This window comes from Sprattus sprattus (assembly GCF_963457725.1).
Source record: "Sprattus sprattus genome assembly, chromosome: 4".
Classification (NCBI taxonomy): Eukaryota; Metazoa; Chordata; class Actinopteri; order Clupeiformes; family Clupeidae; genus Sprattus; species Sprattus sprattus.
This window is the reverse complement of record NC_137923.1, coordinates 3562467-3706645: the sequence shown is the minus strand read 5'-3', so window position 1 is coordinate 3706645 and position 144179 is coordinate 3562467. Positions and strand designations below refer to the sequence as shown.

The following is a 144179-nucleotide window of genomic DNA, read 5'->3' as shown; positions in this document are numbered from 1 at the left end:
AATAGTTCAGAGGTGCCCAAAGGATAATTTTTCTCAGTATGCACAGGAATTCCTTCATTTAAGCCAAATTTATGCTTAGCCTGGCACGCGCCATTGTGTGTAAAAGCCACCGTAGGCTCCGTCCGCCTACGTCAGTGTGTTGAGTGTCACTCGACTGCTGAGTGGAGGAGACTGTTCGCTGAAGCGTAAATGCAGCAACATGAGCGAAACTCTCTTTTTTGTCGGCGACCATATGCTGAGCAATATTAAGTATAAATAAAGCTTTAGGCATAAATAAGTAACAACAATATGCAACCACAAGACTAAACGGAGCCGCTACAATAGGCTATCAAACAGCAAGATGGGACGATAAAATTAAATAGTATTCCTACCTATTTGAAGTTCATTCTACGTAGCTGGCTGCTAGCTTCCGTCCTAACAGTAATGCTAGCACTAACTTAAGCAGACTCCTAAATCGTGTTGCTTTCAGCAGAATCAGTGGCGTAACGTAGTTACAACAGGCCCAGGCTATTATGACGGGCACTTGTCAGTGGCGTAAGGCAGTGATTTCCAAAACATTCCAAAACAGTACCCTGTTTTTCATGTTTGTAACCACCACCACGCCCCCTCCCCCCGCACACATATTCTGCCTATAGCACTTGTCAGTGTAATTTCTTTGCTGAATATGGGTCTACATCATAATTTTTGGCAATGCGACTTGGCTATTCAAATTATTTAGATTGACATAGATATGTCTTCGACCCCCGGGTACGGGCCCCCTAGACCCACGGGCCCAGGTGCAACCGCACCTGCTGCAGCCCCTATAATGACGGCCCTGAGCAGAATCTTCACTGCTTAGAATAGTCTGATTTCTATTTTCTTATTTTTTTGCTAAAACTGAAGATAAGCCAGCTGAATCCAACTTTTGCCAACATCACGATTAAGTGCCAGTCAGGCCAGTGACGTTAACAACATTTGGATACTTTGATGAACAAAAAAATGCGTCTCTTTCTCGAACACAATATTCAATAAAAAAAAAAGAACCAAAAATGTTTTCAAGATAGAATGTTAAAAAATTAGCTAACTAGTAAAAAAAAAGTACAACACTATGTAGTGACAGTATATATCAAGATCACAGGGTTTCTGCTAAGATTTTCCCTTGCTGATCCGGTGTCAATAATCAACTTTATGGGGCAAATGGTGACATTTTAATAACGTCTATGTCAAAGCTATGTTACAAACGCAAATTAAATGAACATGTAGTTTGACGAAAGAATGGCAATGACCTCAAACCAGTTGCAAACATCTATAACCTGTAACATCTGTAGACTGTTAAAAAAAAAGTCTAGGCCTACATGATTAAGGACCACAGCCACCCATGTTATGGAATACTCACACTGCTGCCGTCTGGTAGACGTTACCGGAGCATCCGAGCACGGACTACCAGACTTAAAAACAGCTTTTCCCCCCAGGCTGTAAGGCTTCTGAATCATCAACATTGACCCACTGAACAGTCGCCATCACCATGTACTTTTTTTGATCTTGTATGCCGTCTACTGCGCCTGCCAAGTCATAAGAATTTAGCTGCGCTGAAGCAATTTGAATTTGAATTTGATATCAAATGTAGCCTATAGCCTAGGTAACATGTTACATGTAACATGTAACATGTTATTCCCTTCCTTTTTACATTTGTTGTTCTGCATATTCCAGCTAGTGCGGCCTGATCTCAAAGCGTCTAAATTGAATCTGAATGATTTGTTACACTTGTATAATGTAGAGAGGATGAGAGAAATTTGACATAATTAATTTACTTGACTGCTTAGGGTTACAGAAAAAGCAAATGTGTTTGTTTCATAGATGCAGGTTCACAGAGAATATGTTTTGCATATGGTGTTTTTGTGCTGTGCATGTGTTGTTATCGTGAGTTTCGTGAAAAAGCAGAACTGAAGATGGATTAGGGTTTTCCTGACAATAAAGGCACATCCAGAATTATGGAAATCCTCAGGATATTACTCTGGACCTTGTTCAGTCTCAGGACCAAAGGAGGACGGATTCTGCATGATGTTTTTATTTACAACATGACGTGAGCTTTCTGTAATAATACCCAGAATTCCTTTGTTTGTGAGTTCCGATGTGACAAGACGAAGTTGTTCCTCCTGCGTCCAGAAACTGTTGTGCACTCTCATAACAATGTGGGCTTGGAGGTTCTGCGGTTCGAATATCTAGTTAGGATGATAAAGTTGAGAGTCGAAGAATAAGCACCAGATATCCGAGAACTACGAAACAAACATCCCTGTGAGGGTTGCTCTGGGAAACTTGGTCCTTGCCATGAACTCCGAGTCTAAGGTGTTTGCAGCCTTCACCATCTGGGGAGGATGGACTGTCTGTTATCATACCAATGCTATCGAGGAGGAAAATAACAAAAGCTGGCTCTCAGGGAGTTTCTGACATCAATATCCTTTGTGCTTATCATTAACAACTGAAAACAGATTTATGCTTCGATTGTGTGACAAGGCACAGACAATAGCTGGCTGACAGCCCTCCCTGATCTGATCACGCACACTCACAAGGAGCAGGGAGCAGGTTTCTGACCATATGCTCACACACACACACACACACACACACACACACACACACACACACACACACACACACACACACACACACACACACACACACACACACACACACTGTGAAAAGATTGCACTAACTCCCACACCAGGATGGTGGCCCTAGGACTTCCAGAGGTCTGCTCTCCAGACTCCCACACCCAGAAGTAAGAAAATCTCTAGCTAATATAAAGCCCTCCAATTATCTGAATTGGGCCATACTACGTCTTAGACTTAGAGGTGACTTCTCAGTCCATTTCTACACAGCTAAACAAGATACAATAACATGACCCCCACACAAATCATTCCCTTTCCCCTGTTCCAATCAGGCAATCAACATATACAATAAATCCTGCAAATGTCCAGTGCTCCGGTTTCTTGGGGAACGGAAAGTTTGCGGGACCAGGAAGTGCGTATGATGTCAGTGGTTGTTTGTGTGGTGCGAAAATGTATGGATTAACTGCGTGAAATGTTATGGAGCGGATACAGCTGGTACCTAGCTGATCGCTTTGATGGTGACTGGTAACTGGGTGAGTAACAGAGGGATTTGTGAATTATGATCGTGTGGTGTTAGAACGGAGACACGGTTGGCCGGCACCGTGCTGCATTCCAAAGTACCGTCTTTTGAATGGATGCGTGTGTGCGTGTTTCCGTGTGGCAGAGAAGTAGCGTTCAGTTTAAATGTCGCGGGTGGTGTCAGGTGCTTTGTTGAAAAGGAGGGGCTGCCTTTTCACACACACACACACACACACACACACACACACACACACACACACACACACACACACACACACACACACACACACACACACACACACACACACACACACACACACACACACACACTCTTATGCTAGTCAGTGAATATTTATCAGTTTGTAGAATGATGGCCTGGCCAGCATCTTGCAACTTTAGCAGAGTTGTTTAAAGAAGAAGAAGAAAAAAAAAGTGCACTCATGACCACAAACAGACAGTTCCTGGAGACATGTAGTGCCAGGCCCGGAGGAATGCATAAAGCCCATCAGAAAGCCTAAGAGTGTATTAAACTAGACGGACATGGGGGGGGGGGGGGGGAGAGAGAGGGAGAGAGACAAGTTAGCATGCCATTCCTCTCCCTGAGGACTCCTCCTCCATGTTCCAAGTGTTTGGAACATCCTTGGAGGAGAGGTGCTGTGCTGGGCTGTGTTATTGGACAGGTGATATACAAAGTGGTACTCCTCAACACCCACTTATTTATGTGCGTCTGACTATAGCTCCATGGCATGTGAGGGGTAGTTCCCCTGTGGTGACAACCCTAGCTCACATTTAAGTGCCTCTGCTGGAAGTCCGACTCGAGAGGAGGAACCAAACATTCAGGATGGTTTATCTCTAATCGGACAGGTATATTTATGGGAACACTTCACTTTCCAATCAGTGAAGATGACTAGCTGTTAAGCTATAAGTGCGCAGAACATATATTTAAAAGGTGGGAGGTTGGTTAATGTTTTGTCTGGTTTTATATACAAATATAAGATATTTTACAACCATTATTTAACAATAATTCTCCTTAAATACTATGAATACAATGTAATGGTTTGAATTATTGATGATGTGTTTTGTGCTTTAAACTGTAAATTCACTTAATTGAAAACTTCTGACTAAAATAATCTGTTTTCCAGGGAGGTGGGAATGGAATGGTAAAAGGAGCACAGTTTTTTCAATTAATAATTTCCTTCATTATTATTTTTTTTCTTGCTTCCAGTGAGATATCGATGATTAAATTGGTTACATGGCTACAAAGCGGCAGTTACTTACAAATAACTGGCTAATCTTTAAACACAGCCCTTACAGGTTTATTAATCTTATCCAAAGGTTGAGGCTAACAAAAGTCACACGGAAAGTGCCATAAGGAAATGTCCTTGGTCCACTTCCAAGGGCTTGGACTATTGTCCAGCTATTTAGGAATGCCAAGACTGAAATGGAGAAGACTGAAGTGTGGTCACCTGGGAAAATCATTCTGTGATCCTTTTTGAGAGACTCTTAGAGCAGACCCAGACAGACACGCGTAATGGTTTCCTCCCCGTTTAAGGGCTCCTTTATGGGCAGGTTAACCTGCAGAAATGTGTATAGCAGAGACATGAACAATGAATGACAAGGTACCAGATTGTGTATGTCTTTGAATTAAAGTTTCATCACTTGCTCAGGATTGATGGAAAATTGCAAGCTGCATAGATGCATCATCCTTCATGGAGAGTGTATTGTACATAGCTTAGCCATAGCCTCAATGTGCACTGTTCCAGGTAGGTAGTTTAGCCTTGATACACATAAGATAACAAAAGTTGTTATTTTATGTATGCTCTGCCACCTTTACAGGGTTTAAAACTCATCTACCAGACTCACAGAGAAAGGTCAGTGTGATATTGGATGGCAGATTCTATTTAATGTAAAGTACATTTTTTAAAAATCTGTTTCAAATTCTGATCTCTACAAAAGCAGATGGTAGAGGTTAGACAGCTAACAAACCCACCAAGTGAAGCCATAACTTAATTGTGACACTGCTTAAAACGTTAATTACAATAAATAGAAACATATGAATATTTAACTGTGTATTTCTGTGATTTTCTTTTGTGGAAGGGTGTTGGCAGTTAGGTACAACAGCAAGACAAATGAGATCCAAATGTTAGACTTGACAGGTATAATGATTTCTGAGAATCAGATACGGCACTAGATCCTCCTACGTCAGGCCAGCACGCCTATGGGCTGGCATGGAGCTCCTTCAGCATGTACGTACAATGGGGAAAGGAACGCAAGAACACGAGAAAGGAAAAGCATGTAAACATCCTATCCTCTTTACCCCAGATTGCATGAATAACACAAATAATACATTTCCGTTGTTTTTTATTAAAAGACGAAACAAATCTATATGTTCCCTTAAACCAAATCTAACGAACCATATAGCAAATAAGCCCCCAAGGAAAAGGGGTCATACACCTCAATTTAAGCAGATATTTTTAGTGGAAAAGAAACTGCTCAAGGCAATCTGTCTGGAGAAGGTTTTTGAGACACACAGATAATCAACTAATGAGGCCTCAGGCAAGACAGAATGGCTTTCTCTTGGTCCCATGGACCAGACATTTCCCAAAGGATTGTCTTCTTGCGATAAGACGGAATGGGAAAAGCACAGAGAGTTTTTATTAAAAATGTCCTGCAAAGCATACTTCAAGATTAACCTAAACTTAAACTGAGACATATTGACACACTGACGATGGCTTAGGCCGAAACGCGTCTGTGAATAAACTAGTCGAAATGAAACAGTAACGAGGGATACATTCTGATCAGTTGAATTGTTAGAAGGAGAAATTCTCACCCTCAAAACGCACTAGTTGTTTGATGCCTTAGTCCAGCAACAAACTGGTTGGTGCTGGTCAGCCATCTTATACAGGGGATGTGACATCTGCAGACATATGTTGACTCTCCCTTTGAAACACAAGAAACAAACTCTGGCAAGACCGAAGACAACACAAAGATAAACAAACCAAATCCTTTCCTTTTCAGAAGTAAAACAACAAAAACAAGAGCAAAAAGTATTTTTTTTCCTTCCCCCCTCCCTGCTTTGGGAGATAATCAGACACATTGTGCACTTATCTGATTGCAGAAGTCAATTTCCATGCTTCTGATAAAGGCGGAGATAAGACCGAATAAACACCATGGAAGCTGGTCCTTGAAACGCTGTAAGCTCAGAGAAGCAGACACTTGTATAAATAGTTGCCCCCAGGAAGCAAGTGGGAACTACAGTTTGAATAGTCAGCGCTGAACAGATTTCACACAACTAGCACCAACAATTTCAAGAAAATAAAACGTAACATTCAAACTATTTTAAAAATAACAGTGGACCACTAACAGTGGACATTGGTGAGAATAATAATGACTCCAGTGGGAAGCATGAATATATAAGCCACTTTACGAGTCTTTTGCCATTTTACATTTCCATAAGATGGTACACATGTCACACCACAACCACCTCCTTCTCTTTAAGCCATCAACTAGCAGCCTCAGACACCATTAACAACATAGCCTTCTAGCAGTACAGTGGTGAAATACAGGAGCCTTAGACACCATTAACAACACAGCCTTCTAGCAGTACAGTGGTGAAACACCGAGAGCCCAAGAGCAAGGCATTATGTTTCTTGTCCATCCTTTGTCCTTTGGTGGAATGCGGTCTACTCCTCCTGACCTTGGCCGAGCGACCTCTGTGTGTCCCTCTCTCTCACTCTGGATCCCAATTTCCCGGGAGCACATTTTCAGACAATGGATGGAAGTTGTGTAAAAGCAAAAAATAGCAACAATTGTAAATCACGTGCCTTAATATTTTTCTAATTAGACAAAGAATGTCTGGATCACAGATCGGAAGCGCGGGCAAGGTCAATGAGCAATAATCATTTGCAAGAATCGTTCCCAGGCCAAAAACATTCCACCGCTGCAGCATCATACGTATATAAACCCAGAGCAGAGCTCACTCTCTGCAGGCTGCTTTTGTTGTTTGGATGTTGTAATGTGCATTGATTTACTGTCACTGTTTATGGCTGTCTAAATAGCAATAGAAATAGCATTACTTAATGTGCATGCATATATCCCGACTACACTGCTGTGTTATTACTCAAATCATTTCCATAATTATTGCTTTAAAAGCAAATAGAAATAAGTACTTTTGCAACGACAAGACAACTAAGTACGTTCAGCACTAAACCACCCCCCCGCCCCACCTTCCCCCACCCACCCCACACACACACACAAACACAGTTTTTATTGGGCATCCTGTATGTTGTTACCTCGGGGGTGACGTTCACAGTGACCTTCTGATTCGTAAATTAAATTTGCATGACCACAGAGAAAATACATGATGGCTTTTAGAAACAATGGTGGGTCTGTTTTTATGTAGTTTTCATTCCCAACACAGTGGTACCCATGCTTGGTATGGATCTGGATAGGATCAGGTAGATCCGTATGTTCATTCAAAACTAAACACTGCATATTAATAGACTTTTAGCAATATGTAATATTCTGCTTATCATTATTATTGATGTTGTTGTCCCTCAGCTCTACCAATTGAAAATAATTCACACAGGCGACAGCATACAGCAATACATCTACTTTTAGTACCACCTCAAAGTGAATTCTACAACATCACATAAAACAAACAAAGATTCAAGTGAAAAACCAAATCATTGTACTATCATTATTTCTACATTTTAAAGCATTTTAATGTAGTAAGCCATTTCATTCTATATTTGTATGGAGATTTTGATTGAATTCATATTTTGTTCAAACACTTTGCATGTCTGCCCAAGGAATTAAAAAAAAGGTACCATCCAACTATTTATTTGAGCTTTTCTTTCACTGTTTTCATTAACTTTTTTTTTAGATATTAAGTGTGACGGTTTGTTTATGTTTTGTGTTTCAAACTAAAGAGAAGATATTGGAATAGCAGTCTTCAAGTCCTTTTGTAGCTCAACAGGTTGGGCAGCTGATAAAGCAGCACGGTAGTAGTACTGAGGTCATGGGATACATTCCTGAGAGATGCATAATGATAAAGTTTGTATACTACCTGTAATGTCACTTTTCTTAATCAATATAGTCTACCCAAAGCACTTATAGAGGCCTGGCCTGCGCCCCCTAGAGCTTAGAGCAAGGGTGTATTTCTCTACAATGTGGGATACACAGTACTATGCAGGACATCTGCTCATTTATGTACAACTTCAGATAATGCATTTGTGAAGTTCACACATATTTCTAACAGAGTAGAAATGGTGTCCTGGACAGATGGATAGCAGACCATTGTCATCAATCGGTTATCACATCTGAGGAGATGTTGCTAAGTGATGCTGCTGTACCTTGTTAGGAAAACAAACAAGCAAAAGAAGCACGCCACCACAATGTCAGGCGGTGCTGGAGGCGCGTAAAAAGGCATCCGAAACCCACTTCCTCACGCTACTCTGTCAATGGAGACCAGTGGTTGGAACAATAACGAGGCTCAACGAGAGGAATTTACCGCCACGCACTGAGGATGCAGACGCAGAAGGAGTGCAGCACATGACTACACAGTGTCCGGCTTTCCCACAGAGCGCTAATGGCCCCCTGTCCATGTTCCTTAAATGTTATATAAAGATGGGGAGTGTTAGCATGCGTGGACACAATGGAGTCAAAATGGCTCACACCCCTGACCAGTGCAGCCTTATCTCTTCCCTGGAGGAAATGGACCGTGGCACTCCGGAGACAAAGGGGAGAATCTGCAAATTCCTTGACTGATAGAACCCACCGGGGGGCCATCATCAGCAGGACATACTGATGCTATTTGGGATCATGTCTCTTGTGCTCTTTAGGAAGTGAGGCATACTGTGCAGAGCAGCTGTTTGATCGTTGGAGGTTGTGCACTGTTGACGTAAACCCCAAAAAGAACTGAAATAATCAGTTATTGTGAACAGGCTGCGGAACAGAAAAAAACAGTAACACATTTTACAGAAAAGATGGAGAGACAACTGTAATTCTCTGTTATGGATAAGAAGAACAATGTTTTGGATTATACGATCCAACATGCAATGGACAACAATCTTTTGAATGGATTTCCTCTTTATGGGGTTGCAGAAGAATGGTACTCAAGCAAAAACAAACAAACAAGAAAAGAATTCAAGGCTCTGGTACCTATATGGTGATGGAAAATATGTGACTAAACCAAGATATCATAGAATATGGGAACAATTTGTAGCCTCAAACTTGGATATTTAAGACTGGGATACGCGATGTTTACTGTGGTTTCTAAAACTACACAAAAACCACTCTGTCTTTTCAGCTTATAACATTTCATAGGTTATGTCTTGAGCTGGCCATTTTCATTTAAAAATCGTAAATTCAGGTTTACAAAGAGTTTGCCGACAACAGCTTTTGCACTTTGTACTCGTTTTCTCTCTCTCTCACTCTCTCTCTCTCGCTCTCTCTCTGTCTCTCTCTCTCTCTCTCTTTCTCTTTCTCTCTGTCTTTCTCTGACCTTTGGTCAGATGTGATAATTTCCACAGTTGTTTGAAGCTTGAAAGGCACCCCATGTCTTCAGAATATGTAACAAAATGTTGTAAGCAGATTATACAGAATACCCAAAGAGCATTAACATTATCATCAGCTTTTAGTGCTTACAATCATCTGATATCATCATTGTTTGGTGACATTACTACATCTCCCTGACTCAGAGCCAGAGAAGTGACATTAAGATGTGATGAACGTCACAAATGAGCATAAAGACATTTGCAGTTCCGCTCGATCAACATTCATTTTCACCCCAAAAGCCTCCCCTCTGGTGCTCCGTGCCCTTGACCAGTAGGGGTGACCCAACAGCATTCAGATCACCAGTGCTGCTGAAGGTCACCTCCCAGCTAAACTGAATTGACTCCAACTGGCTAATGACGGAGGAAATACCAATATACTTCCAAGGGTTACTACAACATGATCAGTTCAACCCCATGGAGATGGTGGGGCTCGGTGACTATGGGAGCACTTTAGGGCTTCCCTTCCCATGTCCCCACAGCCTCCTGAGAAGCACCATTACTGTGAGAGATGTGTGGTGGCCATCAGGGCCTTTGAAGTTCACTTATGGAGGGCCTGAGACAATACAACTCTTAAGTTGTAAGACCAAGCAAGCTGACAATTGGGAAAGTTTCACCTCCCGCCGTGTGACAAGTGAAGAGGCACTGCTCACCAGCTCTAACGCAACACCTCATGATGCTGAACTTACTCCTCAAGGGGAGGTAGGGCTTATCTGGCAGTGGCTTTTTCTTGTTTGGATTCTTTTTTTCTGCCTGGAAAAGTCAGTCCGTCCATCATAAAGATACTGGCACATCTTAAATACTCAAAAGACCCAACTGAATAACCAAAGATTTCACTACAGAACGATATTTAAACAGTATGATTCTTTACAATAAACTGAAAAAAAAATTGCCACTGTGCCTTGACAATATAGTTCATGCATGTATATTAGCATATATGCATTTGCTAAACCCTTATCTCCTTAGTCAAAATCCAGCTTTGTTTCCAGCTTAATTTGAGATTCAGATTTTATGGTAAAATGTCCAAATATTCGATATCATGATGAAATACACATTCCATGATTTTGAAACATTTCAAAATATCATCTTGTGTTTTTCTAGCCTACATCAGACAGAAGGGGTGTGGCTTCTTACTCATTTTTGCTTGTTCTCTAGTTTTGAATTCAGGATAGAAACCTAATTGCTTTTTGAGTAACAGTAGTAAAATGAACAGCCTTTAAAACCAAGGCTTTTCAACCAAATATCTTTTCCAAGGCATTTTGGACCATCAGCCCTTTTAAAGGCTTTCAGTCATGAGTGTGTGTGTGATTCACTCTAAGAGAGAAGAGGGTACCTGTGGTGTCCAGCAGATTCTCTGCTAAGACACAATGCAGAAGTATACAATTCAGTTCAATCTCATTGATTTATATAGCACCATAAACAACAGACATTGTTTCAAAGTGCTTTACAGAGCCCAAGACCTGAACCCTCTAGCAAACACAAGGTGACGGTGACAATTTTAAACTCCCTTAGTTACCTTAAGTTATTTCAAGAATTCAGATAGTTGGATAGGATGCCAATTGAGTTTCAGGATAACAAACTAGCACATGTCATGCCACCTTGAAATTTGAATTCACCAAGTTAGAAAAGTTCTAAATGCGTCTGAAAAACCCCCAAACAAAGACTCTTTTGATGATGACTTCTGGTGGTCAAAGCACCAATCCTTGTCAAATGCATGTCAAAGTGAATACCTGGTCTGATTGCTGAACATAGGAGCCCTCTGTTACTGTTTAACAATAAATCTCGATGAGTCTGTGCAAAATGGCCACTGAAATGCAGGATACAGCTCTGTTCGCAAAAATTGCGGGGGTGTGGGGTGGGGGAATGGCTGAATGAGAAGTGGCTAGGATGGGAGTATTTCACAACAGGTTGCGAAATTGTGATGCTCTTAGTAAAGGAGGAATGTTTTTAGTCTTGACTTAAATATGGAAAGTATGTACGCATTTCGGATTGATATGGAAAGAATACTTCAAAAGAGAGGGGCGCATGGCAAAAGGCTTTGCATCCTATTGTCATTTTTGAAACTCTGGGAATTACAAGAAGACAGGCTCTCTGGGAATGAAGAGGTCTTGGTGAGCAGTAGGGGGCAATGAATTCCATGGAGCCAGTGTAGAGGGGCAAGTAGCCTACAGGTCAAATGTGTTGCTATTTTGCAGTTCTTGTAAGTGTGCAGGCAGCAGCATTTTGTCTATGGTAGTTGTTGCTACATCCAGACAGCGTTGTGAGTCGTGAAGTGATAGACAAGATTCATTTTTCTGCATCTTGAAGGGATAGGACTTTTCTAATTTTGAAATGTAATAATGATGTCTTTGAGATCTGTTATATGTGCGATGTTATTAGTTACATCAAGATCTTTGACACTTGTGTTGGATGTTAGTGACATGTCATTCTCAAATGTTTTAGGCCTTCAATCATAACCTCAGTTTCATCTATGTCATGGAACAGGAAACTGTTGCTTCAATGTTGCATCCATGCTTTGACCTCTTTAAGGCAGGCTTCTAGGTGCTTTGACCTCTTTAAGGCAGGCTTCTAGGTGCTTTGACCTCTTTAAGGCAGGCTTCTAGGTGCTTTGACCTCTTTAAGGCAGGCTTCTAGGTGCTTTGACCTTTTTGAGGCAGGCTTCTAGGTGCTTTGACCTCTTTAAGGCAGGCTTCTAGGTGCTTTGACCTCTTTAAGGCAGGCTTCTAGGTGCTTTGACCTCTTTAAGGCAGGCTTCTAGGTGCTTTGACCTCTTTAAGGCAGGCTTCTAGGTGCTTTGACCTCTTTAAGGCAGGCTTCTAGGTGCTTTGACCTCTTTAAGGCACGCTTCTAGGTGCTTTGACCTCTTTAAGGCAGGCTTCTAGGTGCTTTGACCTCTTTAAGGCAGGCTTCTAGGTGCTTTGACCTTTTTAAGGCAGGCTTCTAGGTGCTTTGACCTCTTTAAGGCAGGCTTGTAGGTGCTTTGGCCTCTTTAAGGCAGGCTTCTAGGTGCTTTGACCTCTTTAAGGCAGGCCTCTAGGTGCTTTGACCTCTTTAAGGCAGGCCTCTAGGTGCTTTGACCTCTTTAAGGCAGGCTTGTAGGTGCTTTGACCTCTTTAAGGCAGGCTTCTAGGTGCTTTGACCTCTTTAAGGCAGGCTTCTAGGTGCTTTGACCTCTTTAAGGCAGGCTTCTAGGTGCTTTGACCTCTTTAAAGCAGGCTACTAGGTGCTTACTTTTGACTTGATGATTTGTTGTGAACATGTACAAACAGAAGAGAGGTATGACCTAAGCCAGACTAGGGCACAGCCTTTGATACCTACATTGTGTTCTGATTGGTGTCTGAAGTCAAATATGATGATCTATAGTGTTGATAGAAGCGCTAAGATCTAAAAGAGCCAGTACTGAAATGCATCCATTATCCATTATCCATTAGATAATAGTTCCATATTTTAAAACGTAAAGATGTCTACCTAGGGCTTTTATTGCTGAGCTTGTACGTCATACCCCCATTTCAGGGGCACTTCCCTGCAGCTTGCAGGACAATATGTGGGTGAGACTTGTGGCCTGCAGTACAAACTATATTTTTTTCAGCCGCATATGCTCTGTTGAAGAATTTCTGAGATCCCACTTGCGGAATATATTAGGATTGCTCAGTGAATATACTAAATTATGTCCCTTAGAAGGCCTTTTCTCATGACTATTTCGGCAGCCATTTTTATTTTCTTCTATATCTCACTTCCTGTTTTCAATTTGTTTCAGCACCTCCAGTAGTGTGTCTTAGGATGGCTTGAGGAGCCCGAGGTGCTTCTTGAACCAGTACAAGCGGACATTATTTTTTTTGTATTCACTTCCTGTTTAAGGTAGTATGGACAGCCTATGTGGGATATATTATGGTCACTACAGGGACATGTCTACCAATTTTCACACTTTTATGAGGTTCTTTTGATGTCCTTTAAATCAGCCTCCAATTGTATTGGTCGCCATTTTGAATTTATCTAAAAACTCACTTCCTGTTTGATTATCTGAGCATCCCTTCTGGGCTCATATATTCACATGTTGGTTCTCCAGGGCTTAATCATTCTCATTTCCACTCTTTGAACTACTCACTCAGTGTAACCATTAAAAAAAAAAAGCCGTTCATCAGATCACAAATACAATGAGATTTCACATACTTTGAGTAGGAAAAATGTGTTGCTCTAAAACAAAGCCAAAGTTCCACTACTTAATGCTAGAGTGCTTAGACTTTTGCATTTTGGATGCCAAGTTAGGCTCATAAATTCAAATCCAAAGCTGAAGGCACATCCTGCAGCAGTGGGTAGTGCTGAGGAGCATTCATTAGTGAAGATGTGGTGCTGAGAAAGTACGGGATCTTCTCACAGCATCCATCCCCAGGGAAATGGAATACTCTTTTTCCCCCATACTATGGCGATCACCAAGCTTATCATGGGAAGGAAACAATCTGAAAGCTGCTTCCCTCAATTGTATGTTATTTTTTTCTCTCCAAAAGGCGAAGCAGGTCTCCGTCTCAACATAAATACTTAACATGCGCAAGGGTAGCTGGTGGTGTGCATCCAAGTCCAGGCACGCTTTTCAGCAAAAAAAACAACTAAACAAACATCCAATAGCATTTAAGCAAATTGATGATTGGTTACTTAGGCAAATCACTTTGATGACAGGATGCAGTTCACGTTTTGGGTGTGTAAATCACAACAGAAATCCAGATTAGGGTCGTTGGGAAGGTTCAAAATCTCATTACCATTTTATGAGTGTGGCAAATAAAACAAGACCAAAATTGCAAAATGTAGCATTTATACAGTTAACGTTGAAATTTAGGCTAATTGCTACCCACAAGAAACTCTTCAGCCTATGGGCACATCTACTGCACAGGTCCCCAGTTGTGTGTCTTGGCTGAGCTCCATTATGAAAGACAAATTTGTCTCTGTGTAAAAGCTGTGCCTATTCATTCAACTTGGCAGCCAACCTTGACAGGGACTGCCAAGCCAAGTAGGAACTTCCGCATGTGTTCCAACAGCTGATGGACATTCTACAGGCACTCTGGGCACGACTAGGGTGAGAAAGAGGTAGCTGAAATATCCTGTCACAGTTCCCTTTGTGACAGGATGAATCTGTGTTCTATAGTAGTAGTAGGTAGCATAGTTTATTATTGTAAGATTGAATGGCAAAAAAAGCCTCCTTTATAATGAATGCTTAGAAAAGTTGGCAATATTGAATTATATGTATTAAATGTATTTTAAGGCAGTGCAATCTTTCTTCAAATCGATTTAACTTGGATTTTGTATAATTCTTTTTTATTCAGTACTTCTCAAACTTCAGTACCTGATATAACTGTTTTCTTTTTACAGGTACATTGCAATTCAACTATGTGGGTCTAGTTGAAGTCAAGCACACTGAGAGGGAGTTTCTCTGGGAGGAAAGCTCTTTTTCAGAGAAACAAAAACACAGTTGGAGTCTAACGATCCTGCAGGAAAGCTCCTTTATTGGATTAAGACCCTCTTTAGTAAAGGCACGGCACTGCCCTCCCCTGGAAGAGGTGAAGAGCAGTACAGCAATTGAGGTGCCAGTCTCGAAGTGAATGAATGAATGATTTAATGAATGTACACTCTATTTACAGTATGGAGTTCTTAAGTTTGGACATTTTGGTCCAAGTACATTGTACTCTGCAATTAATTAAACACTGTGTACTTGTTACCCAGGGATTCAGTCCTTGCACAGTTACTTTGTTGTCAATGTCCACCTCTGTTTGTAGCGTATTTCCTGAGTAACTGTGGCTAGCACCACAAAATGATTAGCACAGGACATGCTTTTGCAAATATCCAAAGCCTGTTTTAGACCTCATAGTGGAAACATCTCATCTTCACCAAGGAATGCCACCCAGATGAATGATTCAAAGCATCCCCTGTGTGCCAGTAAGCTCACAAAACATTTGGCCTTCAGCAAGATTGCAGGTGTGAGTCATTGAAAAAGCCCCGACTTCAAATTCTGCAAAGCTTTGACCCATTGACGCAATACCACTTCCTGAGGTGGTGCAAAAATGTTGCCTCATTTGACCACTGAGAAGTGCTGCCATAAGCAAAAATGTTTTGTTTTTTGGCTATGCACGGCAAAATAAAAAGGTTGCAAAAAGGTTCCAATCCATATGAAATATTTCGAAATGTTCCAAATACATTGAACAATATTTGTTGTTATTTCAAAAATAAAAAAATGTGTTCAATCATTTGCCATAGCAATAGTTGGGCGTGTCAGTCTTTAAGTCAGTTAAATTACAGATGTATAGAAAATAAACATTCTATCTTTTTATATATTTTTCAATACATTTTTTCCCTAGTTTAATTACATTCTTGTTAATTCTCTCACTTTATGTGGTGGTCATTTTACATACTGCTAAACAGTATGTCTAGTTCAGTTACCTTTTTACCACATATTTCAGACACACACACACACACACCAGGTCGTAAAACAAGCTAGTAACTGTCCCTGTATGAGCTCATGTCCATCATGTATCCCTGTGGCTCCCAATGATGTAATGTGTTATTGAGGGATAGTCTTATCTAGTTTGTTTGTGTCAGCGGTCATCAGTTATTAATTTAAATCCCATAAGCATTAAACAAGGTGCAGGACTTAGAGCAAGGTTCAGACATAGGTGCATTAACTTGAGCAGTAGCTGCAGGTATGTCCCCCAAGTCAAATGACAGGGATGGCACAAACAGACAAATGATGCATTTGATAACCTGGGATTGGCCTCAAAAGGCTTGTGATATTGGAATCTTTATTTGTTTGTTCAGCCCCATATCAGCATGGTTGCATACATATGCTGGAGTTCAGACCTTGGGTGATGCATTTCTAAAGCGTTTTGAGGCAACATATTGTTTGCACTATATCAATCAATCAAATCTAATTGCATTTAATTAGTTTTTCACTTTGCATATGACGCACATCTTGGGTTCAGCATTGCAATGATTCATTATCATGATTAATTATCATGGTAAGAATACGGAGGTTCCCAAATATTGTTCCTGCTCATTGCCATATTTGTGATGTCACACTTGTCAAATCTTCTTTCACAGCTACCCACAACGAGGGAGGCCAACAACAGTATAATAATTGGTCTGCTATTTATCATCAACAGTGTCAATTTAACTATACAAAATTCAGCAACTATAGTCAAACCCCTACGAGGATATAATGTTTGTTTAATCAGAACCTCCCTGACATTACACTGACACGAGAGGAAACACAGCAGGAAAAAAAACAGAGGAAGCTCTACTTTTGCCAAAATGGCTTGTATAAACTTTACCATAAGGAGGGTATGCAACATGAATGTTTCTATAACCTTGCATCCTGTCATTGTAAGACACGGCCCAGTGGGGAAAAAAAGCAAAAGTACTATCCACAAATTTTGTTGGGCCTTGTCAAAATAGATTAGAGATTAGCGGCCTGAGCCTCAAATTTAACCTCACGTTCTCATGTAACGTGGTTGCTGATGATGATGGCTTCTATTCGCCGTCTGATCTACAGCGGCTACCTGTCAGCCTGTTGTCAAATGACTCCCTGGCTTTCATGATGTCTTCAGTTCAGACAACCAGTGTGCTTCATGTAAGATCTGCATGGGCCTCCCAAACCTGGGAGTGTGGGCCTCTGGGGCAATTAAGTGTAAATGTATAGCACAGCATATCTTCCGTGATTATGAGAGCAGCCTTTATATGCTGACTCCAAGAAAAGAATGTCCTCAGACAACCAGATCATAGACCACCACCGCCTTTATTACGGTACCAGAACTTGCATATGTGTTCTATTCACAGGAGACCACCCAAGAAGAGTCTTAGTCTTTCCATGTGCTTTTCCATTTGAGATATTGGGAGCAATTCATTCTCATTTGCCATTCAGAGTTATAGTTCTGGAGAAGCATGTTTTGGATTGTCTGTTTGCAAGGGTGTAGGTTTGGTCTCAGCATTGGTAGGGACACTGCCCTGGCGTATTTAGTAGCTTACCGTGTCACACTACTAGCAGCTCTCTTTCTACCATTTATAATTCACAAAGTGTTTCTTCTGACTGCCACTTCAGCCAATTAAATGACAGCATCTTGTCTCACAGGCTCGAGGGCGCATTGGAAAACTTGGAAATGTATTTCGTATTGGATATGTGTACTTCTGGGCGACGAACATAGTATTGATAATAAGACGAATGAGTTTGCAAATATATTGTGCAAAATATTTTTTTCTCAAATTAACAAAATATTGGTGGGGACTTTTTTGTCTTTCCCAAACTTTGGTCGTGACTAGTCCCTATGGACCCTATGCAAACCTTTGCCCTTGTCTGTTTGTTTCAGCCAAACCCATCCTCAGCTAAAGGCCTTGTCAAACTAAAGGTTATGATCTTTGTTCAGATACTGATCAGCCATGGATTTGGACATGGGTGAAGAGCAGACACATTCACTTTCCATTGTTTTAACATCCCACCGAGACAGAGGTTGTTTTCATTCTGTCAAACCATGTTACCACGTCAACAACCATGTCATCAATCAATCGTGTCAGCCAACAGAAATGTCCTTACAGTGCAAATGAATGGAACGAATTTTCCTTTGGAAATGTTAGCAAGTCAAGCATACTGTTCTGATTAAACTTAATCTTATTTACTATTGAATACATAATTACTTAATTAATGAATTAATGTAACAACGAGATGCATATTGAGTGTGTGTGTGGTATTAAGGGTTACGCACAAATAAACAACTAAATCACATAGACAAAGGCTTATTTTTATATACTGGGTGGTATTTACACTTCAGTTAGACTGAATTAACATTAATTATGCACTGATAGAAGTGGTGACCGGACCACTACACCATACTTATCCTTGCCAATCACCTAATCACAATCTGGAAATACACTGAAATAGAATGGATCTGCTGAATGGATCTCCATATGGCAGAAGATAAGTAGGACAAATATACATTTGACGTTTTTCTTTCGGCATCTGCCCAAGAGGATACTTTCAGAATCTAATCAGTAGTAAAAAATAAAATAATTAAAGTAAAAATGGTTTTGCACAGATGTTTATTGTGGCATTAATCCTTTCTCAGTACATATACACTGATAGGCCTAACATTCAGAGAGGTATTTCCATTAGCATTTTTAAGCAGTTTGGGTCATCATGACACAACACAAGTATGCCAGCTATTTCAAGCATGCTTAATGTTGACATAAAAAATGTCTCGATGACTTGTAAATAAGGAGTGTGCTGTGAAGAATCTTGTATTTTAACAACAGGAGTTCTTTTCCAGGATTATGTTTAGGAATAACCCTATGTGCATAAAGATCAGGCAGATGACTACTATGAAACAGGGGTCACTGATCTCTGGCTGCTGCTAAAGTAATTACAAAAGAGAAAGAATCGGTTAGCAATTACTGTCCTCCTGAATTCCTGATTGTTATCTGGGGAGTGATGCTGTGCAGTGTTCTCGGCCTCCGCCCATCTCGGACCCCCGACTCCCCCTTCCCCACACAGCTGGGGGATAAGAATGAGAGGGAGCAGATTCATAAAAAAGGAACATGCAGAGCGCTTCTTTTTTTAACCCTCCTCTAGGAAATGCACAAAGCTTTGACCCTGATGAAACAGCACAATTGGGAGTTGCCGTGGGGAACTTGCTCTCCCCACCTTCAACAGATGGCTAGGCCATTCTGTGTTGTAAGACATTCACAGCAGTGCTTGAGGAGGATAGGCCTTGTGGACAGCACCCACTGGAAAATGTATGTCTCTTTTTCACTTCAGTAGATCTTTCAGTTACTAAAGGAGGGAGAAATACTATGGGCTCTTCCTTGTGTTGAAATTAGGTGTGTCAAAATGTCAATAACACAAAAGCATGTAGTGCACAAGTTGATTTCATTTTCTGCCATACTGCCATGTATCGTTGTTTCAGGCAGGTGAGGGGGATTCAGAGTAGGCAATTACACATATGCTGACTAACAAAAAAAAAAGTATGTTTATATAAAGGGCCAATAAACTCACCTTGTCAATAACTCACTTTTAAGTACCTTTAGGAAAAAGCTCCTGCCAAATGACAAGCTCTTAGGAACCTTTCTTCACTTATGTGTGCACTTAAGTTAGTAACTCTGTTAATTAAGGGTAACACTATATTCCATATGAAATTACACTTTTCATAATCCACTGGAGCTATTTCAATGGTTATTTTATTGACTTACTCAGAAATATGTATATAGAAACAAGGCACAAGAGCATTCAAAGCCTTAGAGTAATCTTACAGTGATGTATCACAGTTCTAGATGAGACAGTTTGAGCTAAGGCTCCATCTACTGGCCATACACGCCATCTTCCTCATGTTACCAATATGACCCACCTAACAGCTGGACCGAAATGGCATAAACACAGACTTAGACAAAAAACAGTTCACACGTCAAAGACAAGTATACATATTTCAGTTACAGTAATAGATTTTTACTATTCACTAACTTCTCCTTTGTGAAGAGGCAGACTAATGGTTCTCATTGGCTCTCATGACATATCTGGGAACAGCAGTCGTTCCAGTGAAACCCTGTTTGGCACTGATATGTAAGTAATATGTGAGGCCATGTTGATGAAATTGCTCAAATTCAGCATGTATTCACTAGTATGGGGAAGAGAGACTATTTAAAGCGCATGAATGCATTTATTTGCCACCCTCTGGGCTGTGCCAACACAACATCTCTATCGCAGGGCCTGCATGCTGCGAGAGGGTTTATTTTGTGTTCAAAGTCAGACAGATTCCCCCATCCTGTTCTCTTTTTCAGGTCGCACATAGCCATTCTGTTTGTGTTGATTATTATTATTTGTGTTGTGATAGGAGAACAAAAACGGCAGCATTCCTGAGGACACTGATAAAAAAGTGCAGGGCATCATTGTTCAAATGCAAATATGGGCTTGGGAGTAAATTAAAACAATTTCCTTGCGGTTGCAGATAGGATCTATATGACAATGCTTGCGAAATCAAATAAACTCCTTTTCAACTCCAAGCTATTTCCATTCTATTAGGGAACTTTTCATTAAAGTGTTTATTTTCATAAATACCCACTAGGTTTCTGATTTCGTCAGCAGAGGGCAATGATGGACTGCACGGATAAGTATGACCAGTCACATATTAAACATTTCCACATGGAATTAATAAGCAATTACCTGTACTGAGCTCCAGTCACAATCTTCATTATTTTTAACTGTTAAAAATGATACATTTCATCATATAATAATACATTTCATACAATCTTTAAGTTCACAGCAGTGGCACACAGATATTAATGGAAAAGACAAATCACATGTGTAAGATCAAAATCTGAGATGAAAGTGTTTGTGCCGTTAACTATCTTTGGTTTAAATGTGATTGGCCTTCAGTCCTCAGAATAGCAGAGATGTTCCAAACAACAAAAGGAGCAAAAGTAAGACGTTTGGAGGTGAGAAAGAGATTTGCCATTGGCAAATAATATTACTCTCTTGCCTTCGTTCAAAGCTCACCAGGGGACACATTTTTCCCCCCTTGCTCCTCGTACTCCTCTCTGTATTTGTTACTTTTTAAGATGTGCTGCTGTCTCTACCGGAAGTGGGAGACGAAGATGATTTAACTCTAACTAGCTCAGGTGTCAGCTTTCAGCCTCTCATCAAAGAGAAAAGATCAGACGAGAGGAAGTAACAGAAATACTGCCTACGTCTTCCCTTTCAAAAAGAATTTCTCTCCCCCATGGCCCATGGAGGAGACCCAAAGATGCCTTCAAGCAAAGGAGCAGGAATCCACACATCTGAAATGTAATGTAGTAACTAACTTCTTGAGCTCAGGGATAAAAGTGTTGGGCTTGTGCAATAGCCTTTGTTGTTCATTCAAATCAAATAAGATTTTTTTTCAAACAATAAAATGTTTTTACGTCGCTAATTATCGGGTGGTCTGTGTTGTTTTGCATGGTCCCTTATGGTGCCTCTGAGCCGTGGTAAGTACTGCACAGTCTAAAAACCCAGGGCAGATGGTGATGAACAAAAAAAGTCTCTCCACCAAGGAATATTTGGAGATAAGAGAAAATGGGTGAACAGATAAAACGACTTCACATTACACATCACTCTATAAATGATACATTAGCAAAGAATGATTGTATTTCTTCTAGATTGCATTTTATAATACCACTACCAAACCATGTGGAAGATGCAATCAGAATCACAGGTATTTCAGCATGTCATTTGGGCGCAGTCTCAATCAGCATAACACATAAAACCTTAAAAGAACATTTTTATTCAACCCTGCTCTTTGCACAGAAACACCAATGTATCACTCTGCTGAGGTGACTTTGAGAAAGGTCTTTATCGAAAACATCAACTGGTTCAAAAATTATTCAGTGATTTATATATAGAGCCAACATTTTACAACCTACTACTGTAGACCACACGGCATCTAAAAGGCCAGTTCACCTGCCTTTCTTTTCTATTTCAAAAGATCACAAGCCCAGGTTGTTCACTATTTCAATGCACATCAATAGCAGTCACAGGTTTGTTGAACAAAACCAGATACTTTGAAGTATAACAAATTCTGATTATGTTGAATATAGACCAAACTGCAACACCCCTGCTTCCTTGAAGGTCACTGCATTCTTCTGGAGAGAGAGAGTTTTCAGGGTTTTGTCAAGGTTTTGGCTTTGTCAGATCCAATAAAGGACACAAATATAGAAATTACTTCAACAGCAGTAGGCATTCCATTGTTGGTGAACATAGTCCAACACTTCAATCCACTGATACAGACATCTACAGGTTTAAAGGGCCAGTGCCACATGTCAGCGTCAGACACCGTGACACTGCTTGAGTTTCTTTAACACTGCAATCCCTATAATTACGCATGTACGTATGTATATACGGAAAATGTATATCTAGACCTAACTGAAAGTCACAAATGTAGATGAATCAATGTAGATACATGGTCAGAAATGGGTGTTAAATATGCACTTTTTAATGTGATTTTTAAAGTATATCATTGTGTAACTAATTTATAGTACATCACTGTAAATCACAAATGCATTATGGGAAATTGTACCTAAACAAACAGTATCTAGAACAGATGTCCTGAACAGTACTGAACGTACAAATGCATTGGGAAAAATGATAGCCTTTTACTGTAAAAAGCCTGCTTGAGGGGGATAAGCCTCTATCAAGTTCTTTGGGACAGTGTCCATTGTGAATGGTGCTATATACTGTATATAAAAAAATCAGATACATTTGAATTGAGATTGAACAGCAGACAAATAGCAAAAATGACAATTAAGCTATTTAGGTTAATAAATAAGGTCATAACTTGACCCATGACCGTTGTGCAAAGGTGGAAAAGCAGAATAACACTCAAAGATGCACACATATTAAGCTATGTGTCTGATTATGGTGCAATACAGGTGTTTTTGAATACCACATACAGTTGGAATATCTTTAAATAAGATTATACTGTATATTTCAGTACATGACAGCACAGTAGATGAAGAGATAAAGCTGGCCAGGTGCTGGTTGGTTTACAGGTGTAGGATATGTAGAACTTACCTCCCAAAGAAGCCCTGTACTGTGGTTTACAGGTGTAGGATATGTAGACCTTACCTCCAAAAGAAGCCAAAAGCGCTCACATTTCCTCTACTTAGCCATAACTTAGCAGGCTATTTTAGGTTCTATGAAGTGAAAGTAGCATACAGACTTTATCATTATGCATCTCTCAGGAATCAGACTGACTCATGCTGTGGCTAACATGCTGCTTCATTAACTGCCCAACCTGTTGAGCTACAGAATGACTTGCAGAATGCTATTCCAAAAACTTCTCATTCATTTGAAATACAGAACAAAAACAAACCTTAACATGGTAACAAAGGTTAATGAATAGAGCACAAGAAAAGCTGCAAACAACAGTTGTACCTTTAAATTCCTTGGGTAAAATTTGCATTCACTCAAAAACCATCCAACTATAGAATGAAACGGTCACTACATTAAAATGCTTTGAAATGTAGAAATAATACAAAAAAATTACAGCTTGGTTTTATTTTTAACTTAAACATCAGACCCATAGTTGTTTTCTGACTGTACAAGTATTTTTACATTTATTTTTATCATTGATTGTTAAATTGTTCTAGAATTAATTTTAAAGTGGTACTAAAAGTAGATGTACTGTATCATTGTATGTTGTTTCACTCATGTGAATTCCTTTAGCTCAGTTGGTACAGCAGGAAGACAACAACAACAAGATGAAGGGTTCAATACCCATATATGCTGATAGAAATGGATTCTGATGATTATGCTTCTGTTAGAAGTTTATATCATCACAGAATTATGTCTGTAAAGACTTTTACTGTCGGAGAGTGATCTAACAGCTGTGGTGTGTTGTGATACAACAGCTTATAGTTATCAGCATGGGAACCACTGAGTCATGAATTGGTAATAAAGGTAAAGTAAAGGTCATCTCTAAATATAGAATTAACAATACAGTTCAGTCTGTTATGCAATGATTGTTCTCCAAAATTCAGCAATGAAACATGGTTTTCAAGAGACTTGTCCAACATAACAACAGCTAGGAGTACATTCAAAGTTCAACACAAGGTTGTAGACCGTTGACCTTGATGTGTTAATCTAGTCTGATTCCTAGTCTAGTCTCTTGAAAAAAACTTGATCTGTGTTTGTGTGTTCCGCTACAGTACAGGTCTTACAGTTTGCACACAGCTGGAGGGAGAGAGACATGACCGAGTTTAGCTGCTGCCTGTGTGTGTGTGAGAGTGTGTGTGTGTGTGTGTGTTTGTGTGTGTGTTAATCTAGTCTGATTCCTAGTCTAGTCTCTCAAAAGCATCCCACTTTCTTCAGTTCATCCAAGGGGTGTTTTTTATCCCCACCCATCACATCACAGTTGCAAACAGAAGCATGACCCATCCTTCACATTCAACCAGCCCCCAGTCCTCACTCCCCAGCTCTTCCACAGTCCTCTAATCCATCATGGATGCAAATGGATGAGGCACTTCACGCCGGAGGGTGGGGAACGGATGCACATGAGGAGGCTGTGGTAAATATCTAACTGGACTGCTTGTTTGAGTCTTGGGAACGATGAGACTGTTAGCTAAACTTGACATTATAATTTCAAAATCAACCCCTTCCAGAGCCTCGTGAAATCAGGGCTGGAAGTAGTGGCAGTACTTCAAATAGAAAAAGTGCAATTGGCTCTGGTGAAGTTGTGGGCTGGTTTTCAGGAGACAAGCCTGAGGGTACTGATTTGCCGGTCATGAATTTTGCCAGACTCTACTACCAAAATGTATACAGGTTAGCTGAAGGCCCACTTTCATCCCCGAGAGGCAAAGGCACGTCTGGTCCTACGAGACAAGGGGGTGTACCATAAATACTGGCTGTAGATATCATGCTGACAGATTCAACACCCTCACCCTCAAATGTAATGTTTATGTTATTTTTCACGTTATTTGTTTGTCTAAGGGCCAGGTCATTGCAATGCAATACACCAAAAGCAGATAACACTTGCCCAAAAATACTTCCATTCCAACTTCATATGTAGACACTGTCAGCCTTCGGGTTTGTATTAGTTCTGGTTCATCCCTCAGACTGCCTTACACAGCCTTATGCCTCACACAGTCTGAATAAAGACATGCTGATAGAATCTGGTAGTCAGACTCATTCACAGAAGCCTCACTGCAGCAGGCCCGACTGGAAAGTGTTTCAGACGAAATTTACAACAGGTCAGGCGTCTGTCTGACTGAATGCACAACTAATCTAGTGAGATAACAACTCAATCAGACATCTCCTGACTTCACAATACCTGAACATAATTGATGAATGTGAAATGAATGTTTTCACGCTGACAAACACAGCATGTTTACCCCAAACTGCATCTATTAAACCTAAAATGGGTGTGTTTATTGTAGACAAACTCTTTAGATTCAATGCCTTCAGAATAAGACAATGTAGACAAAAATATCAGGAAAAGGGTTGAACAGCTTCCAAGACACAGGCAGTTATTACTAGCGCTACTGAAGACATGGGTTCTTTTGATCAGATCATCAAATATGTCTCACATTAAGGTACCTCTGATTGGTGGGCCTTGAGTTTGGGATTTTACTTACCCTTTTGTATCTCACTGAAGTAACACAAGATCACTGAAATACATCTGTAATTATGCATAGAAGTCTAGAAGTCCTTCCCCTGAGCTGAAGTTGATTGATAGTACCACTGTCTTTCAGCCACCCCCTAGCTATGCCAGTGATCGGACGGATCAAAGGCATATCTGATGCCAAGCAAATCATTATCTGACAGGAATACGATCCCAGCAGAAGGGTGAAAATGCAGAAAGCACGTTGGAGAGCCGTTGGCAGTGGAGAGCCGTTGGCAGTGGAAATCCAAAGTAACATTAAATGCAATGCTCAGGCAAACTAAATAAAGTCAAGACAGTATAGTATATTATATATTTTAAATATGTCCCCAGTAATACAATGTGAATGTAGTTTTAATTGACAATTGATCAGATAAATATAGAATATCCAAATAGAATGACAATTCTTTTAATATTTAGGGCGCTATTTCAATCCCTTAAGGCACAGGGCTCAGGGCACAAACACAGCCACAGCCAAAGTCTTATCGCGGGGCAAATGAGGGTGGGAGACTGAAATTGCCAATTCGATTCAAGTGTGCAGGGCATAAAATGATTGGATGAAGTGAAAAGTCAGTGGGAGGATGTAGTGGAGGATTTTATTTGTCAATCTTATAATTTAGGAGATTGAATAGATGTATTTATTCATGACAGTTAAAAGGTACAGTCTGCAATTTTGGTGAATGGTTGTTTGTAACGGACCGATCCTCAGGTTGTCGTCAAAATATTGGTTTGGCCAAAAAGCTCAGAGACAGAGTGAGGGTTCAAAGTTACATTATATTGTTTAATAACTTCTCAAAACATCCAGGAAACCTGCTAAGCCTCTCAATATGCAGAGGACCATAATCAGCAGTCGCATTGAAAATATAACCTGCTAAGCATCTATCAGCAGAGGACAACATTCACCAGTCTAATAAGGCCGTCACATTGTTGATAGTTGGCTTAACAACAGAGTGAAATAACACCCTCCCTTACATGCTCCTGAAGCAACATGTAGGGTCTGTTTGGATTCTAATATAGCTGTCTAATCCTTGATGTCTGAATAGACAGGTGTCTGATGAGACACGTCCCTTCGGTGGAAGAGATTTCAAAAACCATTGATTCCGAACAGTCTATTAAGAGAGCATGTATGGCAATATGTGACGGCATCACGCTGTGTGTGCTTATTTTGCTAGCCAGCAGCTATTCAAAAAATTACCAAAACAGCAAAGAACCGTACATCGGTGAATACTTTTGTGGGACTTCGACGATTTCATCCACCATCTTTTAGTAAAAGGTCAGGGATGGCGCACAGAGTTATGGGTAATATCTGCTGCCATCGAGACATCAAGGAAGCTCAGAAGCTCTCTTGAAAAATGACCGTTATGTGACGTGTTTCAAGGTGTCTTATTAAAGCGGAAGAGAAGGTTTAAGACAATTCGGACAGTCCCTGCTCTCTTTAAGTAACAGTATGCAATAGTTATACTTCAGGATTAGGGTTAGGATAAGCAGTTTTACCTTAAAATAACAGTTTGAAAACCATTGCCATACCAGGGTCCAGGGTTGCTTTGTCTTGTGTTGCACTTACTTGATGTTTGACTGCGTAAGGACAGTTGTTGAGTAACTAGTTTGTCATAATGTAAGTCAGCACATTTCAAGAGATTTCGTTAGTTTTAGCCGCTAGCATACCGTTAGCGAATAGCAATTGATCCGAAATGCTTCTTTAATAGGAAAGAAGGAAGGAAGGAGGCATTTTAAGCCAATAAGAACACAGCTGTAGACTGGCTGGGATAGTATATGGCTTGGTTCAATACACTTTGATTCCCATTTACAGAGCCAGGACTGTGTACGAACACCAGAGTGTTTCCTTTTTTTGAGAGAGAAAGAGCACACCCGGAATGGACAGCTAGAGGACCGTGAGGAGTAACTCGCTGAAGTGTATTGGATTAGAATCACTGATAGCATTTTTAATTAAACAATGGCATTTGTATATGTATTCAATTGCTGTAACAAGGGATTTGTTTCAGATTTTTTTTTTAAAGATTACAAAATGATAAGATAAACAGGTACGTTTCTGAATTTGTTCAACTGGCTACCCATTTAAATATATACCATTAAATTAGCACAGGCATCAACCTCACTGTTCCCTTTGATTGACATGGTGTAGCCTTAAGGGAGGAAGTAAGGTGAATTACCAACTGTTATTAAACGCTTCAATTATGGATTTAGCATATTTTAGGATAAGCTTTTAATTCAATTGTCAGGCCTGAGCATTGCTGTGCATACACGATGGGTTGTACTGATTTCAAGGGCATTCATTGTGAAAGGATTAGCTTTGGACCTGTTTATTGATGTTTCTTCATGCTAAGTATGCTATGTGCAGCCTGCCAATAGAAGTTATTTGTCTTGACATCTGTGAGGTCACTGAGTACTGCAATTACAATTTGTACAGCCTGACCTACCGTGTTGACTCGGCAGTGTTAATATATAATTGGAGTAAATTGTTGAAAAGGGATGTCATTGCATCTCTCTAATGTCCCCCCTCAATCTCCATTGCTGCCTGCCAGAGTCTGTGCATGCGTGGTTTACCTGAGGTAAACCTCAGTGGTAGCAATTTCACTCGTTTGGCTCATTATGCATAGAATTTTGTTTTAATTGATATGAGATAATCCCAGAGGACTTTTAGAAGAAATCAGTTTTTAAGGACAGAATACAATTCCAGAGGAAAATGTAGGTGTAGTTAAACAAGCAAAATGCACATAGATTGGTTATTGGCTATAAGTCCTGAAAAACATTTGAGTTTTGTTGTTAATATATGGGCCATTCTACCGAATTCGTGTAATATGCAGTCCCTCAACAATAAAAACTATTTACAAAACAATTAGGTATTTAGGCATAGATATTTAATTAGAAAATGTTATGGTCTATATAAACCCAATGCATTACATGAGATAGTGATGAGCTAAATATATACAAAATCATCATTTATAGGGTACTTTCTATTGGGAAGTAGCTGTCCCCAACCCTGACATCTAAATTTCAATGCCTTTAAATAACACTTTTCAATTTTTTTAGATTTTTTTCAATGATTTAATTTCAAAGATCTTTATGATTGGGTTGAAACAGAACTTGGAATATTTAGATTTATTGTGGGTTTAATTTTTAAACCAATTTTCTATACTCAAAAAATCATGTCCCTAGTTTTCATGTCACTACCGAAACACAAGAGTTTTAGTCCATTGGCTGAGCCTGTGTTTTAGCCACGACTCTGCATTTTTGACCATGTAGTGACACTGCATCTCTGACCCTCATGGTTGAATGGTAAGTAGCTAAATCCCATAGTTTTTATATAAATGTGTTCCAAAGTCTGAAAATCGACGTGTAACCTTAAGAATTGTCACTACCGAAACGCATGTTTTCTTCAATTAAGTAAACCTTTTGGGGTTTCATGGAAAATCTTATGTTTGTATGTGTGTTCACCTCTTCAAAGATGTGTTTGCATGCCGTGTGCTTGTTAGAATTCTTTATTTATGCTTAAAGTTAGCTTGAATTGTCACTACCGAAACAGTCACTACCGAAACATATGGTAGTGACCAGATGATTTCGGTAGTGACAAAATGAATTGGTAAGTAGTTCAATCCCATAATTTTTAAATAAATGTGTTGTGTGGACTAAAGGGCGGCCCAGAGCACCTTTTGGAAGATTTTGGGAGAGAAATGAACATCCATCCAACAGTGCAGTCACTACCGAAACACTGGATGTCACTACCGAAACAGTGCAGCACTACTGAAACACAGGATGTTTTGTAAAAAATTAAGTATATTGAGTAATCAACTAAAATGTTGTGATACTGATTGGATTAATGTATGTTCAATTTCATCAATGAACAACTCTGGAATCAATATGATCAGTATTTAGCATTTTACAAAGAAATATTGCACTTAGATTTTGATGAATTGTATAAATTGAACTTGAAAATTTGGTAAAAAATTCATTTTTATGGATTTCATTGTGAAAACCTTCAAGAAATATTTGTAAAAATACTCTTCAGAGAAGGGAAGGAAACACAATCTGAACAGGTCAATAATAATACTTTTTTACTATAGTAAATATGATGTTTCGGTAGTGACAATTTTTGGAAGAGGAAAAACATTCCAACACATTCTGAAAATACAATATAAAAATTGACTGTTCTTTTACTAGATAAGTGTACTTTAGATATGGTACAATATACATACGGACAAAGTTTTGGGAATAAAACATAAAAAAAATCCAAATATTTCCGACCTGACTTTGCACCAATTCGGTAGAATGGCCCATATATATATATATATATATATATATATATATATATATATATATATATATTTGTGTCCCATTGACCATGGATTCTTCCACTAATGTACAACTATATGGGTTCAGTTTCATTGTAATGGTCACAACTGCTCTATCAGGAGCATGCACATGGTTTATTATGTCATAGTCCTGCAGTATGTGCTGCAGTATTTATATTAGATAAACTACCAATGCATTTTGAATCCTGTGTGAAGGGTTTGGATTGACAGAGAAACCAGCTGAATCTCATGCAGTACCAAACTGATGTGATAACTCGCGTCTGTTTCAGTTGTGTCAGATGTCTTCCCAAATGCATTCTAAATCAATCTTGACAGGGTCTTGATTTTTCTGTAGAGAAGGTCATCTGTGGGTGAGTTTTACCCTTTATTTTCCTCTCCTGATTATTTCCCAAGATGTTCCGCAGTGCTGTTTTTCAAATCATCCATACCGACAAGCATTTAGGCTTCTCTTTTTCCAAGATCCACACAGAGTCTTTCTCAAGTGAATGGATAACATTTGGATTCAGCAAAGACAATAAAAACAACGTTAAGGTCTGAACTCTCTTTCTGGTCGTTTAGCCTCACGTCCACTTGAAGTGGGTTTATAGGTACAAAATTTAAGTAAGTATGAAATTTAAATATCTGAGAGAATAGCTCCAAGTGGGATATAGGGAGCACTTCAAATGGCATGTGATGTGTTTGAACTGAAACCATATTCATATAATGTGCTAGGTGGATAGAAAAATAAAAAAATGTGTCAATCCAATGAGGGTGACAAACGAGTTCTAGGGTTATATCACCGTATATGTCACTTTCAATGTAGAGACTGGTGTCCTTTTCAGGAATGAGAAGGTAAACCGAAACGAGGGTCTTTTTTTTTCACAGCAGAAATATTCCACAGAGTTAGCGTGCAACATTCATTCATCTTCAACAGAGAATGGGCAAAGGTCATCCACCGGCTGTGCCACAGATTTGGAGCAGTCCCAAGCTGCTACAGTTCTCACCTCTGGTGTCCTGAGCCACCGGGGCTGGCTACAGGGCTGTCTGACCTGGCTGGCCCACCCCATTCTCAGGCTCTGTCCTGTTGAAAGGAGGATAAGCCAGGAAGTAATGTGTTTTTACAAGACCTGCTGTCAATTCACTGCCCTTTTTTTTTTTTTTAAACTCACTGAAGCACAAAGCTTTTGGCTCTGAGAGGGCAAAGAGCATTGTAGCTGAATGCTGCTACGTACTACTGGGCTGCACGTTAGAGCTAAGGAGGGAGTTATGTCTGGCCAGAAGCTCTATGTGAAGGCTGAGGGGCATTGTATCACAGTGTACACAGGGGTGTACCTTCTTCAAATGGAGAAGACCAGATCCCCTAGAGTGTAAAAGACCACAAGAGGGAAAAAATGGTATGCACAGCGTGGTTTGCAGCACTTGCAACCTGTCATAATACCTTGTTTGTTGTCTGTTCTTGTATTCCCATCCTTCTCCACTAGAATCTCGGCTCAGCTCCTTGTGTCCTATATCATGAAGCGTCAAATATTTTGACAACTCTCTCCCACAAATTAAAACACACCCACAGGCCAAAGAATTGCAAGACACTGGGTCCTTTCCTTTGGAAGCCTCCATTACAGGCTCATAAGGATTCTAACCCTTACTAAGTGTCACTGGACCAGTCTAGGTGCTACCCAGGCCTCATCAAGCACAAACCTCTACACCTTAAAACTGTCGTCAGTCCATATCCCTAGTCCGGGATTTGTTTTTTTTTGTAGGGTATGTTTACATTTGATTTAAATTAAACCTTTTTTTACTACATTCCTTTTTCTTACAAGATATTATTGCTGAGGTCTTCTAGAATATATAATCAGATATTCCATTTGTTTTTAGCTAAGGGAAATGTACAAAAACATCAAGGCATGTCAGACAACTTAGAAAAGTCTAAAAGGCATTGGACTGTAGAGGGTTTAAGGCCTCTTCAGTTGAAGTCCCCTCCAGTGGCACTGGGTCAGTAACTGTTAACGGATGTCACAGCAATGCAACACCATCCAAGCTGATACTTGATACTATAATTGTTAGGTGAAAATTAACTGCCAGGAGCCTATCCTATAGTTAGAGCTCGACTGTACACTTTATTTAGCATCATTACATCAGGCTGCAGGGAGGCTTTCTCTTGTGTATGTGAGAACTCCCTTAAGGCCATCATGTAACCTATATTTGAACAGCGAAACCCACAGCTCCTACTCAAAGCTTAACCTTTTCAATTATTAGTCTTCATCTACATTTATTTACATTCTCTATATATCAGCCATGCGCTATTCATTGAATAATACATTGCTCCAAGATGCTCTTACCCAAAGGCCTTCCCTCCTGTGCAACGAGGCCTTGCTCCTCTGCTCCTGGTGGCAGTTATGGACAGTCGGCAGACATCTCCCTGGGCTGCTCATATCTCACCCTTGACCTTTGACTTGTGAATCAGAAAAGTCCAGATGCTCGACAGCTGAAAGGCAGCTTAAATGCCTCGGTGAGAATAATTTCCTTTCCCATGCCCTTATTGACATGTTTTATTGATATGCTCAGAGGACAGGGCTAAACGTAGCTAAACGTTTCAGTGCACTGACTTTCTTGACATGGAGATTTGGTTAAAGAAGAATTGTTAGCAGTTCGAATAATTTACTATTTCTTTTATAGAGATTCTGTCATTCAGTAACACCCCTTTCAATTACTATTGAAAGCATACTGATTTTTGTAATTACACATACAAACACCACATACATTGTTACTTTTACCTGTTGCTATTTCCAAGACACTCACTTTTTTGTCTTTAAAATGTAATGTACACCATTTGAATTGGATTTAATTGAATTACCTGTATTATGCTTGAGAGTAACACCATTATAAGCTAACATCATTATAGGCTTATATTCATTTCCACATTTGGCTTTGAAATGTTTAAAAGGTAAATGGACTGGACTTACTTTTGTACTCATAGCACACTCAAAGCGTTAAGCTCTGCCGTTTAGTAGGCCTACTATTGTTTATTGCATGTTACATCTCAAACGGTTGATTATTGACTGACATACACGGTAAAACGTCTTTTTCTTTTCACAGGTGAAGTGTTAAGAGATTTGAGTTTGTATAGGGGCTTAAAAAGTAATCTGTACATGTTACATTCACGCCTTTTCAGTTAAATGGTGGGGTAACTACAGAATATAGTGATTTATTTTTAATAATTTGTTGTAAGTTCAACAACTACATAGTAAAGTCATATGTTGCAAACAGAATGGGAATTTGTATCTTGTGGCATATGATCATGGCGCATGGACATGTCAAAGCCATCACATGTGAAAGGGCAACAGTTGAGTGATCCTTTTCTAAATTGAAAGTCATTAAGACCTACAAGAGGGGCAGCTAGGGGCAGGAGAGACTAGATCTGTCGTATCGTCTCGTCACATGATCAAATAGAGACTTGTCATTGGACAACAAGATACATATTACCCAGCAATCATCATTGCATATCTGTATATGACAAAAATAACAAAGAAAATATTGAATAATAAAGATTTACTCCAGTAGCAGCCCATAAGTTGAGTAAAAAGTATGAGCAGCATTACATTTCTCAAAGGTTTCTGGCTAATTTGACCATGAGGAACAAAACTAGGGTACTGTTGTTTACTGTCACCCGAGCAAACATTGAGATTTTGCCACACCCTTTTAGCATGCATGCTCGTCCGTATCTCAGCTTCTGAAGGTCGTAGACACTTGAATTTTGTCTCAAAATGACCGGAGTAAGTATGTTTATAAATGCACTATGAAGGCTTCTAGGCTCTAAAACCTTTACCTTTCGAGATATTCAAGACTATTCCGGTCATTTTGAGACCAAATTGAGACCACCTTTAGAAGCTGAGGTACATACGTATGTTCTGGATGCGTGCTAAAAGGGCGTGGCAAAATCTCGATGTTCGCTCGGGTAACAGTAAACAACAGTACCCTAGTTTTGTTCCTCAGGGTCAAATTAGCCATAAACCGTTGAGAAAAGTCGTTCCGCACATAATGCATACTCAACTTAAGCCTGCTGCTGGAGTACATTTTGCGCCCTTCAAGAATGTAAAAAAAATAGTTTTTTTTCTTGAATATCTCGAAAAGTAAAGGTTTTAGAGCTTAGAAACCTTCATAGTGCATATATAAATATGCGTATTCCGGCTCATGACAGCACCTTAGTTTTGTTCCTCCTGGTCAAAATAGCCAGAAGCCGTTAAGAAGCCGCTCATACTTCTGTCGGTGGTAGTCCCACAAAAGACTTCATTACCCACAATTCCCTTATCACTCTGACTTTCTTATCTGCATTCTGCAAGACAGCATTGGCTGAAAACAAGGTGTTAAAATCGTGACGCACTTTTGCCTATAAACTGCTTTGAAATGATACATTCATTCTCTTTGCGCTCTCTCTACTCTGGCGTTGGCCAGCTCACATCTCTCTATCTCCTGGCGTCGGCCAAGGAGCGTCTTCGTCCTTCCACCGTCACCTGGTGAAGGCCTACTCTTTTGTTTTCAACAAAGACAATCTCTCGTTAGCCAAACACTGCCCGCTAACTGAGACAACGTAAGTTAAGCAAAGCAGCTAACAATAAGACCTGCCAGTTAACTCTGCAACGGGAGAAACAAAGCACAACAGAGACCTCGCGGAAACTGCAACATTCCGAGCGATCAAATCCTCCGATCTAAACTGCAGTGTAATACCGACGACATCACAGTAAGGACAACTTTCTCCACCTACGGACTTCTTCTCTGCCTCAGGAACATCGGATGCGCCAACACTTTTCCAAAGGACTGGTAACATCGACTGGGCAGTTAGCTAGCTAGCTATTCACAACCTGGCTAAGCATAGGACTGTTTACATATGCCATTGTTCTTGTATTGTATCTGTTTTGTTTACCGAACATAACTGTTATATACTTTCATTGTTAGTTGGTAGTTGGCTTCGCCACACCATCTAAGGGTTAGCGTTATGATTGCTTCTCATATACATCGGGACTTGCATGCGTTACTAACCATTTCCCTCTTCTAACATGGCATCTTAAATCACATACGATTACAAATACATTGGCCTTCATATAGCCACACACGCGAAGCTCATAATCGAACTTCCCGCTGCATAAAGGCTCGTCCTTTCTCATCACCACACATGTATGTTCACGATTGCATACACATGCACGCGGAACTACGTGGTCAGGACAAAGGAACACACACACACACACACACATAGTTTCAGGCGCGCTCCTAACAGCGCAACTCTGAGCTTACCAGCTCGCTCGCACACTCCCTCTCCCTTACACATACATAAACTCCTTCAATTCATTAGTTAGATACATTTAGCTAGATTACATATTGTGTGTTATTTTCTTATCATTGTGTAAATAAATACTTTGATTTATATACGCTGGTTTATTTAATGTTACACAAGAATGGACGTTGTCAACCTCTTCTATTCAGAACTCCAATGACCTTCAACCATACTATTAATAAGTAACTTTGTGTGTAGTTATTAATTTAATTATTAATCAGAGTTCCAAATTGATAGTATAATATATTTTATGAGACTGATATATTTAACGAGACTGATTTGTGGATTATCAACTTAATTGATCTGCCTTTGTGTTGAATGGTTGATCCCTGTCCAATCGGGTGAGATTACCAACATATTGTTGCTGTTGCAAGGACAGCACCAGTGTGTCTTGGTGGCCCTCGTGAAGTCAATATCACAATTCATACACAATTGCACCCACATTCATCCGGCGCCTGCTCACTGGGTAAGATACCTACATAATCTGGTACTCCCAAATGAGAATGGTACCCATTTTACCTACACTTCATACTCAACCTATGGCCTGCTGCTGGAGTGATTTAATAGTTTTTTTATACAGTTTCTATAATTTATGTAGGATAAGCATATACTGTAATTGTGTTATAGACTGCTACTGACGATTTCCCCCCAAAAATGATGAATACCATGACAGAGACAGGTTTGCCATTTCAAAGGCATATATAACATAAGGTCTCAATGAATTCAAAACAAAGTAATCATTGATCACGGTCACATTACACAAGCAACACTCTTACACTCTGACAGTTATATTCGAGAAAAGTAATAAGGCAGGGCCTCCTTTGCCTACGAACCCTCCGCGCTGGCTGCATTGTCTATCGTTATGCCCCTGGCGCACACGCACATTTTCTAACACAGCGCAGGTACACTCAATTGGCGACAACAGCTAATTAACAAAATACACCTCTTTCAACCACAAAGAAGAGATACATAACATCGACTTCACGCAGAGGCTCTGGCTTAGGGGCCCCCTGAGCTCATGGGTCCCTGGGCTTGGGCCCGGTAGGCCTGTTTGGTAAACCAAACCCTGATTATGATGATATGATTCGAGCTTAAGAAACAGTAGCTGATGTATGTCAGTCATGGAGCTGACTTTTTTCCGCCTAATAACGTGCACATTTGGGTATAAGACATCAAATTATCTGTGCTTTCCTGAATAACGTATTATATCTTATATCCCTAATACAAATACATTTCCACTATACACACAAGGGAAACATAAACAGAAAAATAATAGTCAAGGGCTAAGCGACTACACCGTCCATTACCCAAGGCATGCTGGGAACAATATTACAATAAAGCTGGTACATCTCAGTGAAGAGAAGCATTTAGAGAATCAGACAAAAGACTTATCATAACACAATCAGTTTTTGTTCAAATGTTTTCTGGACTCATATTTTTTTATATGAGTTCAACGGTCTCCGGAGAAAAATCCTGGCTAAATATTTCCACACTCTGGGAATACAAACACTGACTGCATTGCATAATACAGGTATTATGTTTTCAATATGTGCATCTCAGGAAATAATGAAATAAATGGAAACGACCTGAAATGTCCTCTGGCATTACTAAATCCCTGCTAATGGACATAAAATTGACACGGTTTATGAGATTTTATCAGAATATAATTGTTTCTCTGTGAACACTTACACACAGGTGTCTAATTCTGATAGAGCTCTCCAACTATTACACACAACAGGTTCTGGAACAGCCCACACTTCTTTGGTCACTGGTTCAGTTTTGTTTAGTTCTGCTAACTAAAGTTACTCCAAATTCCACGATTCCACCAAACTCATGAGTGGTACACCCAAATGAGAGAAACAGGCCTCAGCTCACGCTGACCTGCTAACTATTTGTGAGCCTTAAACAAAAAACAAGGCGGACTTCAGTCAGTTTTTATTGTTGCACAAACGAGACACAGCAACACACACATGCACATATAGGTAGCAACACAGGACACAGGCCGAGGTCGCAGTGAATTTACTTTCTGCTTTTATCCCATACTGGACTGTCCTTCCTCCAGGACCCCAGGAGCAGTGGGCAGCCTTTAGGCGAACGGGGACCAAGTCAAGTGATCCGTGTAACCACACAGTTCAGTTCTTCTGCACGTTTTTCTGTTGGGGTTCTTAGTGGAGGAAACCCCTTGTGAACACAGGGAGAACATGCTAACTCTACGAAAAGGCCCGGGAGATAGCCCACCTGAGCACTGGAGGCCTGGGGAGAACCTACCACCCAGGACCAACAGCGCCCAATGCGGGTATTGAACCCAGGACCTTCTTGCTGTGAGGCGGCAGTGCAAGCACCTGAGCCATCATGCCACGTTAAAGTAACATTAAGCAACTATTTTACCTTAAAATAACAGCTTCAAAATAATTTTGGTTGTACACTGACTTGTATTACAGAGAATGGCGTCTGAGCCTGCCACAGCATGCCTGTAACTCTCGCGAGAATTATCTAATGCTGTGGGGCACCACCTCACGCAACAACAACCAGACCCATGTGCGTGCTATAAGAGAAACCGAGGAAGATATTGTCAGAGGAGACGAAACAAAAAAGAGTGAGTAACTGGGGAAGAGACCGAACAAGTAACTGAGCAAGTCAGATGCAGGGAGGCCTTCTTTCTGTTGGACATGACAGTAATAACTTATTAGCTGTCTTGTTATGTCTTGTGTTGAGCTTGCTTGATGTTTAGCAGTGTTGGGAAAGTTTTTGACTTTCTAGTTTTCATCATCAACATCCCTGCCAATGTAATTTATGAAATAATTTGACTAAAGCTGTAACCTTATTGGGGTCCTATCCAGATGCCCAGAGTCATCGCCCTGTCCTGTCTCAGGATAGCATTTCGAATAAATTCGTCACGTACAAAAGTTTGATCAGTCTTTTTCAATCTCATGTCAATAAAACCTTTGAAGTTTGCAACCCTGAAAACCCAAGTCGGCTATCTTAAATGCCTATCAGTCTCCGTGGCTTGATCACTGTTAACAATGGTAAGCCATCCAATTCATTATTTTGCCCTGATTTTGTCTCTGATTCTCTTTCCTAAACAGTTCATCCACCCTGATACATTTGCTTTCTCTGTAACCCTGACAACGGAATCCCCTCTGGCATTAAGGGTACCACCACTAATCTCAGCACTGTCTCATTTCGGGACTTGTGGCCACTCTGGGAGGCTTACTCTTCTGTTTACTGCCTCCACAGTAGTGCCATTTTTCATGCTTTATTCTTCACAGTGTTTTCTAGGATTTGTGTGTTGTGTGTGTCTACTCATTTGTGAGGTGAGTGACAAAAGTTTTTTTTTTTTGAGACTGTGACACAGGACACTGGACAGGACTAATCAAGAGTTTAATCATGTCTGACAGGCAATGATCATGGGCAAAAGAGCAGGTGGAAATACTATGATTGGTTTTAAGCAAACATAGAGGCCATAAATAGGACATTTGAATTGGGAACTTTTCATAAACCAGTTGTGTGTCTGTGAAAGCATATATATGAATAAATAAATAGTTTTTCTAAATTAAAGTTGAGGATTAACAATATTAAATACATATTTTGTATTCATGTCCACAATCCCCAAGTGGTTTTCCAAAAGGAGGGATGCTTCAAAACAACAACAAAAGGCAGTCATTTGTAGAGGTATTACAAATGTTATTGGATGACAAAACAATGTATGCAGGTTTGAATTATGTCTTTATAAAAGAACATTCATTGGAGGCAATATGCATGGTAAAACTGCCCATAGTATGTTTTGGCTATCATTAACAATTCTTTGTTTGGTCAATCAGTTTTTAACCAAAACAAACGGAAATTGAATCTGCACACCAGAAAGGTGGTCAATACAACACAAACTTTTCCATTTCTGCACTGAAGCCAGAAAGCTCTCCCCTTCTATTTTCAAACTCTCAAGTCATTAGACAAAATAAATGCTTCCTTTTGTGTTATTTTAAATGACCAACTGCAAACAAGGTGATGATCAATGTGTTAGACGTGACACAGCTGCTTATAGATTGCTAATGCCTGGGGCCCTTCTACGTCAAAACAGCCACACAACCTCAAACAAAAGAAATGCTTCCTTTTGTGTAATTTAAAATGCCAACTGCAAACAAGGGGATGATCACCGGTTAGACGTTAAACAGCCGCTAATAGATTGCTAATGCCTGGGGCCCTTCTAGGTCAAAACAGCCACACAACCTCCGATGTCTCTTGGCCTTGCTTAAAAACTCACTTATTCACTTTCAACTGAGAGCCAATATCAGTAAAGCAACCATGTTCCCCTGTTTTCCCGTGATCTTCAATGCTGCTTTACAAAAACCTTTTTCATCTGAGAAGAAGAAAGAGCCAAATACCTGAAAAAAGGAAATACCTTGGTACATCTTTAAAGGCCAAGAGCACAGACTATTGTCCTCTTCTTTCACGGGAACCTGAGGCCACTGGAAAGGAACTCATTACAATCTGAGCAATCATCCCTGACCTTTGCCTTTCCCTCTTTCTGTCCATACAAAAAGAGTCAGGCAGAGAGAGAATAATACAGATCATCATTCTCGTCCTCCTTCAAACTGTTGTTTACAACCTAGAGTGATGCTTATTTTTGTGGACTCCTGTTGGGTGATTCACATGATTTGTGTTGACGTATCACAGTTTCCCATGCACGAGGCCCCCAGCACCCCGGTCTTCTCACTAAAGAGGATACACACGCTTTTGTGCCTGACACATTCATTATACCCAAATGGGTTTGCTTAGCACAGCCCCAGCTATAGAAGTTCAGCTTCAGTGTCTATGCATGCAGTTATAACAGCTCATATAAAAGTCAAAACCTGGTTGTAATTTTGAGAGGCGCGTATTATCCTCACTCGTCTGCATAACTACAGTTTTGTGTGATTCTGGCAAAATGAGACGCAAAACCCTGTTACAGCTGAAAAGAGAGATAAAACATGATATAATGGTGTTTTTGTGGTGCTGAATTATTTGAATTCTATTCAAGTTCGGCTTACAGGAAGAGAAATGCTTTTGGAGTTGTAAATAGATGGGAAGTGACACCAGACACATTCAGACAGTAAAACTGGTAGAGAAATGAATAAGTTATACTACTCTACATTCTTTGCTTCCTTGTAAGGCAGAGATTTTGTATCACATTCTTGTTGTAGTCATACTTCCATGTTGCAACAGTCCCACCACGATAGAAGGCTGATTGTCAAAGCAATTTTACTCCTTCACAAAACGGCGAATTTCATTAAATCTCATGTTGAATGACTGAACTAAGGCTATATAGCCAATACATTAATTATAGTGTGATCACTAAATAGAGGTCAAAGCATCTCCTGGAGAACATGGTGTGATCACTTTCAATTTGAAAACAATTTTCACAAGTAATTTGCTCTTTACCCAACCATCTGTGTTTACACATGAAATACCTTACAATGTGTCCAAAAACATGAGACAATGACATAGCAAAGCTTTTTTAAAGGAAGACCCACAAGGAACTATGCTGGCAAAATGACTCTATTTGCCATTGAACAGTTGTCTCATAATATAATCAGTGTCTGTTATCCTGTCACCCTTCCCTCATTCCACATAACCTACATTACCTACAGACTAGACTGTTTCCCTTGATGTGAACATAATAACACACTGATGCAGAATAATAACTATGCCACACAATTGCTGAATTCAGACTATTTTTGATACTTCAGAGTATATTCAAAGCGACATCCAGGTTCTGTATAAGTAACCTCCAGACAGCTCCTTTGAAGAGAGCATACAACATTTCTTTTGGAAACGTCTGAACATTGTAATGGTCCCTTAGGGGGAGTGCAGAATTTGTAAGGTCATGATACGTTCCTCAAATATAGTTACTATTTTTTCTGTACAAAATGTCTTATGATTCCATTGAGGACTACACCTAAAGGTCAGATGGAGGGAAAATCAATCTGGGTTTAATTCAGCATCCAGTGCCCCAGAGGACTGATGTCAAGAGATGCATGATGTTCAGATGCTCATGCAAGTCAGTGCTGTTACAAGAACGGAAATGTGTACTTCAATGAATCTGAAAAATGTTGCTGCTTCACATTATCTCCTGTTTTCTTCCTTTATAGGTTACATCTAAAAACTCATGTTAACCTTTTCCATTTTGTTCTCAGTTTTGAACATGATAAAACTGTTAGGTTTCTGTATTTATCAATATCTAAAAAAATATCTTATATTTAGGCATTTGTATGGGAATCGAGCCATCACAAGCAGTACTGATAGAAACCCATATTTGTCTATAGCGTTATGTTTTGACTGGCACTTACACCAGATAAATGTGTTTTCACTTGACCTAGAAAAACACCACAGGCATCTTGAGATAATGAAATAAGACAGAGTGGAAGAGGCTCTGGTTTATGTGGTGGATTGCTAAAAAACATTTTTATGTTGTGTTATACAGAGTAAACATTTGCAGAGTAAAAATTTGCATCATGAATGCTATTGTCAGTGCAAACCAATATAAAAATCAGTCTGATTCCCTGAATAAACCAACTCAGGAAGGAATTTGTCATTTTTCAAGTAAATTTAATATTTCAATTTCAGAAACTACCTTTTCTATAACTCACTGCGGTGCCACAGTAGTGTGAAGTACCATCAAGTGTGAAGTATCATCACTTCATCTTAGATTTGCTATTACCCCACCAAATTAAACATATGTACAGTATCATACAAAAACAGACAATTGCATGACACAGTATTTATGCATCCAAAACGGTACACATCCAAAACCTCTCTAAAACCAAATCTAAATCTGTCTTATATTTAACTGTCTAAAGAATCAGTAACAAGAATGACCCAGTATAATAGGACTCAAGCGTTCTGACGTCCTTCGTCGTTAGGAAAGGCTCAGTGCATGTGACACAGCGCGTGTGTCTTCTGCATGTATCTTTTGTGAGCATGAAATCACACTTGTTTTGCTGACAGTGACCTACTGAACTGTGGTGCAGTTGCATTTTTTTACGGCGACAATAACATGAACAACTTTGCCTGGATCATCCAATGTTGACCGCCTTCGGTAGATAAGAAGTTTGGTGAATGTAAGGCTTCCGAGTAAGTGCTAGTGGTGGTGTTGGAGGTTTAGTGGTTAAGAATCTGGGCTTCCAAATGGAACACCGGAGGTTTGTGACCTCGGCACTGTGCCCATGAGCTAGGCACCTAACCCCATGTTACTCCAGGGGGGCCACCCCTGTAGTTAAGTCGCTGGATAAGAGTGTCTGCTAAATGACACGTAACCCACGTAATAAATATTTATCCTCAAGTGAAATATTCCATTATTATGTGTGAGCAATACAGACTCATACAGTAGTTCCTGCGCACATGCTGTTGGTGATATGCATTATCTTTATTCTTGCAATTTACCCCCATCCTCCAAAAAAATGAAGACTCAGGCAAAGAGAACACCTCACTTTTAGTCTCCCCACAGTGCTTTCTTGTCAAGGAGAGACATGGGCTTCAGTCAGCATTGGCACCTTTCGGAGCAAGTGCTGATTTGCTGTGCTGGATGTGGTATCAAAGAGCGTGCCAAGCCTCTCAGGCTTCTTTCTGATGGGATCTGACTGCAGGTGACAGGCTGCTTGGTAGCGTGTAGCTAGGCGAGAGGTAGGGGTGTGTGTGTGTGTGTGTGTGTGTGTGTGTGTTTGTGTGTGTCGGGAAGATGGGGGGCTGTGCAAGCACACACAGATGGAAGAATGGATGATATCTACCGACCAGATGCTCTCCACCCACACACAGCATACTGGGCCTGTACTGGTTGCACGTCTTCCTTGTTGTTTCTTCCTTTTTTCCTCTCTCTCTCTCTCTCTTTCCCTCTCCCTCTCTCTCTCTGTTTCCCTTTCCCTCTCCCTCTCTCTCTCTGTTTCCCTTTCCCTCTGTTTCCCTCTCCCTCTCTCTCTCTGTTTCCCTTTCCCTCTCTTTCCCTCTCCCTCTCTCTCTCTGTTTCCCTTTCCCTCTCTTTCCCTCTCCCTCTCTGTTTCCCTTTCCCTCTCTTTCCCTCTCTCTCTCTCTCTCTGTTTCCCTTTCCCTCTCTCTCCCTCTCTCTCTCTCTCTCTGTTTCCCTTTCCCTCTCTTTCCCTCTCTCTCTCTCTCTCTCTGTTTCCCTTTTCCTCTCTCTCTCTCTCTGTTTCCCTTTCCCTCTCTTTCCCTCTCTCTCCCTCTCCCTCTCTCTTTCTGTTTCCCTTTCCCTCTCTTTCCCTCTCCCTCTCTCTCTCTGTTTCCCTTTTCCTCTCTCTCTCTCTCTGTTTCCCTTTCCCTCTCTTTCCCTCTCTCTCTCTCTTTCTGGTTCTTTGATCATGGCAGCTCCACAGCTCAGAGACCCTCATCATCTCAGCACTGATAGTTCTCATTAGTGCTGCCATTTTAGCAAAAGAGAACACAGCAGAGTCTTTGACTCTTTAAAGCATTATGGAATGCAATGGGGGCTAACATGAGACAAACGGGTATTTTTAGAGGTTGTCTACAGTGAAGATCGATGCTTTATTGTGTTTTTGTTGTTGTAGTGTTTGCGATAGCTTTGAATGCTTTCAACAACAGAATGATCAAATAATCAAAACATGTAAAAATTGAAGCTTTCGCTGTGCCTCAAAATTTAATATCTGAACAAATGAAAAAGTTGTTATCCAGACTTATACTTGTTTAATAAATTAAATCCCTCAACAAAAACGTTTAGAGTTGGATCTAGAGTTGGTTTATTTGATAAAAAAATATTTATCTGTGATTTCCAACCAACTTAATTTGATCTAAGTGATGTGTCATGCCCCAATGTAGATTTCCTGTACATGGATTAGAGTGGACACTCCATATAGCATACGGGTAATAGGAGGTGGCACTGTTGTCTCCTTGGGCGCTTTGACTGTCCCACTCATAGGAAGTAATGTGATGAAAACCGCATAGCTGTGTCCAAAGGAGACAAATCTACTGTGAGATCATCAGCAAATCTCTCATTGCACGGAACGGCGTGCCTAGCAAGCTCTATGACAACACCGAGCACAGGCGCTGAGCGTCAATTCCGACTAGTAAACAGAGGGACCTGCCACAAGAACTTAGCATAATCATTAGATTCCAACATCCACTTTCACTAAGCACTGCACCCAAAGCCTTTGTGTACACAAAAGCTCTGTGAAACAGCTCCTCAAGATGTCCTCCTGTCTGAGACTCGGATGTTGGATGAATGTATGATAATTAGCACATCACTTTTCCCTTTGCTGCATCTTTTGTTTGACTTAGACGTGGCAAATATCCTCATTTTCTGCAGCTTTGCGGACAATGAATCGTTCTGGGCGACTGATGTAAACTTGTCTGTGTCTGTATAATGGTGTGCTTCAGAAGTGTTTTTTTTTCTTCTTCTATTTTTCAGCACGGCTTTTTTCTTCTGTGTTTGCTGAGATACTGCAAGAGAACTGCAGGCTAGTTTGTCATTAGTGGCACAGAGGGCTGCACTGCCTCTGGTCAACGTGGATGTAGAAGCGGACACTAAAGTAAAGGATAATCACTGTGTGTATTTGTCATGCCTCGGTGGGTCGAGCCGTGCTGCCAGGCTTTACACAGTCCAGAGCTTTAGCTTGGAACCACGGTGTATAGTCATGCCCTCTGTGGACACAATCACTATGTACTCTTCAGAGTTTTCACACAACAAGGAACACATCTAATAATTGTATCTAATAACATGCTGATATAATCTAATTGCAAGATGAAAATCTGGAAACATGCCAATCTAAAACTCCCTTTTCCTTTTACTGGTAGAACCAAGTGGGAACTTAAACATCTTAAGCTACAGTATATTGTATAACACATGCTGTGATTAAAATGATTACAAAATTAATCTTTAATTAATCTCAAAAAATAACATTTAGTCTCAAAAGGGAAGCAACATGACTTTACAACTTTGCCAACACAGTCCATATAAAGATCTATGAAATCATTTTTATAAAGGGACACGTGTTTTCTCCAGCTTTAGTCTTGAGATCTTTTAACAGTTAATATGATGTAACCCCAACCTTTAGGATGAAAGCTAAAAATGCTTCTCCCTCAAAAGCAAAGTTTGAGAGTCAGAAAACAATAACCTGCTCACAAAATACCAAGAGATGCTGAATATTTCTAGCCCAGGTCAACACAATTCAGATAATTTTCAGAGACACCAAATTTATTTAGTGATTTCCATTCAGATGTATCCAAGCTGAAACAGTGAATGGAGGGACATTTGAAGCCATGGACTGATGAAGCACCTGGGTCCTTACTTCAGTGCAGCAGTGCAGAATACTCTTAGCTTTGGCTGAGCAGAGGGATGGCAAAGAGGTAAACTCACACTGACACGATTTCTGTCCTCTTGGGGTTATAAGCATGTCTGCTGATTCACAGATTTGGATATGCCATTTGTGATGGATACATATTCATAGCAAATACTTGCAATGTGCAGACATATTTAAATGTATTTTACTATGTATTTGTTTATGTTAATTGTGAATGTGTTTCTTTGGGATAAGATGTTTTTGTCTTTTGCAATCTCCGAGACTCACTGTCCATCACCTCATGAAGGTGGTTCTAGCATTGAGTGCCTCTTGCAAGCAAAACATTTCTAATGCTTAAAATGATAGACTAGTCACAGTGTGACTTAAGTAAGCACAGAATTGGATCAGAGGAATTCTCTGTGTGGCACTACCAAACCGTCTCTTCATTAGCCCAATACCGTTCTACCAACATCACACACCCACCTCCAATGACCTGAAAGTTAACTGGCAGCCTATCGTGCTGCCGTCTTCATAAATACTGCATGTTTGACAAATTGACAAAAAGGGACCGGGATGGAGGGTTGTGCCAATGAGAACATTTATAAAACAATGTGGAGAGGACTGGCTTGTTGGTAATTTTTCGAATGCCACAGATAGGTGGAGACACAGTCGGAGAGTGATCAATCAGTAAACAGGCTTTATTCTTGCAATTATGCGCATCTAGGGAGAGTGGAAGGTTTCACTCAAAAGATTCACTCATGTCTTTGATTAGACATTTGAAACAGTCCAAGTTTAAGTATCCTAAACAGAATAATGATACAGGATCCAGCTGTGAGCGAATGTTTCAGAGGCCTGTATCATGGGGGTGAGGGTATAAGGAAAGCAATGTTATTGATATGATATTGATATATTATTGATATGACCTGAAATGAAAGGTTGTCAAAGACACCTATTCCATCATACCTCTTGCTAAGACACAGTCTTCCAAAAGGCAAGACAGTACAGAGACCAGAGACCCTTACATTCCAACCTACATTCCAAGTCTAATTAAGAGGTAAAATACAAATGAATGTGAGGTTCATTGGATTATTGATTATTGTCAATCATTATTCATTCTGATCTTTAATCCTGGTTTGCAACACCTTCAGGACTTACTGCAAAAAATAAATAGGTTCAAATATAAGACAATTCAATAGATGTGTGTGAATGTTACTCTGAGCATGTAATATAAACACAAACTTTGTGCTTGTTTGGATTGGTAGTAGTTGTTCCCCCTGATTATGCTACTTCAGAGCAATCTCCAACAGGCTGCTGTGAATCTGTGTAAGATCGCTCAAAGTCCTCAAAGGTCTGAAGATAGCGGTGCACAAACATTGCATGAGCAATAAAAAAACATGATGGACTTGGAATGCAGTCGTTAGAAGGCAGGCTGATCAGCCAGCTGACCAACTTTCTGACCAGCCGTGACTGTGAAAGAAGAGGCTATGCAGAAGTCAATGGTCCTCAACTAAGACTCAGTCTGTAACTGCCATTACTGTATATATATAAATATTTGTTTTTCTTCAGAAGCCAAGGATAACTGAGATGTGCATGTGGTGTTATTTCCAAAGGAAACACAGGCTGGGCTCTTGCTGAGATGTGTTGGGCAGAGTTTTACTGAACTTAATGAGCACAGCTGCTGTTACCTTTGTTATTTTTTGAGTTGACGTTTGGCCATGACAGGCTGCGCGGACAGGCATTTTTTATTCATTTTCCATCCTTTTCATAAATGAGGATATTCTTCACAACCAACTTGACAGATTTTACGAGTAATTTAAGACACACTGGAAGGACCTTTGTTTGTCTTGTTTGGGAAAATGTGAGCAAAGCCTAATTGGAGTCTGACCCGAGACGACAGCGCAATGAATATATCGAAAATCTTGATGTGCCTTCTTCTTTTCTACGTAAGTACATATCTACACTATACACCATGTATCTGTATGTGCCTAGCCACACGACACTCTTAAAATCCTTATCTTATTTAGTCTATCTTGGCAGCTTCTGAATTATTTCTCATAAGCAAACAGTAAAGGTTTAAAATGTATTGGAGGTCCTCCACTTTGTGTGGTGCATCAGTGCATATGCTGATGAGAATGAAACTTCAAAGGAGTATATTCTTGGTATTTCCCTAGATCTGTTTTAACAGTGCAATTATATTATGTATGCACATTAGACAACCAGTTAGATTTAGAAATGCAAAATGACTCATGGAATCATAACGGACATAGAGCATATTCTTTTAACTGCATGGTCAAGCTAAAGCAGCATGCACACAGTAAAACTGAACACATATGCACGTCATGGAAAAGCAGATGGAGGTTCCCCAAGGACATGTGTGTGGGAATGATCTGCTCTGAAAGCTACTACAGGCTGTACAATGACATAAACATGGATTTTGAAGTTTAATGTTCCACTAGGTTGATAAGAACAAATTAATATGACTGACGCTTCATATATTTTTGGTGTTATTTGTTTCTAAAATCAAGATCTCTCACTCAGGTGACGCCAAATCCCCAAAACTGAATTTCATAGTTCAAACATATGAATATTATGCTTTTCAATAGTTGACTCGTTTATTCACATTCAAGTACACACACAGAAGGCGCGAAATGGAAAACATGACAATGTGTCAGTTAGTCAGCATGGTTGGTTCTGAAACACCCTGCCAGAGCCAAGAGGAGAGTCCCCATCCCCTCCCTGACCCAGAAGAGCCCTTCAGACCCCATCTTCCCCCAGCAACCCTGCACTGAGACTGACTCTGCTCAGCTGTCCCATGCACAACCCTTCCTGTCTGGCTCATCCCTGCCCTCGTCCTCAAGAGAATTTCCCTGCTACCACAGCTGCTCTCTCCCCCTGAGAGTCAGACGGAGAGCCACTAGGCTGCCCTTGCCTAGTGAAAGTTGCTATCGTCCACCATAACCCTTGATGGGAAAGGCTAAGGCCATGGGGTGTCCACTGACCCAGGGGATAATGTCAACGGACTGGACAAAGTTCTGGACCCCACTAGACCAATTAGCCCACTGAGGGGACCATATAGTACAGAAGCTTCCTGAGGAAAGGACAGACACATGGTCCACTGCTCACATAAACTGACACGCAAGCCCAACCATTCAGACACACAGTATAGCAACTGAAATGCTGCAATAAAGATATGTGATACTTAGTATGCACATGGTATCATTCAACAGCTTTGATATTGAGATGAGCACTCTTAAATGCTTGAGACAAATTTCAGAATGAGAATTTGCTCATTTAAAATCTTGGAGTGTATTGTGTTTGGTCTTAGAAAAAGAAAATCATCGATTGCTTGGGATCCATTTGTTTTAGAGGAAGTGGCCAATGTGTACAGACATGCACAATATGTCCACCACCATTTGGCCATCAATAATAATACTTCATAATTACTGATGCGAAGTTCACCACTGTCTTCCTTATTACTCTATTTAGTATGTCTTTCTGGCTGTTTTCTTTCCTTTGATCTTTACATTTTAGTGCAGCCACCATTCTCAAATCCATTGCCAGGGTGATAATAATCATTAAATACAGAAACTGTTTTTCGTAGCCCCACACCTCCCCTCTCCTGTTCTCCGTGTCTATAGTTTTTCTCATCGCACTGCAACCTAGTGGCATAATTATGCACATAATTAATTTACAGTAATACTTATAATTAGCAGAATTAAGCATTTGTGGATATGCCAGTGTTAACTCGATACTCATGTGCAGATTGCATATCATGGTACTGTTTCACCTGTCCTTGAATGTTGACATTAATAATCTGCAAATGTCGCTTTACAATAGTATGCTTGTCCTTCCACTCACAGCGAAACTGTCTTTGCGAGCTGTCTCTATCAGTGTTACTTCAGATGTACTGTGAAGCTCTTTCCTCTCTCTACAATGTTACAGGTAAGTGTTCCTGTACTAGTTTTACTAAAATGGTTTAAATACAGTAACATAAAATGTTTGTTTTCATTTGTAGAAAGAGGAAGAAGTAAAGATTTTGATGGGCAAAGTCATTGCTTGTGGAGCCCTAGAGATGGAGGGAATTACTTACGCTTCCCCTTCGGGTAGATAAATAAATAAAATAGAAAAATGAAAAAACAGCAAATTAATTAAACTGACCCCCAGTCAGGTTGCTGGTATACAGATTGAATTTGGTAACATTTGGTTGATTGGATAATAATTTGTTAAATAACTATTTAACAAATGTGCATGGTTTCAACATACTACTAAATACTTGTCAAGCAAACCAACTCTCTGTCCAGTAACATAAACCATTATCATGAACACAGAACAAGCATTTAGTGAAAGCAGAAAGTGACATAAAGATTTGTGGTAGCTGTACTGACTTGTCTATCCTCTGAATGCCCCAATTATATTTAAAGGGTTTTCCTTTTTCCTATGACTTGACCACTACCTAATCATCAATTAGCACACAGTTCCAGCTCTCTAACTAGCTGTATAGCCTTCCAGATATGACTTGAACATCTTGGCAAAACAATTAAATATCTGCTAAATCTTACTACTGCATGTATAGAGACACAGTCCCAATTTGCAGATCATAACCAGAGCCATCAGCATCCACAAGGGTTTGTTTGTGAGACTGAGTTGAATTGGATTGCAGAGAGTTGTAGCCATGCAATTTGAAGTCTTTGTTCATGCATACATTCATTCATTCACTCACTCAATCATTCATTCATTCGTGACAGTTGTGCCATTTCTGCTCAAACTGCCAATTGTTTCCAGGTTCCCCACTCTTTGTAGTGATGAATGAATGTGAGCATCAGCATCAGGACAGGACAAGGTCATAGAGTGATGGTGTTATCAGCTCATTAAAATGCTTAGGCAGATGTGTAGTTCAATGACACCAGCCTGCCAGGCATCTGTGCAACACTAATTGAGCAAAAGGAATCAATACATTTCAATTAACATTTGAAACATTATAGAAATGCACAAAATGCTTAACACCCTCAGTGGCTCGACCACATGGTTTATCCTGTAACATCGCAGTGGACGAGTAAACAGAGGTCATGTAAATGACTAGGTAGTCTGTCTTCCCTTTTTGCATTGAATTTTCTGTTTGGGCTTAGTTTTGTGATCTGATTTCAGGTATACATCCTGTCAATAAATCCAGCTCTAATCATACAAAATGTGCCAACCTACAACTCATGTCTGCCGACACGTTTTGTGAATACGATACTATCGGTTAGCATTGATAAGTGTGGGTAAGTCGGTATATAAAGTCTAAATAAAAAGTGCCCGTATGCAATAATCTTCTGACATGGCTTGTGTGGTCTGTCATAGACCATATACACCACTGATAGAGAGTTGTAGAGCTCTCATTACTTGATGGCTGAGTGAGTCTGAAAATACATAGTAGCTATTGGGTCTTACGGCCAATGCTAATATGATAAGTGAATAAAACAGATAGGTACAAAGAGCAATTATGTTCACACAATAATTAATTGTTTTCCCAATGTACAACACAACTTTATATTTGTTAAAAGTTGTTGTATAAAATGTATTTCCAAGCAATATGATACTCTGTTATACAATAATATGTTTAAGCTAACTGTTCTTGAGTGGAACTGATGTATTGCCCATAAAGTTGTTCTATGCAAACAACCCTCCTCAACACTTGGTTCCAATTGAAGAAACCTTGTCCTTGGTGTCCATTGCCTTTCAGAGCCTTTTGATTTCTTCTCTTAAATGGCCAAATGAATCTTCACAGCTAAAAAGAAAGACCAACCAAAACAGAGCTTAGGATAATGTGATGTGGCTGTGAGCCTTTTATTGTCATGAGTGTAGGACATAGTGGGTGGTTTAGAGCAGGGGTCCCCAACCTTTTTTGCACCACGGACCGGTTTAATGTAGGCATTTTTTTCACGGACCGGCTTCAAGGTGTCATTTTACACGTCTTATTAGTCACGTCATCCATTCATATTGATGTGAATCAATCAATTGCACACGTGATTGCACGCAAGTTTGATAGAATTAAGCCCGGTCTGCTCATACACAAAAGCTAACATTAACGTTAGGTGGAGTTAATTTGCGGCCAACACCATTGTATAACGAACGTTAAGTGCATGAAAAATACAACTCACCATAACTCTGAATCAGTGCTTGGTCTCCATGTGCCGAAGCAGTTTTAAAGGCTTCATTGGCTCGTTTGCTAGCTTGTCGCCACATATTAAACAGAGCGGACTTGGTGCGTGAGAATCACCTGTTGCGATAAACCCGTATTTTAAGTATGACTCCTGGTATTGTCTGTTAAAAGAAGCTTTCTCTTTTGAAGGTCGTAGGCTCCTTTTTTGGCTCCTTAGTTGGCCTTTTCATCTTTGCAAAGAAGCTCTCCAAAGATGTTTTAGCTAGTTTGCGGGCTTATTTATTGAGTGACGCTAGCCTGGATACCAGCCTGAACTCCGCCCACAAAATGTTTGGTCTGGGAGATTCAGTCTGGACTTGAACTAGTTGGGAGAGGTTAAACGGCCCAGAAAAGTGATCTGACCAATCAAATTGTAAGGGCGGGCTTTATACGTTGATGGACAGATATAGATAGAATAGCCTATACATCGGACAAAGATGGCGCCGTCTCGGGAGCTTAGTGGGACATATTTTATATGATTTAAGCTATCTACACGACTTTTTTATGTCTACATTGACTCGGTTAGTTGTGTATACGCAAAACGAGTGTTGCCAAAGATTGTAGGTCTTAACTGAAGAACTCTAGACCATTATTGATCGGTTATGCTAACGCGTAGACAAAAAAAACATTGAAACAAATGGTAGCTTCTAGCCTTGAGTGCTAATTAAGTAACGTGAGCAGGCATATCTCAACAGATATTGACAGCGCATTCATTTTGAAAGAGGAACAGAGAAACGCGATCAAGGCATTTGTCGATTGAAAAGATGTTTTTGCCGTCCTTCCTACGAGATCAGGTAAAAGTTTAATCTATCAGATGGTAATAATACTACGTTGCTCTGATTGGTTCTAGGTATCCAATTCAGCAAAGAGGAATTTTCTTTCCTGGTTCGTTGAAACACGCCCCATAATCACAGCCCAATGGTTTGGTCTCAGACTCATATTCTGACTAGAATTATGAGTATGACATCGTCAGGCTAGAGTGACACATCACTTGAACTTGTCAAGCGTCTAGACGTGACAAGAGGCACAGGCGAATGTGACGTCCGGGAAAATCAGCGCGTTTTTCAAAATAAAACACCTTTCAGACGCTAATAATTAATACAGCGGAATTGATATAAATTATTTATTCTTTCTGTGCGGCCCGGTAACAAATGCCTCACGGACCGGTACCGCAGCCCGGTGGTTGGGGACCACTGGTTTAGAGGTCATGGGAAGCCAGCCAGGCTGTTCGATATTCAGATTTTAAGACCACCATTCAGTAGTGCATATTTTAATTTCAGTGTAAATTTACAGCTCAAATAATAATAATAATACAAAATAATGATTAAAAAAAAACATTACATCTCAGCTTGTCCTTCTTTTTTGTATTGTCCTCAGTTCATATGGCTTAGTGTGTGTGTACTTAATGGAAGTTGGTGTTCAAAGACAATGAAATAAGTGCTTTGTCAACTGGATAAAATAAACTGAGACAGAGAAATCAGTTTACTGTTTTCAGTGTTCTATTCTACAGTTGACTGGACACTTGTCTGTTCGTCAATTACTTGCTTTGAAGAGTACAATGAGGACAGTGTTAATTATAAACACGGCCTAATCCACTGGCTCACTGCCTTCTCGTTTCATGAAGCACTTGTTCCCAAATGGGGCTGTTTTTTTAGCCCCCTTTAATTGATGCCTTGCATTTGAGAGGGCGCAGCAGAACAGTCATATCAGGTTATCTCCCTGACATTCATTGACCACGGAACCAGTCGTAGCGAATCTATCAGCAGCCACATATGTTACACACTGCTTCCTTTTGTCAGGGCATGGGAACAGACAGTAAGGGGAGAGAAGGGATTCATTCCATTCACGTTTCGTATTGTCAGATACATCAGCCAATCAATTTGTTCTCTATTGTTGACCAATTAAAGATTTAGAAGATTCATCTTGTCTCTGGCTGGAGGCTGTTACTTGAGTAAGATATAGGGTTATGTATTTCAAAATTACCTCATTAGCAAGACTTTAAGGTTTCCTAGGTCCTTTACGCCCAAAAATGTGGGTAACTGGTTTGAGTACCACAAAAGAAAATTGATGACCAACTTAATTTCTCTGAGCATGTAGCTTCTGTCTTGAGGTCTTGTCAGTTAACACATAATATTTGGAAGATAAGACCTTATGTCACACAATATGCTTCGCAACTTCTTGTGCGGGTCCTGGTTCTAAACTAGACTATTGCAATTCAATTTTATCAGTCCTGCGTGTGTTGTGAGACTATTGCAAATGATTCAGAATGCAGAATACGTTTGGTCTTTCATCTGCCAAAGAGGATACCTGTTACTCCTTTGCTGGTCACCCTTCACTGGCTCCATGTAGCTGCTAGAAGTAAACGTAAATTTCCTCATTTTCGCCAATAGAACAGCCACTGGATCGGCAGCAGCTTATTTAAATGCTATAATAACAGCGCTATTCACCTTCTCGACCACTAAGCTCCTCTGATGAGCATCTGTTGTCTTTACCTTCTCTCAGCAACGATATATTGCAATCAAGACTCTTTTTGTGAGTGGTACCTCGGAATGATCAACATAGTGCTGTCCGTTCCAGTGACAGCCTTGGTATAATTAAAAAGCGTTATAAAATCTCACATTTTCACAACTATAAGCAAAACAAAGCCAAACAAATTAAATTTATATACAAAGATCTTTGTTGTTTGTCGAGAGCTGCCACACAGATGTATGGGTGGTTTCACTGTTATAGAAGGCAGCATCATCTTCATCATGTATCCACAATGCTGTCTTCAATACTGTTCGTTACGGGGGCATTTTGAAGGCACCTTAGAAGATGGGAAAGAGATTTATATCAGTTTGCCTCGCTGTCATGTTAGACACCCTGCCGAGATAGTATTTTACCCTGATTGGAACAGACCTGATGTGTGACCTGAAACACACGCTTGGTTTGCCTCTTGCATATGGCCCAGAACCTCTCAGGAAAATCCTTCAGTGCAAGCTTGTGAAATCTTTGCAGACTCTAGTTCAGAGCCACAGGGTCTCAGGACTGCTCTGTGATCAGTCATATATTTGCAAGCTTTTGATCTTCTAAACCGTGCAACTGTGATGTAACATTCCTTTTTCTGTAATTCAAGACCCGAGTGGCCCAGACTGGATTTTACAGTTCTGACCTCTGAATAGTCAGTCAATTGAAGTGAAAGTACACTCGCAGCATTTAAGTGACATTGATATTATGACTATAATGTTGCGCTACTTAACTTGGCTTATTCTACAAATGAGGCAAAAGGATAGAAAGCATGTAAAGTGCCCTGCCATGTAAAGGGATCATTCAAACAAACTATAAATATAATCTAATATGACCTTTGCATGTTTATGTTTCACAAGTAGGCCTATCACAAGGTCTATGTCTGGCACATTCCATGCACATTTATAATAGCCTACTGAATCATAATTTCAATGACAAATTCTATACCAAAATTCTACATACTATTTGCACTAGTTTCAGAGCTTTCAGAGCCTCTAGTAAATAGATGACAGCTCTTGACCTAGACTTCTATTGGGAAATAACATTAATTGTGAAAAGTGCCAAAATGCTATTACCTAGGCTTGTGAATAATAGGGACAGTGATTGGGCAATTTATAATTAGCACTGATCTGAGTGAGTATCCAATCCATGAACTCTGCTGGGTTTTTCAGAGCTCTTCCCTGCATACAACTCAGCTGAATACATTAACATTTAGCTATGCTATTAATAGTTATAGGTAGGCAATTACTGCATCCCACATTATTAGGAATATTCAGAATGCTCGCTAGCTCAATGTTTACTGACATTTCTCCCTTTTGAAAGCCAATATATGGAGCTAAAATTCGACTTTCTTTCCAATTGGAAGTTAACGATAATCCTCGAACTTGAAAGCTGAAGAATAATTTTTTGCTTGTTAGTTCGAAATTCCAGTTGTGTCGAAACTAAACTGTGTTTCTTTAAGTGTAAATGGGATGTTTTGTCGATTCGGTTATTTCACTTAGAGTATCCTTGCCTTGGCTCTGGGTAGGTTCACCATTCTCACCATCTCTGTCTTGACAACCACAAGCAGTTTGCTGTACGTCTACAAGAGTCACTCGTAACATCAAACAATCTATGAATATAATCGATTCATTCCCTTGGGTTTGCTGGCTTGCTTTGATGTGATGATTTTTCAAGAAAGTTAAAACTATGTCTGACACATATAAGACCAATACCCGCTGTCAGCCGAAAGAGTTGAATTTTCAGCGTATTTGAAAACTGAAAATAATAAGGACACAGACTCACTGCGGACAGTGACTCCTCTAAACGACCGATTCGGTTGTCGTCCTCTAACCACCAACACTAACTCAAATTTGTAGATCCAGTGTGTGAATAAATTCCGTCATACTAGAGCTCCATTGCGAGCGTTTCAATTGGACGAATGGATAACCCGCGCGCGCACTGAGCGCGGCTGCCATCAGGGCATGCATTTAACTGATTCTAATGCCACATTGAGAGAGAAGACCGCAGACCACTACTTAGGTTAGCAGTTTGTCCAGCTCTGTTTTTTGAAACATGGATGCCACGATTTTTCAAATCTTCATTGGGGACTTTGGGGATCCCAACTGTAGTCTCATGGACGCTTTTCAGGACAACCTATATGAGAATGTATCTTTCTCCTTAATGAATTTTGATGGTACGGTTCTGGGGTACTTTATCACTATACTCACGTACACATTCGTGTCAGCACACAAGGACATTACTTCTACTGATGTTTCATTCTTCCTTCTTTTGTTTATTAAAGGTCTTTATTGTAATGCCACAACCGATGAGATAGGAACTTGCTGGCCAAGGAGCATCTCGGGTCAAATTGTGGAGCGACCATGTCCGGAGTACATCAACGGGGTGAAATACAACACTACAAGTAAGTGAACATTGATAATAGTATTTCTCGGCGTTGTCTTTTTGACTCTTCGGTTATGTAATGGTTACTAGGTCGTATAATAAATTCAAGCAGTAGTACGGTCAGACGAGTTGAGTAGATTGCATCCAAGTAGCTGCTTCTCATGTTATAGATGAGTCTTGGGAACGATGGGGTACAATAATGGATAATTGATGTTTTCTAACATATCTATCGCTATGTACGCTATGTAGTTCATCTGCATTCAGCCATAGCAAGAGTTATGTTATTTACTGCTATATCGGTTTTAATGTTTGGTAAAGTCCCTGAGAGAAACTGCATTGCTTGGCCTAGACGACTTACAGTAAAAGAGCAGAGGTCTTCCTTGCTACCCATAACCTTAACCCATATCCATACCATACTACCTGGGCAGTTAATTCAGAAATTCTCCCTTAAGTACGTAATTTCTAATGTGTTGGCTTACTTTAATGTAGGCTACATATCGGAAGTTATCTTTATCAGTAGCCTACTGGCATAAGGTAAATGGCATAGAAACTCAATTTAGCATTTTTTTTGCAATTAGTTGTAATTTTAACAACCAATGGTTGCATTGGATCTGTTCAGTACTTTGTGTAACATGTTTTAGATAGTTTGCACTAGCCATTACGCTTTTAAAGAGACGTACAGCTTTCCAATGTGTTCCATGAGCATGACCTGAATGTGTTAGTCTGCAAAGCTGCCAAATTCCTTCCTATCCACCCACACTTCTCTTCACTGTCCTGTCATGTTTGGATATGATCTCACCTCTGAAAATGCTGGAGTATAGTGATTCAGTTTGTTGCCTGGGTAAAGAGAGCGTTTGCCCTCACTGGTGCCTGAGTGTCTGTGCACTGGAACGAATGCAGGTGTTAGCGGATAAAAGGTGGAACAATAAGTGCAAAATGGGAACTGACTGAAGTGTGATGGTATACGTCATTAAATAAGAATAGGGCTTATCTGTCAATGTCAGTTTATAAAGGGCACAGACCTAAATTACTTACAGAGGATACAATGCAGCCCCAGAATCATTTCATGAGAACAAAAAAAAAGTATTGTTTTATTCCAATTGTCATAGTTTTCTTGTTGTAAGCAATAGGAGCATTTAAGGTAACCTCCAGCAGACATAGCCTTCACAGGAATCTACTTTTATCCCAGCAATGTGTAGTGCACACGCAAAATAAATGGCTGGCAAGCAGGGATACCCTTCGCTTTGAAAGTTTACTAAGTATAGCACACATTTTTCATAACTGATTACAGGGATCCGGAGAGTCCTGGAGAAAATCTTTTCATGTCGTTTTTCAGGATATAAAGTCACCTAGCGTAAATGTTTACTCTCAGGAACTACATTTGCAAAATAAAAGGATGACATTTTTTTGGAAGACAAAGAATAGTCAATGGGTTATTTTATGTAGATGCTAGATACCCCATAGGCCATATGCACTCAATCACTTAACTTAACCCTTATCTAAAAACAAATTATTACTTGCTGACCTATAGTACGTGCGGTGTTTGAAATTCTTGAAATTCCTCTAAAAGGCCAATGATGACAAAAGTCATAGTGATTGTGGTGTATGTGCAGCACTGATCAAATATCCATTTTACGAATCTTGGTTTTTAATAGCTGTCTAAAAAAGTAATTTGTTTGAAAACGTTATCTTGATGTAATTGACAGTAAGATGCCACAGACAATAACCGTGTTCCTGTGTCTCATGTGCCCTGTACTGTGATTCACTGAGTGTGATTTAGTGGACATTTATTTTACTCTTATAGTACAGCTAAACAGGGCCAACCTTTGCGTCAAACACATTTTTTATTACAAGTTGTACTACCATCACTAATCTGTGTCAGAAATACTTGGGATTTAGAAGTATAGCTGCTAAAATCGTTTTTTCAAAGACGTGACTGCTTATTAAGAAGTGTAAATTCGTGATTGCAGTGAGGTTGTATGTTATATCCCATCCCCAGTTGCAATAGCTGTGTTTCTATTATCGGGCCAAATTCCGCTGAGCTAATGTGTGCCAAGGCTCGTTGCGTTTTCACTGTCACTTCTGGGGCTTGATTGTGCCTCCTCTGGGTTTACGGCCAGGGGTTTTGGGCCAAGCAGGACTTACTTGTGCTTGAGGCGGTGTCAAGGTGAAAGGCAGGATTAGTGGAGTCAGGTCTAGAGAGGTTCAGTGGCAAAAGAAAATAAGTAGTCACAATCAAACAACCTACACGCTACCAATTAACCTTAACAGATAATACAAAATGGAAAAATTGTTAGAGCTGGTCAGCATGCAAAACAGGTCTCTGCTTAATATTTAATTAATACAAATGTGCAATGGTTGCTTGATCAAGTAGGGGAGACTGAACAACCAACACGATTGTAATACTTTATGATGATGGGCATAAAAGCTAAGACATTTCGAGTTGCATGACTACCAGGGTACGCATCAATAGGAACCAAAGTCTGCAAACCCAGAAACTCTGAACTTGCCCTGGCAGTGTTCCATGATGCAGGCAGGCTATAGATCGGTCCACATCACTAGTGGATCAAATCTCGATATATTTCAATACCAAACACACACATATCGTATGGATGTTGAATTACCGTCAAATTCACTTATGCAAACAATTGTGACTATCTTGCTTTCTGACGTGAACTATGCCTATACCTGACTTACACGTCTTCATGCTACCTGTGATATGGATTGAATTACTAAAATATTCCAGTACATGACTGAACCACTGTGGAGAAATTAGAACAGAATCCCCGATAGTACCCAAATGAAATGCGTTGGCGGAGCAAATTTAGGCCTACTCCACAACGCAAAGTGGAGTTTCGTTGCACCTCATCCAATCATTTTGTGACGGGGCTTCATCCCTAACAACCACCAGATTAACACAAAACCACAATTAACTGAGGTAAGAAAATCTGATACCTGCTTTTGAGGTTGTTTGTTACTAAACATGAGAAACGACTTTTGACACAGGTGAAAAATGAATTTGTCTATCGTCGTCACACTATAGACATTGTCATATCGCACAGCAATAACGTGAGGTCAGGTTAATTATCATATTCCACTGATGCATGATTACATACATGTTTTTGTGCTAACTAACTAATGGGCCGATAGCATGCCTCAGGATGCATTTAAACTTTTCATGGTCAAAAGGGTGCAGCACTCATATAAAAGCCATGTCTTCATGTCTCCAGCCATGCTTGTGTTAAAAACGGTCATCGATGTGGCAGCATTCTTTAAATCAGGCTTTGGGAGATGATCTATTTCTGTTTGACTGCCTGCATTATTCCCATAATGATATTCACCAAGTGGGTGAAGTGGTTATACATAGGAGGGCTGAGGGTATTTATAACTGAAGCACGTGAATAATGTTTATATTGCTATTTGATCCATCATCTTTATATGAAGCATCAGTTTTCTAAATTCCACATCTTTCCATTTAGAACTTAAGTGTTTTCTCCTCAGAATATATGTGCTGTCATGTAATATTTTCTTGATCCTAGCGTAGGTGTTGGCAATATTTGGGGATGTGTAATTTCTTTGGTCAAGTAGTTTGGTCAGTGAATTAATTGAAGTACTTGCATATCAGCCAACATATTAGTCTTTCACACACAGTCTAATGGCAGTGTAAAGATCTTCCTTCTCTTTTGCATTTAGTTGAAGTTAAGACCTGCATGAAAGGTGAACATTTCTGGAGCTTAAGTTAAAACCGTTTCTCAGACCTGCAAGTTGTGACAAAACCTGTTAAGATATCAACGATATCTGCCTTGGTTGAGAGTCTCTTCAGGCTCCATTTTCATGGTTGTGAACCCACTGCAACATTGCGCTTTAGGTTGCCCTTATCAAGTTGGCGTAGCCCCACCTCCTTCCTAGAAGGCATTAATCACTCAGCCATCTTCAATTACTCAGTCCTAATCTTCAGCCTTCAGTGGTAGAACAGGGTCTCTAAGGGGCCAGACAGGACAGCAAGCCATCTGTTTTGCATGAGAAATGTCTGACAGCTAACCTCTACAAACCGCAATTCTGCATTCGACAGTCAGGGCTTTTCCTTTTATGTCTTTTAGTTATCATTGTGTTGATTTGCATATTTTTTTCCCAGTATTCATTGCTTAATGTAGCGCGTAATGACACTGCGCTTTGATCCAGACTATTCATTTTCAAAACTTTGTTTATCCTGAGTCAGTTATTGGTGTTTAATTCAGAAATCCACAAATAACCTCTCCCTCTATCTCTTCCTCATTATTGTTATCATTTTCTCTCTCTCACTCCCACTCTCACTCTCACTCTCTCTCTCTCTCTTGCTGTGCGTGTGCGGGTGTGAGTATATATGTGTGTGTGCATAAGCATACACAAATCATTAAGAACATGTAGCGTTTTAGTGAAAATGACTGTTCTAATTTTTTTTTTTTCCGGACCACCCTCTGTAGCTTGTGTTAGATTGTTGGATTCTCTTCAGTGCAGGATCAGGGGACATGTGATCGCTGTGTGTCTGTCAACACATCCCTGGAAGATTTTAAGGTCATAGGAATCATTGTGCACAGAATGGTCTATAACCCTTGACTGGCTGGCCTCAGCAGGGTGGAACATGGCGGGGTCGGCAAGGCCCGCTCCTGAGAGGGTAGGGGGCTGATGTGCTGCTGCGTGACCCCGCTGACCCCTAGCTGTCATCCCCATTTTACTCAGGGGTGGGCAGATACAGCTTCACTCCGCTATATGTGCCACATCATGCTTTGTGGTTGTGGTTCCTGCTGGCTGCTAGGTCTCTCGTTCCAGTTCCTGAAATGGCAACTTGGTGTAAATTTGGAACGTCTTCATTTAAGGTGCGAAACTCTGGAGGTTTTCTAAAATAAGCACCCAGCAATCCCCTATCTGCTGCTGAGAAGGTACTCTGAAATCACTTTCACTGATGAATTCCTTTAATTATCCCTCCACTTTATCAAGCCTTTAGAGCTCTATTCAACTATATGATCATTTTGCCAAGGGTACTGTTGAAGCTGCTCACATTGAGAAACGAAAGACATAAAAAAAAAACTCTGGCACTTGTCCAGTTTTCAGAAATATCAACATTATCTAGCCTAATCTGAATTTATCTGTCAACACTGGACATGCCCTACAAACAAATGACTTGCAGAATGCAAGAGGAGGACGAGGAGGAGATTCTCACAGTCATCTTTCTGGAAGATGGAAATAGAAGCTCTCAGCTCTTCATGAAATAAAGATTGAGCAATCTCTGTCCAGGGTCTTAGTTAAGGGTTAGAGTTATGTAAACTGATTGAAATGTTCTCATCTATAATGACGGCGTCATTAAGCTGTTGAAACCCTTAACCAAAATCGAAGGTCTCCCTCAAGTACACAACCTTTCAGGTAAACCATTGTATACTACCACTTGCCATCTATTCTGAAAGCATCAATATTACAAAGGCCTCAAAGAGGTTCCTTAAGAGCTCCATGTATTTTTAAAGACATGGCCCATCCTATTTTTTGCCTTGTGTTTATCCTCGCCTATGCTTTATTCAAAGTGTGTTTTACTCTGTGTGGATGAGTTCTTCCATGTCACCCAAGGTCCTTCATTGTCTGTCCCTGTTACGGCTGTAGCTATGCCATTCAGTGGCTCTGTAGCCTCTGGGGAGGCAGGCAAGCCCAGTCCTGCTCTGGCCAAAATACACCTCTCTCTGTAACACCCGGGAGTCTGAATTCACAAATACCACATAGTTATGGTTCAATATCTCCAGAGGCCTTCTCATGTCCTCTGTGGTAATTCAGTGGGCTGATGAAAGCATTGCCAAAAGGGATTCTATCTGATTGATCATCGTAAATTGTCAGCACTCTGATCCACCTCATGGGAGGTTGTGGATTGGACCTGTCACTTGTGTTTCTCGTTCCATACGAGGGGCAAATGAAGAGAAAGACAAACAGCACACTGATTTGCGTCAGTGCTTTTGAGAGCACTGCCCAGTCATGAAAACTTAAGGCGATGCCCACAGCGTGTTAGCTATTCATAGCCAAGTAAGGGAGAAGGGTAACCACTCTAGTTACTTAGAACAACTTTCTATGTATTCTGTATTCCACCAGTCATGTTAATATATACATCTATTTATTTTGTCTTGTGTTAAGTACCTCATATTCATTATGTTGTTTATCATTTCCTCATTTTCTTGCTTGCTTCAGGAAGGTTATAAAAGAGTCTTGTTTGACAACACATGTTTGACAAGTTGACGTGGCTGTTATCCACTGTCATCAAGTTAATTGCAGCTAATGAAGTACAGAAGATGCTGGACAGTGATGATTCCACATTGTCACATATTCTATTTCATGAATCGAACACAACTCATGAGGCTGTTATGCCAGTGACATGGTATGTCACATGCTTAGGATAGTGAGTTTGTGCACATTGATATAGAAGGCCCCAGCTTGAAAACGCAGTGCCTTGGGAATTTAACATATCTCTAACTCATTTGAATGTTTTGACAAATTCTTCAGAGCAGATTTTGCCTCTGTCCATGATAATTGAAGTCAACCAAGGCACATGACAACAATGGCACCCTGATATCAAACAAACTGACCTTGATGAAAAAAGTGGTGAAATGGCCACACTAAATACATGTTCTACCTTCCCATGATTCAAGGAGCACACATCCCAGGTGCATGGTTGAATGATGCCACTTACCTAGCCGTTCTGACTAATGAAGTGTAACACTTTGAACAACCCACCCACCACATTCTTTTGTAATGAAGGACACACAGTGAGTAGGTGTTGGTCATTAAAGCAAGTTTCAGACCGCACTGTTATGAGACAACCTCTCACTGCTCAGCGATCCAAGAAATATTATGCATGTTAGAATATGAGAAGTTCACATCTGTGGCAGAGGCCAGGGAGATGGAGTGAAGGTCTCTACATCAAGCTCAATTCAAAAGTTGAATATTGCATGAAATATAGGACACAAATCATCTACTGATCTTGCTTAGGTAGGAAGTGTGAGGATTTGTAGTGCAGTTATTCAGTCAATTTAACTTGGGATGACTTCTTCTTCAAAGATTTTACAGTCACACCAACTTGTGCTTTCTCTGTTTCAGCTGTCCATACAGTATATGGTGTACTGCTGTGAATGCTATGAATCTTTGGCCACCTTATGCTTTCGAGATAGCATACATGGTGATAGCCTAACGTTTACAAAAATGATGCAAATTATGTCCAAATATGCCACGCTGTTTGCTTTTCTGCTGCATCATTTATCAATGAGCACCGAAACAGCGCTCAAAACTCGCCCTTTTGTGAAATCAAAATGGGGTCACTGATTTTATTCAGTGTGTGATCTGTACTCATGACAGATAGAGACACAAATAAACACAAGGGTTGTTTGTATGTCCAAGTGCTAGCATGGCTATAGCAAAACCATCATTCCCATCTTTCATATCCAACACAGGCTTTCTTTAAATTGGATTGTTGTGTGATCATGTCATGCTATTATGTTGTCAGTCCTCCTGATGAAAAGTGTTAGCACTCCTTTCACCAACTGCAAAACGTCATGAGTATGTAGTCTATGATTAATACATAAATAACACAGTCCACAGTATTCTGTGCAGCAAAGCTGTGGTATTACAAGCACCACACAACAATATAAGCAAATTGTTATCTATTTAAAGCAGCAATAAGTAGTTCTGTTCCAAAACGAGGAAGCTTACTACCTAAAAGGCATCCAAAAACCTTGCAAACACCATCAACAGATCATTTGGCATTGATAGAAGCTTGCCAACACACTAACTGCTGTCTTCTGGCAGTATAGTTGGCAATGTCATACTGTGAAAGCTTTTATACCATGTTAGGTGGGTGTTCCAGCCTGGAACACAGAACTAAATAGTGCATATCCTGGATGTCTAGTGGGAAAGGCCCAGGTGTATATCTGTCCCTTCACATGACCATATGCAATCAAAATTAATTTGAGGATGTACCAAAACTAGTTGAAAACCATACCTCAAAAAGTGTCAAATTGTTGCATAATGTTGCTTTACATTTACATTTAGTCATTGAGCAAACGCTTTTGTCCAAAGCGACGTACAAGGGAGAGAACAGTCAAGCTAAGAGCAATAAAACCTGGTGTAACAATAAATACTGCTTTTTTTTTTGTTTTTTTTTCAAGAAATAGAAAATGACATAGAAAGAAAAAGAAGTGCGGGACTGTCACTGCTTAAGTGCAAGTTAAGCCAAGGTGCCAGTTAGGAAGGGAGGTGCTCTGTGAAGAGTTGGGTCTTCAAGAGCTTCTTGAAGGTAGAGAGGAACGCCCCTGCTCTGGTAGTGCTTGTCAGTTCGTTCCACCAACGTGGAACTACAACTGAGAATAGTCTGGATTGCCGTGCTTGCACAGGCGGTGGTGCCAGATGCCGCTCACTAGATGAGGGCAGCGTCCTGGGTGTAACATTTGCCCTTACAAGGGCATTTAGGGAGGTGGGAGCATAACCAGCAAGCACTCTGTAGGCAAGCATAAGTGACTTGAACTTAATGCAAGCAGCTACCGGCAGCCAGCTTTAACTTCACAGAAATGATTTACAGAAACCTGAAGAATGCCTTGGATTCAAAAATAGCTCCATACCTTAGAACCTAAAGCCTACTCCTCTTTGGAATGTTCAGTGAATCATGAACTTGTTTGAAGTTGAAGTTGCAGGTTGTGATTGCAATCCAACACGCTTGTTGTCAAATTCAGTGATGGCACAGTTCTTTGTAAATTGGATGCAAATATAGTGGTTTGAATCAATCAATACACTATTCCAGCCAATCAACACTTTGCTTCAGGAGAATGGATGAGAGAGATGTAGATTTGATTAGCTGTTGAGCTCAAATATCAACAATCTTTCAGCAGTATACCATACTGTACCTTTAAATTAAGTGCGATAATAGAAGGGACAGTATAATAAATATTTGATGAAAAAGATGAATACCTTTATTTAATTTGTAAAAATGGCTTAAAATTGAAGTGGACAATGAATGAAAGACTATCATCTCTGCTCAGTATTCTTTTTGCGAAGTTCAGCCTGGGCCAAGAAATTCAATTCCAGTGCATCAGTTGCACTCACCCCCTTTACAAAAACATCAGTGGATGCTGTTAGAGAAACAACATTTAGTTTCTTTCAGCAGGCCTATTTTTGTCAGATTTTTGAGAATATATTTTTTTATTTATGAAGTCCAAAATAATAATTGAATATTTGACCCCTCCACACCCTCAAGCAAATTTGAGTTTGACTGCATTCATTGTCAGCATTGAGCAATTTGAGTCCTTCGTGAGTACATTTGTGCTGAAAAGAGCTGTGAATGCTTCACTTGCTGCCAGACCAAGGGCCGTGAGGGCCCTGCCCAATCACCAGCAGCGAGTGTCAGTGTGTGCAGCTGCTGGGGACTGACTGCAGAAAGACCCTTAGTCTATAGAAATTGGTTACACTTAACAAATATCAATAGTGCTGTCTACAAAACAACAACAAGGACCAAAGTATTGATGGTTCGAAGGCTCCTTTTTTTTCAACAGCTGGCCCAATGTTGCGTTATCTTTTAAACATTTATGGGGCATGGTGAAAAATGTTTCCATATGATTCAACAGAAAATGTATGTATTTAAACAAAAAACAACTGTTGTCTGCTGCTCTGTTGCACTTCAGTGAGGTTTTGTTTTTCCTTTATTGAACAAATCTGAGTTATGTACAAGTCTGTGACTTGAGCTGTAAAATCTCCATGATGATTACCACACAGATCGTCTTTCCTTCCACAACAAAGCAGAGAGTTGTTATGGAAAATGCATTAGACGTAATGTATGTATTCCATATCTTAAATTTCTTAACAGTGAAAGTGAAAGTGAAAGTGAAAGTAACTCTAGTATATTACATAGTTCTATATTTTATGGCTGGACTGAGACCTGACAGAAATCATATTGCATGTAGTTTTATTCTGCTTTTATATTACAGTTTTTTTCCCTTCATTGCAAATTAAAGGAGTCATCAAGTTGACATGGTCCTTGGGGTCTTAATGAAATGTCTGTAACATACTTTGGTCAAAATACTACAAGGATCACACAAAACAGCACCTTCATACCCTATCTTAAACAGCCCTGTTCAGGGCGACCTGTTTGAGTGCCTGTTCCTTTACGTAAATGCTAATGAGCCACTCCTTATTTTGTGGGGTGTGCTGACCCAAGTAAGGTTTCACACTACCATGGAAACTGTCGTGTGTATCCCTACTACATTTACATTTACATTTACATTTAGTCATTTAGCAGACGCTTTTGTCCAAAGCGACGTACAAGGGAGAACAATCAAGCTAAGAGCATTAAAAAACCTGGTGTAACAATAAATATTGCTTATAAAACGACATAGAAAGAATAAAAAAAGAAGTGCGGGCCTGTTGCTGCTTAAGTGCAGGTTGAGCCAAGGTGCCAGTTTAGGAAGAGAGGTGCTCTTTGAAGAGTTGGGTCTTCAAGAGCTTCTTAAAGGTAGGGAGGGACGCTCCTGCTCTGGTAGTGCTAGGCAGGTCGTTCCACCAACGTGGAACTACAACTGAGAAAAGTCTGGATTGCCTTGCTTGCACTTGCACTACACCAGCCAAAACTCAGGCTATAACTTTTCAGTTAGGTCTCAGCCACCAATGCTATCTGACAGGAGTATTTGGCCAAGCAGAGTGGGGGGTTTGTTCAAAACTTGTAATAATGTTTATTTACCTCCATTTATTACAACGTTTAAACTATGTGTTCTGCGTTTGGTGACCTATGTCTTTAATAGTAACACAACATTCAAAACTACATCCGCAATGTTGTAACTTTTTCCTGATACAGGTGTATTTGGGCTAAGTGTGGAAAAACTGTCTACAGAGCCCGGGAATGTATGCTGCAGGGAGATACCACAGGTAGAATTAAATATTGGTGAATGACATTGTAATTATGAATTCATCATCTGTTCCATATTCCATGTCACTAACCCTTTCACATTTTTAAGAACTCCACTGTGCTGTGTATTAAGTTAAAAACCATAAACTACAGATTTGTCAGAATGGGTCATGCACCTTTTCTAGCCTATTAAAAGCCTTTTAGGAGAGCTGGAGAGAATGATGTCAACTTGTGTCGTTCACAGTAAATGTAATTTTGGCGTTCACCAAACTAGAGGTCGCTCGTGGTCATGATGTCCAGTGTCCTGACTTTGACTTCCTGTTGCCACTGGGCAGAGTAGGAATTTCACTGACAGCACTAACCCCGGTGGTGAAAAAAATATTGTCCTGCCTGCCCAATTGTCTTTATTTGGATGCTACGGCAAACTCACATATTTGTATGGATGGCTTCAGTTGCAGTAACCTCTACATGCATTTAAGAGGCATATGGTTTGCGTAGGATGTAGGTGAAGTGAAAAGATGGACATTGCCTCCAAATATACACATGAAGCATATGGCCCTGTTCTTAAATGTCAAAAAATGTCAGACGTCTAATTAAAGACTTTTGAGCCCCAAAGCTACATCAGTGCCGATTAGCAGTGCAAGTATTGAGGGTTTGAAGAATTTTGTTGAGTTTTTTGAGTCACTTCTGGTTTGCACTCATGCTAGAAAGGCCATGACAGGAAATAACATAACTGAGTGCTATGGGCTGTAATTCATTTATGCAAAATGCATCCCTAATGACACGTACTTTCACATTGAAAGAATAATCATAACATATCATTCAGAGGAGTTTGAGTTCATTTTGTGTGGCATTTCAAACTTGGTTGCAGACAGAAAGGACTTTGCACGGAGGCTTCATTTAATTGTTTTTCAGTCCAGTTAACACTTTCAATCTCTTGGCACATAGCAGCCCAACAGTGTGCCAGTGATGACTCGTCTTTTAATGAGACAGATCATTGTAATTCAGAATAGCTGTGGTTAATACATTATTCATTATTTTCCCTTCTGTCATGGCTGCCATTTTTATTATTATGAATTACTTTCAGTGATTAAAGAGACAAGAAAGCTTGACAACTGCCATTTTACCCTCAGCACATTTCTCATTGATTGCCTCTTGTGATGTGGGAGGTGTTTGCCATTGTTCTGTTTAGCGGTTCAGTAGAAGGTCTGAAGGTCTGCATTGACTCATATAGTCAATAACATAAGTGTCTGCTAAAGGTGTCAGGGTTTCTGCTGGCTGTGCTAACATCGATTTGACTGCCACCCAAAGCTCAGCATCCTAGATGTATGTTCATCATGTTAGCTAACAAAAAAGATGGCACATTTTTGGCGAATATGCAGATAGAGAAGCTTGATATGATGCAGCTCCTTGGCACTTATTGTGACGCTTGATTCAAAGAGAACAGGAAGCGGTTTGATTTGATTTCGTTGAAATCAGAACACCTCCCTCCCATCAAAGACCCTAGCCTTTGAGTGAAAGCTTGTTCAGCATGTTTCTAAATTGACCTTGTTCACCAAGGCCTCATGATATTTGGAGGATGTAATTTATTCAGGTCAGTAACAGCACAGTCCTACCACTCATTTAAATCACATTCAGTGGGGTACTGCAAGAATAGCTGTATTGCTTGAATTATTTACAATTGAAAAGGGAACGAAGCAAACAGGTTTGTCTTTTGTTGATGCTCCACTTAATAGATGGCGCAGAATGTTGGAACAGCAGGCGCAAGACATAGGAAAAACAGTTGTTTCTGAAATGTATTTTGTTTTGTTGAGAGAAATCAAAAAAGTTCCTCAAGTGGAAGATCTTGATGCTTTGTGATTTCTTCAGTCTAGTGTTTTGTAGATTTTGTGTTTGTAGTGAATGCAAATAATTTAGACCCAGTAAAACGTGAAAAAAACTGTAATCAAGCGTTTTAATGGCAAATGTTGTGACTGAAATACCAGTAGTGTTAGACGTCATCTAGGTAATGGTTTAGTGTAGATTTTGTAAAATGTTATAGCTTATTCATTGCAAATTTAGGAAGCATTACAACATAATAGACTGCTGTGAATCAAGACCTAGATCAGATCTCTTCTCACTGTTTGTAGTGCATATGAGTCGATACATTTGGTACCATTCATGCCTCTCAGCAGGACTATTAAATGACATATAATGTTTTAATGCTGTGGAAAATAAACGCAAACTAAAAATCTAAATTTGAGCAAGACTCCCCTGAGGTGGGTAGATGCTGAGGGACACTGAATGGTCTGCAAGCATACAGATTAGTGCAGTCAATCGATACAAAAAAAATTAGTCGCACAATTTGCTGTGATTAATTGCGATTAATCACTTTTTTTCTTCTTAAGACTGAAGCTGGCAATAATGGATTTTCCATCAAATCACAGAATAAGTGTAGAATGAATACAAAGGAAGTATATTTAAATGCAGTTACTTTTGTGTAATGGCATCTTTTAAACTCTGATATCAGATTTTCTCCTGTAAACTATCAATTTCACGAGCATATTTGTTATGTAGCAAGTGTAAAGAGACTTTTATTTTGAAACAGGAATAGTTAAGCAGAGAAGAAAAAGACGGACTTTTGGCAAGATAGATAGGTAGATACTTCCCAAAAGAGGGAGCTAGTGACTTTGTCAGCCGGTCTGTAATTGGAATGTGGCGTGCAGCTTGACATGATGATTATGAGTTTAACAGCAGAGCTTGAAAATTATTTTCAATTTCTTACTGATGCACTTAGGTACTCACATGCTTCTCTTTCGGGTGCAAGGAGGAACCGTTTATCCCATTCTCAGCCATCAATCAATTTGACTCTTAAGCAGAGATACAATAGGCATTGCTAATCAGAGGAAGCCAATTTATAATAAGCTATTTTAGTGAGGTTGACGGTGCCTATTTCGAGCCAGTGTTTTGGCCTGTCTGTTCTGGTTTACTATAGAAAAATGGGGGCGTAGCATGGTGGATTCCATGGAAGAGGACCCATTCCCCATGTAGATACAAAGAGCTAAGAAAACACGATTTAGATAGTAAGTAACAGGTAATTAACACTAAAGAAAACATAATTATGATGCCATTAAAAACTACACACTGTACCAGTACCTTTAAAAGTTGTTGAGTTGAGTTGATCGGAACTTGTTATAGTGAAGTGTGTATTCATGTAATTGTGTGCTATCTTGCCCATCCATGGCCCAAAGAGGTTCCTAGAATATCTCTGGCTTTGTTTCAGAGCAATATCTGCTAATTTAAAGACCAACATAGAATTCATTGTGTTTGTGACTTTAAACAGCTGTTAACCCTGGAACCAAGCTAAGAGGGAACACTATGATGAGTATGGGACATGTTTGTGCTGACAGGTAGGGCAGCAATTACAGGATAATGCCCCAGACTATGAGGGCAGATAATGACATTTTAGCTGTCCAGGTCAGTCGAAGTTGAATACAGACATTCTTGGTCTCCAGGGCTGATGTTTCCGAGTAGTAGGCGACTGCAGTATGTACATTTCATTGAATTTATAGGCAAGCTTTTTCAGTTTTACTCAGTTTTACATATAGTCATGCGCTCAGTCAAATCACAGTTGGCGGAACACTTTAAGCCCTGAAAAGAATGTTACAAGAAAGGCCTCGTAATCAGAAGACAATGACTTTGACTAAATTTAACCGAGGCTATTCGGTGTCATGAGTTATATAATTGAAATAACAAAATATGGAACCACGTTAGTATTAATTAAAACAGCAATTAACAACTGTAATTTTTCCTATGGAACATATACAGTACAGTATAAAGGATATACAGAGTAGAGTATACAAATGTACCATCTCCAACCGCTAAATTTAATTGTTGTTGAAGTCTGGGATTTTTTGCTTTGACACAACCTATGCTCAACATCTTTTCCCAACTTGAAACAGATGTCAGGGGAGTTGTAAGGCTTTCTATTTGACAGCAGTTCACTGGGAGAACATTTATGGGGTTTGAATATTTAATTATTGATGGAATACTCTGGATTTTTTCTGTGTTGCCAAACAACTTCTACGACCCATGAAAAGGAATATCATAATTGGTCTACATGCTGCCATCATGGAAAAAGTGGATGCGATCTATGGTATTCATCCAATGCGATACATGGTATTCATCCAATTACAGGACACAGCTTCTCTCCTCCACACTCAATTGAGCAGAACAGTGAGATTTGTCCACACTCATTCTGTCACACGCTCCTGTGATGTTTCATCGTCCCCATGGTTTTTGACGGCTTCCACATGAAGGCATTGAATTTTTATGACACACATTACTGGCCCTATGTGCACACAGGCAAAGTAGGTCATTTGCGAGGTGTGTGCACTCTTCACTTCTCAGTAGGTTGCCCTCCTTCTTCAAAACGTGGATTCCCTAAGTGCTCTCTTAAAACTATAATATTAGTCTTTGCCTAAAACGAATCCAGTGTGCATAATATTATGTTCATACGCCTTCATGTCTTACCTCAGCAAATCATGTAGTAAAAAAATATTTATGAAAACCATGGAACGCTGAGTGACTTTAAATGCATTAAAATACACCTAGGAGATAATTGGCAATGATGCGAAACCAGTCAGATGTTTTCTCCAAAAGCTGAAGTCCCTGTTGGAAATGTTTACGGCTGTGGTTGCCAGGAAAAGTGAGTTTGGCTCATTTATGGCAGTTTCTTCTCGGCGGCACACAAGGAACACCTGAGCGTGTCCCCAGTCAGACTGATCAAATTACATCCACCACACTGGCACAGGCTGTTTATCGTGGCAGATAGTCATTGAGACAAATTCAAAAAGTTGTGTGTGTGTGTGTGTGTGTGTTTATTTGTGTATGTGTGGGTGGGTGAACCAGTGTGTGTGATCAAGATGGTGCAGCAGGCCAAAGTGATTGCGAGAAAGACCTTGGGCGATGTCAGCATGCCCCGATGTTTGCGCCTGGCATCCGTTGGCCCTTATCAGGGAGATAATTGTTTGTTATCTCACAGCAGTTGCTAAACATGCAGAAATTAAAGTGCTGGCTACAATCAGATGGTTGAGTAATTGACCACAACCTCAAAGTAGCTCGACGTCTTCAAAAACTGCAGGCGCACAGGCAGTAACTGACATCCTTTGTGCCTTCCAGATACAGTGTGTGCACAGAAGCCACAAATGCCATCCATTAGATCAGGCACCTTAGAGGCATGAGAAATGTCACTTTTGATTTTGCGCTCCCTGACTCTTACACACTGGGCTTAAAACCAGGTCGCTCAGGGGGATAGCCGTTAGCAGGCCATTCTTGTTTACTGTCCTTTGAGCCCCCCGCAACATGACTTTAGCCTCACCAAGCCTAGAGAGTATACTGCAGGGTCTAGGCTATGGGAGGAAAAACAAAGTCCCTGGTGGTCCTGATAGAGAAAATACACACACTCACACACACAAAAGTAGCAAGGACCTTGGATCTAGTTAAGGTCTCTGGCTGTACCATGAGCACAGTTCACCTTTTTGGCTCATAGAGTTCATCCTCCCTTTTTTAAGGCCATTCAAATTAGCCATGAGTCTTGGCAGATTACACGAAATGTAGGTAGTGTCCTTGATGATGCAAACTTTTTCCTGCACATTTAACACTGCACTATGGAAATGAGTAAGTTAAACACAGCGCACATTCCAAAACTGTTTTTTTTTTATGGATTTTGTGATCTGTTTCAATTACTCCATTCATTGTTTAAATGGACAATGAAACATTTTGCATGGTACTGATATAAGTGCTGTGTAAACCCTAGAGAACCTCTTCATGATAACACTGAGAAGATGAAATCAACCTAGCGCTATGCTAAGTGAGCACTGAGAGCTACCAGCTGGCCCAATTTCAATGGCACGCCAGCTAAGCCTTTTCATTCTTCTGCAAACTGAGTCAATTAAATTGTTATCCAAATTATTTTTTGCCAAGGGATAAAAAATGTCCTGCTCAGTGACCTAAATAAGAAAGGGATAATGTACACAGCCAGCTGGTCATTATCACAAAGTAAACTCAGGCAATCAGGATTTTTGATGTGCAATGATGACCCACTACATGTAAATAGTTTTGCATTGTGCAGTCAAACTGCATAGTAAGCAATGAAGGAAACAATGGATGACTGTGGAGTTATACAGATCACTGGCCTGTGCAGTTATACAGATCACTGGTCATTATTTAGAAATAATTGACTGCCACATCCTTCAATTGACCATTCAAATAGATTATTTCTTAAAGCTGTGTTATTGGCTGATTACAATAATAAAACTCATACTGTTAATCTTTCTTCATGTGTTCCATGTGTTTTTCATACAAGCAAGATGCAATTTAATATACATTTTTACAGATTTAATAGCCCTGTATCTTCTGGTCTAAAATATTTTTTTTTTGTTGAAGATTCATGAGTATGAACCCTCTGGAGAACATTTATTCTCATGATTAATTGGAGGCACAAGTTAGATTTAATATTCAATGTGCACTGCGAAATGGTTTCCATATTTAGAATAAAATATGATGTGTTGTGCTTTGCCATGGTTTTGAAGGATGGATTCACATAGTACAATGACAGTTATTTCCAATAGCCACTGCCTTACACTGGCTTATACGCTGCTGACTATATGAGCTGCAATGAGAGACATCTGTGGCAGTGACTTTATATTAATTCACATTTGTTACACAAAAGTGTCTAAGCCCTTTCTGAGAGTCAGCTCTTTCCATCATTTACACGCAAAACACCCAGCTTTCACAAAAGCAGCTGTTCAGCGTTTTCTCAAACCTACATCATCACTTCATTTGCTTCATTTGAAGGTACGATCAGTATTAAATAAATCAGAAGAAGGGGCAACATTCAAAAGACCACAACATTTATAGCCGGTCAAAGAGCTATTAGTTATAACTTAAAGAGACTTAAAGAAAACTATATTAGCTTAGAACGGGAGATACATACTGACACAGATATTCAGTTAAACTGTTGTACTGCTGAGAGTTCTGTGAAGCTTACTGAATATCCTCTGCTTTAAGGCTTTTCTTTGCAGTTAAACTTTTACTTTAAGGCTTGTTTCACGGTGACAAAAAGGCTTACACATCTGCAGTGTTTTATTTTGATGCTAAAAGAGGAGGTTTTGAAAGGCTTTTTTGAACAGAGACCTTTAAAGTGAGTCCCCTGATGGATGAGTAACAAAGGCTTTCCCTTGATGTTTTGCCCCCCCCCCCCCACACACACACGCCCAGCCCCCATTGAAAAAAAGCCTAACTTGCCATGTTAAATGAGTATGCTGCCATTCTCCGACTTGTAGGACAACATCAAAGCAGCATTCAACATGTCTTATTTGTGTCATCTGTTTTTTTCGTGCATCCATATTTCGGGATGTTCCGTTTGACCCCCTGGACTAGCAGGGGTTTGATCTGGTGGAGACACACACTCGGTGTGTCTTCTTATTGTCCATGTGTATGTTTGAATTGCCATCATGATGAGAGCTGTGCCCTGATTCATGGCTGTCTTGAAAAGACATGCCAAAGTCCCTTAAGCAGTGCGTTATCTCTAGTACATTTCAGTGACATGTCCCACTTTCCTCCACTTCCCATAGCTTCAATTTGAAATGACTGGAAAGCTAGGATAACAAATCCGACTCAGGTGCGTGACTTTTGAGGAGAGGAATGTTCAGTCCAAACATCTAGCAGGTGTATGACACAGCTTGACAATTGAGGATGAACTTTGTTGTCAAGGCACATGTTCATCTTGTAGACAAGAACATAAAAAGACGTACACTTACCTTAAAAAAGAGAAACGGACAGAGAAAGAGAAGATCGATGAAAAACAGCCAATCTGATTCCCTGAGGGGGTCAGTATGTACTCAAGGTAGATTATGTCTCAGTTTGGTGTTATGTGACTTCCTGTACATGCCCAGTGTGAAAGGGAGAACAGTGGAATTCTCTCATTGTTCAGTTATACAGCTTGTGTATTTCCCAGAGATGATTAAATGACAATGTGTCAGCCTTTTTCTGAGGCTTAGAGATAATGAAAAATTCGAAGCGCTTGTTCCTCACAACTGTGTATTAAATAAGTCATGGCACTGCAGAGAAGGTCACAACAGAAGCCATGAGCTCTTTTTGCTACAGTTTCAGGAGCCTGGAGAGCTCCTCAAACCAAGAGCTTCTGCAGGAGTTCTAATGCAAGAGAAGTAGAGTCAGTTTGCTGACCTACGGTGGATCACATTTAGAAACATTTATGGAATTGCTACTTCATATATTTTATTACCTTGTATTTAAATTATAACATCTGAAACAAAGTGCCTTTAAAAAGACCTCAGTGACATTTAGCAAGAGGTTTTTTGACTGCTTGCTATACTTCATCGGGAAAATACATCTAACCTGATGTGGCCTTTCTGCTCTAGGAGGAAAACATCTTCATCAGCAAGAGTCTGTAGTCAGTGGAGCTGTAGAGCTGCCATAAGTGTTTATCCTTGGAAAATAATGCGTGTCCATGCTATATGGTCGGATGAATCATCATTCCCACAGAGACTGGATTTTTTTGTAAATATACCACAGTATCACAAAGCTCAGAATACAGAGGGACCAATTCCAACAGTGAAGGACGCTTCTGGTTCCATTATAATAATAATGTTTTGTGCCACCTTTTCACAGACATCTTTCAAAAGACATCAGTGTAGGGACATTAGTTCCTCATATAGGGGTACCAAAATAATAAAGGTACATGCTCTGTGTAGAGGCACCAAACACAAGTGGGTGGTATTGTGCATTACTGTAAATACTTTCCCCACAAGGGCCACTAAGATATAAGTTATACGTCTAATATTTGAAAGTATCAATTTGGAGCTAGGATTAACTATTAACTAATTAACAACAACCAAATGACTGTATCAATAACTAGTAAAGGTCGAAAGTCTTTGGAGTTCTGAATTGACCGATTGTAAGTCCTGCCCCCTTAGTTACTCTGAGAAACATGGCAACACCAGTTCCGTTTGGCCGGTTGCCACAGTGTGTATTGAATAGTTTCTGGGCGTCAGGCAATATAGCTTCAAGAAGCCGACAAGGACTACAGTAGGCGAGGATTTATCTCATCTTAGAAATATGTCAGCAACCAACCTATCTGTCCTTTTGTTAATCTCGTTAACATTACCACAAAAATAAGGAGGAAGCAAACTTTACCGATGTTGGTGATCCCCCTCTTGATGTAGACGTTAGCTATTATTTAGACATTAGCTACCTTAAGATGTGACCATATACAATGTAATGTGACTTTACATAGTACTATTACCTTTGAACAGATGTAGGTGTCCTTGTTGATGGTGTTTATGTTTTGCTGATGATGAGGTCTAACGCCCAGCTTAATCCACTCTTTACATCGATCAAACTTTTCAAACTGTTTTCAGTTTTGGTAATAGAGTAAACGCCTTCCACAAGGTCAGGTAGGGTTGGGCGATATGGAAAAAAACATATATCACGATATGGATTATTTTATATCACGATAGCGATATATATCACGATATGCCCTCTTGCTTTACTGGATAGGGGTGTACTTAAAAGTGTGATCCATCACGACCTGTACCACAATTACGCAGATTGTACTGAACGTTTCCATTGAATCTTTAAATAGTAAGATTAAAACAAAGTGCATGACATTTAGTCCAGTGCTTGTGACTTTTAGTGGTTCTTTAATGTAGGCCTACTTTCAGAAGATAAATCAAGTTTAATTTAATTAAAAAACTTTCTTTTCAATGTTTGTTCATATGCTATAGCAATAATGATGAGAAAAAGATTTTCTTATATGGCCACGTATAAAAATAAGAAAATTAAGAAGTTGGCCATTACACATACGCCCCATTGACCGCTTCAGCCCGTTGGTGCAACAGTGAAGATGGTCCTGTAAACAAACGCAAGTAAATGATGGAGCTGCGTTTTATCTGGATAAAAAGCATATTAGCGTTTACATTTCCCAACCAATTTCATTTTTATCTTCAAGGGTTTATGATCTACGTGGAGTACCAAAAAAAACCTCCATGCTACTTAGAATCTAGATAGTTAAGCTATAAACGCCAAAGACATATACACATATGCTATGTCTATGATAATCGCTGCTAGATGCTCACTGTTCTTGTGCTCCCACAGCTCCTTCACTTTTGAAATACTGAAAAGAAATCTAAACTAACGAAATAGTGCATCTTAAACTACAACTATTTGACCATCATTGAGAAAAATGGAACAGAATCTGCTAATAAATGGCTACACTTGTATTATACTCGTATTATACGGCTCTCCAAAATGTTCAAAAAAGTTCCGTTGATTTGAATGGGCCACCCCAGCATTTGCACGTCTGTAATGTCTTGATTTTCACTGCTGCAATAAAGTAATGACGCTGTCATTAGCAATGGGTGCCGATGCCCAATTGTATAACAGCGGCTGTGGTAACAGTTACACCTTCCTGCAGCGCGTCCATTATTCATTTTTTTTAAAACCAGAATTAAATTTCGTGGGCTCTCACCGTCAATCATGTCGCAAGCGTATGATGCAAAGCAGCGTAATGTAAAGCGGTGTCGTGTCGCAAAACCACGTTCTCTAAAATGTATCTTAATATTCTTTTTTTACAGTTGTATAAACTTAGAGTTTGCATAATAAGAAAAGCAAAATGTTATATTAGGATGTGAAATTATATTAAAATGTATATTAGCTGTAATAGTGAAAAAATAAGTTTATCACGATAGAAACGATAGAGGAGAAAGGTCACGATAGACACGTTTCTATCGTCCTCACGATATATATCGTCATATCGCCCAGCCCTAGTGTGTGTGTGTGTGTGTGTGTGTGAGTGTTTGCGAGTGTGAGGCTTGGGTGTGAAAATGTTGGGTGCGCGCCATGAAGAATATGTGTTTTTTTTTTTTTGCCTTTATATTTTCCATGTGCTTGTATGTGCACGGTCATAAACACACAGGTGAGGTCAGAAACAAAGGGGTGTGTGAAGCAGGAGCTTTGAGTGTCCTCTCTGGGTGCGGGCCTGTGTTTAAGGCCAATGTATGTCCATGCGATCCGTGTAGGACAATGGTGCCAGATTAGAAAAGAGGATGGTTAGTTTGCATTCTGTGTGAAGCACAACTTACATCATCACAGCAACTAACAACAGCTACCCAATACCTTACCATGAAAATACATCACAACTTTAATGGTCAGTGAACCAACCAAATCAATAAATGAACATTGGCAAAGGTTAAGCAGTCCCATATTTTGCCATGTAAATTATTTTACTATGCATGCTAGATATGCTCAGTTATTATGTTTCCAGTCCTTCGGGAAAAGATGTCGCTTGGCTAGTGTTCTGTGGACGGAGGAAACAGGTTGCTCTTTGTTGTCTTTGCAGAGTTAACAGTCATCTCTGACTTCTTTGTTGCTCCCGCTGCCAAAAAACATAGCTGGCAGGCTTTGTGTTATTTAGCTGCTGGCGCTAAATAAACTTGTTTACTCTCGGTTAATTATGCATACTGACACGGAATCTTGGGATAGAATCTTGCATTGCTGCCAGGTCAGGGCTGTGGTTCCGTTGAATGAGTGATTGTTTTATATTTAAAGCCTCTGCTCTGTTGTTTTCATACATCCATGAGATAAAAGTGTCACAGAACCTTTTTTCAGTTGTTTCATTAATTCATTTCAGTGAAATGTACATGTACAGTGAAATGTTAATGGTTGATGCTTTTTTGTATTATCCATAACAAGGATGCACAGGGTGACATGTCAAATGAACATGGTGCCATGGTGTTGTTGCACTCAGTGCTGGCTTGACTGGAGTTGACCAAATGACTTCAGCATCTAGCTCCACTGTTTTTACATCACCCAGCATACTAAGTTCATTTCAGTCCATTGAGTTGAAATTGTGAGGTTAGGTAAGATACATTTTTTAAAGCTCTATTCAATTAACCTGCTGGATCTGCTCCCAGAGGGTTTGAAATACTGTTATTACCTAAAAATAGGCCTGGACATGGTTTTGCATTGGATAAGGCAGAGTCATGTCAGGTCTTTTTGGGGGGGGTTGAGTTTTACAAATGTGCCAATTCTAGATGTTTTATCTAAATAGATCTGGTTGACAGAATTATTCTTTTGCCACTATGCCCATGTCAGCTGAACTGAAGAAGTATGTGTTTAATTGCAGTCTCTTAAAGTGTATTGAGTGATATGGACATAATAACCAAATGCAGAAAATGTAGAGGATTTGTGGAGAAATCTAATTTATTACATTTTGCAAAGACTCTCTAAGACGCCGATAAAATGGGCCGTGAAATGAAGAAAATGGAAAAGGAGAACACTCCAGTTCAAAGCTGATGACAGACAGAGGTATTAACCAAATGCAAATAACTCCAGGAATAAGAAGCTATCCAAATCCCCTTTCATGAATGTTTTTCTCCCCTCAAAAATGTTATACGACGTGATAGAATTGGTAAACTCCGAAGCTGCTGAGCTTAGTGTAGAACGCAGTTCCTGGCCCAATGCCATGCTCTAAGTGAATGAGTGTTACATAAGTGGAGTTCTTGTAGCTCACTCGTGTAGTGTAGTGGCAGTGACCACTGCATCCTGTATGTTCTCCCAGCTTTGACGGGATGTGAGGTGAAGCACTCTCGTGCTGCCAGCCTGACACCTCCGTGCTCCTTTTCTGCCACTCCATCAGTCTCCCACTGCTGCAATGCATGATGGGCACAGCTGGGGTCGGGAGCTCAGACTTCATCCCTCAAGGCTGGCACATATACGAAACATGGGAATTAGTTGCTTTAGATGTATCAATGTAAAGGTTTTGCATTCTTTAGAATATACAGAATAAATGAGCTCGTATTACAATTTTCTCTTGTTCATTATGACAATGTACTACTAAGCTTGTGCTATCCCTTGTTAAGCCCATTAAATTAGTCTGACTTGCTAATGTATATTTAACAGTAATTAGATTGTTTATTTTATAGAATGACTTTGACCTTTCAGTTGGCAGTGACAGTGACAGTGAAATGTTTTAGCATAATATCATGCCTACTGATAGCGGCCTCTTCTCAACTTTACTATTGTAGAATTTGTTATGCCACTGTTGCATTTATAAGATGTGAATTTGATGCTCAGCCTAGTGGGAAGTCATAACAAGCTCAGCAACCAATAACCTCAACTTAGACATTAAAATTAGTTCAGTGATCCTTTTGTCTTTTTATCCAAATGTGTATTATCTTGCTTGGAGATGTTCCTACATGTGTCCTATTTTTGTCTACATCAGATTCGTTCTCTTTACACACAATGTTGCACTCCTTGTTACAAAGGGACTAAAAGCTGAATGTGGAAATATTGTTAGATTACACTTAGGCATATTATCATCTGTTCACTCATCCTGTTTGCAACTGAATAGCATAAACCTTAGGGCTGGAAACTTTCATTTCATTACAAAGCTTGTTGTCTATTGGAGGCCTTTTCACTGGAGGTCCTTTTCAGATACATCTGACTCTGAGTCTTGATACAATGAAAAGCACAAAAAAAGCACTCTTTAATCCTAGCTGGCAGCAGAAAACCACTGGAACTAGCAGGTTCCACCAAGGTTAGCAAACATTTCTGTTGATCATGTCTTGTTATTCTGACTGCCGCTGAACACAGCAAAGCAGTCATATGGTTTGTCAGTTTTTTCTTCTTCTTCTTTTTTTTTCCCACCAAGTTTTGCTCCATGATTTCATATACTGAGACTTCACCAATCCACATGAAACTGGGTATGCTTGTAGCCCAACATGTCTGATATGGAATACACGGTTTGTATTCGTAGGTGTGCATTACACTTGTGCCCCCTGAAGCAGGGTAGGGTCAAAGCACTATTTGGGCAATAGTTTGAAAACCGTTTTGCCAAAATGTTCAAATGTTTATGGCAGGCTCACCTTTGCTAAATGCATTACCATAGCTCTTTACAATTCATTTGTGGAGTAGCACCACCTAGTGAATGATGGTAAAAAAAATAAACGTTTGGCATTTCACTAGCCAATATCTTGTGATGTGAAGGTTCAAGCTTCAGAATATTTGACACCCTGCATCACTTCCACTTTCTTTGGATGCACTCCACATTTTGTGACATATTCTCCATAGGGGGTGCTGCAACTGACACATTTCAATATCTGAACAACCACTTAAGCTAAAATTTTAAAATATGGTATGCTTATATTTGGCTACATTTGCTTCTTAAGTTCCATTCGGCTCTCTCAAGTAATGGCTGTCAATGGCCAGTCTCAATGTAGCAATCAATGCATTCTGTCATCTAGCGAAGTAGTCAAATTGTTCGCTACTTAGGGCAATTCACCCAATCTGTTTGGACCCCGATGATCGCTGCCTCTGGCTATATTTAAACATATTATTATGATATTCTATACCCCTGTCCTGTTATATATGTCAAAGCATTTGCTCAACATTTGCTGTTGCAGTCACAACATACTCTTGCCTTCCGATAATAATCACACATTTTATATATTCATGCATATTGTTCAAAACTGTGAATGCATTAGTATTGAAGTACAGTTATACAATGAAGCGTGTATATGTTTATGCATACATGTGCATTTCACAAAATGCTCATATTTAGCACAAGGATATATCTATTTTTAAAGTCATCCTCATTACCACTAAAATCGCAAGATAACACACTTTTCTTGGAACTGAACATCATTTTTAATTTCACTTAATTTGTGCTAATTTTCTCACTGAAGAAAGTCTACTTAGATGGATCATGATAACAATACCTTTATTATCTTGATGCCCATTTTCTGTCTTCAAGAAAAGAAGAGTTAAGAGTTGTTGCTATTTCCATGGAAGGTGCGGTAAAATGCCATAAGGTTAACAACAACGATGCCATTCTAAAATCTTGTATGTCTGTGTCAAGCATTTTATTTAATTTGATGACTACTTTTTTCAGGCCCTGAAATATGTAAACAAATGTATAAGTAACATCTGACACAAAGAAGTAGAGACAGACATGCATATAGTGAGAAACACTGGTAAGCTGATCAATGTGATGCTAACATACAGCTAGACACACGTGCTAGAACTAAAACTCGAAACAAAAAAACACGTGTTTTAGGGACACATGAAAAATATGCCTTTAGAGGAATAACGACCTTTGAGGCTGAGGTAACTCAAGCTTTGTGCCCTGACTCTTCTATTACTTTAATATGCCAGGACACCTCAGCAGCCGTCATTTCTCAACTAAAGCCCAGCAGGGTGACTGTCCTGATAAGAAGCGGATCCTGGATGTGCGTTATTCATTATATGACCTCTCTGACAAAAGGAAAATAAAAAAGGAAAATAGTTGAAGCAATTCAGGCAAATGTCATGGCATAAAAAACGTTTTCAGTAATATTCTCCTTATTAAATATGCTTGGAGGTACTTGGAGGGAAGGCAGAGTAGAAAAGGTGACTCTCCTTGTTTTCTGTTACAGGAAGTGCATACAGAGAATGCATGGAGAATGGAACCTGGGCTTTCAGAAGTAATTATTCAAATTGCGAGCCGATTTTGGAAGAGAAGGTGGGTTACGCTTTATTTTTTTTAATCATGAGCTTCTCACTTATGGCCATCCTCACTAAATAGTTTACCAAAAGAAAAGCCTCTATTGTCACTGTGTAGAGTATTACGAGTCATGCGCCATGACCCTGTTATGGTACTTGAACTCCTGAACTCATCTTCTGTTCTGTTCCTGGACTCTGTTTCAATCAGTGCGGATTCTGAGGGGATTGGCGTGCTCGGACGTGTTTCTCAGTTTCATTCATGGCTTAAGTAAGAGCTCTAAGTTTGAATTAGAATAGCCTATAATTCATGATTTTGAGAGGCTGAGCACCATGGTATGATGATATGATTGGAGAATGGCAGCGCCCCTGTTTAATGTGAACAATTCAAGCATTTCAGGTAAATCTAGAAATGATTGGTGAGAAATGCTGCATGATGTATTGGACAGTGTTGTATCCCCTCTGTCTAACATAAGATGCCAGAGGGTTCCATAAGTGGGTGGGGGAAAAGCCTTCTAATGACTGATGTAGTCTTTGAATGCCACGTATCCCCATATCCCCCATGGTTGTTTTTTCTCTGTCAGATGACACAATCAGAATCAAACTGATTCGACAGCCCAGCATGTTTTAACTTCTGTGGACACAACTGTTGTACCAGCACATAAGGGATCCCTGTACTCAAGCCACCATCTGGGTAGCATGTGACTGATGAGAATTAAAAGTGCATTAATTTTGACTGTAAATAACCAGATTTGATGTAGTATGAAAGAAAAGGCAAAAGGCTATTCCCAGTAATATGCACGTATTATATCAATGTAATAAGTAGCCTATGTTACTGTCATGCTGATCCAGCCATTACGACAAACCTGAGGCCTAATTATCTGGCTTGCAAATATAATTAGTTTTAGCCTACTTATCACACCATAACCTGGGATTATAGTATATTCATAGCATGTGCTCTATTTATAGATGCTGTTTTTTTTTCCAGAAAGGGCCTTTCAGCATCATCTGAATTGAATCTGCACTCTTATAGTCTAGTCAGGTCAAATCAGGAGCTGCAGTCCAAGTGAATCAGCTGTGTAGCACATACAGCTGTCAGAACCACACTGATGCGAAGCTAAAATGTCTATGTGTTTATCTGAAACTGTCGAGGCCATCAAAATTGACTGTCAGCTTGAAAGGCATATTTGTAGTATGTGTGGCACCTTACGTGTGCAGGGACTTTTGTTTTGAAATATGGATTGAGACGAAGATGCAGAGAAGAGAGGTACTCTGGGGTGTAATCGAGCGTTCAAAATGCATGCCAGGTATGGGAGGGCCTCTCAGCATGAGAAGCCCACCTAGCATTAGCCTTCCATTGACACCCATTCATTTAGGCTTTTGACGACATCAAACAACTTGGCTTCTGAAGCGTTCTGGCCCTTTATATAGTTCTTGTTATTTTCTAAAGAAACATAACACTGCATCGCTTTCTGGCCTCGTGATATACTCTCTCTCTCCAATTATGAACAATTACATCACGAACTTGTGACATCCAGTTACAAAGGAGAGAAGTAACCATATTGTTTGGATAAGAGCTATCGGGGAATCTGAAAAATGAATTTGGCCATAACAGACATTTTGGATTGTGCTCAATCAATCAATGTGGGCTAACTAAAGAGAGCTGGACTGTCGTTTATGTAAGATAACATTTAGCCACAAAAGTAAATATACTTCAAACTGTTAGTCTGGGGAAATGTGTCAAACACTTAGATTCCATACTACTCTATCAACCTGATGAAATTACATCTTAATCCATAATCAAAGATTTACAGTATGTGGGCAGTATAATCCCACCCCCACCCCCCTCACTACCTAAAATAACATTGGCTTTCAATAACAAGGCCTACATTTAGCTGAGAAATTAAATCTCTCTCCTCTTATGTATATCTGACTAATGTATATTGGTACAATTAAAATATTACATTTCTAGGGCACAGCTGCCAGAGAGTACAGTGTTTCTCACGGTGTGTCTTGCGTTGCTCTACGTCACCAAGCTCGACCTTATGCTCTGCAGTAGACCCAACAGGAAGTAGACCATAATCGGGTGTCACTGCTCTCCATCCAAACCCTATGGAGCGGCTCTGTCCACTCATTTACTGCCTATGGGAGGGAGCTAGTGAGGTCAGCCTCATTACAATATTTTAACAATTACATATTCACCCACAGAAGTAATAGCAAAACACAGGCTGTGTTAATTGCATAATTTTTTTGGAATGTGTTAAATATTTCAAATGAATCACAACAATGAACACGTTCATTTTGACAGTACTAGTGAAAACACAATGTTAATGATGTCATTACATATAAATAAAGGCACAATTATATTTTGTATCCAAGGTAATAGGTTTTTGTTCTTTTTCATTCAATCTTAATACAATTACTATGCGATAATGAATGGCATTGGAATTGTGCCTAGTGCACACTGCCAACTATAAAAAGTAGCTTCTCTGGCCCTAGCCTCTGATTAGGTAGTTTTTTTTTTCTCTGCCTGAATGATTTTGTTTGTGTACGTTGAAAGAACCACCCACATGAAATGATCTAGTCTATGTTCATATTTGTATGTCACCCGTTATAATAACAGGCTGTGAAAATGGAACAGTGTGTGAATGTGTAAGTTAACCTTACTGGTTTTATAATGCAGTTTTCATATGACATGGACTTCTGGGATCAATTTAGGGTCAATAATATTATGAGCTGCAGACATCTAATTTGCACATGTGTGTTGGGCAGACACACACTTTTCCTACCCTATGCGACACTGGAGTTACAAGCTTACGACACTTGTAAAGGTCCGGTATTTAGCAGACTCTTTTATCCAAAGTGACTTACGTAGGCATTCGGCCGTGGCCAGGAGCTGATGGCTTATAATTTGAATTCATACATTTAGATGTGTGCATGCATTCGCTTTTCACAGGCACACACAAGGTGAAGGCTGTGAAATGATCTCTGAACATAATTTTACAAACTCACAATATTATTGAGCCTAATATGATCCAATACTTTGCTAGCAATGGTATTGGTATTAGCAAAGCTAGGTATTAATCTACCTTTGAACTTGTGAAAGAAGCCTGAGCTCTTGGTAGCATATTTTTCGCACATTTTTAAGATGACCTGTGATTTTCTCTGTAGATGGACCATTAACCTGCAGCTGTCTCTCTAATTTCTAAGTGCATGTTGAGATCGAAATCTAGTAAATAGATGTACATCCTGCCCTATGTTTTTTTTCTACCCTCAGAGAAAGTATCCCATGCACTACAAGATTGCTTTAATCATTAACTACCTTGGTCATTGTATATCTGTGGGAGCTTTAGTCGTGGCCTTCATACTGTTCCTCTGCTTAAGGCAAGTTTATATCTGTTTTTTTGTTTTGTTTACTGATTCTGGAAGATGATGATTCAATAATTGTAATGAAGACAATTATCCAACATCAGTATTTTTAGATTCATTCATGTACCTAGTTAGTGAAATAATACATCTGCTATCTATTTATTTGTAAAATGTATTTGCATGTCTTATATTGATATAAGTATGTTTGACGCATGACAGATATTACTGCTCTTGTTTCTGAGATAGTCGTTCATTACACATTACTCAAGCTCCAGAGCGTTTATTTGGACTTGGGCTGTTTTCCTTCTTGCATTTATGCATATTCTTAACTCATTTCAGGAATGCAAAGAAGGAAACTGACTCATCATATGCATAGCTGAATGTTCTCTTTTCTTTTCATCTCTAACTCTAGGAGTATTAGATGCCTTCGCAACATAATCCACTGGAATCTAATTACCACCTTTATATTAAGGAATGTCATGTGGTTTCTGCTCCAGCTGATTGATCATAATATTCATGAAAGCAATGAGGTAAACAGTTTGTATGCTGTTAGTATTTGTTATTCTGTTTTTGAATTAATCTTCTCATAACACCTCTTCCTTAACACTGCTCAAGTCATAGGAGTATATTATCTTTTCTAAAGCTAAGCCTAAGAAAGCTAAGAGTCAGATTTTCTAAGCTTTCACCTTGTCCTGAAGATGATACCCTGATAAGTAGCTGTACTTCAATCCAATGAAATGTATTAGGGATGCAACGGTACAGTGTGGCCACGGTTCGGTTTGTATCACGGTTTTTGGGCCACGGTTACGGTTCGGTTTCGATATATCAATATTATCCTGCCGCTAACACGCATTAGGTTATATTTGTCTTTTCTATTTCAAGTCAACAAGGTGCTTCTACTCACACTTGCAGAGACAATGCAAGATGCAATTAAATGTAAAAAGGGCACATATTAAGTAAAATCACAAAATGTATTTTAAACAAGGAACACTATTCTGGCCTTCTGTCAAAAACAGGCAATATTAAATATAGTAAAGTGCAGTATACTGTAAAGTAATGTGAAATGTAAACATTGACATTATTCAATAAACTCAAACAACAAACATTGTCATTCACACACTTAAACCCTAGAAAATACTTAACTGTTATAAATACACCCTTAAAGAACAACAGAACAAACCTTCTCTCTCCTAGTCACTTCGTACAGTTCTGGAATTATTTTGCTGCTGAAATGCGTGCGGGAGGGGATATTAAAACGAGGATCAATGCCAATGGTCTTTATCATGTGACGGAATCCCGTGCCTAAAACTACTGAATAGGGCTGCATGTCTTTCCCTATGAAGACGTCCATTGAGTTGGTTATTGCCTTGTGTTTTTCGGAATTATAAGCATATTGTTGCTCAGGGGCGATTTTAGGATCTGGTCTTTAGGGGGGCCCAGCCCCCAGTGCTCACAGGCACATTATTTCTCGCTATATGAGGTCAACTAGTTCATTTATACATTTTCGAGCTGCAGTATTAGATTTGCTTTGAGTAGTGTTTCCCCCTGCAACAGTCAATTTTAAACTCTTCATTTCAAAAGACTGGCTTGAGATGGGTAACAGAGAGACTGAGACAAATATACCTGACAAAGGCGGGAATAAAGATCTGTCCACTCACATCCCATTCACTTCACACAAAAACATACAGTAATAAGAACTAAGTGACTAGTATCTAAGCAACCTACTTCGGAAGAACCATCGGTCAGATTTTCCCAATGTGTCATTAACATCTCAAAATGTCCGGTTTTCAGCACTGAGCAAATATTTTTTATTCTGAGCGCACATTTCAGCACTGTGAGCAATTAGTAAACCACGCGACCTTACGAAAATGACCACGAGCCTGCGTTTGCCATAGGTTTCCAAAAAAGATGACAGCAAATACATCAATATGTCTACAAGGTTGATATTTATAATGGCTGGACTTTGGAACATTTTAATGATGGTGTTTTACCAGTCAGTTTAGTTGAACTTAAAGGATCTTTGGTTGATATGAAATAAGGTTTAGGGAGGTTATGACTGGTTCACTGGTTATGAATGATAATGATATATATATATATATATATATATATATATATATATACACAAAATAAAATTATCCAAGGTGTTTAGTCATTTCTCAGCAGGTATAACATTTAAGTAGAACTTCATTGAAAGAAAAATGCTAATGCAGTGCTTTACAATAAATATAGTAATTATGGTGTACTTTTTCCTAAAGGGAACCTTTATAAAAAAAAATAATAACTGGAGTGGTTTGCAACAAACTAAGCTACAAAACATGTCATTTGAATTACATTGCGGGAGCTAGGCCTATCTGGCTGTTTGGCTCATCTTGTCTGCAGGCCTATGGAAGACACACCTTTCTGACTAAACATATGTCAAAATGTTGTTGCAGTTATCAAGATCACTTTGAATAGGGCCTAATAGGTCTAATTGAAAATATTGGAAATTTCTACCTCAAATCTTCTCGCCTCACGAGTTTGTCTTAGTGGCATTCATTAGACTGAAACCGCGTTCACAGTCGGCGCTAGATGCTTGGAATGTGCCACAAATGTCGAAGTTGTAGGCCTACCAGATCTGGAAAATGCTCACTTTTCAGCGACCACCTCAATAACCATGAACTTGAATTCGACAAATGCGTCCCGGGACAGCATATTATGCTTCCTCCAGAAGCGCTTCGAACCCTTTCGCCAGATTGGTCACGTCATTCAGCCCATGATCAAATGTAGCCTACTAACTGCACGATCCAACGTGTCCGGCTCAAAGGCAGCCCACTCAGCTCAGGGAAGCGGGCATCCAAGTGCTCACAAACTTTAAGGACAAACAGAATAATGTCACTTTTGTTCACTGCACGTTTTCCCACTAGCGAACTCTTTTCGCGTTTACCTCCGAGCATATCTAAATATGTCTGAAAGTTTTATCCTACCTTAGTCAGTTTGGACTATTTCATGTAGCCGCTCATGTTTTAAATGTTAGGCAGACCTTTTTCTGGGGCACCTGCTCTGCCTTTCTTTTCGCCATGGTAGCCTATAACTGCTGGAGCAGAGACCGGCAAGAGAGCTAAAGGAAATGTTGTATGAAAACATTCTAACGCACATCCGGCTTGGTTGTCAGACATGTCAGTATTTGAAATGTTTATTACCTAGCCTACATCCCCTTTGATGCTCAGATTTTTAAACCCTAAAAAAAAAATCGTTTATGCGGTGTGAAAAATGTGCGCAGTTTGAAAAATGTATTGCGCGGGCTCTTCGACTGGCCTGCGCGTCGAATGTAGTTGATGGACGAGTCATAAGCCTCGTTTGAAGCAGCGTTGCCAGACATACAAGGTTGCCAGATTGGCCAGTGCAACCAAAGTATTGCGCGATGGCAGAGCAAGATTTTCGCATAATATAATATTTTTAAAATGTGCTGAGCCAGGTGGGGCCAAGCTATCTCACGGTGGGGCCATGGCCCCACTAAAAATAGCCTAAACTCGCCCCTGTTGTTGCTGAAATGCTGCAGCAATGGATGGTTGTGTTTTCGGCGACAAACCGTGCTGCCACTTAAGAGTTACAGCCGGGTGATGACGGGGCAAGTGGCTCAACATGTTGGATGTACCTGTGGAGTAGGCGATCGTAGGAAAGCAATGCCTGCACACCGTGCTTTGCTTGCTGACGATCTTTTTCCCTTTGTCATCATACTCCACACTGAACCCAAAATGTTCCCATACAGCTGATTTGTAAGATGACGGTGCCTCTTCAAATTTTCTTTTCTCCGTTTCTGGTTGACTCGCCATGATCGTGCTGCAACAGGGAAAGTTTCGTTTCTCCTCACATGAATCTCCAGCGTCTGCATTCAGAGCGCTGATTGGCTCTTGGGAAAGTCAGTACAATTCTGATTGGTTGTTGTATGGTTGTGGAGCGCAGAACTCATCCCCTGCTGGGTCCCAAGCAGTCATGCTATCGCCCAATACATGCGTGCATTCATTATAGCCACATATTAAATTAAAAGTTTAATGTCACCCATACCGTAATATCGCGGTTCACCTGGGTCAACCGAACCGAACAGGGCGAACCGAACGGTTCGATAAAATACCGAAAACCGTTGCATCCCTAAAATGTATTGAGGATGTGTATCTAGTAACATGGAAGCAGTACAGTTATAAGTTAGGTTTATGTCTAGTATAATCAATCACAGTTATTTAAAGTTATGTCTGTATGTTTTCCTCTTTCCAGCCATGGTGTCGTCTTATAACAACAATCTATAACTACTTTGTGGTGACCAACTTCTTCTGGATGTTTGTGGAAGGCTGTTACCTCCACACTGCAATTGTGATGACTTACTCCACAGATAAGCTCAGGAAGTGGGTGTTCCTGTTTATTGGCTGGTGTAAGTAGGCAGCGTGTTCATACCTTTGTGGTTGATTGCTGTTTTTGATGGTCCGTCCAAAAATAGACACACACACACACCTACACACCTACACACACACCTACACATACACACAAGCACACGCACACGCACACACACACACACACACACACACACACACACACACACACACACACACACACACACACACACACACACACACACACACACACACACACACACACACACAGACATATCCATAAACCTATTGTGATGCAGCCAATCAAAACAAATGTTAATGCCCAGTGATCTCCATGACATGGATGAAGCTGTCCTCAGCTCATTGGTGCATTATTGAGTAGGATGCAGGGGGACAAAGCTACCCACAATCATTGGAAAAAATCGCCCACTGCACACTAAATGTAATAATTACGCTGAAAAGCTGTTCCATTACCAACCCTAAGGAATTAGTGGTATCAGACTTCTTTAATTAATTATATGAATTGTTGCATTTTTTTTCAGTTAGATGCAGCAAATAGGGATGTTTAATTGCTGTTGAGTTCAGTGAACCTGGAATTGTAAAGGCTTGAAAAACCAAAGTGTCAAATTAATGATGACACCCAGGTCACTGTAATTATAATAATAGCATAAAAGCTTTGGTGTCTCCGCCTCTGTGATACTCGTTCACGTCAGTTTGTGCAACAGAGTGTGGCTGAATGCTCTTCAGTACAGACAGTGTAGCTGTCCCGAATGTTGCCATATGAAATTTTATAGTGTTTGGAGACATTGATTATACATTATGAAATGAAGTACAGCATTGTGAAATAAAAGTACAGTGTGCAACGAAATGTAATCCAACATTCAAGATAACAGCTGTTGGAAAAATATTTCATAAAAATGTGTTAAGTAATCATTTATGTTATGTAATTTCATGTTGATTCTTTTATTTTTAGAAATTTCACTGAGGTTGCGTTCTATACTTCAGAAGCCACCAGTGAAATGTCAAAGCGACTACACTTATGCGCTAGCAGAGAGATATAGCACAAAACTCAATTAAATATAGACGTTTTAAAGAAAGTGAGTCATTCCCAGGCTAGGCTGCATTGCTAGGTGATACAAATCAGTAGCTTTCTGGCTGGGGTTGTGGTTTGGACACCTCATCCAAGAGGTTTATTGGCTCCTGTTGGGTTTTTACATCTGAGGTTGTAGCTACAGCTCTAGAAAAAAAGCCACAGATGCCCACAACCCTCCTACCCATGCATTATACATGCCCACCTCGGGCAGATGTGTTTGGGGGAAGTCAAGACTCTTGTGTTGTTGGTCGTCTTGCCAAAGGACAACTCTAAATAAAAGTTGAAGGGCAGTCATGTAGCTAAACTACAGATGACTGTCACTGATGTTTTTTCTCCGCTTCAGTGTTACAGTGCTAAAATGACGCATAACATAGGCCAGAGTGGATTGAGTCACTTGTGTGCTGTGGGACATGACTGCAGGACTGTCTTTCCTTTTGATGAGATATATAGTATATAGGGGGAAATGCATTAAATATGTCAGATCTGTTCAGATAATGGAATTTACGGGTACTTACTCAGTCGAAAGTCTAAAGCGTTTAATCTATAAGAGGCCATTCGTCTCTAAAAAGCCTTTTCTTTGAAAAAGGGCAAGCAAAACACATGCACACACACACACACACACACACACACACACACACACACACACACACACACACACACACACACACACACACACACACACACACACACACACACTCAGTTTGCTTATCCTACATGTAATGAAATATTTCCACCAAATTACCTGATGCAGAAATAGAACATCTGTGTCAGTCCAAAGATAATCCCAGATGAAATGAACTATGCCTTCCACAGTCGTGGATGGGGCATGAAGGTCACAGAGTGCTGTGCTGGGGTTGAGTTACATGTGTGGGTAAATCCTTTCAGTTCAGGTGTCTCTTACAACCCCTTTTTTTCCCTTTCCCCTCTAATTTGATTACTTTTCCGAGGGTATTAATTCATGCATGCTTCTTTTTAATCAATTGTTTTTCATTTGAACAGAAAGGCCTGAGCGACCCAGCTGAAAACAGTTCTAAGCCCATTTACGCTTGACTCAATGAGCAGCCATGGCTGTTTTTAGCTGGGCTTTCTTTTGCAACATATCCCTAGGCTCTACAGCTTTGTTGCTTTCAGAAAATGCAATGTTAGCAGCATTCATGCTTGTTTGATGTACAAAAGTACACTGTAGGTATTTTACTCCATCAAAATGACCTTAACAATGGTGCGATGGCAGTTAGATTTCTGATAGTGCATCAATGCAATGACATTTGAGGACAGGATAAAGCAGAGTCAAAAGAAAGAAAACACGAAAACGTTGGTGGGCTGTAAGGTTTGGTGGTCAAAGTAAGGTATTGGATGTACTGTAGGGCTGTAGTGGTGACAAACATCCTCATTATTATTTTTAGGATATATTAGGACGGTTCAGTCAGTCAGATTGAAGAATTGAATTAAATCTGATTTACATGAATGTTTAATATTAAAAACGCCTCTGATAATAGTGTCTGACGGGTGACTTTTGAAAAGGCTTGACTGTAGTTTTTAAATGTGAAAATAGGGAATGATTATGGCGTTAAAGGCTCCATTGATCCTCTTAACACATTGCCTATTTCTCTTGAGCGGTCAAAGTGAAATAATCACTGCCCCGGCCTAGGACCTGGGACTTCTGGCATCAGAGGCACCAGGCCGCGGCTTATCTTAGCGGGACTCAATAGGGTATGGCTGAGCTAATGTAGTCGGCCACATAGGAGCTCATGATTAGCGCTTGCTCAGCATGATGAAAGGGGACTTAATCACACACTCAACAGCCTCTGCTCAGCCCATTGGTTCAGTGGATTTGCTCAGTTTAAGTCTCCACTCCTTACCCTGCTGCTGGCTGCTCATGGGCGTCAGGAGGGGGTTTTGTCTTATGAGGGCAAAGGACGCATTCAAAGCTGCATTGATTTTCCATCCACCACAAGCAACTAAATGTTCAGTCTTACTTGAAGTCTCCTTCAAACCCCCTTCCTGCATCATACTGGGTGTTTACTGAATCAGTTTCCTTGTGTGCTTTTGTTTTAGTTGTTTCCTTTCTTCTTTCCAGGTATTCCATGTCCAATAATTGTGGCATGGGCCATAGGAAAGCTGTACAATGAAAATGAACAGTAAGTGCCTGATTTTAGTGAAGAACACCTAAATGGCTCTCGGTTATCCTATGAAAGACAGCAGAAGCTCTCAACATTTACCAAACTTGCTTTGAGAAGGGAGTCAGGCTTACGCAGATGATGACTCACTGTTTTCATTGAACACAGATGTCCTTTCCCAGAACCATGAATAAAGCTTAACACCCCCCCCCCCCCCCCCCCCCATCCACTGACCATTTAAAGCTGAATTATGGAGATGTGGCCACACAAAGTTTCATCAATATCGCTTGAATCCGTTTTGCACTCAATTGGTATGGTTAAAGAATGACAACCCAAAAGCTGTAGAATTGACAACAGTTTTCTTTCAGATGTCAACAAAAAACAAAGGAAGAGTGTCAAGAACAGGGATCCCCAAAATATCACAAAATGAGCATAATTCTACCAGATACCAGTAATATGGACAAATCACTTATCTAATTAATGAGTGGAGTTTGGTTTGAGTGGAGAGCGTACTGCCACTCTAACCAGTTCTGGCTATGATAAGACACACCCTTAGAGAAGGGTCATTCCATGTCATTACAACTAAATTGGGAAAATCTTTCCATCAAACCATCTCAGAATTGGCTAATAATGTATCCCCTTGGCAAATGCACTCTCAGATGACATCCAAAATTATAGCTTCCTACTTGCAAAACTTTTCTGTTTAGAATTTATTTAGTGATTTTGAAAGCTACCTTTAAAGTAAGCATTTTTGAAAGCATCTTGAAAGGTAGTTTTCACGAGTACTAAATACATTCTAAACAGAAAAGTTTTGGGAGTAGTTACATTTTGAGATACTGTATGTCATGTAAGAGTGTTTTTGTTAAGACAAAAGATTATCAGCCAATTGTGGTGCGGTGTATGCCCATAGCTGCCTAAATGACACGGGATGACCCATAATAGATCTTCTTGGTTGTTGGTCAGACTTTGGCTCAGTTGCATGTTGTGATATAAAGCAACCCCCCTGAGCCTCCACACTAAAAGCATGTCCAATCATCCCCACCATGTGCTGTAACCAGGCCCAGAGGAATGATGGCCACTGACAGCTCCACAGGCCTTTTTAACTAGAACTAGATAAGAAATTGTTGTTGATGATGACATTGACCTGAGCAGGAGACGATTGGGAGCATGTCTAGTCTGCCAAGATCCAAGAGCTTCTTGTTACTGCAGATAGTGGAGTTATACCAGGACTCAGTTAAATGCTGATGAATACTCTACCAACTAGGAATACAGTAACCCTCCACGGGGATACAAAACATGCAGCATCTGCACTTTTGTGAATACGTCTTAACTGTCCTTTTATCATATTATTGCCCTGAAAGCTGTTTGATTTAAAAATTAAGAAGTCAAGCCCAGAGGAGCTGTTAGAATGATTCTTCACCGTTTTAAAAGCATACTCTGTCACCCCCACTCCCCTCTTCACCATCCCCTTTCACGGCTCTCCCACACATACTTCAGCTCTAATTGAATAAGGGAATAAAGAGAATTTCTTAAAATATAACAAGTGCTGAACCATGTGGGACTCCCCCACAAAGTGTGTGTTTTTCTGTGTGTCTGTGTGTGTGTGTGCGTGAGTGTGTGTGTGTGTGTGTGTGTGTGTGTGTGTGTGTGTGTGTGTGTGTGTGTGTGTGTGTGTGTGTGTGTGTGTGTGTGTGTGAGAAAGAGAGAGAAATTGTACACTTTCTCTGAACGAATAGCCTTGAATAAAGTGGCACAGCAAGGGCATTCTCCTGGAAATGAGACCTGTGAGTGTAGGCTTCCACCACTTAGAGTGGACTACTTTCTGACCAGTAAGGAACAGCCTGTGCTTGGTGGAGTAGTAATCTAGAGGGCAGTTATCCAATATTAATGCATATGAATGTGCTCTAACTGAATGTCTTAATAGAAAGTATGTGGCATATCAACATGTATCACTATTGCGACGTCCATAATGGCCATGTGTGAATATGGAGAAAAGTGAAATACAAGTATTTGCTTTAATTACATTGTGTGCTCTTCTAATGCATATTAATCATAGGTCCTTTACCTATGCAATGTCCAAATACCGCCTCAGTCTTAGCACTGTAATACATCTATGTATATATACATCTGCAATACATACAGTTTGACCCAAATGCAGAGACAGCATGTACAAATGGCTATATCTTATGACTGTATTGTGGTTCGTGACTTGAATTTTATTACATGCAGATGCTGGTTTGGGAAGGAACCTGGAAAATACATAGACTATATTTATCAAGGACCTGTGATCCTTGTTCTACTGGTGAGTGAAACACAGCTGAAACTCTCTGTGCTTCCGTTCTGTGATATTTATTTTGAAAAGCAGTTTTTCTATGATTTCTCCACTTCCTTCGTCACCAAATAAAAAAGAAATAAAAAACACCCTAATCATGTGACTCAGTCCTGCGTGTTAGCATGCAGTCAGTGGAGGAAGCAAACCGCGCGTGAAAGTGCTGAATGCGCACAATCTGGGCACAAACCAATTTCTGAATTGGCTGCTGAGGCAGATAACAGAGGCAGAAATGTGGCGGTGCTAAGTGGAGGCCCAGAGGATTGGTAGACCTCGAAATAATTTCATTCTCATTTATCTGTTTGTTTTGCCAGCAGCCCTCTCATGTTTTGCCCCATCAGCATACATGTAGGTCACGCATATCAGAGCACATGTAGGTCACACAGATGCATCGATTTGGTTTAGACTTGATTTATTTATTTATCTTTATTTATATTTAACTATAGTCCTCCTCTGTTTGCTTCTCTAAATCATTGTCTTGTTCCTCTGCATTGGCAGACTGCTGTTTAGGCGTCAGAGTGCAACAGCATCTTAGCATTAGTAGATGGTAATGTGCAATCCATTCCAAGATTTTGTTAGCTAAGTTGATTATGCACAGTCATGTTTACAGCATTTTTTAGAGGTTGTTCTGACAGTATATTCAGTAAGTACTACTTCTAGGCTATATATTACTAGCTTCCATTTCTGTTACGTCTTTTCTCTATATTGATCAAAGATATGCATCCATGATTCTCCTGCAAATCACCTTTGTTTATCAATTTTCTTTGCCTTTTTCTGTGCTAGATCAATTTTGTATTCCTTTTCAACATTGTAAGAATTCTCATGACAAAACTGAGAGCTTCCACTACATCTGAAACTATACAGTACAGGTAAGATAGATTCAAGCATTTCTGCTAAATAATTGTTATTTTCATTTAGTTAGTTTAAAAACATTTTCTCTTTGAAGAATGTTGAGATCTTTCAAAGAAGATATCATGTACACACTGATGCTTCCATTCAGATGTTTTGGCAGATGGAAATATGAATTCTGGGTAACTGATCTGTAGTACCCTTGAGTCATGCATTAATTGTCATCAGAGCTAATCAAGCAAATCTGTTTACTGGAGACCTTGATACATTTTGAGCACATCACATCAGGGATGTTTTGGAAATATATCTAGTTTTATCACCAACAGTTGAAAACAAGTGTTTTAATGCGCTCTTGTTAGATTTGAAAATGAAGTATATCTAGTTTTATCACCAACAGTTGAAAACAAGTGTTTTAATGCGCTCTTGTTAGATTTGAAAATAAAGTGTATATCAAAGTGTCTTCACTCCCATAAAAGAGTCAGAACATAAGGCATTAGTGCAGTGGACTGTCATTGCTTATGTTGAAAGCAATAACGCTTTTTAACATCTTCAAACATGAAAACAAAAAAATAAACAGGCCATCTGCCTGCATTAACTCGAAAAACATCTTCATCAAGCAAAGCTGAACAACACTGAAAGTGTTGTTTTGTTTTACACCTAGATGGCAATCTCTGTAGATAGAGCCATCACGTATTAGAGACGGACCATATTATAAATTATTGTATGGCATTCACCAGAACTGTAGATTGGGTGGTCATTTAAGATGTGCACGTAATACTAACCATTTCCTGTGTGTTAACATGGTACAGCTTGTGTCCCTTTAATTATTAGAGGAAAGCCAGTGAGAGTCTTTAAGTGTTGTAAGATTCTGTTTTGGGTTCATAGTGAATGGCAGATAACAGAATGTGCGTCTCACTGCTCTATGCATCGCTGCACTCAGGCGTGTTTTGCCAGGTGTAATAAGTGGGCTGTGCTCAGCAGTGGCTCCAACATGTCCTGGATAGAGGAATCCCTGAAGAACCATCTGTTTCCATTTGACTTTGTGCTCCTGTGATAAGCTCCAGTGACAAGTGTCTTCCCTTGCAGCTCTAGCTGTTTTTAGCTGTCTGTTAATAATGACTTTGACCTATCAAGAACTACCCAGTGCCACTCAGGCAATACCAGTTGCATAGCATATGCATAGTAGTCCTTCAAATACTGCAGCCTGTATGCTAATGTGCTTTAGTTTTTCAACCACATATGTCAGTATGTATCAGTATGACTGTTATTCCAAATCTGGACTTTACTGCACCACCTTATTCATTCTGTTCGCTGGAAAGCTCTTTACGTGAATAGCAATTACACTTTGATTGTGTGAGCAATATTCCTTTCCTGATGATTCGCCATTCTCTATTTACACAAGCTCAAGGAATGCTTCGGCGTGCAGGAAGAATATGGCCATTTGTGTGATGGGTGCCACTCTTGGCAACTCAGTCTTAAAAGTTATACGGCTCCATGGTCTTACGACCAAATCAAACAGATTATCTGTGTTATCGTGCAATACTGTACAGTATCTCCAAAGGCCAGTTTAGGGTTTGGGCAGTTTAGCTTTTTATGTAGACTTCCACTCCAACATTGATTAAGTCACATGTCCTTTGTATATGTTACATTTTTGTTGAAGATGCGGGGCAGGGGCAACCTTCTGTCTCTGTGAAATACTCAAACTCGTTAAACTCATGCTGCCATGGATAAATAACACAATAAATGAAAGGATCCCTGATGTTTATAGATTACTTAAGATTTCTTAAGTGTATGTAGTAATATCACAAAATAGCCAGTGTTGATTGTATTAATCGATTAACTGCAGATATTGCCAGATGTTTCAGAGAAGCTAGATTTTATGATCATTGCAAATAGAGATCTGATGTACATAGAAATAGAATGGGTATGTTCATCATTTTAAAGCATATTTGAATAAATGCTAAGGAGTGGTAAGGAGCTATCCTGTACCATACAGGGCAGGACTGTGTCTGTTGGCAGCATTGAGGGAACTGAGTGATTAGTCACCCTGAGATTAGTGGCCTGTCCATGGTCACAGTTTGGCATCCTCTAAGGCCGGAAGACTTGACACTTTGAGACTGCAAATGTTCAGTCGGAACATCACCATGACACAAACTTAAAAATGCAGATTCGGCAGGGGTTTAACCTCATGCAATCCCTCTTAAAAATTAATAAATATATATTTTAGATTGAAAAATTCATTAGTCTCTGCTGTTATACTTCAGATCTTCCAAATCCATCCTGGTTTAATCCTAAATCCCTATTGGTGTATTAACATCCATATCTTGTGCTTGGAGCAAGGGAGTACTGGGGGAAGCCTTACTCCATGGCGGTTTTGTTCCGCAATATGCTATTTTTTTCATTTATCCATTTGCTTCAGTTTGTTTCACTCCAATCCTGCGATGTTCATTACTGAGTTTGCAAACAGACATGTAGTTGTACCTCCAATGAAGTATCTATGTAGCCTAAACCATAACAACTTTATCAAATAACATTTCCTCCCTGTTTTGTTGTTTTCAGGAAAGCTGTGAAGGCCACACTAGTTCTCCTGCCCTTACTTGGAATCACTTATATGTTGTTCTTTGTGAACCCTGGGGAAGATGACATTTCCCAAATAGTGTTTATTTATTTCAATTCATTTTTACAGTCATTTCAGGTAAGGATGTGTCCTTTTTTACCAATCCACCTATGATCTTTATGTGGTGACCACTGTAAACTATAAACATTTGAAATGAGTTTTGATGCATGTTTTATGATAACGGGTTTACTACACTTGCACAGTAGCATTGGGTGGTATCAGGGTGTTACGTTATACCGGGGAAGGTATGATTTTCAAAACTGTCAAAAGTACACTCCACTCCACTTTCTACTATCAGTCACAAGCAGGGCTAATATTTGATATAACTCAGGCAATCTCACCAATGTTGTTATGTGCTTACACTCACGTTACTGTTAGTAGATTAGTTAACTACATTTCCCATACACCCTTTGGGTGAATCCGTTTTTTACGACGATGAATTGTAGTGATGCTGCTGAAATAAATGAAGGGTGAAGGGTGAAGGTCTTTTGAACTCTTCAACAAGGAGATGTCTTCACATTTCCCTAGCACTCAACTCCCACACTGATGACCCCGTTTAGTCTCAGACGATTCCGGAGTTTACAGTGCATGATGGGTAACGCCGACTTGGCGGTATCTGCGGAAGTGTCCTCAGGTCCTCTAGCAAGGTCTACTGAATCTATGGAAGAAGGGCGTCCCATCTTTTCATTATTCTATGGGTATTTAAACCCAGCAAGACTTGTCTAAGTAGGTTAATTGCTTATTAGACACACAGCATTGTAGGCTAGACAATGTCATACATGCCACAATGACTTCTGTCACCAGCAGCTCAGCTTTTTTTTTTTTTAAACGAATGCCGTCAAGTACCTTATATCCTGCTGAAATGTCAGGAAGATATGAAGGTATGAAAAAATAGAACCTGCCCAAGCCTAGTGCTCAGTACAATTGCTCTATTTGCTTAATGTCAGTTTTAAAGAGAGGCAGTCGTGCTGCATGGCGCACTTGTGATCACAAGGTTAATGTTGATCAGAACTCATTGTGAGCACACATGTGGAGGTGGGCGCTAGTGGAGTGGGCTGGTCTTGTGACAGGTAAAAAGCAATCAGCACACATTACAGTTAGCTTCCACCACATGTGGGAGGTAAACTATTCACCAATTTTATTTTATTTATTTATTTTTTGAAAGAGAGAGAGAGTGTGTGTGTGTGTGTGTGAGAGAGAGCGAGCAAAAGAGAGAGAGAGAAAGATGGAGAGTGTGTGTGTGTGTGAGAGAGAGAGAAACGGGGGGGAGAGATATCATCATCCAGGCACCATGCGTAGGATAAGGGTCTGTGAGTGTTGGGTACATTACCAAAATGATGATGTACGTAATTGCTGTTAAAAACTCTCCAACATGTTGAATCATCCACACGCCATTTGAGGACATGTTAAAGAGCACAAAAATGGCAGTTGCATGGCAAATCCTCCAGTCTGGTTAATTGAGAATTGTGAATTTAAAAGGTGGGCAGTTTACGCCATTAATATGTAAATGCACTGGATCAGTGCAAGCACTCCTTTTTTGTGAGGATCGAATGCGAGTAGAATGGGTTTGAGGCCTGATGCAATACATCTGTGTTGCAAAGCAGTTTGCAGTAGTGCTGAGTACTTGAGTTCGCGTGTGCTGTGTGCTAGTTCCCAAGGCGATAGTGACAAAGCCGGACAACAGCAGCGTGATCATTTCTTTCTTACTAAAGTCGACTCAGAGGGTTGATGCTTTTGCCAAAACACTTCACGTCTTTCAAGGCCAACTAAAAAATAACCTTTAATGCTTCTCAGACTTTTGCTTTTCTGATTTTTTATACTTAACCTGTCTTCTTACACGGTTGCGTTTTTGCCTTTGTCATGAAGTACATTTGTTTTCCCTAAAGACTGGTGGTTGGCTTGCCTTCTGCTCTGCTTACTAGACTAAGGCAAAGTGCCTGCTTGAAAAAAAATCTGCTTTTGGTGGACTAGAATGCCCTGTACACAATTCAAGTGAATCATCTATCATGTTACATTAATGATGCTTTATATAAAGATTTTACAATATACCATGACTAAGTTAGTGAGGGTGGTCTTTCAATTTCCCCCTTCAGCTCAGCAAATCAGAGATTTTAACAAGACAACTTGTTCATCTGGAGCATGCTATACACGTCCAAATCATTCAGTCAGTACATTTGCATAAGTCATATTTTCTTGCTGTCCATGGCTCTCCTTTCTGAACTGGATTAACTACCTCATTAATATTTCCTTTTATAACTCAGTTAATCTTCCGAGCCTGTAATGCTGTAATTGGTCTCAATCTGGTGATGCTCTTTTTTCCCAACCTTCAAATTCCTTTTCTCAAATTTCGACAGTGTCTCCACAAAACAAGTAAGGTAGCTTGTTGGTGAAGTGCCTCAGTGCAGCCTGGTGTTCTTGCTTCAGTATGGTTTACAGTCATGGTTATTTGCATAATTCCCCACCAAAATATGTTATTTGCAAAGCAGATCCCAACTCCATTAAGCTCCATGCCCTCTCTCCGCTTCCTTTGTCAGATTGTTTTCATTTTCTTCCCCCCTAAAGGCATCTGTGTCATATGACCAGTGAGCAAAAGAGACTAATTTGTCTTATTCTCCTCTGTGAGCGCAGTTTTTGCTGTAGTGGGCATGTGATGTGTTAAAGGCTACTCGGCACTCCCAGCATCACAACCCCCAACCTTATTCAGGTCGAGATGCAGCATTATTTAAATCAAAATACAGCTCGGTGCAAAGAGTTTTGTTTTCCCCTCAAAACATTTTATAGGAGCTGCCTTTGATGGTTTGCTGAAAGCCCCCCACAGCCAGCTGACACCTCAGTTTCAGGATTTGCCAATTATTTATGGCTTGGCGTTGTCGTGTGTCCGGATGCGTCTGCCTCCACCTCATTCGCACGCCCGAGCAGAGCTGAAAGAAATAAATCTCTCTTTTCAGCCACGCCATGTCAGAGGTCTGCGTCGCAGTGCCCCGCTTGCATTATGACTGTTAATGCAGCATACAGGGAATACTCCAGCCTGGTTTGGAGAACTGTTCATACTGCATTTAACACATTACATAGCACAGATGTTGATGAATACAACTACATTTCAGTCTGTTATTCAGACTGTTTCATCATGTATGGAGAAGTGTGTCGTAATGTATGATTTAACTTGAAACAGTTTTAGATTGTGTGGGTACATTAGAGTGATGCGCTAATGTGTGTGTTTTTTTCCGACAGTGGTGATGAGAGACCTTTAGTTCCATGGCGGCTGTGATGAGTGTTGATATTGGATGGGCAATAATCCTTTGTTATTGTTTTCCAGGGCTTCTTTGTGTCAGTATTTTACTGCTTCCTTAATGGAGAGGTAGGTAAACACTGAGTGTAATTTCATGCATGAGTTGACTGGGTGGCAGGTCTGTCAATAAGCAAGGTCAAGAGGGCATTTGGAACACATAAAGCCTCTTTACCCACAATCCCTCACCTTCCTCAGATGGAGCAGGGCCACCCATTATTATCCCAGAAGCCATTTATACTGAGACTCAACAGTGCAGATTAACAGTCACCAGTCCCTTCCCAATCTCCTTTATAGGCACATTAGCCAACAGAAGACATTTCATGTTTTTGTTTGTTTGTTGGTTTGTTAATTAGTTTTATTAAGGATATTTTCATCTCTGTTGCCTAGTGCTATCATTCTTGTGTGTGTTTGTGATCGTGTTTGTATGTATGCAATACAAGATATAATGCCACATGTATCAACACTGCGTATGCACTTAAATCGTGCTGAACACTTATCTACGCATTCAAACGATATTTATGTAAAGATAATTGCTGGGAAAACATTCATTACTCATAATCTCAAAAACCTATGTACACGAATCGTGGGATTGTGCACACACATGTTGTATGCAAGGATTGGTACGTTTGGCCCCCCAAAAAATATATTTTAGAAATGCCATTGAGTGGGGATGAAACAGCTGAATGAAAGGCCTGATGTAATGTCCATTAGGTGTATCCCATCATATATGCATTAGGCAGGAATGATTATCTGGGAATGGCTTAATGCCCCCATTCCTCATTTCTCTTGGTTGTTGTGACATGAAATGTCAACAGAATGCCTCTCCTGAGGAGTGCCATAGGGGACAATAAACCTTCAACTGTGTAGTTGCATAATAGATCATGTATATACATACCATCTTGATGGAACTTTGTTGTTCTTTGACCATTATTTGTGGCCATATGGCATCATAAGTACTTATTAATGAGGACTTAACTGTCAGGATCAATTTGAATCACTAAAGACAGTACGTACTTGAGTATTACATAGATTGCAATTTAAGGCAATTAAGGGCTCATTCAAGACGAGAAAAAAAATATTCTACTGTATTTGATTTGAAGATGAAAGCTGCTCAGAAGGAGTTTTCAGGGCAGCCCTGTTTAAATCCAGATGGAATCTTCTTTTGTATTGCTCTTCAAGCCCCGGCGCCTGCAGCAACTCTCTGTGTGCAGCCTTCTCCCCCTGTCTGTGGGAGAGCTCCGCTCAGCCGATGATCATTTGGTTAGAGGCCGCTTTGTCATGCTGCATTAAAGTTGCATGCTTAGAAAGGGATCATGAATCAAGTAAGGGTTAAAGGGCCACCTACAGACCTAAGGGCCATACCGTAACAAAGCAGGATGTGCCCACTTCACCGGAGCGGAGTGAAGGAGGCTGTCCCCAGAACAGAGATGCTTTTGGTTGAATCTCTCCATCGTCTGTGGTTTGTTTTCAGCCGACGGTGTCTCAGCCTTTGACTAGACCCAATCGTAAGGAGGAACCAGTCATCAGGCGTTTGTCTTCTCAGAGTGTAACACCTGTACTGATGCGGAGCAGGAGCTCATCTGTGTTCCCCTCTCATTTTGTTTCATTTCTGTTTCCATGTTACAGGTGCGCTCGGCTGCCAGGAAAAGGTGGCACCGCTGGCAAGACAACCACCAGTTGCGTGTGCGGGTGGCACGTGCCATGTCCATCCCCACGTCCCCCACACGCATGAGCTTCCACAGTATTAAGCAGACCACTGCGGTGTGACCTGTGCCGGCCAGGCCGGCTGTCTCGTTTCATGCAGATTTGCTGTAAGCGATTACACCAACCGTGAGTGAGTGAGTGAGAGACCGGCTGAATGTGTCCATGCCAGCAGTCCATACTGCAGATTGGTTGAGGAAATGCCACTGTACTGTGTGTATGCATCTGAGGCTGTGAGATTAAGAATGAACTGAACATTAAGGACTAGGAATACACACTGGTCTTTTCATCCTAAGGTTGTCTCTGAGTGCTATTTCATGATGTCCAATCCAGCATAGTTCCTGCTGCAGCATATAGTTTTGAGAAAAAAAGCAGCTGGAAGTCTAAGCAGTTGATTTCCCAAAAGCCCTTCATCAGATAAATGTTGGTATTACGATATTTATCCATTGTTTGCTGTTTTTCACTCACAAATAGCTTCAACAGAAAGCTGGGGAAATTTTACGAAAGCTGTTTGCCTTATTGAGGATTATCTTGTCAGTGTACAATGCTCCATTGTCAGATTAATATTACATCACATGTCCTGATCTCATAAGGACAATACTGATACCGTAAGATATTGAAGCTACTTGAATAAATCAGCTGGTTGGCTTTGCACACTGACTGAGAATTAATGCGGAGAGAAAACAATGTGTCTGGCCTATTCATGTACTCTATCATCAGCAACTAAAATGCCAGTCTGGACAAACGGAAAGCCTTCACAGAGGCAGATCCTGGGCACGAGCCGAAGAATATTGCGATACTACAGTGAATCAATTTCCTCTCCCTTAGTTCACCTGTAGTTCATGTGCACATTGAAAGCAGGTGGTAGTGGTGTGGTGTGAGGGATAGCCAAGTCCAGGGAAATATAGCTAAAAACTGCCAACGTCACCTGCAGCAGCTTTTAGATGTCCTAAACTTTGAACAGCTGTCTTTTATATCACTTTTTTGTCCTCATTGTCAAAACTGTGGCAGGGTTACATAAGCCCAGTGGTGGGGAGTTCATGGAAGGTGTTACCTGAGTTCCGTGCTGCCTGTCTCATTTGATGTTCCACTTTGTTGTCAAAGCCCCAGGGCAAGATGGACATGCATAACTGATTCCCCCTGTGTGAATCAGGCTCCCCTAGGTTTGTATTATTTCCATTATTCTGGACAAACGTTCCCTGAGATCTGATTGGACAGCCCAGGCCGCGTCCTCCACAAACCAGTTTTGTTTTTTTAAGTCGTCTGTGATATTGAAGAGGGACAGAGTAGATTAAAGCCTTTTCAGTTTTCAAACCCATCAGTTCTGACTTCAATCAGTGGCAAGTTAAGCTCTGTGATTCAGGAGGGACATCTTTATGCAAGTGATCTCTGGTATTAAGGAAGGCCCTTGTCCTCAGCAGGGCAGAGTGCCCTCCTCAGTCATTAGAATTTCATTACAACAAGTGCAACGCTTTAGTAGTGAGCCCATCAGTACAATAGGACATTACTTGAAGTGTTTGTTGCAAGATATTAAAAATGGCACGTTTTCAGTTTGTAAGTTATATACAATTAAAGGAAAGCAACATTATATATATATTTCCCAAAGAAAAAGTATATTTCCCAAAGAAAAGGGATATATGGATCACCCGTTTCTTTGATTAAGCTGTTGTGTGGCACGTCTAGTTGACATGTTTTTCTTTTTTCGTTTCATTGCTTCTTTCAAATTTGCATGCCACTCACATTTAAAAGATCTTGTCATGTACAATGTTGACATTGTTTTCTGACCATGGACTGCTATGATACAACACATTCAACCAACTACATACAGTAAATGGTGCAACTTGTTAAAGCTTTTAATTGGTGAATGAACTAGCAACTAGTTGTGTTCATTGTGTTGTCATAATGTTTAGTGTCTGTAGCTTTATTTCTTCTTATAGTTCAGCATTTTAAAGGAAAGAAATATAGACATCAGAACAAAGCATACTTGGAGGTGGTCCAAGCAAGTCTAATGACCCTTCAGTAAGTGTATTTAGCCTCCGCAGTGCTTTCATAGGAAATGTATGTAGTGGTCCTATTCATGTTGATAGTCTAGGTGGAGATTTAGCCAAAATTGAGCCCAATTTGACTCAATGCTTGGGTTGTCAACAGCCAAACATGACAGTTTTGTAGACATTGCCCTTTATTTTGTCTAAATGGTGTAGTCATGGCACTATATTTCATATTACTCCTGGAATTATTCAGTCAGGCATAGATAATTTATTTTTATTTAATTGGATTGGATTTGTTATTGTATACCATTTGTCTTGGGTCTTTGACATGGTATGTTTACATCGTTTATGGACATTAAAAATGTTCTTCTTAATTATTCCACTGTTAAATTTCCTCAAAACCTGTTATTTAATATATTGCAAGTGCATTCATTGCAAACTTAGACACCACAGAATGTTCCCAAATATAAACACAAGTACTGTTTTACCTGCAGTGGGCTGCTTTGTGGCTGAATGGATTGACTACATCCCTCCACCCATAGGTCCATTCACACGTACATTGCCAGTAGGAAGTAGGAAGTAGGAAGTACTGCAGGTTGTACATATGTAATGATAAATCTCTTGTTTTACATTAAAAACTAAATACTGTGAAGTGAAGTGTGAAGTCTCTTTGATTTATCAAACGAAAGAGATTTGGGAATCCCCAATATCAGAATTTTAATTTTTTTTACTTTATTCAGATCACTATTACTGTACATAAATACACTTGTATTGCTCCTTATAGATACTGAAGAATTAACCATTCAGCCCATTTGGTTTGTCTAGATCCTGCAGGTGCCTAAGTATGCTCAACACAACATCATTAGACAGTTGAATAAAGCATTGACCAACGTGACATTAACTTTAACAGAAAGAAAAGTCTGTAAACACAGCAAGATTGAAGACAGTCTATTTCTGCTTTAATGCTATTGTGTTGGGCAGCCTTAGGTTACCATTCAGTCCCATCTGAAGACTTATTGGACCAAAGATGTTCAGTATACCAGAATATATTGGATTTTGTATTTGTATTGTGTTGTACACTTTGAGAGTTCCATGTACTTTTTATGGTACCACACAGTAATACTTAACTATCTGTGTCTCAGTCATTTTTCTGAGATGAAACTATGTGCAATGTTAATTTGTCAGTGAGTAGATGTGTGTAATTATGTTTCAACTTTGATCTAATTTGAAGAAAAAAAAACTGCCATTGTTGCCTTAAGTACGACAGTGTAAATAGAATGTTTGTTAATGGTGTACTCCTGTGATTGTGTTGCATTTCTACAAGGATGTAAAATAAACATCATGATTTGAATAAATAAATAAATTAATATGGTCAACGATGTTTTGGGTTGGTTTTGTATATAGTTAAATTTTTTAGGTCACAGGGGAAATCCAGGGCATTACATTTCGAGGTTTCTGAGATCGTGTGAGCAAATAGATAAATACAGTCAACGATGTTTTGTGTTGTTTTTGCATTTAGTTCCAATTTTTTTGTCATGTAGATATATTAAGCCACGGGTGAAATCCGGGCCATTACATTTCGAGGATTATGTGAAATTAATATTTGTTTCATGTGAACAAATACCTCTTTATACATTAATGGTGACACGTTGGTACAGAGGAATACAAGCCAAACCTCATTCTGCAGCATGTATACACTTGAAGTAAACAGGGGGAAGAGATTTGCGCATTTACTAATTTAAGAATCAGCTTTATTAATCCAATTTATTCCCCGTCGTTGCTCTTGTACATCTAGATGACCTTAAGTTAACATGAGTAAAAGAAAATTACATTTCATGGCAGCACTCAGCTCCATGACATTGTGGCAATGCTTGCATGAGTGCAGATGTTGGTCACGGATGTGTCTTAAGACGGCCCTGGGAGGAGACCCAGGTTATGTAATGCCTATGCAGATTCAGTTTCATGCCATGTCTTCTGGGCCGGGGGAAGTGGAGCAGAAAAAGCTCCCAGTGTCCAGTGCACTTAGTCCTCTCAATGATCTACTCCCCCCCAACAATTAAGAGGATCTTTGGGGCAAATCAGTATGAAGTTGTATGCGTGTGTTTGTTTATGGATGTTATTGTATGTGTGCCCTGCATGCGAAAGTCCTCCAGGCTTCCCCTCTCCATCCAACTAGCCATCACTGAGTTTAACCCCTTTGATTTTCTTATCTTGCTGTGAGCATGTTAATACTCCCATTTCCTCATTTTGTGGGCTGCATATGATCTCATGTGATCTTATTGTGTATGTGTGTTGGTGTGTTTTTAACTGGAGAGCACAACACACTGACCAGAGTATCTTGCTTGTTGTTCTTGTTTCACCTTTTAAGTCAGTGGCTTATAGGACACAAGGCTCATGTCTGAAGATGTTTAGAAGGTGAATTTGTGTTTTTTACCTTAGAAATGAGGCTGTAGAAGTCTGCAGAAATCCTGCACCCTCTGTGACAGCTGACTAGTTCCAATTTGGTCAAATTTGCCTACATCTAACAGAAATTGGTAGCGGTCAGGAATAAAAGTACAAAATACTCCCAAAAGCTGCTGTTGGTGTGAAGGAAGCACATTTTTCCATAATTACAAGTGCTGATTATTTTCTTTATTTTGATGTCAAGGTTGTGTGAATGTCATCTATAATATGTGTGCTTACTAATCATTTTCTTTAGGGTAAGCACCACATGAAGACACTTTTCTCTTAATTGCCCATATTACTATAATCAGATCTTTGTTTCGGTAATGAAAAGGAAAATAGAGCTATGTATCATTTTTTATTTGAATGTGCTAGTGTACCTTAATCCTGAAGATGAATATATGCCTTACATTACTGTCAGACTTAGTCATTTTTGCATGTGTGCATTCCACACCACAGACTTAAACACATGACAAATTCAGACTAGTGTTCATGAAATGATGCATTCATGGCAAATTAGCCAGGCTGTCAGCTGGAAGAGAAAAACAGCGCATAGAATGTATCCGTTTGGATCGGAGGAAGGTTCAGCTGGTATACTGATCACTTCCCTCAACAGCCACACCAGTTTTAGGTTGCGATGCACCCAACACCATGACTCTGTCACCAATGCTGTAACTGGTGTGTGAAAGCGACGTTTTTGCCAGGGTATTTCAGCCCTCTTAAACCACATATATTGCAATTCAATAGAACTAAATGACTCAGTTCAGTGAGGCTGTCCATCTCTGTTCCACAGATTTCTTTTCCTTTTCTAAAGAGGCATTCAGGTGGAACCATCTGAGTCACTGGGGACACATCTGCACTACACACCTCATTAGCTGTAGACATCCTTTTCAGGAATCCAAATTTCCCTCCAAATAAATACATTTCATTCATTTAACACACAAAAAAATAGGACACATCCATGTACACACTGCAAAAATGCTTTTCTAACCTAGTGTTATTACTCTTATATTGAGATGAAAAAATCTAGTTGGTCTTGTTTCTAGCTAAATTGTACTTACCTAGAGCTCTTTGGTAAGGTTATTTTTGCCTATTTCAAGCAAATATTACTTATTTTAAGAAATCTTAACAAGCAAATTTGGCTGCCAGTGCGTTAAGCAAATTTGGCTTAAAACAAGCAAATTTGGCTGCCAGTGCGTTAAGCAAATTTGGCTTGTTAAGATTTCTTAAAATAAGTAATATTTGCTTGAAATAGGCAAAAATAACCTTACCAAAGAGCACTAGGTAAGTACAATTTAGCTAGAAACAAGACCAACTAGATTTTTTCATCTCAATATAAGAGTAATAACACTAGGTTAGAAAAGCATTTTTGCAGTGCAGACTTTGCACTGTTTTTAGGACAACAATTAATTATTCCAAGAAATGTTAGCTCTCGTTATCAGCTATCAACGTTAGGAGAAGTAGCTGGTATAACCATATGTGAAAAATCCAAAGTCTTAATTTTTTGTTGTTCCTCAATCTACGCTTGATAGAATGTCATATTTTGATAAGCTTAGTATGAAGGCCTGTCTTAATTATACAGCTTTCAATAATATATGTGTGTCTACATACAGTATCTTATGTTGCTGTGACATACTTATTCTGTGCTAGTTTCAACTATATGTTTACTGTGTAGTTTGAAGTACTTTGGGGAAAAGTACTTTGTTTTCTTTTTAACTAGTTCATAGTAGTTTGAGGTCAATCGTCAGCAGAAGACTCAATAAAGCACAAGAGCACTTTCCTATGTCAACATTCTCTTCCCCTCAAACTCAAACTCACATTGTGTCAGTCTGCAGAGGTGACAAGAAGGAGGCCTGAAGAGGAATCAGTACAGATTGCATTGTCATTCTTGCCGCATTCCCAATAAAAGTCAGGTCTAATAACCATAACAGTATGAAACATTGTCCAGTATATTGTCATCTTTCCTCCTAGCTCACATACAAGTCAACCTAGTTCACCATGGGCTTTTAGAGTGCTGCTAGAGAGAAAGTAAGGTGAGGTGACTTGCCTCAGATGGCGCAAAAGCACAAAATACTTGATCGGTCCATAAAACAGAATCCCATTTACATTCCCATTATGAAAACCAAATACATCCCCAACCAAACTGCTGACTGCTGAAAAGGTCACAGTAATTGGACCTCTAGAATGGTTTCATTTATTCAAAAACTCTTGATGTGTCTGTTCATTCTGAGCTATAAATAATGTCATAATATAGAAGATAATGTCTCCTGGGCCCTGAACGGTTAAACACAGTTCATGTTAACCAATGAGGAAATGTTTCTGATAACAATTATGTTGTGTTTATATACACTACACTGAAGGAAGTGTCTCCATTCCAATGGTGGCTGGCGAAACTTAGCAAGAAATGTTGATGTTACTCTCTTCACTCAGTTAAGGGTGCATATGGTAAAAGGTTGAAGGAACCCCTAAATTCTCCACAAGGAAGTGTGCCGGCACTTCTGCAAGAACATTTCTATATCCTGCAGTGTGCATTACATCCCACCCAGTCTTTTGTGTCAAGCACTCCTCTAGTTTTCATAAAAACGATATTGTGGGCGTAGGACTTGTAGAGCTGTGGGCCCACGCCGGCACCCAGTAACAGCAGTATGCTCAGTGGCCATTCCCCCGGGGAATCAAGATGTGTCAATAACTATCGAGCGCGATGTTAAAATGACTTGTTTGCTTCCATGGGTGTCCTGGGCTGAACCTAATGCCAAAAACACAAGGGCACTGAGGATAGTTCTGGGCTGGAGTGTAATTATGATCACTCTGCAACATCAACAACATCTGCTGGTTGTTGTGTCCCAGGGCAGATTTTGTGTTCAGTGATATCCTTCCTCAGACGTGTTCATAAAATATGTGCTTTTCTTTCTTTTTCTTTTAACTTTTCTGTCTGCCCACTGACATATTTCAGCCACTCACCACTGACATATTTCAGGCATTAGCAAAAAAAATGTCAGCGCTGACGTTTGACTGACTTGCTCATATTGAACTTGCTTACATAACCTCAAGAGTCCAACTCTTTTCCTAGCTATCTGATGAAGCTGTTTTCCTTCTCAGTGTAATCAATTTCTTGTTTGTTTGATTGTTTTTGTGCTAGTTGTGTTCTATTTGTTGAACTAGAAAAAGGACACTTTGCCACCCACTCCATCTCACCCACCCTGTTTGTGTGGCTTATAAAAGGAAGAGGATCTGTATTCAAATAAACAGCTATCAGGTATGGTATTTGGCACCAAAACATTGTGACTGCGCATGAAAATACGGCACCCTGGCATCAGCCAATTTTACCCTATAGGCTACCAATCTCAATCCAACTCTAAAAGTACATTTAGTAACCCACAGGAAGGCAAGTTACTTACCTTATCGACAATATCTGGTCCACTAACTGTGCTTTGAGTGTGCCATCAGCATTCAAGGGGATGCTGTCCTTACTTGACACAGAGCAGAGGTGGACTGCCAGGCCAGTGAGCGTGTTCGAAGGTCATGCTATCGTGAAAAGAGATTTCACGACACATCGTGGAAAGAGGCTTCCACTTCAGAGGCAGATGTTCCGTGCTGAAACAGACAGACTGGTTCACACCTCCATGAGCTCAGAGACTCTCTCTGGTGACAGAACACTTCAGTAGACCTGTGTAAAACAGGCAGACACAGCGCTGTTTTTTCCCCTCCAAGGAGTCAGAAATGATCACTCAACAGAGTGACTGCATGAGTTTTCTGACGGACAAAACAGACAAAATGTTACAGGACACACTTTTCAGGACCCAAAATAATGGATTACTCAAAATGTCTCTTATCATAAAACTATTACTACTCGTTAGATTGTCTTTGTCCCCCTGTTTGTTAGTCTTTGTTAGATGTCTTACACAAGCACTTGGGTGCCTCTAGCCCTAGCTAGTTTAGGTTGGTGTCTTACACCGCTTCTGTGTCTCGTTGCCGCGTTTGGCTTCTTGAAGCCTTAGTCAGGTAGCTATTGTGAAAGCTACATTTTGTATTCTGTTTAGTTTAAGGCCTTTTGCCCTGTCCATGATCTTCTGTGCTTTTGGATTTTCCACTGCTCCTCTGTGTTTTGCATTACCACCGTTTCAAAATAATAAAGAAACTAGGTTTGCCAAGCAATCCTGCAATTGGGTCCTCACTAAGCGCTGGTTCCCCAGATCCAGCAAACTTGGGTTCAATCCCTGAGAATAGCCTGACAACTGCTACTACTACTACTACTACTGCTACTTCTCAAACAAACAAGGGGGGAAATCCTAAATGTAGAGACACCAACACAACAGAAACCCTAACAGTGAAGGAGTTGCTCTGAGAGTGAAAAACATCCAATAGTGTAGGCATGAAGAGAGTCTTATTGTGTAAGATTAGTGTATGTTTTAAAGAGCCATTTGTGATCTCATGTGAATATATCAATGTGAATATATCAGAGTCTTGTAGCCTGTGTTTGAAGATACATGGCAGCAGGGTGAAGTTGCATAAACACATAAAGGGATTTGCTGAACTATGAATGAATATGGAACTTTTCCTGTTTTGAAGCTTTCTGCTCTGCTGAAACAAGAATTTGTGTGTGCTTTACTTCTGCCATCTACTGGTCATATTGGGAAGCAATTCAAAGGATGACCCTTAAAAAGTCCTTCTGATTGTTTGACTCATCCCTGAGGCCTCAGGCGTAGAGCAGCTTAACAAATGACGTCAGAAGACAGAAGCCAGTGTACCCATCTCTGTTATATTTACAGCCTGTGAAGAACATCATTGATATCTAAGAAAAATGCTTCCTGACAAGAAAGATGATGTAGTTATCTTATTACATCTCACACTAAGACACTCTCAGTAATATTTGTATTATTGTTATTGTTATTAACTAATATTGTATGCTTTGTTGCTCACAGAATTGTGTCATGTTTTCTGGATTGTGATCATTATTATGTGGCAAGTTAATTTCCTGTTCTGAGAAGTAGCCTAGGCATTCTCCCATGACGGGCATGCAGATGAAATTGGATGTAGACTCAGGATTACGGCACGCTGTCTCTGAGGTGGATTAAGACAAAGATTGTTTGTTGATCACACCAGCCACGTAACCTTGAACATTTGTCTTTGGACATTTGAGTGGTTGGAGACGCAAAGGTACAGTTTATTCAGGTATAATTTCCTTTTCTTTCACTTTTTTACAGTTATGTCTGTCTTCATTAAATGTTTCTGTAGTCTTCTGGTGTTTTCTGACATTTGTTGATATATGGCTCCATCTGCTGGTGAATGAGGAGACATATTTCTTTGTAAACTGCACATTTCATGGTGTCCTGCAAGATTTGAATCAGATAGAATGTAGCTTTGTGTTCAAATCATATTAAAGTAGACCAATTCAGTGTAATCTTTTTGAAGAGATCCTGTGATACAGTATTAAAAATCTGCAGTAGTGGAGATGTTTGTCATTTGCTCTTACAAACAACTGCATTATGGGTTTAGCACATCTTTGAACTTGGATCTTGGGTTTGGGTCAATTAAACTTCGTACGAGGCGTGGTGCAAAAAAAAGCTTTTATTTTTAGATATCACATGAATGAATGAACGTGTCTATGTTATACAGTTATTTATTTGGTTTAAACAGGGTGTAAAGATTTACAAAAACAACTGGAAGTTGTCAAGTGGAGGGAGAAGGGACCTTACACATGAGTAACCAGAGGACTGCACATATGTCGAGGGTTTCATGTCAAAAAGGAAAGCATGTTTGTCTTTTGCCAATTGCAAGGTGTCTTGATCATCTGCAGACTGAAGAGGAACAGCATAAGTAACATTTCTTTGCACATATGAATTAGGGATGATCCAGATGTTGGTGGTTGTGAGAATATATGTTCAGTCTTCCTCAGACTCACCTTTCTAGCTAGCCATGATGTGTTTTACGAAAGCTGTAAAGTAAACACGACATGTTATTAATGTGTGCAGACAATCAAACAAAAACGTAATTTTGAAGAATGAGTGGGATAATGCATAAAGCGCAAGCATTTTTCATGTCCAAGTAGGAAAAGTTGATATCGAATCATCTAAGCGCCTTGACTTGACTTTTCTAGCATGACATATTATTTCCATCTTAAACTCAGCTCCTAATCTAATGGTCTTCATCTGGGCCTTACCCTCATAGTTGATGCAGCCGTTGGCATCCTCTTGTCCTGCCATCAGCTGCTCCACCTCATCCTCCTTCAGCTTCTCACCTGTTTCACACACACACACACGCACACGCTCAAACACACGCACACGCACATGCACACGCACCCACACACGAACACGAACATGCACACGCACGCACACACACACACACACACACATACACACACACACACACACACACACACACACACACCCCACACACACACACACGCACATGCACACACAAACAAACACGCACGCACACACACACACACACACACACACACACACACACAGCCACACACACACACATACACACACACACCCACACACAGAAAGAAAAGGGAGAAATATCATTAGCACATCCATCAGACCTCTCCCTGCACTCTCATGACAGTGAGTCAGTCCACTGATAGCCTGCTGATGGCAATGGCAACCCGCTGTGTACATTTAACACTAAAGTTAATTAAGTTCACACATTTAAAGTGCACTAGACACTTCATTCAGTTTGCTCCCGCCTTTGACAAACACGCCATCCCAGGCTGGAATAGAAATGAGCTGCCCACTACCACAGGAAAACCCTGCAGGCAAGCTTCACTCAAATCAAAAGTGACAGCCTCGAACCTAGGTTCAATCTGTCATGCAGATCTACATCACCGCTCTGTCAGCCACAGCGAAAGGATCAGCCCATCTGCTTGGCAATATCTACAAGAAGACAGAGCTCCTGAATTCTAACATGGCTGATCGGGCTCTGCAGTGAGAATATGCAAACAGAAATCTCAGTCCTGCTTAATTCACAGTGAGGGTACATATTAATCCTGGGGCGTTGCCAGAGGGGATTGGGAAGATCGCTCTGGATAACTTAAAACGGTCCCCTTTTGGGGAAAACACCCTCCCCCCAATACTGAGTTGGCCACGTCCCTGTAATAATACCATGTGTGAGCGATATGGCAGATAGTGAGCTAAAGCACCAACAGCACGGGCAGTGTTTGTCCTTGGGTGTCGTGAGCGTCTGCTCGCCAGCTCACCCAGCGTCTGCAGGACGTGTCTGAGCTCAGCGCCCATGACTGTGCCATTGCCCTCTTTGTCGAACACCCTCAGACCCTCCACAAAGTCCTCAAATGTGCCACGGTCCTTGGCCTTGCAGATGTGCTGATGGATGGGCAGGAAGCCGTCGAAGTCCAACATCTTGGTCGCCATGTCTGTCAGTAAAACATTACTGTTAAATAATCTAGCATGGACATGAGTGCTTCATTTCACATGAGCAACTATGGTAGCTTACGACATTAGGTATGTCTATGAAGGAGAATATCATTGTTTCGAACTACCATTATGTGACTGTAGTACATTTGAAGAGGAGGCGGTGTGGTGTGTTCTGTCTGTTCTGTTCTGTAACACAGAAACTGCAGCGCATACCATTAAGATGCAACAAAGCCAATTTCGCATGGCTCCATGCATCTGATGGGGGAACCTAATCCAGCCCCCCCCCCCAAAGTAGATCTGTGTTGGGAACTCACCGTCTGGCTTTGGCTTTCCCAGGACGAACATCACCTCTGCATTGGTGGGGTTCTGTCCCAAGGCCCGGATCAAATCGCCGCACTGACCATATGTGATTTTCATCTCATTGAGAGGCGTTCTGTCAAACAGCTGGAACGCATCCTTGAAGTCTGCAAATGAGAGCGGGAGAAAGGCAGAGAGAGGGGATTAGAGACAAAAAGAGAGAGAGAGAGAGAGAGAGAAAGAAAGAGAGAGAGAAAGAAAGAGAGAGAGAGAGAGCGTGCCTGTTGCACTGTTATTCTGTGTCCTTCACTCCCCCACAGCATGCCTAATGATTAGCCAGTGCAATGCCACCTCCTGTGGAGCGTGAACAGGATGGGTCTGCTTGAAAAGGTGCAGGAATCAAAGACCAAGTTTGGAAACTTCACACCCCAGCTTCTCGTCCTCCTCTTCAAAAATCAATTTTCATTATCTTAAATTAAAATTCATTGCAATGCCATGCTACCAAGGGAAATAAATGTGTCACGGACGTGTGGTGTCTTCAATTACAGCCAAGAAATTTCCCACGGTGAGCCATTAGATTAAATAGATTTTTGACTACATTGTTAAGCTGTTCCAGTGTAGTTTTTATTGACAGGGCTACACCAAAGTAGTAAATTACCACACCACTAATAATTTAATTATTTAGAAATAAAAGGAAAGTAAATTAGCAGTTAATTGCAACTGCGGTAATTCTTTGAAAGCATATGGATAGGTTCATAAAGTCCTTTTGAATTGCTCTTTGAAATGAAAGTAACTATGCATCTCTTCCACAAATAGGATGTATGCTCCTAGCCTTTCACAAACAGGTAGTATGCTTCTAGCCTTTTTGAACTATTCTTCTGAAGGATCCACTTTTCAAGTTGTTTCCCCCCTTTGATTCTAAAAGCCTTTCATTAAAGGCTTTGTCTTTGTCACATATACCAAAAGTCAAAAAACAACCAGTGCAATCATCTGCTGCCATGACTACAACTGTCTGTTCTAGTGATGTGTGTGTTTGAGAAATATGAAGACAATGTATCGCTGTCTTCACCCTGGTTGGTGAAGCTGTGACCATTTCGTCTCAAGAATAACTCTCCTGCTTGTGTGGAGAGCTACACAATGTGATAAAACCCTCTACTCCCGTTTTGCTTAGTTGACGTCTGTTTTCACACAAATAAATCATGCTCTTAAACAATGTTGTTTGACTCATTTAACAACCTTATTTGGCCATAGCAGAGTTTATTCCCATAATAAATAAAAAGCGTGCATTTCACGAAGACATTTGGTGCTAATATAAACATTCAGTAATAAGTACACACATGAGTTTACAGATATGGCTTACCCTCAATCTGCTCAGCTGTGAATTCAATCTGCAACAAGACAAAAACAATTTCCCTAATTAGGTATCAGTTGACCCCCACCCCAACACACACACACACACACACACACACACACACACACACACACACCCCTTTCAGAACCAGGCTTAACCACAAATAGTCACTTTCTATCTGGCCGACACAATACATGTGGAAATGCTTAGGAGCCTCAGCTTCTGCTCTGTGTGTTTGTGTGTGTGACCTCGAGGCTGGGGGTGTGGAGAGTGTGGCAATCGAGCAGTTGTCCTCGCACATCTGAGCGTCCCCAGGCTCAGGTTACACGCAGCTAATTCACATGGACTGACTTGTGCCTGGCCAGGGGTGGTTTCTGGGTGACCTTCAGTCAAGCAGCCCATTCACACCTACCCCAAGCTTTGTGGGAGTGAGCCCCATAACCGACACCAGCTCTGTTATTTCTTTCTGCCGGGTGGGTCAGGGATGTGCCTGTCACCAAAGATTAAGTGACCCGTGCACGCTTGAAAGCAGTTAGGGAGCTACAGACTGTTTTTAAAGCTAATCTCTTAAACTGCGGAGGATAAAACATGATACCAAAAGTGTAGGCAGGCCTTTCCTTATCATAGCAATAGAAACGTTGATTTTCCTGTTTTCATTGTAACTTCCCTGGGATAGCTGAAATAAAAGTTTGAGCGAAACCTTCAGACTCTGGGGAAGTCTACTTTGAAGGTCTTGGAGAGTCTTAACTGATTTGCTATGTGGATGGTAAACCCCGTGATTAACAAAAAAAGAAATGGTACTCTCCACAAATGTTTTTCCGTCCCCAACAAGGACATCCACAGGTCAATCAGAGCATATATTTTTTTTATCAAAATTTTTTTTTTCTGCCGTTACAATTCTACTATGCTTCTATACACATCTTGGCAAATGGTGAGAGCGCAAACAACCTATATACTCTAGATATATTTAGATACACATGCATATAAATATGACAAAAAAAGCCTGCTTCAGCAGTTTTTCTTTAGCAAGCAGTTCCGTGAGTGGGTGGTCCTCTGTGGAACGGCATAATGAAAATCACATTGTGTGGCTTTAACCTCATAGCACTGGAATAGCTATGGCGGCTTCCTAACCCAAGGAAAATTCCAGCCCATGGAAAAGGGGGAAAGGCAGGGAAAAAATACAACCACGAGAATATCTTTTGTTGCACTGGCCTCCAGAAACACACAGCATGTGGCATACCTTTCTTGCCCTAACCATAAAACAAAACATTAATTTTGAGGGGAAAAAATCATATCAGATAGAATAGCTTTGCAAAAACATCAGTGGCTGCTTGAAGTATTCCAATATGGTTCTAATTAGCCTGGCCTTACGATGGTAAAATGCTGAGATTTAAGAATATCTCTCCCTGTCTGGATGGAACTGCCCAGCCCATGCGTAGTCTTTTATCTCTGCAGACGCAGCGTATGTGCTTGCGCTGCATGGGTCACGACACATGGTGTCTCTAATGTTCCTTCAGAAGGTGCCCACCTCAAAGGCTATTACCAGCCCAAAGTAACAGTAAGAAAAATACAAGTGCCAGTACCCTCGAAACCTTTTCATCAAACAAAAGCCTTGGGACTCTAAGATAAAAATAATCTTTTCGCTTTTCAACAAGATATTATACAAGTCCTCATTCTCAGAACCAAAAGAAAAGAAAATGTGTTATTTTCCTTAACAGTGGAGTATGGAAGAACTCTCCCACTCGAATCCCCCTACACTGAACAACCCCCGATTGCAATGACACAGACTGGAACAGCTGATACCTGCACTTCTTTGGGGTCAAACTCAGGCTCCTTGACGGGCTCAGGCTCTGGGGCCTTGGGGGCAGCAGGTTTGGCGGGCTCTTCCTTCTTCTTGGGTGCCATGGCAATGAGCTAGAGGAACTACAGAGGGCGGGAGAAGCTCGACACTCTTGGGACTCAGACAAGCTCTGGGTAGAGGTGTGCGGGCGGCGCACTGTGCCCTTTATCACTGCCCGCACAGGTGTCATCCCACCCCCCCCCGTCGGCCCAGCCTCTGCCAGCAACAATGGGAGGGCTATAAAAGGACATGCTCTTTGTTTCTATTTGAGACCGAGGTTCGCAGGCAGACTCTGGAGGAGCACTGTCCTGATGGGCAGCTAATATGGTACGACATCCAAACCCAGGGTCACAGGCGAACTCAATCATTCAGCACCTACTCTACATGACAATCACACGCATCCAAACCTCACGCCTGATCCACCTGCTCTCTCTGTGGGAGCTCTGAGAGTCCAGAGTCCAGATGGCATTTTGACTTTCAAGTGATTCAGAACTAGCCTTTTATATATATATATATATATATATACTGTATATAAATATATAAGCTGTATAAGCCCTGTTGCTACAACTTAGGCCACTGAAAAAAGCTACCTATTAATTCACACTGGAAGATATTGAACTGTACAGCAAAGCTACCTAAGGGAGAAATCTAGTTTGGTTAACTAAAGTTACTCAGAAAAAGTAGTTCAAACCACGTTAAATCATTATCAAATTGACAATCAAATCAAACTTTATTTATGCGGTGCATGTCATTCCAGGAGGTAACACAACGCGCTTCACAGAATGTAACCCATGTACTACAGAGCCACTGAGAACAGATACATATTACAGAGAATAATGGGCAAGATTAAAGAGGTATGTCTTAGGTTTTCACTAAAAGGTTTTCACAGTTTCTGCCATTCTTAGGTCCTCTGGCAGAGTATAGAAACTAAAAGCTGCCTCTCAATCCCTCTTTGCCCTGGCTATGCCAGAAGACCTCAGGGATCTACTGGGTGCTCCCATGGCTACAGCCCTGAGGGTTTTATGAACAGCCCCAATGTTTGTTTTAAACAAAAATAATAATAATAATAATAAAAATAGCCCTATTCATCTGTCATTCTGATCTTGCATTAAAGCCCTTGAAAATAACATGATATCCTTGATCAAAAATGCAGGTTGCCTACGTTTTGGGTCATCTGTGTCATTCTAGCTACAGATCTACTTCACACCACTTGACATGCGCGCATTTTGTGTGAGCATGAGAGAGAGAGAGAGAGAGAGCACAGATTACAGCGTTTTCTTCATTATAAGTGCAAGTTTAAGGGTAACCTTTGGCAATGTCCATGTCCCTTGTCAGTGTGAACTAGCATGTAAGTGTTTTCATATTGACAAGCAGTATGGTATAATGGATGGGGTAATGTTCACCTGAGGCAGACAGATGACAGGCCCTGCATGCCATGGGCTGTCTTTGGCTGTCTGTTTCTGTATCAAACTGCATGGAAATGGTGCACTTAGCTGTCCGAATAGATGCCCCATACCCACTGACAGGTCTGGGTTAGGCCCAGTAATGCACCTACTGCCACCCCCCTAATAGCTAACTCAAGACATATACTTCGTCAACATGTGCTGACCTGCTGAAGCACAATGGCACACTCGAAGCAAGATGTGGCAGCATGTGATCCATAGAATTCTATCTTTGGGCCATTGGCTGTAGAAACACTCTGGATTTATATTGGGTGTGTGTTCACATATCCTGAATCAAGCACACTAAATCTGCTAAAGGTGCCCGGTTCACGAGTGCGCCCTTAAAGAGAGAAGAAGAGAAAGAAAAAAGACGCTGAGCGTGAAGGAATATATTTGAGGAGAAGAAAGGATATTTATCCTCATTATACATTATTCGAATGTGCAGGGGGCTGTGCGCTTCCGCAGATATTGTGTGCCGTGTATAGTATAGTGTCTAACCCTAACCCCATAATGCTGTGCGTGTGTGCCTGTTAGAAGGCTTAATGTTCCACTCTGTGTTTAATGTTCCATGTTTCCATGCTTGTGTTAATGCCAACAAGTATTGCATTTATCAGTTTTAGTCCGTGTGTGTTATGCTATGGTTTAGTGTAGGGGTCTACAACCTGCAGCTCCTTGGCTGCATGTGTCTCTTTAGCCCCTCCCTAGTGGCCCCCTGGCTTTGTCAAAAACATTAAAATGAATGATAATTCAATTCCAATTTTAAAAATATGTATCATGTATATATATCATGGCCTGGCACCACTTTGCCAAACTCAATAGTGGTGGCTTGAGTGGGTGTTTTCCTAAGATAGCTATGGATTAAAAAAAATCCATAAGTAGGTGAAAAGATTTCTAAGCTTTCACCTCAACTTGCTTATTGGAATGTTTATATTAGGAAACCAGAACAACCAGAACAAAGAAAACCTTTTCCAGATGTGGAAGAAAGAAAGAGCAAAGGTAGTTTTAACAGTTTTCTTTATCATAGTAGGAAAATATTGCATTCTTGTAATGGAAATGCAAAGTTTAACACCTTCTCAGAGTTGTGGAACATTGTCAGAGCAAAAGGAAGGAAGTTTTTCTTCCGGGACAACGTTGTACTTTGCCTGGCTGAGGTTTGTAAAAGACCATAAGGATTGAACCAAAGCGGACTGGAGGGTCTTCTAAGTTCGTCTTCTCTGATGAGTCCAATTTCACTGTAGGTGCAAGACTCTGTGGCTTGTAGGCCTCTCCAGGTCTCCGCCTAACCATCAGACGACAATGTGTTGGGCAAAGCTGAAAATTGGACTCAGAGAAGATGAACTTAGAAGATGACCTCCAGTCCGCTTTGGTTCAATCCTGTGAAAGACTGGTGGAGAGCATTTTAGATTAGATTAGATTAGATTCAACTTTATTGTCATTATACAGAGTACAAGTACTGAGATAACGAAATGCAGTTTAGCATCTAACCAGTAAGTGCAAATAGCAATAAAAGTGCAGAGTATGTGCAAATGTAGGGTGGACTAAGTGAATAAATATGATATGTACAGTAAGAGTTAGAATATGACACAGAATTGTAATATAAACAGAAATTGACAGCATGCCAAGACACATGAAAGTTGTGATTTTAAATCAAGGTTATTCCACCAAATATTGATTTCTGAACTCTTCCTAAGTTAAAGCATTAGTATTGTGTAGTTTAAAAATGAATATGAGCTTGTTTTCTTTGCATTATTCGAGATCTGAAGACACTGCATCTTTTTTGCTATCTTTTTATTTTTATTTTGACCAATTGTCATTTTTCTGCAAATAAATGATCTAAATGACAATATTTTTATTTGAAATTTGGTAGGAATGTTGCCAGTAGGTTATAGAATAAAACAAAAATGTACATTTTACTTTAACACATACCAATAAACAGTAAAACCAGAGAAACTGATAATTTTGAAGTGGTCTCTTAATTTTTTCCGCGGCTGTATATACATACAGATATAAGTATATATATTCTGTACAAAAACGGCCCTTTAGATAAGTATAGGTTGCTGACCTCTGGTCTAGTGTGTAATAGCTGGCATGTAGTAGTATGCTAGTTTAGCGCTGTAAATCGGTTCTCCTTGTGTCGTTTGGTGTAGGGATAAGAGGAGCTACATCAAAACTGAGATCTCTGTCTTGCTGCACATTCTTCCTGGCTAGCTAATAACATTATTGATTGTATTTCATCGATTGAAGTGGCAATTGATTTCCAAATGGACATCTTTGTTTTCTCATTGGCAGCTAAAAAGCAAGCCAGAATTGAGTTGTCACTGAAAAAAAGACCTGAACAGATGAAAACATGCACCCCACCACCATGCCCAAATGCAGACTATATATAGACATCTCCACTGCCCCGTCAAACACATAACAAGCAAAAGCAAATCATGGATACATCTGTAAAATTTAACTTTATGACATTGCTTAAATGGTTACATGTTACATAGATATGACATATCAACTGACATATATACATACATTTTTACCAAGGTGGATCTGCTGTAAGCTGCCACATGGCTGTTTTTGTCAATGTCCAGTGACATGCATTTAGTCAATGTCCAGTGACATGCATTTAGTCAATGTCCAGTGACATGCATTTAGTCAATGTCCAGTGACATGCATTTAGTCAATGTCCAGTGACATGCATTTAGTCAATGTCCAGTGACATGCATTTAGTCAATGTCCAGTGACATGCATTTAGTCAATGTCCAGTGACATGCATTTAGTCAATGTCCAGTGACATGCATTTAGTCAATGTCCAGTGACATGCATTTAGTCAATGTCCAGTGACATGCATTTAGTCAATGTCCAGTGACATGCATTTAGTCAATGTCCAGTGACATGCATTTTGTCAACACCAGGTTATGTTATGACACATGTTGAATGTCAACTGCATTTAATAGCTGTTCTCTTAGGCGTGAAATATAATGAGACATGTTTCGGCTGAAAACGAGGAGCTAAGTATAGGTATTCTCCATATTGTCAAAGCTCAAGCATTTCAAAATTATCCCTCTCAGTTTGAGCATTGCTCCATGTCTTAAAGGGCTTGATGGAGAGAGTGGTGGCATGCGTGTCACATACCATGGCCTTCTTAGGTACAAAGGTCACTACCACACACTAGAAAGTGGTCTGCTGTCAGACCTTGGGCCACCCTGGGTCAGTACCGTTTAGTTGTGCCTGCTGTCACATTGCAGCGATTTTATCACGGTTCACACCGTTACAAGTTTACCAGGGACGTGCACAGGAGGGGGCTAAGGTTGCCCGGGCAACTGCCCGTTTGCCCTCCTTGACTGAAGTTGCCCCTCCGGAAAAATAAATATATTTTCCTAAATAGTATTTCGGCTGCAGAACTTCATGTAGCCTATGCCTAGATAAAATAGTCGCGGAATATGCCTCCAGGGGGCGTGGCAGCAGCGGTTAGTGAGAGTTGAAAATGATATAGGCAAAATATGCGCCGGGGACAGGGCATGGCAGCGGCGGTGACAAAAATGAAAGTGTTGCCCCTTTTTTCGGGCAGAGCAATTACCCTTCAAAATTCCTGTGCAAGTCCCTGAAGTTTACTACACCACATTACAGCAAAAGGCCAAAATGTCACGGACCTTAGAGTGCAACGAGTCTAATCCACTGCTTTTGACTGACTTTGTGCAGCGCTCCACTCGTAGAGGCTCTTGTCCCGGTTCATGTGGACATGCAACAACAGCTCACACTGGACACGGCACCAGTGAGATGAGGTGGGCATTGAGCAGCCCCCAGAGACTGCTGAGGGCATGTCTGTGAGTGGGGGGACTGGCCCTCTACCTCTACCACCCTCCTTGACCATGAGACCTTCACCTGGTCCTAGAGTCTTATGGAGCCAGAGGGTAAGGTGGCTCTTTGGATCAAGCTGCAGTTGGACGATGAGTCTTAAGCGCAGCTCAGCGTAGGAAAGCACTACGGAGGCCCTCCCTCTGGGTTGGAAAAGGAAAATAAACGGACTGCACAGCGTGATTGACCTTTTCTCTCTACTATATTATCGCCCCACACAGACGTTTCGGATAAGAGCTCTTTTTCAAGCACGATACACCCCACACAGATGTTTCGGATAAGAGCCCTTCTTCAAGCATGTTTGCCGTTCAGTGTAATGTCCCACTGTGGGCGATACACAAAGAAAACTAGGTGTCTCTGTGTCTGTCACTGTCTCGTCCTGAGATGGAGAGTTGTCATGGCAGCAACAAGAAGAGCATGGCAGGACATGCCAGGTGGCTACTCTTTAGACTGCAGAGCCAAACTGATGAAGTGGTGCTTACAGCTGCAGAAGGACCAGGCAAAGAGGACCAGGAGAAGCCTGTGTGCCTGCACATCAGAGGCTCTTGCTGGGAGCAGGGCGTTGGCTGCAGTGGCCCAGGGAGTTGGTTTTGGACCCAGATGTGAAGGCATACCATGCACAAATAGAAAACCATGGAGCAGTTGGACAGGGACACGGGTATCAGTGATGGAAGTGACTGTGACAATCACGTGTCTGGCTGCAGCTGTTTCTGCTGTGAAACTTCTGTCATATGTTGCATAATTCAAATGGAGAGGAGGCACTCACAGTAAACAGAAATGCTCCCAGGCCTTTGTCGTACACATAGCGGAATGGGGAACTGCTGTCTAGTTTGGCCATCTATTGCACACTGACACCTGCACCGCGCAGAGAAAAGGAAATGCTGCATAATTCCCAGGCACGTACTGCATGCAGCTATTCCCAGTGCACGCATCCACAGATGGAGTGAGGGTAGAGGTGAGGAGCTGATCATCATGCAACCAGCCTGGGCAGAGCAGCCTCTGAGGAACACCAGTCACCTGGGTCACAAGTAGGCAAGGAGGCTCCAGTGACCCCTACCTGAGCCAGACCACCAGAGACCAGGGCGCCAGCGGCAGGTGCCCGGGGTAGATAGTCTCTGGGTGGAGGTCAGGATGGATACGCTATGGGTGAGGGTGATCTCTTCCGTGGAGTGGCATACCAATCCAGCTTTGGGTGGTCCTTAAGGATCACATCAACAGGCATGATGCTTCTCTGTGTCAGGCTGATTTGAGCTGACAGCCATCATTAGTACACTGCATAGTACATCTGTAGATGGCCCACAGAAGAGCTTGAACATAAATTCTCTCCAAAGCCTCATAGCAAGACACCAAGTCAGTGACGTAGACTAAAACAAAGTGTTTCATGCCCTGAATGTTAAAACAAGAAAATTAGATGGATGAATAGCGAACACACCAGAACTGGATTAATGGACCATGACGAGGATCCGGGTAGAATGATGTTAATGCTGTGGAATCTGAAATTCCCTCTGTCTCTGTCTCTGTCTCTCTGGAAGAATGTCTAATAAGGATCCTGGCAGCCTGTGTGGGAGAAATGGTTTTTAATAAGTAAACTACAACATTAAAATAAAATGCATAGAAAAGTACAAATAGAACTATTCCTAATACTGGATCTATTGGGTAGATCTCTCTTTAAACAACTGGCTTAACTGCTGTGTATTTCAAAGGTCTAAGCTCATCGCCAAAAAAGGAATTGTTCTGACATTTCCTCAAACTGATGAAACACTCATGATATTACATGAAGGGTTCATATTAAGTGATCTAATGGTCTCAAAGATGCCCCTGGGGTTCTACTCCCCTGCAGTCTACAGTAAGGACAAAAGGGTTTTAATCTTCCCCCTGAATATCACACGCACGGCCAGCCCATCAGGAAACAGATGGAAAAATCATATGTGCCAAGAAGGGTGTATATATGGCTCAGGCCTTGCATGCTGTACTGCAAGACTATATCAGGGGACTGGCATTGAATACTCCATCAGAAATATCTGTGCCATGAGCTCCTGAAAGGGATGCCCATAACCCACGTGCAACCTGCCCAGTTTGCTATTTTGGAGCCCGCCTGTTGTTCACTTGCTATGTGCCAGCTGATTTACAATGCCAATTGTTATGAGGCCCCTTTGAAGTGACCTTCACAGCCAGACACAGCTGAAGCACCGTGGCTCAGTGGACGATTTACACGGGCTGGATCAAGTGGGTAGCCACCTAATTGAACTCTGAATCCTGCATGGCTTTGTGTCTTATGACAGCTCAATTCCTCCTTGTGAATCTGTCAGAAATATGCTGGCCGAGACATGAATGTAAACAGTTTTCAGTGATGGGATAAGACAGCGTCCTATCACCCAAAAACTCTAGCAGTGAGAGTCAGCCAAGTGCTACGTAGGCCTGAAATGGTCACACGGTATGTGAACCTTTGTTGGAGACGTCACATTATTGTTAGTGATAGAACAACAGTAGAGTTAAGTGAACTACAGAAATATTCTATATATTATTGCCTGAAAATCCCAATTTGTTTACCTTCCCTAAAGAACTAGGTTAGGGTGCAGGAGCTTTAGATTCTTCACATTATTTCAAGCAGAAGAAAGTGGGGTGACCTTGTCCACTCAACACCCGACCCCTTCACAATGATTTAACTCAGCGTGACTTCGTGGGTGTGCGTCTGGCTTTCTTAAATTTAGAAATGTTGAAACCAGAAACCATATTTGATATTCTAAATCCATCTCACTTGAACCATTTCACTTGTTGTGGGACTAGATGACAATGCAAAGGTTTTTACCTGCAAATAATTACAGTGGCAAAAGGTATCTCAAAAGTTTGTTAGAGAATGAGTGAACTAATACCTTTTTCAAATTTCAATTAAGATATGTCACCAATCTAGTTTTTAATGCTATTTCAAGGCAAATCCAAGTGTTAAAAAGGGAGCATTTTAAGTTAGCTTAACCAGATAAGATGATTTACTTTGGAAATGTTTTTACTTATGTGGTCTTTAGTCATTATTAGAATGAAGCACTTGCTTTTCAGGGAAAATGCACTTTATCTCATGCTAGTTAAACACAGACATGTAATGCAACGGCCAGAAAAACAGTCAGTAAATACCTAATAGCCCTTCATTGTATCAAACTTTCCTTAAATGCTGCCTCTTAAAAAGAGCAATTACTTTACATAATAAATGAGGGAAATTTGTATACACTAAGGGGATGAATGGAAAAGCGGGGGCAATTCACAGGGGCTTGTTCATCTTGAATCTACAAAGTATTTATTTTTATGTTTTATTCTTGGTTGATTGAACAGCAGAATGTGTACAAAACAAACAAAACAACATCCAATAATACAACTACTTGTGGTTTAATGCGAGGCTGTCAGATCAGTGCAGCTTCAGCTCAGTCTACCATCACATTCTAGAAGCAACAGCCTTTCGTCCTTCTGAATGTGAACTGCCAAAAGGAGTCTAACTGGTGGGGGATGTACTCAGGGGGCATTGAGTCATGGTAGAGGTGGAAACAGTGCTCATGCCTACTGATTTCCCCTGTTGCTTGATAAGAAAGAAGGAGATGCAGTGTGATTTTGAGATGAGTTTAAAAACATATATGATACAGCTACCAGGCTTTGCTGATATTGTGGCGATATTGCAGTGGGATTTCAACGTGACAATACACACAGAGTTCCACACAGACATGTTTCTGTCATTTGTTGTTTATTCTGTAAATTGCAAAGCTATCTATGTTCAAATATATCTATATTGACCACAGCGAGCCATTTTCTCAGTTTCTGTCATTTCACCTTTCTGATTAGACCACAACAGTTTGGCTGTCAATAAACCCATATGTAATGTAGGACTTAATAAAATGAATGAAACTGTAAGTCATGTGATTGTTCTGGCGATTGTTCTGGCAATATCAATAAATTGAATTGAATCTCAAATCCATTGCTCATACTCATCAATGGATTTGAAAATGCCTGTAGAAATAAATATGACGATGAACACATTTATTTTCAAGTTTTATCCCATGAAGCTTAAATGGCAACTACCTCACATTCCACCCATTCTGAGTACCGTACCTCAGATGTGAGCTGTGTAAATGTGACACACCCAGTATTTTCACCAGAGTCTCTGGGGAGTGGGAGCCCCTGAGGCTGTGTTGTGAGTCAGTTGCCATGAGTCATATCAGGTGGAAAGAGTGTCACCTACTGGCCCATCCGAACCTCTTCACACTTCAACTCTTAACACTTCTGCACTTAAAACTAAATCTCTAATGCAACCTTCATTTGGTGCAAAGTCCCTTGAACATTGTATGTGCGTGTGTGAGTGTGTGTGAGTGTGTGTGTGTGTGTGTGTGTGTGTGTGTGTGTGTGTGTGTATGACGGACCACGCCTCGGGTTGCCATCCCTAAAAGCTCAGAGAGAGAGTGTTCAAAGATATATGCTTTTATTCGTCTTTAATGATGTCTTGTAAACCTACTAAGCCTCTATATGAGCAAAGGACAATAATCAGCAGTGTCAAGAAGAGGACACCTGCTAAGCCTCTCAATCAGCAGAGGACAACTATCATCAGCCTCCTGTAGATACATAGATAGATAGGTGGATACTGTGTTGGTCCTGAGGGAAATTTGTTCAAACAAACCAAACTAAGCCTCTATATGAGCAATAATCAGCCGCTCAAAATCTCCATGAAATACCTGCTAAGCCTATTATTTTACAGTGGACAATAATCAGCAGTAACAAGGTCTACATAGAGTAGATGCACATACCTGACAAGACCCAAACTCTAGACAGAACAATGAACATACATAGGAGCTGGCCAGCACCATTTTTAAAAAAAGGGGGTAGACACAAAAAATCAAACAATACACAGATGACGAGACAGACCCTGAAACATAAACATAGACTTTCTCTGTAGGCTAAAACAACAAATAAATAACTATGAAAATCTGCTAACACTGACACATTGTAAAGTTTGAAAATTATGTTAATTCTTTTGTTCAGGGTATTAGGCAGCTGAAGATTGCGTCTACCCTTTGCCATTGTGTCAATTGATTTTTCCCATCTTCCTCTCCATTTCTTTTTTCCAGTGTGCCTTCAAGACAAGGGATGTAATACACCTGAGGCATACTTAGGTGTATTACAAAGGTTCAGTTGATTGAGGATTTGGGAATATTCTAGAGGCATACTTTAGAATATTCCCAGGTCCTCAATCAACTGAACCTTTGAACTCGATCGAGTGTGTCAAAAGAGAATCATTTTATTTTCACGTATTCGTGTTCACGTCATTAATCCCCATTCAGTCAGGAGTTCAGTCTCTCTCCTCTTTTAGCAGGCTTTAGATGATGTGCAGACATTTGTATTCTATTCACGAGGAAAAATGAGGGTCGTAACATTTAAGGGAATTTAAATAGGTTAAGACAGTAGATGGAAGACAATTTTACTGAAAATGACAACCTTTCTGCCAAACACACATAGTGTCCACAATGCGTTGCCAATGATCTATCAAACTGTTTCCCTCTTGCACTCTATTATTTACTCTCCTCTCCCCCTCCTCTCCCCTTCCCTTTCTGCCTCACTCCTTCTATCCCTCCACACACACACACACACACACACACACACACACACACACACACACACACACACACACACACACACACACACACACACATAAAGAGAACAAATTCAAGCTAATAGTTTGGCTGGGAACAGATCATATCTGGGCCCAAACGTTTCCACAGATTATATATGGTCACCAATGTCCTTATGACTTCTCACAGAAACACTCTACTCCAACATAAGATTAGCTTTGTACTTCAATTATAAGATTCACCATAATGTGCCATGCCCATATCATAAAAGGTGCACTATCCTTATCCTATCATTAGTCACAGGGAATGTCCAATGAAACGTCTGTGTTCTTGTGTCATTATTGTTATTAATTGTTTTGGCTTCATGACACTAGGAAGCTGTCATGTGTCACAGTATGTCTAAGCATGTTTATGGCATGGTAAGTGTTGTCATGGAAGGTCCAGCTAAAATGTTCCCCCTACACTTCCACTCCTCAAGGACGTTGCAGAAACCTTCACAGTCAGTGATAGAACAACTCCAACACAGTGCGGGAGACCTGCACAGCATCTGGTGAATTTGAACAGATATTGTCTGACTGTTCATGCCAAAAGAAGAGCCAGGCATTGAGATGCAAATGAACCCATCGATGCGTAACCCACCCTAGACAGAATTACCACCGTCAGAGCTGGGGGACCTAAAATTAGGTCATAAGTAGGCGTGCAGCGGAGATTCATTATTTAAATATCATAATAATTCAGTGATGGAAAGTTACTAAGTAAATGTACTCAATTACTGTAATATTGTTCTTTCTACTCCACAGCATTTCATTTACAGCTTTAGTTTATGTTCATGTGATCAATACTTCAGCAAAAAAATAATGAAAAACTCCAAAAACTGAGCGCAAACTTGTGTATCAGAACTTTGTTTCTCCTTCTGAGCTGTATCTAAAGTACAGTTCAAACTAGCTCCACCTTCATCAGCTCCAACAGTAACATACTGCACACACACTGATACTTCACTGTTCATAATCTAATGTTGTCATACTATATAATAACATCAGTCAGAGGCACCAAACCAGTACGTTTACTAATACTTATGCTGCTAATACTTGTGTTCTTTTACTTGTAATGGAGTATTTTTACACTGATGTATTGGTACTTGACCCACTGGTTCTAGGGCTATATAAAGAGTACTGACATTAGCATACACCAACATTTGAAATGGTTGATATTAATGGTTGTCAGTTGTCAAAAGGGCTGCCTTTGTCATCTGTGATGTTGAGTTGACATAACACCTCTGTCAAATGAAATGTAAATGTAAACATACATAAGGTTACCACACTTCCCATGTTAAAATCACTTGGCATGATCTGAGAACTGCTGAGAGCTTCGATATTGTCACAGAATGGCAGACGACACAATGATTGTAGAGTGATGGGAGTCCTAATGATCCAGCCGGTACAGGGTTAACAGGGAAAACACGAGCAAAAACACAAAAACAACTCAGGAATCAAAACACAGAAGATATGTCCAAAAGGAGAAGGCACAAAAGTCAGACTGAGGACTGTGCGGAAAGAACGCACAAAAGATAGACAGGGGAAAACTAAGAATATTCAATAACAACGTGTTAGGTGAAAATTCACTCAAGTTACCTCAGGACTCCGAAGTTGCATAAAAGTATATTATTAAACAACATCAAGCTCGTTGGGCTCACCCACATCCCAGCAGGTCGGAGAGAAGCACAGGCCCTCTCTCGGGCCTACTCCCCAGACTGCAGCAGATGAGAGAGAAACAGTATGAAATACATCGCACAAGGTTTATATAGATAGAAGTTTATTTAATGCTGACGCCATACATTTTTAACATCTCCCGCCTCCTAGGTCCTCAATTGAGCTTCTTGTCTTCCAAGGATGTCTGTTCTTACCAGGGTCGAGAAAGCACATTTTGACCCGGTCACCACTGAGCTCACCCAAACATGCTCTTGCACATATGCAGACTATGTGGCACCTAATAATCTAAGTTACACACACACAGAAACACAGAAAAGCCATGTTCCTGCTTACATAAGCACATGATTCATACAAGGTATATATTAATACAAGGCACTTGATTAATAGATTCTGAAGTCATTAACAGCGTTTCGAAATGATCTCCATCACAACGAAAAACAACTGCGCCGTTGCACAGGATTAAACGGGGACTAATTGAGCAGCGTCTTAGCGCGGACTGGACTAGGGATTAAGCCACCTGGAAGTGGTGGTGGACCACTGGCGTGTCAGCAGAGGTGGGGGATCCAGAATTTGTGTCGTCTTTTACAGAAAGCGCCGGTGTGAGGAGGTTATATGGGTGAATAACAGGTGCTTGGGATGAGTAATCAACTGCTGTGGAAGGTGAGTGCCAGGTGTGAGGGATCAGTGCTGATTGTGATTACGGATGACGTGCAGCTGGGCAATGTGAACGTCACTGTATGATTGAGCTGCAGCGGATGTGTATGAGTCCAAAAGTGAAAAAAAGGGGGGTTCAGCACAGACGTGACAGATATACTATCAACATTAAAACCAACCTGTCTTTGTGTAAGTACTAAGGCAGTTGCCCTAGGATTTTATGCCATTTCAAAAAACAATAATATCATATTGTCAAATCTCTGTGAGAAGTGTGTGTGTGAGTGTGTCAGATAAGTCAGATAAAAAAGTGATTTGTTCGTACAAAAGGCATTTTGATGGTAATTGTGTGTCTTGGCCTTGCAGGGGCCCAACAAACACATGTATGCCCCTTGACAAAAGTGTCACAAAATGACACACAAAGCTGATAATGGCCACCAGTTAAGTCAGTCTACATTTGTTTATATGTACGTCTACATTTGTTTATGTGTAAGTCTATAATTGATTATGTGTAAGTCTATATTTGTTTATGTGTAAGTCTACATTTATTTATGTGTAAGTCTATTTTTTTTTTGTGTAAGTTTATATTTGTTTATGTGTGACTATATTGGTCATGAGAGGGTGATGTAGGCGGCTGTAGGTCCCCTGTCGAGATGTTAACTATATCATAAAATGTTACACAAGGCAGGAAATGCAGAGTTCCCCCTCAATATTGCATTCAGGCCTACATTATATCAACATTAGCATTACCAGTTTTCTCTCAATGCAAGGTAAATCATTTACACATTTAACTGATTTCATACAACACAAGTACAAAGTGAAAAGGAGGACCTCTACCCAGTGGTGTAGTCCAGTATACCCACTTATTTTTCAGTCAGCACTGCGTATATCCACTTCTCAAAACAGGGCGTTTATCCTGTGCTGTATGGGCTGCTTCAAAAAATTAAGAATATACCCACATCTCCAGGGACCACTACACCACTGCCTCTACCTCTACCATGCTGAGGTTCACTGCGAACCATACTCTGTTAATGAACGCAAACAGTTTTTTCACATTTTTTCCCCACCTGGCAAAAAAGTAACTTTAAATCACAAGAAGCACCAGGCAGGAAAATGAAGAGCTCACGTTTTTTCATACAGTGTGATTGGACCGGCCTATCTAGGGCCTCAACCCCTGATAGCTGGGTAGATGAGCCTGCTGTGCCATGATTGCACTGGCTGCAATTCAAAACGTGGCCTCAGTGCTCCCTCTATAGCCTTCAATTCCTCAAACTGCAGGCTGCAGTCAGACACATTGTTTAATGCTCAATGAACAACGCATGTTTAATTTTCAACGAATAAGCATCCCAGTTGTCATTCAAATTTAAATCAATGTGATGGGTATATTCTTGGGTATAATCTCAACAAGAGTATAAATGATTGTACACATTTGATATGAAGTTATACATATATGTGTGTATGAATCCTGGACTGGTTATGCCATGTGAATAGGCATTCAAATGTTATTCTTCTGTCTTACCTACCCCTGGGCTTTTGCTCTATGTTAAAATTAGTTTTTCAAACATTTTGACTATTTATGATAAAACAAATCATCCCTGAAAGCAATTTTCAAAGCCCAATACTAAACATAAAATGAATTGCTGTTGTAATTATTCTCACTTCTAACAATTAAATCAAAGCTCCATATTAGGATTTCAAGGCCACTTTCCCAACATTTCCCTCCCCAACCCGAAACAAAGTTTATGCATGTAAATAGGCAGCCCTTGCAATTTTTTTTGTCATTTGTTTAAATGACACATATAGTGGACTGAATAAAGAAAAAAATTCGAATGCAACTCACTTGTGTTGCTCCTTCCACTACCTATACTGGCACAGCAACACTTTTAAGACTAAAAATGCCAAGAGCATAATCACACTGAAACCGTGACATCAACACAGACCTGACATTACCTTTTCTCTCACTTCAGAGCTGGACCAGAATCTGTGAGCTATTGACCTGACACCTTGTGTCTGTCTGATTGCATAGTAGGGTGCTCTGGGTCTAATACCATATGTGACTGCTCACAGGGCCACAGTGTGTCATTTCTATCTAATCAGAGGCATGAAATTTGATTACATATGAGGCTTACCATGGACACTTCAATTCATTTTGTGTCTTTTTTGTAAGCTCAAGTTTATTTAACTGAGCAGGTCTGTGAGCTCTTTCTGTTTCAGCCATGGCATTTCTTTGACATTCGAAAAACAGCACATCTATCACCAAAATTGATATTGAAAACCGCATTTAAATTTGTGATTGTTGGTGTAAATGGGAGTTTATTTTATTTTGTATTTTATGTAATGGGAAGATTAAAGCTGTAGTGCAGGTGTTCCACAAATAGTCTGCTTTCGTGCCACTGGAAACCGCAGTCAAGTATAAGGTCTAAGTACTTTCAAAAGGAAACTGTCATCGGCAGTTCTAGGACTCCCTGGAGGTTTATCTGTGAGGAGCCGATAATGAACTTTAAAAGTTGTAAGCTTTGTCCTTTTCTCTGAGTATGCAGTGCTTATCAGCTAGTTATCCAACCGGCAAATTCATGTTACCTCTCTTGGAAATGTTTGGTGCTGCAGCAAAGAAAAAAAACAGCTGTTGTGACATTTTAAATACCCCTTACCCCTCTCGAGTCCCTGTGTCCTCTGCTCACGCCAGCAAAACATCTCTTTCCTGTGATCTCAAAAAAAATTCTGAAACTTAAACACAGTGAGGGTTTTCCTCATTGTACATAAATAAAGTGAAACCAAGTATATGAATGACAGTGGCTGACACAATGTTTGTCTCTCCTGAATGATTAATGATTTTTAATGACTGAAAGTGCTTCTGTTGTACGGGTATGCCATGGATCATTTGCTGCAAAAGCTCATACAGTTTCAAAGACATAAGACATGAAGGTGGAGACAGAAGAAGATCAAATTAAAAAGTGTGGGAACAAAAAGCTGTAACACATCTAAATGTTCCAAGAGCTTATTGATCATTCTCTGTGGTCATTGTTTCAAGTAGCTCCTTCCCTGTACACCTGCACTGTCCATTTCACCGCTGAGGAGCCGCAGCTGGTGAAGCAGCAGCAGCCTAGAGTGTCTTGTCGAGGCTCACCTTAAGGTTATCACACCTTAGGCTCCTGAGATCCCTCTCTTCTGCACCACTGGATGAAGGGAGGGAGAGAGACCCTCAGTTCCCAGCACACTTCTCCCCAGCGAGTCGAATTACAGTGCCTCTTCCACCACACTGCAACGAGCTGCCGCCTGTCTGATATGTGTCATGACAAATAAATATGATCAGCTCTGCGGCAATGAACACAAATCCAGGTGAGCATCCTGAGTACCCAAGCTTTTAAACTAAGACTGAAATTAAGTGTGTTTCCAAAATGTACAGGAGGCCATTTTCTGAGTACAACACAGCTAATCAGATGTGTGTCTGTTCAGCAGTCCATGAAATACTTAACGTATATACATGCAGACATTGTACATACGTCCTTCCACACTAATGGACTAAATGAATGCATATTTACTTTCCTTTCCCTTCCAGGTCAAAGGAAGAAAACTGTCTGTTGCATCATAGCTGTGAAGCCATGGGCATGAACCTGGGCCCCACTTTTAGCTTCCGTCTCAGTGATCATTGATCTCATGCTGAGGGCATCTCACAGCAGTGAGAAGTAGACTTGTACCAGGCAGCTGACATCCATGAACCCCCAACCCCCACCTCCCACCCTTCCTCCTGTCACTCCCCACCCTCCTGAAGTGAGCATTTCCACTTGAAGAGTGATGTGCTCTTTCCAGTTGAAGAGATATGATGTTTCATTAACATGTAATTGTCCCATTTTCATCAAATGCTTCTTCACCTCACTGGGTGATTTTCTGACTTCTGCAATGAATATGTATAGTTATGTCCGCTATTTAAAGTTTACTCAATATTTCTTTTGGGGTTTATATTAGGTGGGTATGTGAGAATTTCATGTTATTGTAGCCAGTGCGATGGTGGTCTGTCTGCCTTGTAAGGCTGATTTAAATGTCTTATTTTAATGGTATTTCATATTTTCAACATGTCTCGCATGTGATTTAGCGAATGGTGATGTGCGCTATTTTAAACTTCATTGAGTTTCTTCCACCATCAAGAAAAGCAGCATCAACTGCTTTGATGATGCTGTAAGCACCTGTATCTTCCGAGTGTGCAGAAGCACAGGATCCGGGTTAGACAGGGAAAATGCACCTATATTTGACACAAAAGTGTGTCAACATGGGTAATCGCAATGCAAGTCAACAAACATAACAAGGTACAGTAAACAAACTTAATACACTTTAGTCCCCACACAGTCGAAACGCAGTACAAACTGAACAAAATGTCAGGATTTTATTATTGGGATTAGTGTGCATTTAATTTCCCAGTATGCCTTTTAACAGCAAAGGGCTATCTGTGAGTCATTCTGTTTGATTCCATTATTGCCTCTATTTTAAAAAGGAACAGCTCCCATAACTTCAAGAGGATTAAACCTGGCATCATATGAGATTCCCTCATCTGTTTTTTGTTGCTGAAGCATGGCGATGTTTTCTCTCTGCTTAGCGGGAGCTTTGCCGAAGGTCGATTGTAATATTGCCAGATGGCGGGTGGCTATCCCAAGTGATGGGTGATGTACCAAATCCCTGGTACACCAGAACCTAATGGGCAGTTGTGGGGATGGTGGCTCAGACTGAACAAAATTGTGATTGCCATTCTCTGTGCAAGATGATGATAGCCATGACCAGCAAGCTCAACCCTACCTCTCACAGAAATACTCTCAGAGATGAGAGAGGTCTGTGGGGCATTACTCATGGTTTATTTTATGTGCTCTTTTTCATAGCTTCAAAACAGTATTTTCCATTCTGTGATGTCTAAACACACTTCACCTGATGTAAATGGCGCTGTCCCCTTGAAAACATGTTTACAAGAGAGAAGGATAAACTCCCGCTGGGCTCTCGAAGAATAAGTGCAGTTTTCCGTATACAGGGAACCTCAGTGTGAATCGGTTGTCTCACAGCTTCCCTAAACTGTGTGCTTCATGTCCTCACTTCTCACTCCTTTCCTGCTTCCCATTCTCCTCATGACTCATGTCATTTAATCATGTCTTTAGAGGAAGTGCAGAATACTTCCATATGTGATGTGCTTAACCACACCAAATCAGAAGTGGTCACATGATTGCAATAACTACCGTTGGCGCAAGACCTGTCGGGTCTCTTTCATACCCATTATGGTCAGCTGAATCATCACTGCCGTGTTTCTCTTTCCAGTGATTAATGAGTGGCTATTCTTTGCTGTGGTTTGGTTTTGACATGATAGGATTCATGACAACGCCTTCAAAGGATGTTGCCTGGTTATACAGTGGTGGTAAAGAAATGCCAAGGGAGGTTTGAGCCAGAACATTTGACAGCCGTTATTCTGTGGTCAAGTGCATGGTATCATGCCCTTCTGTGATTGTCATGCTCCATGGGTTGATTCCCCGATATACTGCAATGGGTCTGTTTGAACTGGTCCAGAATACCAATAGTTTTGATCCTTGGCCCTTAAAATAAACAGAAAAGAAGTCTCATCAGTATATCTGGGCAAGGACCACATAGCCTATACTGCTAAATGTCCAAACTACCTACTAACATCCGTGTGACTTGAATTATTCCTAATTATTTATTTTTGTCATAAATAAGAATTTATAATAATTCCTCTTTTGTACCATTTACTGTTGGGAAATACACGTAGCTGTACCTCGTCTTAATTTTAGTGAGTTACGTCTGCAGTTTACCAACCTTCCTCTCTCTACCTGGCCAATTCCTGCACTCTAAGATACCAAAGATATGGATAAAGATAAAAAGACACAGTTACAGATAGTTGTTACCATGGAAACACCAAATACACTTCTTAGTGCGCTTTTCTGTCACTACGGATGTCCTTTAATACCAACATATCATCAGTCACCCTATAATTACAAAAAACAATGCCTGGGGTACAAAGCAAACAGGAATAACTAAGGATCCTGGTTGTGTCTCTGTCAATGAAGCTGCAATATCATAAAAGAGAATGCTGAGTAGTAGTCATAAGGGGGAATACTGACTGGCTTCCTGATTTTTAAAGAACATGTAACATGATAATAATTTTCGTCAGTATATCTTGATGTTCCCATATTAGCAGGGTTTTGGACATAACAAAATGCTAAGAAGATTCCACCATTACCATTGGTATATTTTGAACAATCATGTAATAAGTCTATAATACTAAAATAAATTCTTACAGCACATCACATAGCAGGTGTTATTTGATCAAGCTAAGTGAAACTTTACAAACCTTGGGTCATGGGCTGACTCAAACCTACTGTGTCCCACTTGAGGGATTCAGTCACAAAATACTTTATTTTCATTTGACCTATGAGTGACAGATGACAGATGTTTCCAGAACACCAAAACTGTAAATGCCCCTTTTGATAGAACACGAATTTGGGGCCTGACTCTGGGGAAGATAGATCCTTTAATGTCTTTTTTTGCACCAAGTCAAAAAAACATTGTGTAATATCTTGTTTTTGGCCTCTGAAATAAAATGTTGCCACATACACAGAGACTCACCTAAATCGATTTAAAAGGCATCTGGCACATGTTATTTCATGTAATTCCTGTTATAGATATCCCCCTCCACTGACATCCTTAGCATTTCAGGGAAAACAAATTATTTTTGAAAACCACTTGAAAGATGATAATACCTTTGATAAAGATTTCTTTCAAGATATGGTGAGAATCCCATACAATGCAATGTCATTTACAATAACCTGACTGAACCTTTACAGAACCTGACTGAAAAAGGGTGAAACCCTTTTCCTTGCAAACACTCTATACAGAAAACCTGTCATATCTCGAGATGGCAAATCAGGACAGAGCAAGGAACTCCTGGCCTTCCGCCAAATGTTCAAAACTTCTGTGACATTTCTTGAGAGATGAATCACCTCTGTAGACCTCCTTTCAAAAATGATGAGTGAACAGTTTAAATGGATGATGAAGAATAAACTCATTTGTGTTTTTAACCATAGGCTGATGGGCCACTCCAAACCATGTATGGGTGCTATTTCCAGAAAAAAAATCTTCTGATCTACAATGGAAAGATTTCTGTGAAATTGAAGGTTGTTCGCTTGGCAATACCCAGTGGTTTTGAGCAGATAGAGAGTTTCCCAAGGGGATCGAGTTCAAGAAGAGGTTTTATTGAGCATGACAGCTCAGTTTCCCACTGAATAAATATAAGGTTTCAATTAACTAATTAACACAAGAAAACTACAGAGAGGGAGATTTGGATGTGTAGTACTTCATGGGCTTAATTCAGAGTTCACTGGGTTGAAGTGAAATATCTAGTAGAATAACTGCAGAATGTCTCAGACCGCAGAGATTCTACTTCTTCTCGCTTAATGTGTTCTGCAAAGATAGCAATTTGACTGTGGATGCTGTGCCCCTGTGCCCATGATGCCCCAGTCTAAAATCATGCAGAAGAATAATGTGTATATTTCAAGAGGAGATAAAACTTTGAAGCACAAGTATCTGTTGGGGTTTGAAAGCTCAGGTAGAGAATCTTTTCTGCCATTCTACCATGAAACATATCTAAAGTGATGGGAATCGAGAACCGGTTCTTGTTGAGAACTGGTTCCCATTGGATCGATTCTTTGGAATCGTTAGCCGAAGTCCTTATCGGTTCCGCAATCGATTCCAGTGCCGTTTGCGCATGAGCGATGACGTCACATGCGCGCAGCCTTGTTTGTTTAGACCCCACCGACATGGCGTCAGAGGCGTTCAAAAGTGGGGGTTATATTTCACGCGAAAAGATGACCACAGGGCCACTTGCACTGCATGCAACATTTGTCCACACAGCATGAAATAACTTTGCAGGAATGTCACGTTTTTGATGCGCTACGCAGTGACGGTAACGTTAGTGAATCTCAACTAAGCAACAGCAGTGCGGCTAACGTTAGCGCTTCATCTGTTAATATCTTAGGTAAACTCCTCAAGACTCTGTCTAGTGTGTTAGTGCCATTGGTTTCATTGTGTAACCCAGCTTTCACTATTTGTTTATGTCAGTTTTATTTTTAGTTCAAGGTAAATAAAAAAAAATTGTAATTGGCATGTTCAAATATTATTTAGCACAGCGGTTTCTCAAACTTTTGTATATCAAGGACCCCTAAACTGCCTACAAATTAAACCAGGGAGGGATCCCCATTTGAAAAAACCCTTACCCAAGATGATTTTCCAGGCTCCCCAATATTTTTGAGTTAAAATGTTTTATTACAAACATTGTATGAAATGAAACCCATTACCAAATCATATATTCTGTTACTTATGGTTGGAATTATAGTCAAAATCCCTGGCACCCCATCAAGGCAAAGGACCCTTAGTCTATGGGTCTCTGGACCCCACTTTGAGAGTTTGCTGACCTATTATTAGGTTTGTTTTTGGTTATTTAAAATATGTAAATGTACATTCATACTGTATATGCTGTGCATCATCTTTTCAGAGAATATTATGTAAGGGATAATGTTTTGTCCGGAGGTCATTATCCAAAAATAAATCCCGACGGGGCGAACAGCACCCTGACCCGCAGCGGAGGGGAGTTGTTTCGTCCTGAAGGGCTTTTTTGGGGGGATAATGACCGACGGAAAATACAATATCCCGCTTATTATGCGTTTACTTGCCAAAAACGATAGAAGACTTTCTCCAAAATACCTATTTTTAATGATTTTGTTGCAGTTTAGTGATTTCTGCTATGAAAAAATAGTTCTTCAAGCAAATAGAACTTTTAAGTTTCAGGTGTTGCGTAGCAACCCATTATTGCTGACTTCAAAATGAGCCCGTTACGTTAAATGACTACTTGCGTAATGATATGTAAGATGTGAATTAGAAGCACAAAACCTGTTGCCAATGACAGCGGTCATTATCTTTTCACAGTGGTCATTATTGAGAAATATCGGACCTGTGAATGTTTTGAACTTTTTGGAACATTCTGAAGAACCGTATAATGAATACAATTAAATGAATGTTAATAAACCCGTTTGTACCCTTGAGACCTGTTTGTGCCAAATGAGAATCGATAAGGAATCGGATCTGATCAATAAGCAGAATCGAAAATGGAATCGGAATCGTTAAAATCTTAACGTAAACGTAAATTCCCATCCCTACATATCCAAGTATGTAAATGCAGAACAGAACAGCTGTGATGGTTTCATCATGTCCTGCTCATCCAGTGAAGGCTGTGTGGAAATGCAAGAGCTCTGTTTTGTTAAGTAGCCCAGGGTGGTCTCAAGTTATTTCACTTTCAATCAGAATTGTAGTGCTTATGCAACTCAAGTGGAAATGCTTCAGACACCGTAAGAACATCAAGCTTGTGGACATTGTTTCCGGTGAATGGGTCTGGGCCTTGCCTTAGTGGCAGGCAAAAGAAACCTGAGTGATGAGCTTAATGTAGAAAATGGCAGACTATAAAATGTGTTGAGAGAGGCAACCGTGCTTCCCCTCAGCCAGAGAGGTGGGACCATCAATAGATGACTAAATGATCATCAGTTTGGTTGGTTCATTATTATTGTTATAATTTTTGATATAATGTTTAAATTATTATTTGCTATAAAGGAACCCTTTATACAAGTTTTATGGTAGCTCAATGGAAGCACCATTAGCTGTAGAATGTACGGTTCAGCGCTACTACATGTGTATGGGTGAATTAGTTATTAATCTCCTGAACTGGCCCTACAGCAAGGGCTTGCAAACCCATTTGTTCAAAATGTGTGTGACAGATAGAGATGCATATTTCATAGGTGACCTTTGTTGTTGCTGATGGTTTGTTTGTTTACATTTGTCTTTCCCCTTCTCCATTAACCTCCATTTGTTTCACAACCATGGCTTAGAGCACACTTTATTTAAACGGAAACTGGACTGGTCTTTTTTTTCAGTTGAAGTATGCCTTTAACTATGAAACAAATTGAAGTCAGTGGAGAGAACAGACAAAGAACATAAACTCTGTGATGTGTCATTGAAGAAAATGTTTTCAACAATTAGCCTACAACAGCTGTTTGATAAACCGTAAAATCAGCAGACGAAATATCTTTTTTCTGATTTAACCTGTACATTGTAAGAAGTTATTATTTAACCCAAATATGTTGCCAGATTGTAAGGAACTGCCAAAAGCACTGTAAGTAGTGAATGTGGAGATTGTGTGAAAGGGGTGGGTAAACGTATCCTTTTGAGTCGTGGTTTAATCAAACGCAAGAGAGCGTTAGCCAATCAGAGTTTTTCACGGTCCCCAGTACATGCCCCTGTTCATCCGCTACAGCGAGACCACTGAAGAGCAGAAGTGGTGCCACGGCTACTGACGTGCACATCTGGAGGCGTTTTGAAAATGAGTACAACGCAAAACTTTAAATGTTAATTTGATCGTGACTGTACGCTTACTTTTTAGCCATGACGATTTGACATAACTGTTCAGCAATAGAAAAGCGGTTCTTTGTCGCTGTAACAGCGTAAGTGCGATTCTTTGTATAGATAGCTAGTTATCGTTTTCCTTGGTGTGTTAAGCTATCCTCACTGTAGTGTGTGTTTTGAGAGGTGGTAGGATACGTGCGGAGAGCCATGAGGTTAAGCTTCCTAAG

The 144179-nt window shown here is 40.3% G+C and overlaps 2 protein-coding genes across 4 annotated transcripts; one reads left to right on the top strand and one right to left on the bottom strand.

Annotated features, from left to right (window-relative positions):
• Positions 1-47609: 47609 nt before the first annotated feature.
• On the top strand, positions 47610-105033 carry LOC308363312 (corticotropin-releasing factor receptor 2; the record flags this gene model as incomplete). Of its 3 annotated transcripts, XM_080836128.1 has the most annotated exons (13): positions 47610-47674; positions 49592-49673; positions 56702-56821; positions 83176-83261; positions 86517-86623; positions 87021-87138; positions 90860-91013; positions 94143-94203; positions 96412-96484; positions 97295-97380; positions 99920-100055; positions 103294-103335; positions 104893-105033. In XM_080836128.1, 13 exons carry the CDS (start codon positions 47633-47635, stop codon positions 105031-105033), a joined length of 1248 nt encoding a protein of 415 aa, XP_080692254.1. The 3 variants fall into 3 exon arrangements, with proteins under 3 accessions (XP_080692254.1, XP_080692253.1, XP_080692255.1); XM_080836127.1 differs by lacking the exon at positions 47610-47674 and having other exon boundaries at positions 49529-49673; XM_080836129.1 differs by lacking the exons at positions 47610-47674; positions 49592-49673 and adding an exon at positions 56473-56593.
• Positions 105034-114950: 9917 nt separating this feature from the next.
• On the bottom strand, positions 114951-120407 carry myl13 (myosin, light chain 13). The gene is made up of 7 exons (XM_080836685.1): positions 120225-120407; positions 118431-118458; positions 117088-117237; positions 116599-116772; positions 115558-115635; positions 115300-115332; positions 114951-115195 (listed from the first exon to the last, which is right to left on the bottom strand). The coding sequence occupies exons 1-6, from the start codon at positions 120324-120326 to the stop codon at positions 115304-115306; spliced, it is 561 nt and encodes a 186-aa protein (XP_080692811.1). The 5' UTR covers positions 120327-120407; the 3' UTR covers positions 114951-115195; positions 115300-115303.
• Between the last annotated feature and the right edge of the window lie 23772 nt (positions 120408-144179).

Coding starts and splice junctions, on each gene's coding strand:
- myl13 (XM_080836685.1), bottom strand. CDS start 120,326: ATGGCACCCAAGAAGAAGGAAGAGCCCGCCAAACCTGCTGCCCCCAAG. Junction 117,238..118,430: donor CACAGCTGAGCAGATTGAGG/GTAAGCCATATC, acceptor TCTCATTTGCAG/ACTTCAAGGATGCGTTCCAG. Junction 115,636..116,598: donor ACACGTCCTGCAGACGCTGG/GTGAGCTGGCGA, acceptor TGTGTGAAACAG/GTGAGAAGCTGAAGGAGGAT.